This window comes from Hakea prostrata, chromosome 1, assembly GCF_041222555.1.
Source record: "Hakea prostrata isolate BN-2017 chromosome 1, UWA_Hpros_2, whole genome shotgun sequence".
Taxonomy (NCBI): domain Eukaryota; kingdom Viridiplantae; phylum Streptophyta; class Magnoliopsida; order Proteales; family Proteaceae; genus Hakea; species Hakea prostrata.
In genome coordinates, this window is record NC_142600.1 from 26,442,474 (window position 1) to 26,576,051 (window position 133,578).

General features: G+C 38.1%; 7 protein-coding genes and 1 pseudogene across 9 annotated transcripts; 3 read left to right on the plus strand and 5 right to left on the minus strand.

Annotated features, from left to right (window-relative positions):
- Positions 1-1,357: 1,357 nt before the first annotated feature.
- Positions 1,358-5,013, plus strand: LOC149028514 (chloroplast stem-loop binding protein of 41 kDa a, chloroplastic-like). The gene is made up of 6 exons (XM_089137278.1): positions 1,358-1,780; positions 1,878-1,999; positions 2,726-2,828; positions 3,662-3,800; positions 4,056-4,333; positions 4,584-5,013. The coding sequence occupies exons 1-6, from the start codon at positions 1,388-1,390 to the stop codon at positions 4,764-4,766; spliced, it is 1,218 nt and encodes a 405-aa protein (XP_088993404.1). The 5' UTR covers positions 1,358-1,387; the 3' UTR covers positions 4,767-5,013.
- A 1,051-nt stretch (positions 5,014-6,064) lies between these two features.
- LOC149028515 (putative ATP-dependent DNA helicase CHR12) lies at positions 6,065-43,693 on the plus strand. 2 transcript variants are annotated; one of them, XM_089137295.1, is made up of 12 exons: positions 6,065-6,544; positions 8,007-8,151; positions 9,956-10,020; positions 10,756-10,950; positions 13,363-13,512; positions 16,645-17,013; positions 23,923-24,182; positions 24,290-24,505; positions 37,564-37,771; positions 37,856-38,009; positions 38,936-39,538; positions 42,502-43,693. In XM_089137295.1, the coding sequence occupies exons 1-12, from the start codon at positions 6,314-6,316 to the stop codon at positions 43,212-43,214; spliced, it is 3,309 nt and encodes a 1,102-aa protein (XP_088993421.1). In that variant the 5' UTR covers positions 6,065-6,313; the 3' UTR covers positions 43,215-43,693. The 2 variants fall into 2 exon arrangements, with proteins under 2 accessions (XP_088993421.1, XP_088993414.1); XM_089137288.1 differs by having other exon boundaries at positions 6,066-6,544; positions 7,995-8,151; positions 42,502-43,692.
- Positions 43,694-49,624: 5,931 nt separating this feature from the next.
- On the minus strand, positions 49,625-53,896 carry RANGAP2 (RAN GTPase activating protein 2). Of its 2 annotated transcripts, XM_089137323.1 has the most exons (3): positions 53,814-53,896; positions 50,081-51,722; positions 49,625-50,008 (listed from the first exon to the last, which is right to left on the minus strand). In XM_089137323.1, the coding sequence occupies exon 2, from the start codon at positions 51,714-51,716 to the stop codon at positions 50,097-50,099; it is 1,620 nt and encodes a 539-aa protein (XP_088993449.1). In that variant the 5' UTR covers positions 51,717-51,722; positions 53,814-53,896; the 3' UTR covers positions 49,625-50,008; positions 50,081-50,096. The 2 variants fall into 2 exon arrangements, with proteins under 2 accessions (XP_088993449.1, XP_088993442.1); XM_089137316.1 differs by having other exon boundaries at positions 49,627-51,722.
- A 1,637-nt stretch (positions 53,897-55,533) lies between these two features.
- On the minus strand, positions 55,534-59,306 carry LOC149028517 (putative UDP-glucuronate:xylan alpha-glucuronosyltransferase 5). Its single transcript, XM_089137306.1, is given in 3 exon segments — positions 55,534-57,087; positions 58,358-59,005; positions 59,008-59,306. Coding segments are annotated over 3 exon segments (1,836 nt in total). The 5' UTR covers positions 59,267-59,306; the 3' UTR covers positions 55,534-56,158.
- Positions 59,307-63,930: 4,624 nt separating this feature from the next.
- Positions 63,931-65,999, minus strand: LOC149028518 (putative UDP-glucuronate:xylan alpha-glucuronosyltransferase 5 pseudogene; annotated as a pseudogene).
- A 15,978-nt stretch (positions 66,000-81,977) lies between these two features.
- CYCP1;1 (cyclin p1;1) lies at positions 81,978-88,877 on the plus strand. Its single transcript, XM_089137342.1, has 3 exons — positions 81,978-82,507; positions 84,834-85,246; positions 88,180-88,877. Exons 2-3 carry the CDS (start codon positions 84,846-84,848, stop codon positions 88,442-88,444), a joined length of 666 nt encoding a protein of 221 aa, XP_088993468.1. The 5' UTR covers positions 81,978-82,507; positions 84,834-84,845; the 3' UTR covers positions 88,445-88,877.
- Positions 88,878-88,968: 91 nt separating this feature from the next.
- Positions 88,969-93,717, minus strand: LOC149028520 (kinesin-like protein KIN-14S). Its single transcript, XM_089137333.1, has 9 exons — positions 93,290-93,717; positions 93,106-93,205; positions 92,735-92,998; positions 92,339-92,618; positions 92,075-92,236; positions 91,492-91,745; positions 90,880-91,043; positions 90,672-90,785; positions 88,969-90,375 (listed from the first exon to the last, which is right to left on the minus strand). The coding sequence occupies exons 1-9, from the start codon at positions 93,401-93,403 to the stop codon at positions 89,326-89,328; spliced, it is 2,502 nt and encodes an 833-aa protein (XP_088993459.1). The 5' UTR covers positions 93,404-93,717; the 3' UTR covers positions 88,969-89,325.
- A 1,947-nt stretch (positions 93,718-95,664) lies between these two features.
- Positions 95,665-105,256, minus strand: ARIA (ARM repeat protein interacting with ABF2). Its single transcript, XM_089137356.1, has 19 exons — positions 104,888-105,256; positions 104,565-104,725; positions 102,691-102,863; positions 102,485-102,605; positions 102,325-102,399; positions 102,138-102,232; positions 101,855-101,930; positions 101,444-101,551; positions 100,351-100,479; positions 100,159-100,227; positions 99,872-99,931; positions 99,616-99,739; positions 99,342-99,481; positions 97,715-97,778; positions 97,537-97,616; positions 97,249-97,313; positions 97,014-97,131; positions 96,461-96,585; positions 95,665-96,302 (listed from the first exon to the last, which is right to left on the minus strand). The coding sequence occupies exons 1-19, from the start codon at positions 105,150-105,152 to the stop codon at positions 96,209-96,211; spliced, it is 2,142 nt and encodes a 713-aa protein (XP_088993482.1). The 5' UTR covers positions 105,153-105,256; the 3' UTR covers positions 95,665-96,208.
- Positions 105,257-133,578: the final 28,322 nt, after the last annotated feature.

Here is a 133,578-nt window from a genome sequence, read left to right on the forward strand (position 1 = left end):
TCTCCTCGAATTGGATATGTAGTTTTCCAAATCCAAGAGTGTCCAAGTTACCAACGACTGGATCAGACCACTACCCGTTGTTATTGGAACCAATGGCACCACCTCATCAAGACCGAAAGCTCTTCTATTTTGAAAATGCTTGGTTCTCTCATCCTAAATTTACTTCTAATTTTCAGTTTGCTTGGGGTGAAAACCACAGCTGTCTCTCCCTTGGAAGTTGGCTAATATTTCATGTTTTTTACAACATTGGAATAACTCGATTTTTGGTAGAATAGATAATCTATTTCATCGCACTGCTTTGGACATTGATGTGATGGAAAAGGAGGAGAATCCGGATTGGAATCTCATAAAACAAAAAAAAAATGATGTTGGAATGGGCTCTGAATGCTGAAGAAATGTTTTGGTTTCGAACAATTTGAAAAAATGGTGTGGCAAGGTTTTCAAAAATCTTATTGATTTGGTATGGTTTCATACCAATAGTATGTGCCAAACAGTTATGTTTTATGTATCAAAACCATATTGTACCATTTTCGTAATGAAACCATACTAATTTCATCCCATTTTGCTATTTAAATTGTACCATATTATTTTTGCACCCTTAGCTTTTAATATATCCAACCCTTAGGAGATTGATTTTTTACCCCCCCCCCCCCAAAAAAAAAAACCCCTAGGAAATTTTGGACTCTTGACTTTTTGCTATGAAACGTTAGTCATTGCCAAAAGTACCAACTCCTTAGGGATATGGATAAGACAATTTTGTTTTTCAATACAAGGAGCTTTTACATATAAGGGGATTAATTGAATCTACGACCTCTTCACCAATATGTATTGGACATTGCCAATGCCAACTAAGCCAATCATTTGATAGATATGGGCAACATGTATGTTGGAATTGGCAATTTAATATATATTTGTGGTCGAGAATTACTAAATATTTCACAAGGGAGAGTTGAACCCTAACATCTTCACTAAGAGGTGTTCGCCAGCCTTTTTTTATGCGCCGCTTTACCCTGGAAGGAAAATGAGCTTTGCTCCTCTGGGTGCTAGGCGCTCCCGTGGTTCGCAAAAAGGAAAAATGACTCATTGCCAGCTGAGCCAACCCTTTCGATTGTTACATCACCACATTCGGCAATTTAGAAGCCACCAGAGATTTGGTAATCTTGATCCTATCATCAACTTAATCCAACGGTTGCTAGAGATGGGTTTAGGCTTTTTCAGCTAGTGGTGGCTGCGTGGAATCAGGACTCATCTTAAGTTTTCAACCGTAGGCAGGTTTAAACTTTACCGGGCAAATTAACGATAAACCCCAAATGCTATTTAAAGGAGTGGCTTTATCTTTGCATCAAAATTTCTGGTTCTCATACAACGCAAGGTCAAGCAGACAGGGATGGCTTCTTTTGCTTCTCCTTCGTCTCTGCTTTTCTCCTCTTCAACATCTAATGCTCCTTCATCATCGCTTTTTTATCATCACCATCGCTCTGTTTCCTCTTCTACACACTCTTTCTCACAGTCTTCTAGTCTTTCGTCTTCTCTCTCGATTTCTTCTCCGTTTCTCCCATACAGTATAAATTCCAGAGTCGTCTCTTTCTCATCTTTTACTGTCAAGGCTACTTCAGAAAAGAAGAAGGTTCTCATTGTTAACACTAACAGTGGTGGACATGCGGTTATTGGATTTTACTTTGCTAAGGAACTTCTGGGTTCTGGTCATGATGTCACAGTGATGACTGTTGGGGATGAGAACTCTGACAAGATGAAGAAGCCTCCCTTTAATAGATTTTCTGTTAAGTTTCTTTCTTTATTTGGGCTACTTCCTTCGATTTTGAGAGTAATGGTTTTCTTTTTGGAATATTTTGTGATAATGGTTTTTTGATTTTCAGGAAATTGTGAGTGCAGGAGGCAGTACAGTGTGGGGAGATCCAGCTGAGGTGGGGAAGGTTGTTGGAGAGGCGAGTTTCGATGTTGTGTTGGACAACAATGGCAAAGATTTAGACGCCGTGAGGTTTGTTCTTCATGATTCTCTTGGATTTTGAGCATATGAATTTAGGTATTAGGTTGAAATGTAAAACAATTTCAAAAGATTGATTGCTCCATCAATATCCTTTTTGGTACTTCCTCAAATAGGGGTAGGAAGAAATTCGTTCATTTGATCTGTTTCTGTTATTTAGTGTTGAACATGGAGAAGAAACTTTTTATATGATAATGGCAATTGAAGATTATCCCCCCACATATTTATGAAGTCAAGTTACACAGTAACTTGGTTAAATTGAGAAGCTGAGGCATCTCTGCAAATCAGTTCTCTCACAAGAAAAAATTGTCTATGAAAAGTGAATGAAAATAAGGAGAAGCTGCATTATTGCTACTCTAATTTTAACTGAATCGTCAATTGGTAAAATTTTGTATTCAGGAATTAGAATAAATCACTGTTTCATGTTAATTCCTCAGCAAACTCTTTCTACGTTGGTAGCAGAAGTGCATTACTGTTGGACCTTCGTAATTTTTTTTTCAAAATTTTAGTTTGTGAGAGGATTAATTCAGTATACCTGATGTCACAGGCTTCCCTTGATAGAGATACAAGTAGGAAATTTACCCATCCCTCAGAGTCTCTTTGAACTCTTATTCTCCTTTTGACTGTATTACCACAAACATTGATACAGGCGCATACATCAGTGTTATTCATGTATGCATTCTTTTGTCAAGTCTCCCTAATTTTGAGCCTCCAACACAGGCCTGTGGCAGATTGGGCCAAGAGTACTGGTGTCAAGCAATTTCTGTTCATCAGCAGCGCTGGAATTTACAAGACAACTGATGAGCCTCCTCATGTTGAAGGAGTATGTTCTATGATTTATTTTCAGAAGCATCAAAATAACTGTTGAATTGCATGATATACATTTTGGATCGTAAATCAATTTTAATTGAGTAATATTCAGATTTTTCATTAAATTATACTGTTCCTGCGATTCTCAGAGGGTTTCACAACGGTGTGTTTTTGACTGTTATTCCTTTTGTTAACTTGACTGAAATATTATAGTTCAAGAACTGTCCTGCTTCTCATTCTACGGCTGAAAACTCAAAGTCTCATATTATAATTTAGTGATGTCATGCAACTTCTGTTGTAGCAGTGATATTAGAATTTCTCTATTTTTTATGCCTGTGCTTGGAACCAAATGACAATGTTGAGTCATATGTCAATACAGAAACTGTGAAACATGTTAACTTGTATGAAGGTACAGTTCTATTTGAGCAAAACAGAAAGGAGGGGAAGGGACAAGTTTCCCTAATCTAGTAAGGTATTTAAGAGTACGAATGCCTGAAATTTGGTGCAGGGTTGGAGGAATACAAGATTTCTCTTTGGGTATGTATATGGTTGGTATATCTTATTTGATGTAGACCTTGCAGTTGATCCTGGTTTTAATTTAGTCATATGATCTCTAACCCATCCTTATAACCAAGTAAGTTGTACAATATGTAAAGATTTATGCTTGCACATTCCATTAAGTTGTAAAGCTTCTTCTTTTACTATCAAGGGAATTCATGGACACTAGTGGTCTTTATTGATAAACTCTGGCTTGCATTCTCTTTCCTCTGCATGAGCTAAACAAGCTAATTGTAAGTTAAATTTATCTTGATCTTGTCCCCTCAACTATTTTGTCCTATGATACAGGATCCTGTTAAAGCTGATGCAGGTCATGTGGTGGTGGAAAAATACATATCAGAGAATTTCAGTAGCTGGACTTCATTCCGTCCACAATACATGATTGGATCTGGAAACAACAAAGATTGTGAGGAGTGGTTCTTCGATCGTAAGTAGCAAGCAACAATATGATTTTTTTAATCTAGCTAAAATTCAGATACTTCAACCAGCATAAAATTTGTTGCTACTGGGTTGCTATCATTTGCAAGGGGAGCAGGTATCAAACTTGGACAGCTGAATTAAACTCGCATGAATTGTTGCGTATTAGTCTCATTTACAGTGTTACATAACCGATAACAAATATAGCTGTTCATGTATTCTTTCCTGTTATTCATGTAATCTGAAATGGAAGAATTTACAACAGGTATTGTTCGAAAGAGACCAGTTCCAATCCCTGGCTCAGGAATGCAACTCACCAACATCTCCCATGTTAAGGATTTGTCTTCCATGCTTACCCTATCTGTCCAGAATCCATCTGCTTCAAGTGGAAAAATTTTCAACTGTGTATCTGACCGTGCTGTGACTCTGGATGGAATGGCTAAACTCTGTGCTAAGGCTGCAGGTCTTCCTGTTGACATTGTTCATTATGATCCAAAAGCTCTAGGCATTGACCCAAGGAAGGCATTTCCTTTTCGTATTGTGGTAAGCTTTTCCACTTTTTCCACTTGCATTGTAAAGGAAGAAAAGGTGAAAGCATCTTATATCAAAACTGCAAGAACTACACCAAATAGCTTATTGACACAGAGAGTTGATGCCATGATAATCCTATACATAGAAAAGTTTGTGCGGGAACTTGATAACTTTCAATAGAATGAAATCTTCATTGGCTTTTGCTTTGACACTTTGATCCTGTACAATGAGAATTGATTTTGCATGGTGGTTGGTGGTACAGCACTTCTATGCAGAGCCAAGAGCTGCCAAGGAGATACTGGGGTGGAGCTGTACAACTAACCTCCCTGAGGATTTGAAGGAGAGGTTTGATGAGTATATAAAGATTGGTCGAGACAAGAAGTCCATCAATTTTGACATTGATGATTTGATATTGAGTTCTCTTAAAGTTGCAGTACCAGTGTAAAGGCCAAGGTATTAATGCTCAGTGATTTATTCTACCTTGTAAGATCGCACTCTACAACAAAATAAGCTATGCGGCCCACACTTACACTCTCTTCTCTAGTGAAATGTGAACCCTTATGAACAAATCCATTTCTCACCCTGACGTTTGATGTATTTTTTTTAGTTGGAGCAATATATCTTCTCAATCTACAAAAATAATATGAAAATATTTCTAGAAGAAAAGAGTCCTAGGGCTGATTTTATGTGGGAGAAATATCTTTCTAAATGCACTTAAATGTAGTAGGTGCCACACATTACAAATGTATAATTAGGGAATGTTTCCGCTTTTATCTTGTTGACTAGCTCATACTGATTGTGGTTACTGGTGAAATAATTGGATTATCGGATGCTACCAATTAGTTAAACGGACGTCACAAATGGTTATGGGGGCTCCTTTGCCCAAACATAGGGGTGCTTGAGACTATGAGAATATCGTCTCTCCCCCTCTAAAATAATGGTTTTGCGTGGGTGTTGAGCAATTAATGCATAGCATCGCGCAACGTATAGTCGAGAATGAAATTTCGACCATTAATTGCGCAACACCCAAACACGATCCCTAAAATAAACAATGAAGTTTATGTTGATGTGTTCCTACTATACATGCACTTCATTGGGCCTATTTGAATATATTTTTGGGTCATCATCAAACCGGTCACAAAGATGGGAGGCCCAAGGGATGGAAAGGAGGTGGGAGGAAGGAAAGCGGGGAGGATCGATGGAGGATAAGAATCCCATCCGAGTATTAGACATATCACTTAAGAGATTCTCTCAACACCACATGTAAAGGAAAACATATTTTTAAGTTATAAAGGTAATAAGTGAATTAAGAAAAAAGTGAATTGAATCATAGATGGTCTGAAGATGTTTTTTTTTTGGTCTGAAAATGTTAATCCTTCTTCTATTTCCCCAAAAAATATATTATGTATGATCTACATCTCTATTAACTCATTCGGTATTTCCTGTGTATTTCTTAAGGTTGTGAATTGTGAATAATTCATATCAGCTTTTATTAAAAAAAGATTAAATCATATCAACAAATATGCCGATCCAACGAGTAATAGCCAATCTTGATTTTTGAGCTCCAGGTCAGCTGTTAACCGTTGGATCATAGTTTTGCTGAGGTGGTCCACTGGTTCAACTTCAACCACAACCCTTGGAAGGACAAAGATTAGAGGAAGTAAATCGAAATCACAAATAGCGTATTAAGTGGGGGTACAGGGTACTTCAGTAATTCCAGTAGTTTTGGGGGGTTTGCCGTCACTTCTTGTAAACTGAGGGATATTTTACGTAATTGGTGGCTGGCTCTGGCCCGATACCAAAGGGGAGAGAAATAGAGTGTGTTGAGAGAAGGGCTTGCGCGAAGTGAAAGGGAGGGAGAACCGACCAGGGAAAGAGAGAGAGAGAGAGAGAGATGTTTGTAAGCAGAGGGGGAGAAAACCGTTGGTGTTTTTATAATTTCGAAATCTAAACTACTGGTCTGGTTACTATCCGTTCTGTTTCTTTCCCGCCATGGTGGCTCTGGTGGAGAATAGAGCTTCCCTTGATCAGGTTCAGAAGACCAGGACCTTGATCTACGCCCTCAATCTCATCTCCAGAAACCTTCCTCTTCCTCCCGAGGTGTTTGACACTGTTTCTTCTATTTACCTTATCGACGATGATGATTCCAACGACAATGTGGAAAATGGCGTCGCCGTTGAAGCCCAAATGGGCGATGGTAATCTCGTCTCCGAGGATGATTCGGTACTTATCCTTTCATACTCTTCTTGATTCCTGTTGTTTTTTTTTAATTGTTTTCTTTTCTGGGTTCAATTAGATTGTGTTGTTTGCTCCGAGTAATGATGTTATCGATTACATTGTTCTGTACTGCGTTTCATTTAGGATCGGGAGCCCTAGAAGAGCCTAGGTTTTCTTCTAGAGCTGCTCTGATTCTATACGCAAGCTGATATTGCTCGGTGGGGACCATTTCGTTGGCAATTTTCCTTTGCTTCTCACGGGTAGAATTCGTATTCGATGGTAACGGCAGTGATTGATTCATTGTACTTTCGCCCCTTTCTGTTTTCTTCTCCCTCTACTCTTTGAAACCGTTGACGCGGTATTTTCTTTCCAAATGACTGACGGGTGCCGCGGAGTCATCGGTTTTGTTTGTGTTTGTTGTTCTGGGTAAACTTTATAAGTTAAATGGTAGGGATGAAGAACATGTTTTCTGCCACGTTGATCTTTTGGGTTAATTAGGTATTTCCTTTTTTGGTTTCTGTACTAGTTGGGGTTGGCTTCGAGCAGAACTATTCGAAGACATTGAAGAGAGCACAAATTACAGACATGGTGATTTGTGAAAATTTGCTGCTTTAGATTGGATGAAATACTGAAATGGGTTGAATTCCGGTTACCCATCGCAGAAATGAATAACATCAGATTGGAATTTGGATTTCGTTGGGATTTCTAACAAAGATTATCTGGCTTCGTCACTAATTTCTTGTTCCAATATTTCCAGGTCAGCCACGTGAGTTCTTTCTGAGCCTCTCCCATTCTATTATGACTAAAGTAAATGGGCTTCAGACTGGATGTCAACATCCATTTTTCCCTTTCCCCTTTCCCCTGGCTGCCCTCTCCTCTTGGAGCTGAGATGCCACCCTGGCCTGTTGAGCTGTCAATCCTTGTTGCATATTGGCCCTTGGTAGTATCTGATTGGAACCTAAAAATAAAAAGGTTTACTGGACTGAACCTGTTGGGCTGTCGCCCTTGTTGACTATGGGCCCTGGGTAGGGATTTAACCAAAAAAGAAAAGAAAAGAGAGCTTTTTTCTTTTGGGATGAATAAGAAGAAAGAGTTTACTTGAAGGAAATGTCAATCCATTTGTTTGTGGGGTTGGATGACAAAGCTGAATGAATCAGCCTGTGTGACTCAAACAAAGTTTTGAACCACTTGTTTAAGTGCTTTCTTTTGTTCAATTTGCTTTTCTGTCCAAAACACGTGTTATTCCCATTCTGTGAATCAATTAAACCTCTTTCACCATTTAACTTAGCTAATGAACATGAAGGACCGAATTGTTAAGATACTTGTTGTCTACTAGTAAATGTGACACTAACTAATTTGGTAGTGTTGAATTAGTTATTCTTTTCAGTAACTTATGTTCTAGTTTTCAATTGGGCTTTAAATTTAAAATTTATCTATATGGACCATTATGTGGCAGAGTAATCATCAGACTTTTAATGGAGGGGCTTTAATCACAGAATTTGAGGATGCACTGGTGAGGCAACGTCCAAATTGCTTGTCGGGTTCAAAGTTGAGAGACTCGAAGGAAAGTCGTCTGCAGAGCCACATCCAGCATCGTTTAACTGAACTTGAAGGTTGCTTTTTTCTTTTTCTAACCCCCCTGCTAGCCTGCTATAGTTTTTTTCCCCCTGGGTAAATCAGCCTCCTATAGTTCTCATATCTGGGGTTTTCTATTTTTCTGTTCATGGATAACGTGAAGCATATTCTCTTTTCTGTTGATAGCTAATCTTCCGCTGAGTGTTGTATATCAACTTGCATGTGTGCTTACTCGGTCCATTTAGTAGGGATGGATGTAGATACAATTATTAGGCTCCTTATTTAAGCATGTATGGAAAATATTCTGTTGATTGTTCAGCTGATTCTTTATGGTTGTCTTCTGGGTATTTACGAAACATTTCTTAGCTTATGTAATATTGAATCTCCGGGCTACTTTATTTTTTGCCCTTCAACCGTTGGAAAAGCAAAGGGATGCACCATCCAATGAAAATGTCTACTGAATAGAAGTTATGGTTGTTAAATTGTCTAATACCTTGCGTTGGAGATCTCCTTGACAGGATTCTCTGAATATTTGGTAACTAGACACAATAATCAGGTTGCATCAGCGATTGGATTTCGGCCCTTAACTGTTTCCACTTATCTTGTGTAAGTTTACTGATATTGAAGATGACATTCCTTGGTGCTTGCTTTTGGTTGATGCCATTGTTTTGGTGGAAGATACAAAACTTGGGATTAATACGAAACTTAAGTGATGAGTCAACCTTGTAATCAGAAGGTCTTTAGTAGAATAAAGACAGAGTATATGGTTTGTAACTTCAGTAACTCTGGTACAGATAATGAGAGGGTGACAGTTGATGAGAAGGAGAACTGCAAAGTAGCCATATTGGGTATTTAGGATCTATCATCAGTATGGAAGTTGCTGTCTCGCAGAGGATTAAAGAAGGGTGGATGAAGTGGAGAGGGGCTTCCAAACTGTTGCCTGATAAATGGATATACCTTTAAAGCTTAATGTGAAGTTGTATAGGACAGTCATAAGACTGGCTATGATGTATGGTGTGGGGTATGTATTGGGCAGTTAAGAAGCATCATGTAGGTAAGTTAAGTGTGGTGAAAACGAAGATGTTGAAATGATTGAGTGGCAAAATAAGAGGTTCAAGTAAGGAGTGACCATACTAAAGCTTGGTTTCAGAGAAGCCCTAATTCAAGATAAGATATGAGAAAGTCATTTGGGGTGGTGTGACCATATTCAACAGAGGCCTTCAGATGCTTCAGTTCAGAGGAGTGACTTGATTGAGATTGCAGGCACTGAAAGAGCTGGGGACAGTCCTAAAATGATCCTAGGATAAGTGGAGAGGAGACACATGCATGGTTGAGGTTTTTTTTGGTTAATATTTTGTCTTTGCAAAATTGCAAGGATCTGTGTAGCCAACCCATTTAATTTTGTGCAGAATGCTATTTCCATCTGTAGACAATGTTAGGTTTCTTTATACTAAAACCTTGATTTCTGTGTTGGTAATGGATGCGTGCTTTGGCAGATCCAGTTGATGCCTGCGCCTCATGTTTTGCTGTTTCTGCAGGATGTTTGATCTGGATTAATCTTTTGCTGTGTAACAAAAATAGGCCAATATTGACTATGATTATCTAAGTTTTACTGCTTGGCTTGTATACTTAACGTAATTTTTACCATCCCATGCTTTTCAATCGTGTTTCTCGAGTGTTTCTCCAGCATCAGGAAATGATTATTTTAAAATGTGTTTCTTTAACTTTCATGCAAATGTGAAGTATCAAAAACGTAACTTTCCACATAGAACTATATATTCTCTATTTCCAGCTTTTATATTGGCATTTTGTTTCCAAAGCTAACGTGGACGTTATGAACAGAGTTGCCTGCAAGTAGAGGTGAGATCTTGCAAACAAAGTGCCTGCTTGAGCTCTATGGGCTAAAGGTAAACCTTACTTTAGACTTCTGGCCAGACTTTACTCCCACTCATTCCAATCCTCATCCCCCAAAAAAGTAAATAAAAACAATAAAAGCAGAGGAAGATACATGTTAACCTTTCTGTCAAGTCTAATTTTCCCTGATTCAGCAAACAAAAAGAAGATATATTTTAATCCTCCTATGAATCTAATTTTCCCTGATTCAGCAAGAGAGATGTTGAGTATTGAATTTCTATCCCTTTTGTCCAAGACTCCAAACTTTTGTTGACTTTCTAAGTGTTTTTCTAGTTGAAAAGCATTGTTGATATCAGAAAGCGGATTGCAAAAAACAGACTGTTTGATTTGTTCATCACACCATTACTGCTTCACCTATGGCAATATGGTAAACTTAAAAAAAAAAAAAAAGAGAGAGGTGTTTTTCACTAAAGTGAACTTCCAAATAAGGTTCACAATTCAACAAAATATTACCAGAAAATGCTTAAACTCAAGAAACCAAAATGAAATGGAAATAACAAATTATATGCAGAAGTTATTGAATTTTATGGAAATGTTTTGGTTTTGTAAGAGAGGAAAACGAGGACAAAGTCCAAAATTCTGAACCTTGCTTCCATATTGTACCTAAAAAAAGGGGTTTGAATGCTTTATGTGATGGTGTTTTTTTGTTCTCCAACCTTTTTCCCCTATAAGGACTGGAGAGATGACTTGGGTTGTGTCCTTATGGGCAAGGATTCTTTTTCTACCAGCTAGCAGAGTTGCAAAAGAAGGTCCGAACTGATGTGAATTCAGAGTATTGGCTGCGTGAGAAATGTGCATATCCTGAGAAGCAATTGTTCGACTGGGGAATGATGAGATTGTGTCGCCCTTTTATCATGTATGGCATGGCAGATGCTTTTGGAATGGAGACTGATGAACGTTTGCGAAAGAAACGGGATGCAGAGGTTAGTGGTACATGCATTAGTTCTTTTCACATGGATTCTGTAGTACTGGAGAGCTTGGCTGTGATCCAATGGAAATAGTTAGAGTTGCTCTTATTGGTGTCAATTGATCTTTCTTGTGAACTTTGTCCTGCTTAAACAAGATTAAGTTTGTAATTGATCTGATTTATCATATTGTTGTGGATGTTGAAAAAGAGCTCAACAGATCCATATCTTGATATAGGGGCGTCAACTATTTGGGCTATAATCAGTCCGGTACAGCTGAAGCCCATGATCGAAACAGACCCTTTTGCGTCGGTCTGCAAAGCCGAAACCAAAACCATTGATAAACAATTTGTCAGTATTCAGGTTTAGATCTTGCTTTAGGAGAGTCAACCAGTTGGTGCCTTGGTGCACGGGTTGAGTTGTGATATTGCAACTATTCGGTTGTGGGTTCAAAGTGTGGAAACAACTTCTCTGTAGGGGTTAAGGCTTCTTAGATTTGCCGAGCCTCGTGCAGCAGGACAATCTTTCTCTCACGGCACCCCCCGGAAGAAAAAAAAAAAAAGAAGAGAAAGAAAAAAAAAAAAAAAGAAAAAGAAAAAAAAAAAGAAAATGGTATCAGGCTAATCAGTCCTTGCAGTTTATGTCTGTAAGCGTCGGATTCCAAGGTATGATTGTCTGAGATGAGAGAGAGGTGCACATACCTAGTATTGAGCCTAAGATGAGTTCTTTGAGGTAGTGATTCTTCTCCAGAAGCCAGTATTCAAAGATTTTGTGGAAGCTTGTGTGCTTGAGAGTGCTGCTGGGGTAGCTGAACACATTATTTTGTGCTGCTCAGGAAGACAGATGGTGTGTGTAGGCTGTGCTTTGTGTTCACCTTTCAGGTTTAATATATATTTCAGTATGAGAGTATTGATCTGTCGTTTGAGTCATGGAACAAAATTCGATCGAAACCCTCGAAATTTCATCAGAAAATTTCGCATTTCCAGGAGCTCTAAAGGAAACCATGAGGGAACAAAAAAAAGTCTCAAGTTTTGATCAAAACTTGGGAAATTTCTGCCAACTGGGTTGAAACCTCTTTTAACCATCCGGTTCATGAGAAGAAATTCGAGGGAAACCTGGGACTTTTTCCTGCAAGTTTCTTGGTTTTTCCAAATTTTTTTTAATTTTTTTCTTTCTTTCATGTTTCCCCAAATACCATGACCAATTCCCCTCCCTATCCAAATTGTGTATTCCATCAGACCGGTTATCTTAAGCATGTTGATGACCAAACTTATAAAGCTGTAGTTGTCAATTACCTCGACAACCATAGGCATAACATGTCATGGGGTATCTATGTTCGTTGGTCGGAGGAGAGGATGTTATAGGCACAACACTACTCGGCTCATAGGATAGATCCACTGAGGCACTCCTCTTGGCGCTGAGTTGTACTTCCCTTTTATTGCCAGTTACTTTGTATTTGACGTTTTGAACTTAGAAGTTATATACTAAATATTATGTACTTAAGTAGTTAAGTTTATAGTGTACTTTCGGACAACTCTACATTGATTTTATGTACATTGAATGACATATCTACATTGACTTTTTTAGCAAAATGCATATGCCAATGTGTTCTTTATACTTTAATTATCTTAAATGCAGTCCCACCCTAAAATACTCACTAAAACATGTCAAAACTTGCACAAAAAAGTCTCTAGTTTCCACCTAAATTTCCCATTTTCACCTAGTCGAAACTTGAGTTTCCCTAGAATTTTTTTTTATGGTTCGAGTGATTAGGGTTTTGAAAGGGGAAGTGAAATTGAGGTGAAAAGTCAGAGTGGCAAGTATAGAGGAGGAAGATCTGGTCAAAGCTATTGAATCCCATCCCAGCATGGGACACTAGAGAGGCATGGGGAGGAATGGTGAAGAGGTTGAGGCTGGACTTCGTCTCGGAACACCTCCCGCGCCCCCCCCCCCCCCCCCCAAAAAAAAAAATAATAAAAAAAAAAAAAAGAAACAAAAAGAAAAAGCACATTTGACCGTCACTTTCTTAGGAACAGTTGGACTTTATAGCCATTGCAACCTTTTCCAGGATGTTGCCGTAATTATTGGTCCTTAAGAGTTGGTGTACCAGTTTACTTGGGTTAAGCTGAGACCAATTAAATGGCAGGTCTGGTTTCAGGTTTACGTGGTCGATTCAGGTCAGGCTAATTAGTGCAGTTCTTGTTTGGCATCCCTATCTTGATGGTTGTAACCATCTGTCTGCTCTATTTTTGTCTTAAGAGAGATTAATATTTACTAGGATGAACAGCAGTGGCTCCAGTCTGGCTATTCCCATGCATATTATGGCTGTGAAATTGGGACTTGGGCTTCGTCCAACCAAAATTTACCTAGTTTTGATTTTGTCTTCCTCCTATATATTATTGTGCTCTCCCATAAATCTCCTTGCTGCAGAGGTTTTCAAGGATAGAAGAGGAGGAAAAGAATCTAGTGGAGACACAAAGAAGGAAATTTTTTGCGGACCTTCTTAATACAGCTCGTGAGTTTCAATTGCAAGCACAGGCTGCTCTGAAACGGCGGAAACAAAGGAATGATGGAGTCCAGGCATGTATATTTTTAGCTTTCTCCATAATCCTGTTTTTATGTTTTTCATCAAATTGTTTAGTCTTACAGTCTCCTCCATTTTGCTATGTTTGCAATTAAAAAAAAGGTACATAGTGAAGGATTTAGTAGTTTATGACCTATCTTTTCTGTATTTTTGTACTTATCAACTCTTTGATATCCTTAGTGATGGGATAACACCAAGGAACATAAAACAATCAGAACATCGACGTGACAGACTTATACAGTGAGATGTTCTTCTACTATTTCGAGAAGTACACTACTTTACAATTTTAATACTTCTGTTGGAGATACTGAAATAAATACATAATATATAGCAAGGTTCAAAATCTCAGTTTCAGGGCTGGTTTGGCCAGCCTTGAAACCGAGATATGGCTGAGATTTTGGCCATCTAGGCTGAAACCAAGTACTTGTGCCTGGAAATTTCAGTCCCCGGTTTCAGCCCTATTTTGGTGGTTCTTTGACTGGGTTTTTGCATGCACTCACTTTAAAGCATAGTTAAAAGTTAAAACAACGGAAGAATATGTTACATAAGAAATCAAGGAAAAGGATTCAGTCATATCCTATTAATTGAGAGACATGTGTGTCCGTTCCGACAAATACAAAGAGTTGTAAATTATAACAGAAGTACTTCAAATGTTTTATACAATCAAATGGAATGTTAAACAATATGATGGCCACAAACTAAATAAGCAATAAACACCATCATTATAAACCACATCAATAATGACATGCATACTTGTACTGATATTTCACTATTTTTTAAGTATAAAACAAAAAATAATTGGTACCTTTTTTTTTTTAATCAAATTTTAAATAAGTACAACAACTATTTAATAAATTTCAAATAATTTAAATAAATAATTAACAACTACCAAATAAATTTGACACCATCAAAGCATAGATCGAGTGGTGGTGTCTCACATATATTATCAGATTCAATGCCATCTTGATGTAAACTTGATTTTAGAGTTTTGAGATTAGTAAGTATCTCCCTAAAATTATGGTTAGCTCAGAATCCTTTTTTTGTATGAACTAGCAAATAAAGCGTCAAACTTGGGAACTAGAGATTCTTACCAAACCTCTATGGGATGGATCTAATGGAGAAATTTGGGAAATTTGTGTTTGGGGAAAATTTTAGGGTTAACAAAGATCAAGATGGATTGAACTTGGGATACCCAGACTAATCCTAGGATGGAAATGAAAGTCTGTGGTTTGGTTTTGGTTTGGTTAAGGTTAAGAAAAGCTATATAGTTAGGTATTGGTGGGGTTTGAGATAAATTAGAGTTTTAACAAATGTTAAATGGGCTGGTGGTTTGAGGAAACACAACACAACTCATGGAGGGGACAAGAGGGTAATAATTAGGGATGGGGGAATAGGGAAACTTGTGGTTGGTAGGGAATGGATTCTTGGAAATATTCAAGAATCTTGATTCTTCATTTGCCTTCTTTCTCTCTTTTCTTTATTTCTTTCCTTTTCTCTTTCTTCCTTTTCTTTCTTTTCTTTCTTTCTTTTCTTGTTTTGAAATTTCAGAACCTGCCACAGATCCAAGAAGAGGGGAACATAAAGAAAAGAGAGGAAGGAAGCTGTTGCAAGGTGTAGCAAGGGCTGGGAGGTATGCACAAGAAGAAAGAGGGTTGGGCAAGGGTTCTTATAGGGCTGCAGGGTAGGGGGGTTTGTACTTACTTGACAAGGATGGGGGATGGGTTGTACTTACTTGATAGGGAAGGAATGCTGCTGTAATCGATGAATGCTTGCTGAACTCTCATGATCTCTTGCTGAAACTGACGAATATAGCCTTCTAAATCTGCCATGGCCCTCCCAAGAAGACCACGACCTTGTTTGCCTCCAAATATAATTTTTTTTTTGGATCAATTCAACTCCCTTTACAATGAGGCAGGGGCTATATATAGCCTCACACTTGGAGGGAAAAGAATTAGACTCAATCTTAAAAATCTAAGTTGACTCAACTAGGGAATCCTTTATAGACTAGGATCTCCTTTACTATTCAATTAAATAACAACCACAAATAAAAGAAGGTAACTTGCTAAATAACAACTAATTATCCAAAAGGAGTCTTAATTTAAAATATATTTCAATTGGGACTCCAACTTTAACTGGGACTCAAAATGCTAACTCAATTAAAGAAATAATTAGATATGGACTCGCAATAACAAACAAAAATTGCTGGACTAAAATAATAATTAAAAGAAGTTGGAAAATGACCAAAATACCCCTAGTAGGGTTCGGCCAGCACACTAGGTGCACCACTTTGGCTTGGTTCGGGGGCCCAAATTATTGGTTTGGCTAGGGGGAGGAGGCCTGCTTGCATCACATCTATACTGTATAAATTATTTTTCTTTTCAAATTACATTATATAGAAATTAACTTCAATAACTAGAAAATTTAAAATATACTAGGACTCACCAGAAAGAAAATTTAACAACACAAATTCATTGATCATGCTTCTAAACTAAATATATATATTGATTTGAAAAGAAACAAACATTTTTTTATGCATCAACTATCAAGAAAATCAAAATTGAGGGAAGATTACACATATCTAAATGCCAATGATGTTTAATCTTCAACAATCCAGCAAAATTAGGGGTGCTCTAACAAAGGAGTGGAGGGATTTGAGAGAGAAAGAGTGATTTGAAGCAAAAAACTGAGTTTGGGAGTTGAAATGAGCAAAACCTAGCTGGTGGTATCAAAAAAAGATCGGTGAAATGTGTAGATCTCACTCAAAACATGGTAAAAATAAGACTGGTTGGATCATGTCAGTTGAAACCAAGTTTCGAGTCAAAATCTTTTTTTTCCTTTCCCCTCACCGTGCACTTCGTCATGGTTTTCATAGCATCAGAGTTTTCATCAAAATCTCGGGCAGATTTGAACCATGGTAGATAGTGAAACTCCTAAGGCATTCATTTCGGAGGAATTAATCAAACAAACTTATTCACTACAAACGAGAGAATGAGAGAGAAAAGATCTTACTTTTCACAGATAAAATATCTTATGAATTAAAGAAAACTACTAAATGGTTTTTAGTTTTTTTATGTTTTTACTTATAAATAATGGAAGAAATCATTATACATTCTCAAACTTCATAACAGGCATGGCATGGAAGGCAGAGGCAACGTGCTACAAGGGCGGAGAAATTGAGGTTCCAAGCGCTAAAAGCTGATGATCAAGAGGCATACATGCGTTTGGTGGAGGAAAGCAAGAATGAACGACTGACTACACTTCTAGGGAAAACGAATGAGCTTCTTGTTCGTCTAGGAGCTGCAGTTCAAAGGCAAAAAGATGCTGAACATACTGATGGCAAAGAGTCTCGGAATTTGCATTTGTCTACCCCTGGGGATTCGGTCCCTGATGAAGACATAGAGCTGGTTGATTTGGATTCTGATCGGGATGTCAAAACCACTGATTTACTTGAAGGCCAGAGGCAGTATAATTCTGTCATTCATTCTATCCAGGAGAAGGTAAAGAACAAATCCTTATTATTCTTCCTTCTGTATCCTTTTAGGATTTTTAGTTATGTTACTTTTGTGTTGTATGCTTTTAACCTTTACTTCAAATGCTTTTTTATTACTTATTTTTCCATTATTTTGTAAATAGAATTGAGAATCCAGCTTGCTGAACCTTCATGGCCATCTAACTGGCAATTGCATTAATATGAATAACATGGTAAAACAGGAGGTTGAGAATTCAAAACCTCCCATGGTTTTAGCTATAAAATTAGGAATAAAGAGGGGGAAAACAATTTTTAGTGATTGTTTGAATTGGATATATTTTTGGTTGATTACAAGGGGCATACCTGGTCCATGAGGCTCCTGCCACTGCAGGGTCCAGGGGAGTGACATAACACATGCAGCCTACCCCTGCTTTTGCAGTAAGACATTTTATTTACTCAATCCGATGATCATCTGGTTGGTTATATAGTCAAAGAAAAACATGCTTTTCAGAATAATTGCTAGCTGAATATGCACCAAAAAAAAAAAAAAAAAAGCTGGTGATTTTATGTTAATTAGCCCTGGAATTTCTTTGTTAATGAGCCAAGTTCAGCGTTACTTGACTTTAATGATAAGAGAAGCAGCTACCATGAGGAGGGGAGCCTTATTAGTACGTGGAAGTGACAGAGTGAAGGCTTTGGTGGAAAGTAAGAGACCCTGTTAAATCTCTATCTCCTGTAGGAATTTAGTAAGTCATATAAGAAACATCATGATTGAATACTCTCTCAAAGTTATGTTTGGTTGTGCAAGGAAAAAGCAAAAGAAGAAAACTTGATAGCTGTTAATAATATTACTGAGCAGAATATAATCAACAATGTTTTCTAAAATTTCTTTATTTGTGGTTGGATTTTATATAGTTAAACTCTGACTTAGACTTCGTGAAAGAAAGTTATGATTGGATTCTCTATTCGTCAAAGGTGGGAGAAAACGCTCTGCTGTAGAAGATAACCGTAGCCAACTTATTTATATTATGGATGAATTATTACATTGTCAAAATAAAAAGTTTAAACCTAAAGATAATGGGGAACTAAAGTCAAGTCTAGTTACAATAGGAAAGAAATAATAGTTATCCAGTGTTGTCAAAGCGTCCGCCTAGGTGGCGAAGCAGTTTTTCAACCGCTTTGTTTTGAACCACTTAATTGACGCACCTTTTTTTCCCGCTTTTTTGCCTAAGCACGCTACTGCTTTGTCGCCTTATGCAATTTATTGCCACCTAGACACTAAAGCAGCCACTTGTTTGACATTTTGTACATAATATTTTTTTCCTAATTTTTTTTTAAATTAAAATTTATTCTACAAAACCATATATAAATTTAATAGCTTAATCATTTCGAAATTGAGTCCCAAATTGCAAAGGAACTCTGAGGCCCAAAGTGACATAGGACCTCTACAAGCTCTGAGGGCGCTGCCTTTACACCGCTGCTAGGGAAGCCTCCTCAGAACCTGTCCCCGTCGGCAACAAAATGTGAAGCATGAGCCACAGTCAACATCGAGAATCAATAAAACATTTAATGGACAATGACTTGGAAATCGGAATAATGAGTCTATTAATTTATCGTGTTCGCCCTATTAGTACATAGTCATTGTATTGATGCTTGATGAGATGAACTTATGTTTGTGACTTTGTGTTATTTTTATTGGATAATTTTTCATAATTATGATTCTTGAATGCTTTCTTTTTTGGATGAATGTGACTATTGAATGTTTTTTTAACTTATTATAGAAAGTAGTTGTATTAAAAAATTTTGACCCAACCGCTTTGGTGGCCTTATTGCCGCCTAGGCACCACTTTGTCGCCTAATCGCCTAGGTGGAGCCCCAATTGCTTTGGTCGCCTTGCCGCCTTGACAACCTTGCAGTTATCTAAACTACTTTGAAGCTATGCCGACAACACAACTCCATGGTATAGAGGTCCCTGGATATACACTCTTTTAACTCCCTCACAAGCTGGAGTATATATATGCCCTGTAGCCAGCTCAGAACAGGCATCAAGAAACACAGGTCAACACAGTGCCTTTGTAAAGATATCACCAAGTTGACTACCTTGGTTGACTAACAGAGTTGAAATAATCCTTTCTTTAACTGCAGCCCTCATCAGATGACAACCGACATTAATATGCTTGGTTCTATCATGAATTGCAGCTTGATTATTACAATCATGAGTCCAATCAGCATCCTAAAAATTAATTCAAAAGGCAGATCATAAACACATCAATGAAGAACAACATCCACAGAAGTATTCTAAGGCTTTGTTTAATCAGCAATTATTGTGGCATGGTATCTTCTATTAAAATTAAGAATCCCAGCAATAGTCTGGAATGTTGGTAGTTCTCAGATTCAGGGAAGTAAAATACAGAATACACGCAAAGTAGAAAACCAGTAGAGGACTTGGATGTGGTAAAGGAGTACTTTTGATGATTCAACTGAGTTGAAACCTGAACGGGAGAATGGGTTTATGATTGATCAACTACTGCTAGGTTATCTTGCTTCAAAAAAGGATTGGTTGAGAATCCCACTCTCTCATGGATGTCTCAATCACAGACTCTCACAGCCGCTAAATCTTTAACCAAGCTCTTTTGTTTTTTCAACTCAACTGTGGGCTGTATTCACCCCTTGTTCTCTATTCAAATAGTAACTTTTTACAACCAAAGTGTCCTAGAAATAAAATAAAATTTAGTAACGCCCTAATTAAATAAAACTAAAGGATCCTGAAAATAGAAACTACCCATTACATTAGAAAGAAACTCTTTCTTCCATAGAAAACAAACACCTAGAATTTGTCAATAATTAGAAACTAATGAAAAATAAATCCTAACCCATTAGCATGCAAAAGAGTCCTAGGATAGGAAACCACTAATTACATAAAATAGCCTATAAAATAGAAACTAATCTTTAACTAATAAGCCTCTACTCAAGAAACCATAATTCCTTAAATTATAGGAATAAAAATTATAGGAATAATTGCAAGGTGCGATAATCCTCAAAAATCTTCTCCATCCAATGGTTATGGTGCCACCAAAATGTGAAGAATATATTACTATATTAGTAGGTTGTATGATGACAAATCTTATTTGATTGCTGTAATATCTCTTCAAATAAGGTTAGTCGACATGATCCAATTACTCCCAAAAAGAAAGCTGGCCAATCCCTATACAGTAAGCAGATATTGGCTTGACATATTGGATCCTCTTAAAATATGTGTACTTGCTGGCTAATTTGAAGATCATGGTGGGAGATCTCGCGAGATATCTCGTTTTTTCAGCTTGGCGAGACGAGATGGAGGGCGAGAGTAGCGAGTTGGGATATCTCGCTTGAGATCTCGCCATATCTCGCCCCGGATCTCACTGGAACTCTCAATTTTCACCTTTTTTTTTTGTGGATTTTGGCTGAATTTTCACTTGCAACTACTCTTAGCACATCTACAACAAGGAAGATCAATCATTCTTTACTTGTCTTATGAATTTATGATTTAATGACTTATATAGAACTTCTAATGGTTGTATAATTATTTTATTCTTGAGAATTGAGATTTTGATACTCATATGGATGGAATTTTGATAACATTTAAGGGCCTGTTTGGTTACATGAATCCAGAGATTTGAAATCTCTGGATTCATGAATCTGAGAATTATACCCGTTTGGCTGTAAAAATCTCTAGATTCATGAAATCTAGAGATTCACATTTTTACACTAAAAATGTGAATCTGTAGATTTATGGGTAAGGGGTGAAATCTAGAGATTTCAAAAAAGCTATACATTTGCACATTCACAAAAATCACATCGATCAAATAGTCTTTTAGGATGAATCCACATATTTCATTCCACAACCAAACATTTAATTTTATAAATTATGACTCCATAGATTTGAAATCTCTAGATATTTGAAATCTACATACTCATGTAACCAAACAGGCCCTAAGTTAGTTGATGCATTTGATATACTTGTTTTTCATTTATATGCCTAAAAGGTTCTATATTACATGTTGTATAACATTGCATTTCCTAATCCTACTACATTTCGGTTTCACACTATGGGTAGACTTAGAAATCATACATAGGGTTGTTTCTAACAAATCCAAGGCCACCACCGTGTTCAAAAGGCCTTAAATAAGCTAAATATCAAGTTTCAACCCAATTGGGACCCTAAAACCCACCGAGATGGGCCACCGAATTGACGCCAAAAAGTTTTATATCTCGACCGAGATCTCACCGAGATGGTCGAGATCTCTCTTTTTCAAGGTGGCGAGATCTCTCTCGAGAGCGAGATCTTCTACCATGCTGAAGATAATCTTCCACAAATATGTTGGACGATAGGGGGAATTAACTTGATCAGGTTCTTGCTCGTTCCTTTGTAATATGCTTCTCAAAAAGAAATCTGATCCATTAGACCAGCCAAGAACCAGGCTACATCATCAGACCAGGCTGCCTCTCCTATGGCAGTTGAATCCCACAACTACATTAGGTTGGGTGGGCCTTGTTCCTGTGGCTATATATGGACTTGTAATCTACATAAAAAAGAACCCTTGAGACTTTCAAATCTAGAATCAAATATTGTTAGTAATTACTAATGTAGCTGTGGTGCCATGAAATTAGATCAGTACTTATAACACAACAACTATCTGAACCAAAGAAAGAGAGAAGAGAGGAAGAAGATGAGAGACCAAGACGGGGAGAGAGAAAGAAATAAAAACTATCTAAACTACTTAGGAGCTACTTAAATAATACAATCCCATGATATAGAGTGCATGAACAACCATGTACTCCAACTGATACGTGCCAAACTAGGCCCATATGTCTTTCTGGTTATACATAGATGCTTGTTATAACCATTTTGAGTCTTGAGAGACATTCTCATGTGGTATTTATTGACTTAGAAAAAGTGTATGATAGAGTTCCTAGAGTGTTAATTTGGCAAGTACTAGAGAAAAAAATGTTGCAAATAAATATGTGGACATAGTTAAGGATATGTATATGATGGTACGGTGACTTGTGTAAGAATAGTGGGGGAAAAAGTAATGAATTCCCAATTATAGTTGGGCCACATTAAGAATCAGCTTTAAGTCCATATTTATTTGCACTTATAATGGATGAATTAACCAAAAACATTCAAGACGAGGTTCCTTGGTGTATGCTTTTTGCTGATGATATTGTGTTGATAGATGAGACTTAAGAAGGGATTAATATCAAGTTAGAATCATGGAAAGCAGCTTTGGAATTAAAAGGCTTTAAACTAAGTAGAACAATGATAGAATATCTAGTTTGTAACTTTTGTTATGATTAGGTAGACGATGAGGTGGTGAAACTTGATGATAAGGAGATTCCTCAAAGCGATTGTTTTAGGTACGTAGGTTCAATCATAAATGAAAAAGGTGATATAGAGGATGATGTTTCTCAAAGAATTAAAATAGGGTGGATGAAGTGGAGAGGTGTGTCTTGGGTCTTGTGTGATCGACGTATTCCTTTAAAGCTTAAAAAAAGAATTCCTTAAGACCATCATTCTACCGGCTATGATGTATGGTGCAAGTGTTGGGTTGTAAAAAAGTATCATATAGATAAGCTCAGTGCCTCAGTGTAGCAGAAATGAGGATGCTAAGATGGATGAGTGGCAAAATTAGGAAGGATAAGATAAGGAATGATCATATTAATATTGGTCTGGGAGTAGCTCCAATAAGTGATAAGCTACGAGGAAGACGTTTGAGGTGGCACGGTCACGTTCAACAGAGGCCTGTAAATGCCCTTGTACGGACAAGTGATCTAAATTAAAGGAACTAGAAGAGCTAGGGGCATACCGAAGATAACCTTAAGAGGAATGGTGAGAAAAGATATGCATAACTTAGGCTTTGTATCTAGCATGGCCTCAAATAGAGCTGATTGGAAGGCAAGAATCCATGTAGCCTACCCCATTTAATTGGGAAAAGGCTTGTTGTTGTTGTTGTTGTTGTTATATTGGTAAATGTATGTTTTTCCTGGATGGCACCTTAATGTAATTGCACATCCTTTCCAGCATCAAAATACTTCCACAGAGTTTTCGTTATTCTAGATATAATTCAGTGGAAGTTCTGTAAACCCCAGTTGAAATCAAAATTTTGTAGACCAACATTTCCCTCTCTTATTCCCCACCATGTGCCTGGAATTCCATTTCCCTATATAGTCCAATACAATCTATTAGGGTTCCATTGCTCTATTTGTGGTCTTATCAATTAGGTTCAAGGAAGCCCTGGTTATGGATTTTGGTAAGGGAAAGAATACAGATCCAGGAGTGGTTTTGGACATCCACCTTATAAAAAATATAGGCGGTAATAGAGTGATGGAAATGGAAGACTAGGCTAAATCTCTGGAAAGTCTGTTTGTGTGGACACTGAATCGCCATGGCTGTGTGGCAGGCATGTGAAGACCAAGCTTCTAATTTTCCTTCACTTTGAGGACAAGGTGAATTTCAAAGGGCCAGTAGTGTTAGGGCCCTGGGATCACGCCATGTGGAGGGGAGAGAGAGAGAGAGGGTTATGTTGGCTGGTGGGTTATAAGTAGGGGGGAAGGCAAGAGGAAAGGTCAGGGAATGTTTATGTGAGTGGTTTTGGGCAGTCTTTGGCTGAGGGGCAGCATATGCTGTGGGGGTGACTGGTACCATCATGACCAGATTATCCTTGTTATTTTACTTGTTTGATATTAATTTTCTTATTGGATTTGTGGGTTCTGATCACATTCCCATTATGATTATCACAATGGCAAGTGAGAATTTAACATTCTAACCTGCAACCCTTAATACACTTAAGAGAAAATATACTGCTTGATTTGCAAGATTTAATATCTCATAGTAGGTATTTGATTTAAATCAGAATTCAGAATTGCTGCTGCTGGATCTAAATTTTTTACTTTACAGGTGACAGAGCAACCAGCCATGCTTCAAGGGGGGGAATTAAGACCATACCAGTTGGAAGGACTTCAGTGGATGCTATCTTTGTTTAACAACAATCTGAATGGGATTTTAGCTGATGAGATGGGACTAGGAAAAACAATTCAGACCATATCATTGGTTGCATACCTAATGGAGAAAAAGGGTGTGGTTGGGCCCCACTTGATTGTGGCTCCAAAGGCTGTATTGCCAAATTGGGTCAATGAACTTGCTACTTGGGCTCCTGGGTACTGTATGAAGATCCTGTACTTCCCCCCATCCCCTTATGTTATGATTTGTGTTTGTTTTCTTTTATAATTTCTTAACGGTCAACTTTCTTTCCTTTAATTTCTAGTATCATGGCTATTTTATATGATGGGCGTCAAGATGAGAGAAAGCTTATGAGGGAAGAGTATTCTGGAGAAGGGAAATTCAACGTGATGATAACCCATTATGATCTCATCATGCGTGACAAGTCATTTTTGAAGAAAATTCATTGGCACTACATGATTGTTGATGAAGGACATCGATTGAAAAATCATGAATCTGCTCTTGCTCGGACTTTGGCAGAGTATGCTAAGTTTAATATTTACAGAGTGCTTTTTGTTTTCTCTTTTCTTTCTTTAAGCCCCTTCTAAGCTGATACAACTATGTTTATGTCTCTTTTCGCAGTGTAATGCCTTTTTTGCCAGGACTTGTCATTTGGTTGTCCTTGCATCTTACTCTCATTCTACTTTAACCTTTTATGTTGACATGCAACATCATCCTGGGAGCCTTCTATCTCCTAATTCAATCATGGATAACATCTCCATTGGGTGTTGCTTCCAAGACATTCATTTCTTATAGTCATGTGCTTTGTTAGATTATCACTTTCTTTCCAACTCCTCCCCTTTTCTTTCTTTTTCTTTTTTCTCCTTTTTTTGGTTTGTCCTAGGTTTAGAGGGTATGCATAACTTTGGCACCTCTAAAGGGTCACAAGAAGTTATTCTGGTTTTTTTTCTTCTTTCAGGTTGCATAATATACTATTTGATTATTCACCTACATGTAACAGTTTCAATACAGTTGTGCTTCTTCTACTTCTTTCTCATCTATTTTCCCACTTTGGATGTTATACAAATCAGCTATCAATTTAGACTGAATATGATTTAAGTTTATGATCTTTTAGGATATTCATTACATTTTTTATTAGTCTCTTGGAGGGAAAATAACTGGTATTATGTGCACTCAAACTATATAAGGAATGACCATTTTTCTAAGAAAATCAAATGAGTTAGATAACAGCAGTACAGCTCAATTCAGCTAAGCCTTTCCCAACTAAATGGGGTTGCTACTGAATTCTGTTTCTCCACTCAGGTTTGTCAAGATCATGTTAGTTGTCAATCCAAGGCAAATTCTATATTTTTCTCCACTTTTTCTGAGGTCACCTTTGATCCGAGTCCTGTTTTAAGTTTTAACTCTAATCTGTATCATGTCACCCTTATTCACTGAAATCAATTACCTCTGTTGCAAATGTCTGTACCAATTATATGAAGATTCTTAACTTATCTTCTTCCGCACCACCCCTAGATCACAATAGATCCCCCAACCCCCACTTGAACAAACTTTTTTTTTCTTTCTTTTTTTAAAGAATAATATATCTTTCCAAGTTTTTCAACTCATCCATAGCAATTTACTCATTTCATGATGTCGATCATGCATGATGCATCATATGTACGTGGGTAATCCTGTAGTTTTCTCCTGTGCTTTCGTGAACTAGGAAACTGTAACTCTGGAACCTTCCAGAATCACCAAAATTGTAGATCAAGGTCTTTTTTTTCTTCTCATATGAAAAAAGATCTGTATGTAATAACATTAGGAAGAGATATTGTGGTATTCCTTCTCTTTCTTTCAGTAAATCCTGCAGTGATTTTTAGATGGAGTAAGGCATTTTTTTTCTTCCTGTATGAATGATGTTAGTATTGTAGTATTTGTTATCATTTTCACATTGGTATATGTAGTTGTGACTTGTGACATACTAGTACTCAATGCAATTGCTAATCTGTATCATTATGCTGTAATCACTTGGCTGGCTAATAATTTCCAACTTGAAGAGGAGGCAGATTGAAGGAAAATATCCAGGAGACCTGCTCTAGGATGTGAACATGGAAAGACTTGTACTTGTTTTGGGCCTCCTTTACATACTAGTATTTAATAACTCCAATTGAAGCAGGTTTTAGGACTCAGTTCACTCATGGTTTTTACCAGCCATAAAACTATATTCTGCAGAGATGTTGGTGAGTTGAGGCAGTTTTCTTGTCAAGACTCTGTTGTGGGTTTTGGTGGCCATTTGACAAAGATAGCTTCTAAAACTTGACATCCACCCTATCTTTATTATATATTGAGAACTCGTCAAGTTCTTGATAATGTATCTCTTTTTCGGGTTTGAGACATGATGGGATATTAGTTATATTTATCTCAGTATCTCAGTGAGACTTCGGTATTCTACTGTAATTGTATGCTTCCCACTGAAAGATTGCTTCATTACAACAAGAAAAGAGGTGCACCAACTCAGTGCTTGGTCCAACTCGGTTTTTTGGTTAACTGAGTTGGGCTTTGAAACCAAGTTTTCAGACTATGTTTTTGGCCTTTGAACATAATGGAAACATTAATTTTACAAATTCAAACCCAAAATGATGCTATTGTCTTCAAACTCTAGGTTGGTAATCTACAACACAATTGAGCTCTATCTTTGGTGATTCTAAACCATAGCTAGAACACATATAATCAAAGTCCATGTGTAAACAACTTAGTTAAGCTTTAGGAATTAAAAAAACATCAAAGTCTAAACCATTTAATGCACCCAATATCATATCCATTTCCATAGTCATATAACTTTTGTTAATTATGTTTGAAGCTTAGAGAAGGGCATAGATTAAATCAATTCAAGTGTGACATGTTCTAGGATCTTCCTTATTACAACAACAACTAGCCTTATCCCAACTAAATGGGGTCAACTACGTGGAATCCTGCCTTCCAATTAGTTTTAAGACCACATTAGATAAAAGGCCTAAGTCATGCATATCCTTTATCACTAATTCTCCTAACGTTATCTTAGGTCTACCCTAGCTTTTCTAGTTCTTTTAATTTAGATCAAATCACTTCTCTGTATAACGGCATTTGAAGGCTCCCATTGAACGTGGTTGTGCCTTCAATTGACTTTTTCATAGCTTATCATTTATCGGAACTACTTGTAGATCTGCTTTAGTATGATCATTTATTACCTTATCATTCTTAGTTTTGCCACTCATCCATCTTAGCATTCTCATTCTTCTACCCTTAGTTCATCTATAAGATACTTCCTAACAATCTAACACGTTGCACCATACGTAATAGCTGGTTGTAAGACGGACCTATCGATTTTTCCTTTGAGCTTTAAAGGAAAACATCAATCACACAAGACTCTAGGCGCACCTCTCCACTTCATCTACTCTATTTTAATTCTTTGGGAAACATCATCCTCCATATTACCTTCTTTTTTTTATGATTAAGCCATCATACCTAAAATATTTGCCTTGTGTAATCTCTTTCTCGTCAAGTTTCACTGCTTCATCATTTGTCCGATCACGACTTTAATTACACATTAGATATTTTCGTCTTTGTTTTACGCTTGTACTTAATTTAAAGCCTTTTGATTCCAAAGTTGCTCTCCATGATTCTAACTTGGTGTTAATCTCTATTTGTGTCTCATATACCAAAACAAAATCATCAACAAAAAACATACACCAAGGAACCTCATTTTGAATGTCTTTAGTTAATCATCCATTATGCCTGCAAATAAATATGGGGTTAAAGCTGATCCTTGTTGTAGCCCAAGGATAATTGGGAATTCATCACCTTTTGCCCACCAGTTTTACACTTGTCACTATACCATCATACATATCTTTAACTATATCCACATATTTACTTGCAACTAAGGGTGCAAGTTTGGCCTTGAGGGTGGCTTAGGGCAAGGGCGGGCCTGGGATTACTCTTTGGCCTACTAGGCCCTTCCCGACCCGTCCCTAATTTCTGGCCCTAACCTTGGCCCTGATTTTGGCTATGATTTTGGCCCTAATCCTAGCCTTGATTTTGTCTCTGATCCTACCCTTGATTTTGGCCCTGATCCTCTTGGTTTTGGCTCTTAAATTGTGTCCCTGATCCTGGCCCTAATTCTGACCCTGATTTTGATGCTAAAGCAATAGGAGACCTTCAGAGCTCAATATAGAATTATGGAGTGTGGATTTATTCACATTTAAAGCAACACTATGAATTTATTGACTATTTTATCATTTTGTAGAAGCTTGAATCATTTATATTTCTATGAATTTTATTTTTAGTTTACCTGTGATACTTTGATGTATTTTATTTTTTATAACTTTATTTTTGATATTTTAGTTCATATGTTTGAAGAGCTTTTGTTTTTTATTTCTAACATTTCTACATTCAGATTTTAGTTTGTTAATAGCTGCAATGAATGAGCTTTCCTATGGTTGGTTATTGCTCTTAAAGTTACTGGTTTGGCCACCATAGGTTTTATTGTCAGCAGAAGTGCCAAGTTGATAGTGTTTTAATGGTCCAGCATGGGAGTAACCATATTGTTTCAGAATTTATGGCAGAATGTTGCTTTGAGTAAAAAAATGTTTTTTGAGTAACCACTTTACCTGAGTACATCAGACTGTAGAGGTTAGTGAGGCATCATTTTTATAACAACCTTAAGTTTACTTTTTTTTGGTCTTTTGACTTGTTTATAAGGAGATTCAAGGGGTGGTTTTCTTCCTCCTGATTCTTCTAGTTTGTCATCCCTGTCTGATAGGTGTTTCATGCAAACATGAACACTAATTTTTTGTTGTTATAAATTGTGTGTTAGAGATCCCAAATCATTAGTTTTCATCATGTTGGGTGTTGCTGTATACCTTTTAAAGTTATTTATCGTTCCTATTCTAACACCTTAGAAAGGGAGCCTTTTATTTGAAGTGAATTGACGTCTAATGCTTGCTAAATTAATAAAGTGATGGGAACCGGATCTAGGACTGCCCAAAAAGGGCCCAGGGAGGTTAACAGTACCTTGCAGCCTTAGCAGCAACCTAGGGAATTTCGGCCAGCATAGAGGTATTTTTGGTTATTTTGGGTCCCCTAGTCAAAGCCACTCTAACGTAGTTTGATTCCAAGTTTTGTGAGGAGTTTAGACCTACTTTTATTTTTGGATTTGAGTCCTTGGTTGTTAAGTTATGAAAAAGTCCTAGTCTAGCTAGAAGTCCTAATTAGAGAAGGATTTTTTTTTTTTTTTAGTTGGATCCAATATGTTAGTAGGATCCAAAATCTACTTTTGCTTTTGAATTTGGTTTTGTTTTGGTCGAGTTAAAGAGTCCTAGTTAGGTTAGAATTCCCAAGCAGTAAAGCATTACCCTAGTTATAGTCTACTTTCTATAAGGATTCCGTATCTACTTTAATTTTTCAATTTGGATCATTCTAGAGTAAGATATGATAGTCCTTAGTATAAGTAGGAGTCCTAGTTTGAGTTATTTTCTAAAGTTGAGACCTATTGTGAGTTCCTTCGAAAAGGCTATAATTGAGGCTCTCTAGGTTGTAACAAGGTAGATTATGTTTTTGAATAAACTTGGAGAATTGAAGGAGCATAGAGCTTGAGTCGTGGGTTCCCTTGGAGCGAACTTGCGGCTGCTGTGCTGTGAAGATTCTGCAGAATTTGTGGAGCCTTGAATTCCCTAGCCTTCTTCAAGTATAGGACACCCCCACCCTAACCCTTCCCCTCTCATCCCTTCCACCTGCAGCCATCCCCATCTCTTTCTCTTCTTCTTCTTCTTCTTCTTCTTCTTCCTTTTGCTTGTAGCAGTGTAGGAAACCCAGGAGACCTAAAACCTAGAATTTTATGTAGCCCTATAACCCCTAGATTTCCCTCTTCCTTTAACCAATACCAATACCAATCCCTTTAGGAATTAGACAGCCCTCTCTATTCTTTACCTTCGAATCCCCAATTCAGCCCTTCCCCTATCTCACAGCATAGGAAACCCAGGAGACCTAAAACCTAGAATTTTGTTTAGCCCTAAAACCCCTGGATTTCCCTCTTCCTTTAACCAATGCCAATCCCTCCCTGTACTTTACCTTCGAATCCCCAATTCAGCCCTTCCCCTATCTCCTAAGCCCTAGTACAACCTAGTCATCTTCTTCTTTAGAAACCTTAAAACCCTAAAATTTCAAAAGCCTAGCTTTCTTCAACCACTCACCCAAATTGTAAACGCTTTTAGGAACATCTTCTCTAAACTACACTTAACACATTAACCCTAAAATTTCAAAAGCCTAGTTTTCCTCAACCACTCACCCAAACCCTAAACCTTTTAGGAACATCTTCTCTAAACTCCACTTAACACTTAACCCTAACCCTAGTCGAATCCCTAGAAACCCTAACTCCAGTAAAATCTTAAAATTCCTCCAACCCTAATTTCCAATCATAACCAAACCTAACCCTACCCCATTCCCATCCCTAAAACCCCCTATTCAGCCTAATGCCTCAATCATAGGGTGGTATAAACCCTAGTTTACTGCTTACTCACTTGACGAGGATCTTGAGGGTGAGCCTAGATCTGGGGCTTGCATCAATCAATTAAACCCTAGATCCCTGGCTAACATCATAAGGACTCTATCATAAGTTTTTTCTAGGTTACTAAAGACCATATGGGATCTTTCTTAAACTCTACACCTTTCCACAGGTCTCCCTATAAGGTAAATAGTTTCCATTGTAGATCTTAACGACATAAAACCAAATTGATTTTTCGTAATAGTGGTTTCTTGTCCCAAACGGGTTTCAGTTACTCTCTCCTATAATTTCACAGTGTGACTTATCAGTTTTATGCCTTTATAATTGTTACCTATGAACAAAATATCACGAGATCTTGGCAATCTCAAGTAGGGCGAGATAAAATATGGGGCGAAACAAGATTCGGTTTTCATTGAGATCTCGTTGTAATTTTGGTGAAGTTTCAACAAAGTCTCAGAAGCTTCAATGGAATTTTGAAATTTTCAAGGGGTTGTATGATATAGTTTGTAATTTTTAATTTAATTATAGTTAAGATTTGACTACTACTTAGTATTTGTTCTTGTATTTTACTGAAAGTTTCAATGTTTTCTTGTATATCCATGTTTAGATTTGTGAAAATACATTATCCAGTTTCATCCACATATAGTTGGTCATGTGCAAATCAAGAACACCACTTTGTATTAGGTTTTAGTTAAAAAAATAACATTTCCATTATGTTTATTGGCCTCAAAATAAACTGTACACCAAAAATCAGACAAAAATACACTTAAAACCCACCAAAAAATAACATTTTGATTGTGTTTATTGGCCTTGAAAATAGGTTGTACACCGAAAGTCGGACAAAAAAACACTTAAAAAACCATCGAAATAAGCTGTTGAAACATGGTACAAAGCTATATCATGTTTTGCCAAGATCTCGGTATCTTGACTACTAGGACAAGGTCGACACAGTGAGATGAAACGAGATTTAGTACATTGGTTATTGTAGCTTTGAATATCTCTTTTATTTTTGTAAATTGGGACCACAATGTTTCTCCATTCATTTGGCATTTTCCTTGTGCTCATAATCTTATTACACAACTTGGTTAGCTAAGCTAGCCCATTAGTCCCTTATCTCTTCCATACTTCTATTAGGATATCATCAAGATTTTGTGCGTTGCGTACTTTCATCCTTCTTAGAGCTAATTTTACTTTGGAGATCATAATTCTCCATATATATGCTTCCATGTCATCTCAAACTATCTAAGGTTTCTAGACAAAATTGTGAAAAGCAACTATTTGGAGGAGTGAGATGTCAAGTGAGGTGAGGGTTGTTGAGTTTTGGGTGAAATTTTGGTAGTTAAAGGTTGATCTATATTGACCTAGAAAAGCCTATGATTGAGTACCTAGATAGCTAATTTGGCATCAACAACATGGAAATAATTAAGTACACATATGGTGGCATGGTGTCAAGTGTCATGATGGTAGAAGGCCAAAGTATTAATTTCCCCATCAAAATTGATTACACCAAGGATCAGCTCTAAGCCCTTATTTGGTTGCACTCATTATGGATGACTTAAGCAAACAAATCCAAGATGAGGCATACCCTAGTAGATGCTTTTTGCAGACGATATTGTTTTAATAGATGAAACAATGGAAGAGATTAATGCAAAGTTGGAATTCTAGAAATTAAGATTGGAATCAAGAGGTTATCGGCTGAGTACACCTAAAGACAAAATATATGTGATGCAATTTCAGTTAAACCATGAGTGGCAATGAAGTGATAAAACTGGAGGAACAAGAGCTACCACAAAGTAAATGCTTTAGATACGTGAGGTTAGCATTTAACAACGACATTTATATAGAAGATGATGTCTTCCATCAAATTAAAGTAGGATGGTCAAAGTGGAGTGACGAAAATCAGATCTAGGACCACCCAAAGAGGGCCCAGGAGCCTATGGCCCTACCAGCAACCCGCATTTTTGTCCAAGCATAAGGGTATTTTAGTAATTTTTTAATTTTTGGTTAAGTCAACTTAGGGTTTAGTTGGGTCTAGTATGTTTGTGGGACCCTAAATGTAATTTTATTTTTAAATTTGAGTCCTTATTTTGCAAGTTATTAAAAAGTCCTCATTAGAGTGGGATTCCTAGTTTGTGAAGGAGTCCACTAGAGTTGTCCTACTTGTCACATCCCCCCAGATGGTACCCTATCTGGAATACCTGGAGGTGTGATCCACAGCCTCGAAGATCAATTCACAACAATCATCCTCCCACATAGCACAATAGTATAATCAAGAGCAAGAACAAATCATTGTATAAAAGTAATTAAAGAAACAATCAAGGATGGAACTCAAAAGGATCACAAAAGAATATTCAGAGTGTGGAAAAATGCTGCCAATATAGAATCAGAGCATAGAGTATAGCAGAAATAAAATCTAAGATCAATGCGGAAGGTAGATCGAATCTAATGTATTACAACTGAAAGAAATCGAAGAAGTCTAGAAACAAATTTAGAAACTATTTGTAATAAGTCTCTTTGTCCGTAAGATAATGTCTAAATTCGAAGATCTTCTTCACACGGACATGCTTCACCGTGAAGTTTGTGATCGCCAAAATCCTGTAGACCGTATGGATCACTCAACGTGGTCTCGTAGTCCTGGACTGCTGTTATCTACACCTGCAACAAAGTCTAAAATGTTGTCCCTAAAGGGTGAGCTCAAAAGAACTCAGTAAGTAATCCAATCACAAATAACAACTACAAACAGTTCAGAACAAACATGATGCGATATGATATGAGACAGTAATGTAAGTATGCTTCAACTCTATATATGCTAGTCTTTAGTGGCAGACACACATTAAGATAGAACATCACACTCCTCTGGGCAGTCTTAGTCACTCTCCCTCAACAATCTCTGTATCTTGGGTTCTCTGCGGTAGTTGGGTTAGGGCATTCTTCTCAGACTTTCCATGGTTGGGGTTTAGGTCACCACTCTCTCATTCCACCGTTGGTATAAGTATTAGCATGTGTCAGGGTTATACCTAGCCCAATGCAAGTCATCTACTGAGTCACATCCACTTTAGGGTCGGATACTTCCCTTCCTCGCTTCTCGTAATTTGTTCCGGTATCTTTCCCCCTAGAGTCACCGTCTCCTTCTCAGCTACATAGACTCTTAACCCTATTGGTCATCCACATATAATAAACGGGAAGCTCTCGTGTCCCCTCATGCTTCTCGCACTCTTGGGCGCCCACTAGCCTAGGCTTATTATGTGTGACCCTACCAATAAATGGCCCCCACAATGTGATTTGTGTCCTCTCATGGGTTGGCTACCGGTCTTAAGCGCCCACAAGTCCCCATTGCTACCATTGGTCACTCGTCCTCAATGCCCCCGCCGGGATAAGGTGCGATATGACGGGGTTTCCTAGCCAAACACATATAGACAAATCCTAGGTATGTCAACCAGTAATTATGGAAAGCGCCAAGAGGCATCATAGGAATATGTCCTATACCACCTCCACTAGTGTCCCAAGACAGAAATATCAAAAGAGCATTTCCCATTCCACAACCACAACTTAAGCAATCACATTATAATATGATTCCATATATATAGATCATATCATAATCCAATCACAATAGAATCAATCACATTCATACAAGTATACAAATTAACATAATGAAACATATTCTGAAATTACAAAAGTATAATAAATATAGAAAAGTCCTAAGATTGTAGTTAACACATGCATACAAGTTCTAACATAATAAAGAAAGTAATCATGTCAATTGTGAGTGAACGTACTCACCTTAAGCTTAAATCGAAATCTCTAGAGAAAAGATCAAAGGGTAGGTCCAAAATTACCAAAGAAACCCTAAACATACAAGGATCAAGTATTAGGAACAATCCCTAAAAGATCGGAGATGAAACGGGGTCAAACAAAGAAACATTATTGTTACAGGATCCCTTGGTCGCTTGGGGCGACCAAGCAATTTGTGTATGGACATAAAACCACGACTTGGATCGGAAACTCATCGTTTGAGTTCCAAACACTCCGAAATTAATAGGAAAATTCTGAAATAGTAAAGGGAGACTATCTATCATGATCTAAGCATCAAACATGGTTATCAAAATGAAGATTTAATAAATCACATAATAAGCTTAATCCACAGATTTCACGGATAGACTAGAGTGAATGGGAATTCACTCTAGGAATAAGAAGACATTAGATTTAGGCCAGCAAGTAACTTAAGAATAGATCTATCGTGGATTAAAGATCAGTAAGATTAAAAGGAAAAGAATCATGATAGTCAAGCTTGGCTTTTATTGAAAACATACCGTGTTGTTCACAAAAAGGATAGAGTGAATGGAGATTCACTCTAAGATTGTGAGGATAGAAGAATGGGTCATTACAGTAGCATATGACCCTCCTCACAATCACAATAATGGGTAGAAACAAAAGAGAGAATAGATCCAGAGAGAAAAAGAGCGATTACTAACCTTAAAGAAGAAGATTCGACGGATGAATCTCTCACGAATGCTTGGGGATCTTCCTTGGCTTTGGAAAGAGCTCTAGGGTTCTTCTCACGTTCTCCAATAGCTTAAAGGCAAATTGGCTCAAATTAGATTGAAGTTTGAATATATAGGGCTTCGAAAACCTAATTTCCAAAAATACCAAATCTGTCTCGGGGAAGCTTTGGTCGCTTGGTTTGGTCACTTGGGGCGGCCAAGTCAGTACCTTTTGGTCAAAAATTGTCTTTTGGTCTCCAAAAGCCACAAGCTCCACTTAGGTCCTTTTCCAATTTATGAAAGAGTCTTACCTGGTTCTATAGGACCTTCCAATTGTGTCAGCACTGAACTCTTTGTCCATCTTCCAAGTCCCTCATCATTCAAGTTGCATCTTCTTCCAAAATTAGTCAGGGTTTCCATAATGGGATCCTCATCATCAACATCCATTGGTTCTAGGTCGGACCCAATGGGTTCAAATGAGATGGTCCACAACTATCTTCTACCTTCACTTTGGGTCTTCGGATCTACACTATGGATTTTCGGATTAGGGTTTTGCGGGATTTCACACTACTCCTTGTAAGGGATCTACATCTACTCTTAGAACTCAAACTGGAATCCTTTAGAGTAAGTTATGAAGGTTCCTTGTGTGAGTTAAAGTCTTGGGAGTTCTGGTTTGATTTGAATCACAATTAACAAGAGTCCTAGTTTGATTTATTTTCTAAAGTTGAGTCCTATTGTGAGTTCCTCCTTAAAGGCTATAAATAAGCCTCTCTAGATTGTAGCAAATCAGATTATGGTTATTAAATAAAGTTTGAGATTGAAGAATCAAAAGTTTAGGAGTCGTGGGTTCCCTTGGAGGGAGCTTACAGCTGCTATTGAGTTAGAATTTCTGGAGAGTTTTGACATTCAAGCTTCCATCCTTCTTTCCTAAGTACAAAACCTCCCAACCCCAGTCCTACCCTTCCCTTTCTTCCCCTCCCATCCGCAGGCTTCCTCCCCCATCCCCAGCCGTAGTTCTGCCATTACAGCCCTTTCCCCTGTCGAGAATCACACCCCTTCCCCTTCCCCTAACCGCGGCAGCAATCCTGTACCTTCCCCAACCCAATTTCCTTCAGCCCATCCCTCCCCAAACTTAGGTTAGCCATGTAGCCCTTCTTTCTTTTCTTCTTCTTCCAACTTCAACCATGCGGCACTTCTGGAATTTCCAGAATTTCAAAACCTAGAAAACCAGACATAAACCCTAGACTCCACTACCATAGATCTAACCCTATTAGGAGATTAAATTCCCCTTCCCTGACCCTACTTTTGATCCTAGGTTCCAGCCTTGTCTTACATCTAAAACCCTATTAGGGATTGCACCTAATCGTGACAAGCTTCACGAGAGCTGCTTGAGTTGGTATGGTCATGTCTAATGGAGACCAATGGATGCCCCAGTAAGGAAGAGTGACCAGATTCAGTATGATAGAACTAAAAAAGGTAGAGGTGGGCCTGAGACGATGATTGGAGTAGTAGTAAGAAAGGATATCACATGGGCTTGGCACCTTGGCCTTGATCCTAGTTTGACCATGGATAGAGCGGTGTGGAGGACAAGGACCTATGTTCCTGACCCCTTATAGGGGTGGTTTTTGGGATGCTGCTTTGACTATTGGTGTGATTTCTTCCTTCACTGATTATTGTTTATTTTATTTTCACTTCATTTTACTTTTGTTTTCAGCTTCTATTGGATCCATATAGTGTACCCCATTTAGTTGAGATAAGGTTATGGTTATTGTTCTTGTTGTAGTAACGAACCTGGCTTGACCAAGATGTACTGAAATGCACCAAATCTCACTGACATAGCGAGATTTCAGTTGAGTTGTATTTTATACAGAGCCAAGCATCCCACTTTGGTAGACTATGAAACCAAGATTTTACTGTGATCCTGTACCATGTATGGAAGTAGAACCTAATATTATGCAGAACTTTTGACTCTTGGTTGATCCTCCAAAAAATTGTGGCATTCAATTCAGAGCCTCAGTTCACCTCCGTCTCTGGCTTTTAATTTGTTTCTTTGATCTGTATGTGGTGGATGTACAAGGTTATCTTTCTGATGTATTTTCTAATTGTTGTATATGATGATCACCACTTGTAGTTTCAAAAAAATCAAGTTATTTGCTAATTGTTGAATATGATATCACAACTTTCAGTTTCAGAATACATATGCCAAATCTTTTCAGCTGTACTGCAAATTTATTTTACCGTGGAAAAGTAGTTTCTATTTCATATTTTTTTCCAATTTGGTTCAAAATTCAATCCAGCACACATTCCCTCCCTTTATTTCCATTCAATCTCTAGGCTTACCACTGCTACATTGCATTTGCAACTATGTTATAAAATTCTGGCCCAATTATGAGTCCGTAGACATCTGTGTTGGGCTCATATTCCACAAAGCAAGTTATGTGACAGCTATCTCCTGGAAATAGTTGATACAATACTTAGAAGCTTTTAGCATTATATGTGACTTTGAATCCTTTATTATCTGTATAATTCAGTACAATTCATTGTACTGATCTTTTCAAGACATTTTCCATTTTGCAGCTATAAAATTAGGCGGAGGCTTCTATTAACTGGTACCCCCATACAAAATAGTTTGCAAGAGTTGTGGGCCCTCCTTAATTTTCTCCTCCCCACAATCTTTAATTCAGTTGAGAATTTCGAGGAGTGGTTTAATGCACCCTTTGCAGATCGATGTGATGTTAGTATTACAGATGAGGAAGAGCTATTGATTATTCGTCGTTTGCATCAGGTGGGTGTTGGCACTTTCTACAACTGTATTAAATTGTTCTCTCGGAATGGTTTTTTGTTGTAATCGTATTCCCTCAATTCCCAGGTTATTAGGCCATTCATACTGAGGAGGAAAAAAGATGAGGTGGAGAAATTTCTTCCTGGCAAAACACAGGTGATACTAAAATGTGATTTGTCAGCATGGCAGAAAGTATACTATCAACAAGTCACTGACGTGGGAAGAGTTGGGTTGGATACTGGTCTCTCTCTCTTTCTCTCCCCCCCCCTTCTCTCTTTTGCTTATTTCCAGTAGTTTTCTGTTCATCTTTACTTCTTTATCATGCTTGATCAAAAAATGCAGTGTAGCAGAAAATGTTTATCCATGCTCTTAAAACTGGTACTACTAACATTTTTTTTTAAAATTTAAAATATTTTTGGGCTGGCACTCAAACAGTTGCCTGGATGGGCACAGCTTAGCTTCCCATCTGTAAGGATGATGTAGCAAATCTGACCCTTGGTATGCCGTGAGTGAAACTTAAACCCAAAATTCAAGCATATACTCTCTCATGATCTATTCTGGTATGTCCAAGCTTCATGGCACTGGACGCTCTTGGTAGTCATGAACCTTTCATCATTTAATTTTGCCACTAGGCAGATTCCATTTGGGCTACTTGATATGCAAGCAGGGGATCTTTGAGGTCTAATGCAAAATTTCAGCCTCATCTAATGTTGCATTGTGGAATTAAAATAGGTCTGTCCAGAAAACCTTTGGGATGGGTTCGTTCAGGGGTAAAAAAGGAACACTTCACTGTTGAACTAATCAGATAACATGTCGTTGCCTTCAAAGCTAGTTATTTGCTGTCACACCTGCAATTTAAGCGGGTCTGGTCTTTGTTGTACATGAGTATCTTTTACACTTAATTACATTTCCCCTTTGTCCGATCATTAGAAAGATGATGCTTCACCCTTGAGAAAATGTGCAATGACAAATTTTCTTTCATTGAATTTAACTTGTGTATTCAGAATTTGTCTCGTATCTCTTTGAGAGAGTATTTTTACCTTAATTTTCTGCCTCTTTGTTCATTTAAGCTGTTTAATTGTAAGTACCTTTTTTACATGAATCAATATTTCTTTGGAAAATAGATCAGAAATTATGACTTGTGTACTAAAAGAAAAGAACCTGCAGGATCTGGGAAGTCCAAGAGTCTTCAGAACTTGTCAATGCAACTCAGAAAGTGTTGTAATCACCCATACCTCTTTGTGGGAGAATATAACATTTGGCGCAAGGAGGAGATTGTCAGAGCATCTGGGAAATTTGAACTGCTTGACCGACTGCTCCCAAAACTTAAAAGAACCGGACATAGAATTCTGCTTTTCTCGACGATGACTCGTCTCATAGACATCCTTGAAATTTATTTGCAGCTGCATGATTATAAGTATCTTAGACTGGATGGTACCACAAAGACAGAAGAAAGGGGGACTCTACTTAAGCAATTCAATGCACCAGATTCACCTTTCTTCATGTTTCTTTTGAGCACCCGTGCTGGAGGCCTTGGTCTAAACTTACAAACTGCAGATACTGTTATAATATTTGACAGTGATTGGAACCCCCAAATGGACCAACAAGCAGAGGATCGAGCCCATCGTATAGGGCAGAAGAAGGAAGTGAGGGTCTTTGTGTTGATTAGCGTTGGATCAATTGAAGAGGTTATCCTGGAACGTGCAAAACAGAAAATGGGCATTGATGCCAAGGTCATTCAAGCCGGGCTATTCAATACAACCTCCACAGGTTTGTTACCATCTTCAATCTTCTTAAGGGTTGCTTGTTATGGTGATTTTGCCTATTAGTCTTGACATTATTTCATCTTGGAAAATAAGCAGAAGGTGGTGTTTTGAGTGGTTACTGGAGGATGTTTTGTGGAAATGTGTGCACACTTGTATGTTCATATCCAGGCCGCTGAATTATGGTGGATGGTCTAGATATGCATTCTTTAAATTTCAGACTCAAAAATATCCATGTACTCCTTGTGAAGTGGCATGCATCACCTTATATACTCAGTAAACTTTGTTTAGGTTGAAATGACATGGGAGCAGGAGACATGGGTCTTTGTGGCTACAAAATCTAGGGTCCATCAAACTGCTACTTTGCAGATTTTGCACTGATGAGATAAGTCCAACTTGTGAGGCTGACCAGATATTGGTTATGTGTCCATGCATATGTGAAGCAGCTGATGCCACCAATTTGGTTGCAAATGCCTGCATAGTGTCTTTGTTGGTATCATTTTTTTCCATTAGTTAACTGGTAAAATTCAAAGAACAGAATTTCCTTTTCCAACTTCCAAGCAGTACAATAGAGTAGGTGAAGGTGTGAGATGCACTCGCTACTTGCTCTTTTAGAAAGTAAATACTGTTGAAAGATAGCAAAGAGGATGGATTGGATAGAGAGAGCTTAGGGCTAGCTAGTGTTAGAGAGCTTACTGGATTAGAGCACAGCAATTGCAATTCATATTATCTTTATGAGTTTTTCTTTTTCTTAGTAGGAAACCGGAATATAGACCTTGTTTGGTATGAACTAATTGGATCGGTTCTACCTGTTAAAACAGGTAGGGTGGATCCAATTAGTTAATATATATAGTGAAATTCAGAGAACAGAATTTCCTTCTTTTTATTTCCAAGCAGTACAATAGAGTAGGTGAGGGTGTGAGAATTCTTGGAATACTTTTCTTTAATGGGGTTTTGACGATAACATAATTAGATCCATACTATGTTTATGACTTATTTTTCTTAGATGTAATCTGGAATATGGATTTTAATTGGTGTGTTTTGTGTGTGCGTATATGAGCCAAGTTTTTCTAGTGTACCTGGGGATAATCTTAAGTGAATGAAATCATACCAAGTCTTGGATGCCTCCTGATAAGGATAGTTCTTAGATGTTTAATCATGTTCTTACTTCTTAGACACATGAGTTCTCTCAATTAACAAAGGAAATGCTTGTTCCAATTATTAGCCAAGGACAAACTCTTCCCTCTGATCAATTAGCATGCCACTTTATATTTTATTTGTGGTATAAGAGGTTGCATGATTGTGGGCTTGTACTCTTTTCAATCCTTTTCTATAAACTTGCTGCTTTCCTCCCCATAGGGTGTGGAAGTTAAAATCAAGTCATGAGCTGCAAAGGATGGAAAAGATTTCAATTGTTCTCAAATTGTATAGGTCATTAGGTTCTCTAAAAAGAGTTATCAGAATGCAAGGGGAAGACTGAAATGAGAGCAAAAGAAATGTAAACGATTGAAATAAATTAAATTTAGTATAAATGTTGCATGTGATGTTGCTCTTCTTATACATCATTGCACCCTCTGAAGGTTTTACTTATGACGTTTGCCTTGACAGTTAATTACAATGTCAAAATCAGCAATAATACCATTGAGCATGCATTTATATTTTAAGTTGCAATAAGAGAAGGCAAAGAAAGCTTTTACTGGATGAGTGGTTTAAAAATTAATTATGATAATGCCTTCCTACAGTAATAATCCGTCAGGTTTGTGCAACAGTTGAAACTTTATCAAAGTTTATTTCAATCTAGGTTTTCTCTTTTTGGGTGAATATTTGAATCTAGGTTTTTGTCCAGAAGACATGGGAAACCCATAAATGAAGACTTTTTTGAGGAAACCCTAATAAGGAGAATATGAGTTGGAAATTTTAAAGAGCATACTTCTAAAAGCTCTTCTACAGTTTCATATTTTTTGGTTATATCGAGTTATCTTATTGTGTTAAAAAGAATTTAGAGTGCTGATTTAGGTTAAGTTCATGCTCAAAACAAATGTTCTGCCATCCAGCTTCTTTTATGTAAAACTCAGCACTAGAAATCATAAAGCTTATTCTATGTACATATAATTTGCTGTGCTAGAAATCATTAGTAATGTATGGAATTGCTATCCAGGCACCTTCTTGGGTCCAAGGCACCACTTAGGTTTTGCCTTGTGGCCTTGTGGCCTTGTGATGACACATCTGTATCATATCAGTTTTTAAGATACTTTTCTAGTTAAGATTGATAAATTTTTCTTGATTTCTTAATTTCTGAATAAAACTATATACTTAATCCTATATGTTGGCTTTCTCATATTAGGTCCGTACCAGCATTATTATTTATTGTCATATTACATTGTTTTGACTTCTCTCGTACATATAATCATAATCATATGTAGTTACTTCAGTATGACATTTATTCCACAGTTAGGGCACCTAGGTCACAAGGCACCCAACCAATGTCGCAGGTAAGCCTTGTTGCCTTGGCAACTATGACATACATTAAGTCTGCAGGGATCACTATTTGCAAATCTGTCAATAAAAATTAGTACCAACCAGTTGTGCTTATCAGCAATTCCAAATTAGTACCAACCAGTTGTGTGCTTATCAGTATTCATTGGAATTGCTTTACATTCAAACGGTTCATTTCTTGAACAAACATCATTTAGTGTTTTGGACAATCTCTTGGAGCAATGATGAAGATGTGGCTTCAAGCCTGAGGACAAACACTTCATGCAAAATGCCAAGTATTGTTTTCATGACCCCCTACATTTTCATGTACAAAAGCTTTACTCTTGTAATTGTTATTTTGTTCATATAATATAGTAAAATGCCTATGTAGGAATTATCTGCAGTAGATGAGCATTTCTATGTTACTGTGTTTAGTAATGATAGCAACTAGGTCATGAAACTTGGGTGCAATAAACAAAATGCTTTTTTCCTCAGCTCAGGACAGAAAAGAGATGTTGCAGGAGATCATGCGCAAAGGTACTAATTCCCTTGGGACCGACGTGCCAAGTGAGAGAGAAATAAACCGTCTTGCAGCTCGAACAGATGAGGAGTTCTGGTTGTTTGAGAAAATGGATGAGGAAAGACGACAAAGGGAGAAATACAGATCAAGACTGATGGAAGAACATGAAGTACCTGACTGGGCATATTCCGTCCCCAATAATAAGGCAGACAAGTCTAAAGATGAACCTGATATTAATGAAAGTACAGGAAAGAGACGCAGGAAAGAGGTGGTTTATGCTGACACACTGAGCGATATGCAGTGGATAAAGGCTGTCGAAAATGGAGAAGACTTGTCAAAGCTTGTGGCTAAAGGGAGGAGAAGAGAACAGCTTCAGAATGATGCAATTGAATCAACCAGTGATAACGTAGGCGAAGAGCAAAAAGCATTAGACCCAAGGAATTCCAATGATGCAGTCAGTGAGGCAGCAACTGATTCCTTCTTTGCGCAGATCCCTAAGAGGCTCAAAACTGGACCCATGCAGTGCAATAGACCTGAAAATGAGGGCTCCGGAGGAAGTGTTTTGAGTGGGGATATATTCACTTGGAAGACTCATAAGAAGAAGAGATCAAGCTATGGAGTTTCGAGTTCATCATCAATCGATGCAAAAGGCCAGAGTTCTAACAGCCGAGCAAATGGATGGTTTTAATAAACTCAAAAGCCTTTTTAATGATTTATTTATGTGAAGCTTGAGTCAATTTAATTCTAATTATAGATGCCCAAATCTACCTATTCTGGGAGTAGTGATCTTGAATTAATGTGATTCCTGAACCAGGCAGATCACAATGTGGTTTATCTCAGCTCTTGGCAGATCTTGGAGATCTTTCCTCAGCTTCGAAATTGTAATATTCTGCACAACAATGAGAAATCATATTGCATATTTTCATTTTTCTGTTTTTTTTTCTTCTTTCTTTTCAAATAAATCATTGAAGTGCTGTCTAAATTAGCAAATTCTCTCCTGTAGATGCTAAAAGCAGACTACCTGATCAAGGACGTGACTTGTTTTAGAATCAAACAGCAAATGGTTGGAAAGAAAATCATCATATCTAGGTCCACAATAAATGATTGGGAAGATAAGTTTTCCATCATTAGGTTCACAAAATTGCAATTTGATAAGTCCAAAATAGTTTGTTGGCTATGAAAGAAGTATTTCCTCTGCCTAGTGTAGTTGAATATGAATGAAGTTGCAGGGGTCCAAAAGTTCTACTCCATAGCATTGATGAGCTTTGATCTTTCCTGAAACCCATATTCACTAGGAGGTCTCATGGTCGAAGTTCGAGTTTTTTACCTTCTCCCCATTGGCAAGTACTATAAGAATTCAAATCAGATCAAACAAATATTCCAGGAATCTGTACCAAATTTACAGGGTTATGACTGATCCAACAAACTGCAAACTTATGATCAGGATAATAATTTGACAGGGACAAGATCAGAATCCTGACCCTCTACTTTCACTTCATTTGGGTTGAATGAGTATGTAAATAAAACCTAAATAAAAAAGTTTATCAAGAAAATGGGGAAAATATTCATGTGAATTTCCTGCTGATACCCAGAAAAAAATGGAGGCTCCACCCAAATCCCCTCCCATGTTGGTAGTATGGAAAACGTTTTGAGTTCAGCTTAGGATGTATGAACAACAGCTGGTTGTCTGTAACGGAATGTCTTTCCTCTTTACATATTAGTTCCTATCCTTGAACAATTAAAAATACAGCAAAAAATGCAGATTTTTGGTGAAACAAAAACACTTGACCCCCTTATTTTGTGGTTGGGAAAGGCTAAGCAAACCGACTAGATTGCTACAATTTTGAATTATCTAAAATGAAAGATTTCAATAGGAATTACACATAAGGGTTTTGAGAGTTTAATCCAACTACCCATGGGGGAAAGGGAGGGAAGGGCTCCACATGATTGATATGGTGGTGCAAGTCCTACTTCCAGGATCATGAGTTCTGTCTTTGCTTCTTTTTTTTCTAGAACTGATAGGTTTTTTATATCATGGGTTTTATATCTCAAAAGTGAGACCCCTACCATATCAATGCAGCTTAAAAAAATAAAAAAGAGAAATGGGAATCTTGTGATGCATTTTAAGGGCTTCTTCTTCTTCTTCTTCTTTTTCTTTTTCTTTTTTTTTTTTTCTTTCTAGAACTGAGAGGTTTTTTATATCATGGGTTCTATATCTCAAAAGTGAGACCCCTACCATATCAATGCAGCTTAAAAAAATAAAAAAGAGAAATGGGAATCTTGTGATGCATTTTAAGACAAATAATTGGGTAGCCTCATTTTAAGAATCCAAAACTGAAGCATTTACTTGTCGTTCCAGTGTAAACACCCCATTGAGTGTTACAAAGAGTTCCATTTTAATGCTCTCACACCTTTTCCCAATCCAACCTCCTCAGGGTTTGGCTTTGATAACCCAAAAGGTGAACCAAATAAACGATTATAAAAGGCAACAAAAAACATGCACAGCACTTTCTTTCCTTTTCTTTTTTTTTTTTTTTGGTAACCAACTTTCATTAAGGCTGAGCAGAAGCCGAGGTTGAAGAATTCAACCAAGGAGTGGAAAGAGGCCATACTGTCGAGCCCGCAATCGACAGGGCATTCCTTGCTAAGACATGAGCAATTACATTGCTAGTCCTAGGGATTAGTTCAAAATTGCATTCAAGAAAAGAAGACTGACATTTCCTAATATCCATAACAATCGGAACAATTGACAAAGGAACTCTACCCGATGGATTCATAAGGATATTGATTAGCGTTGCACAGTCAGATTGACAGAAAGCACGATCAACACACTCTGCCAATTGCATCCACCATCGCTGTTCGCAATGCCAATGCTTCGCCAATAAGTGCTGAAGCAAAGATTGTTCTATTGGAGACAGCCTTCAGTATGGAACCATTTGAATTATATATGATGTAACCCAGGCCCATTTGCTGATGGGCTGAAATAAATGAAGCATCAGATCTAATCAAAGCCCAGCCCATGGGAACAGAATTGCAAAAAATGTTGTGATCTCTGCCAGCCACCGCCACATCAGTCTCATGCATTCTAGTCACCATTGTTTCTTGAATTTTCCAGAATTCCAGATGCCTTTCAGTTGCTCGGGTTAACACAACAAGTGGTGTAGTGTTGTCCAGCCGGAAAATAAAATTGTTTCTAGCCGTCCACATTTCCCAAAAGATAAAAAAACAGAGACTTATCAGTTTTCTGGCTTCTAACTTGTCGTGGGGGAGGATTGATCTCAAAGCTTGCAACCAATCTGCTGTTTGAAAGTGTTGAGTCGCTGGAGCTCTATAGTTGAGTGGGCTAGCAAACCAGACACTGCGAGCGAAATCACACTCGAAAAATATATGCTCAGTCGTCTCTTCCATGTTGCAGCCACGCTGACAATGATAATCACCAAACATGTTCCTTCTTCTCAAATTTTCTCCTGTAGCCAAACCCTCTGCACATGCTCTCCAGATCAGATTCCGTACTTTTGGTAGTGTATGTGACTTCCAAATCATATTCCAAGTGGTACAAGGTATGGATTTCCAACGAGCTGTTCTTGAAGTAGAGGTCTGTTGTTGTTCTATACCAGTAGCTTTACTGGTAAGAGCATGATATGTGGATTTAACAGTAAAGTTACCTGTTTTTTCAGCTCCCCATATCAACTTGTCTTTAGTAGGAAAGAGGCTAAGCTGGATACTTCTAATGTTAGCAGCATCAAGAGGATGAAAAAACATATTAACATGTCTTCTTTCCAAGCTCTGCTATGGTCATCTATAAGATCAGCCACCAAAACAATCGTGCATTCCTGTGGTTTTGCAAATCTGATTTTACCCCCTTGAGTGTTGAACAACCATCTGTCCTCCCAGATTTTGATGTTGGTTCCTTTGCCTACTCTCCATCTCAAATTTTCTTCTAAAATTTGCTTGCCCTCAAAACTGCTCCTCCAGGCCCAGCTTGGATTGTGACCGAGATTTGCATTCAACAGATCATGACTTGGAAAGTAGATTGATTTAGTAAACTCGGCCCATAAGGTAGTTGGTTCAGTCCAAAGTCTATATGCCACTTTGGTGAGAAGTGCTAGATTCTGTCGCTGGGTATCACGGAGTCCTAAACCCCCATTCTCCTTTGAGGTACACGGTCTCTTCCAGCTGATCCAATGTGGTTTTTGTTTCCCACCATTTTCTCCCCAAAAAAATTTGGCTGAGTGTTTCTTCAGTGTATCATGTAAACTCCTTGGTAGTTTGAAATGGGCACTCGCATATTGAGGGAGAGCCATAGCCACCGATTTCAGCAAGACTTCTTTACCTGCCTGGGATAACAAGTTCAATTTCCTAGTCACCCTTTCTTTTAAAAATCCAAAAGTATTAACTTTTGAGATTCCTATTTCAGGAGGCAAACCCAAATATTTAATAGGTGCCTTAGTGTAAAAAATCTTCAGAATGCGGGAGAACCAACATTTGAATTTGAGTGAAGTATTGGGGCTAAAGACTAAGCTGGACTTGTCCATGTTTATCTCTTGACCACTTCCTTGACAATAGAGCTGAACAGTAGCCTTGAAGTTATGGATTGCCTGCAGATTTAATTCTGAAAATAAGAGTGTGTCGTCCGCAAATAGCAAATGAGATATTCTTGGTGCTCGATTCTTGACTGAGATACCAGATATATTACCATCTTGTTCTTCCTGAGCAATAAGAGAGCTAAAACCCTGTGCACATAGGAGAAATAGGGCAGGAGACATAGGATCACCTTGACGTATTCCCCTTGTTGGAGTAATGTGACTTTGGATATTACCATTTATAAGTAACTTATAGGACACAGAGGATACCAAACTCATAATTAAGGAAATCCATGAAGGTTGGAAACCCAGTCTTACCAGCATAGCCTCTAAGTATGATCATTCCACTCTGTCATAAGCCTTCTTTATGTCTAGCTTGAGCCCCAAAAATTTCTTCTTGCCTTTCTTCCGGGTTTTGATGTAATGAAAGAGCTCATACTCCATGAAGATGTTATCCGAAATATGGCGAGAAGGAATGAAAGCCGATTGATAGGGACTGATGATCGTAGGTAAGAACTCCTTTAATCTTTGTGCAATGATTTTTTATACCACTTTGGCTGCCACCCCTCCCAGGCTGATTGGACGAAATTGGTCCGCTGATTCGGGAACCGGCACTTTTGGAAGAAGGCAGATATAGGAAACATTCAGCTGGGGATCCATTTCACCTGTAGAGAAACACTCAAGGACAAAATTAATTAAAGATTGGCCGGTTGAGTCCCATAGCTTTTGGAAAAAGATGGGGGGGGAGACCATCAGGACCGGGGACTTCAATGGGCTCATAGCAAAGAGGGCTTCCTTAATCTCTTCAACCGATGGTAGTTGACATAGCTTGCTATTCATTTCTAAAGTGACTGTTGGTGTAGTGGCATTAAGAATTTTGTGCAAAGCTTCTGAGTCAATCGGTGTTAAAGTAAAAGCCTTGGTAAAATGGGAAGATAAGAGTTTCTTGATTGTAGATTTTTCTGTAGTCCATTCTCCCTCTGCAGTTTTGAGTTTAAGGATTTTATTAAACTGCCTTCTTTGCAATGTGGTAGCATGAAAGAATGCTGTATTACTATCACCATCTTTCAACCATGAAATCCTTGATTTCTGCAACCAAAGTTGTTCTTCTCTTGTTAACTCCTCCATCAACAGATTGGATAACTTTTTAATGTTTTCTTGTGAAAATAAAGGAGGCGGCAGACTTTGTGCTTTATCCAAGGCAGCCGTGAGCTTCTTGATATTCTTTTGTATGTTACCAAAGGTATCTTTATTCCACTCAATAAAAGTAGATTGAGTTTGCTGCATTTTTTTATCCAAGGAAGTGAACTTAGTGCCTAAAAGGTTTTCACGCAAGTAAAGTTTAAAGAAGACAATTTTCCTACGGTCCTATCGCAGCAATTCTTATTAAAAGGCTTTTTTGATTCTTTGAGTAACCCGAACTAGATTTGAGTCAAATTTGTTGCTCCACTATATGTTATTCGTTTTTCTTCCATTTCTACTTTTTTGGATTTTAGTCCTTGTAGACATGGTTTGAAATCTCACGAGATATCTTGATTTTTTAAGAATGCGAGACGAGATGAAGGGCGAGACTAGATAAAAGGTGAGAATCCCACATCTTGCTTGAAATCTTGCCTATTTCGCTAGATTTATCCCCATATATCACTGGAACTTTCAATTTTTTACCCCACTTTTTCCTTTTTGCTGATTTCAGCTGGATTTTTGCTTATAACTACTCTTATTTGTCTTACGAACTTATGAGTTATGACTTATATAGAACTTCTAATTATTGTATAATTTTATTATTCTATTCTCGAGAGTCAAGATTGTGATACTCATATTGATGACATTTAAGTTATTTGATGTATTTGATACACTTATTTGTCTATCAGTGTTCCCAAGTCCCTTTTCATAATCCTGGAGAGAGGAAGATGCAATTTGGGTTGACATATAATGCGACTTGTCAGACATATTGAGTTATATGGGATTACCCCATTCTCCCCTCCCTCATCGAGATATCATGTGTTTCACCCAAAAAAAATAATAAAGATTGATTGAACCGTCAAAATTTGTAGCGTGAAGTAAACTTACTAAGTAGATCAGTTTTGTGGGGCCTTAAAGGTTAAGATGGGTCATCCAGTTAGCCAAAAAATGACCATATCTCAACAAAGATCTCACCAACTCGGTCAAGATCTCGCTCTCTTGAACCATGCTTGTGGATTTAAACTGTTTGACTAAGGTTTAACTTCTCAACCAGTTCCCAAAGTTTGGGTTGCCGGAACAGAAACAAAAAATTTGTTGATGCTCTAATCCACAAGAGGAACATCGATGAAGCTTCCACTGCTTGCCTATGGATATCATCTTTGTTTATTTAAGATCTGATTTAAGAGCACATTTAATACTAGAAGGTATGCCATTACCTTTTCATGAGTAAGAAGCTTCCAGACAATTGAAAAGATACGATCAGAGAAGGTAATTAACTTCCCTATGAATAAAATTTTGTCTGATTAGGTGAACATTTTCTGACCAAAATCTATTTTGTTAAGAAATGATAACTGTTAAACTCCCATACAATTTGTGGAGAGGTGATGAGACAAGAAAATTAAACAACTTGAATGCAAATATTCTAATATAATCAACTTAATTAAACAAGGTTCCACATAATTTGAATACTAAGAAACAGGAACGAAGCCCAAAAATAGTAATAAGTCGTGTCAGCTTGCACAAAAAATAACAAGATCAGAATCAATCTGACTACTGTTAAAAGCATTAACAGCTTATACCAGCTCTGAATAAAAATGGCCAGTCCCATAATTAAAGCTAAGCTACGAATACAATAACTGGAAAGCTTGTTCTATGAAAGTTACAGCAGCGATCTTGCTGGGAATCAGCAGGACTTACAAACTGGTCAGTGGAAACTCTGCCAATAAAAGAAACATGAATGTTCAGAATTCCAAGAATTGAGAATTAAGTAAAAATCATGAAAACAAACCTGATATCTCAAACTCCTAGTTCTCTTGGTTCACTTCCAGATGCTTCAGCTTTGATTCCAATTCATCCTCATTTTCATCACCTACCTCTTTGGAGTCATCTTCATCCTCTTCCCCTTCAGGGTCATTCTCATCCAAGGGCCCAAGCACATCAGGCGATTTCTTAAATATCTCCTTTAACTCATCAATACCTTCATCAGAAATAAAATTACTATCTATGTTCAGCAACTTGAACTTGGGCTTATGCACCACTGCCTGTGCCAAAAGCCTGGCACCAGCCCTCCTCATTGATGTAGTGCTAAGATCAACTTCTTCTAGCTGGTTGTGACCATCTTTCAATGCCTTGGCAATTACAATAACACCCTCATCCTTCAGTTCATTCTCAGACAAGTTCAGTTTGGTAAGGAACTGCTTTACTGTAACACAGGCAGCAATGGCAGGAGCAGCTTCAGCAGTAATGTCATTTCCCGCCATATCCAAAATCTCCAATGATGTAGCAGATTCTTTCAGGGCATTTGCAAGAGCCGTAGCTCCTTCATCTTCCAGGTTCAGGTAGCTTAAGTAAACTTCTTTAAGACCGGCACCAGCATGACTTGAAAAAGCTTTGCTCAGAGCAACTCCAGCATCCACACCAAACATGTTATCACGTAGGTCAAGCTTCTCCAAATGAGCACATGTTCCAAGTGCCTCTGCAAGGGCAAAACCTCCTTCAGATCCTACCCTTGTAGAGGAGCATCTAAAATCCTCCAGTGAAGGTGATTGCTTCACAACCTCAGAAATAGCAATAGCCCCCTCATCTCCTGTCATGTTATTGTGAAAGTGAAGGACCTTAAGCTTCTCTGTAGAAGGAATTAGCTCACATACAGCACGTGCAGCCTCCTCAGAGATTCCATCATTCATCAAATATAGCTGCTCCAAGCTTCTCTGAGATTTCAAGAGTGCAGCAAATGCCCTCACACCCTTCTCACCTAAGGCATTATTCGAGAGGTTCAGATATTTCAAAACACAGCCTTCCAAGGCTGATGAAAAGATATTCATCACTTCAAGAGCTTCTGCCTCCGGTCTTCCTGCAATAAAATCTGATAGATCTACTTCAGTTAATTGATCATTAAGAGATACCAAGATGGGCCCAGCAATGTGTGCTGCACCAATGCCAAAGCTTCTATTGCTGAAACATATCTTTGTGTATGAATTCCCCTGCTCTTTTAAAGGCCTGAGAAGCTCCTCCGCCTCCTCTTCATTAATAAAGTCCCGACGGCCTCTAGAGATGTCGAAAAGAGTTTCATGAGATTGCAAACCATTGTCAGATATTGTGAGTCCCTCGTCATTTTTAGTTTGTGAGCCTTTTCTAAGAACATCTAACATAAGCTTGCTAGACTCTTTGGCATAAAGTTGCACTGCAGAACTTCCATCACCATCTGGCTCCTCCTCATGATGTTGATTTGCAGTCGCAAAAGCCATTTCTTCTATTTGTCTGGCATTCTCCTCAGCTTCTTCTTTGTTCAAGAGACCATACTTTCTGGAGAAAATGGATGGACTGGAAAGGTTCTTGGTCATTCTTTCCACAAGCATAACCCTTGTACTCTGGCTGGGGGGCCACAGTTTAATTGAAAAAGGGCGTTGTTGAAAAGTCTCCATTTTGTCCTGCAACCACATCCTCCAAACTATAAGACTATGGGGAAATTAAAAGAACAAGGATCAAGCAGTAGAAAATTTCAGTGCTAATACAAAAGTCATAGGTGATCAATTCCATGACAATAATGCCCTTTGGTAGGACCATGTTTTATCAGAAGCTAAATAGTGACAATGATGGCAATGACCACCAATAAACAGTGACATGGTAAGTGTCACCACTCAAAATAAGTGTCACTCATTAACACCATACCTCTATAGCAAAAAAACCTCAAGCAAATTTAAATGCAACAGAGGAACCAGTGAAAACTGAAGAGACATGTACCCTTTCAATTGTACACTGAATTCAGATTATAAGAAAACAGGTAACTGCTAATTTAAAAACTCTCAGTTATTAGAGTTGTGATAATGACATATTGATACAGTTTATCATAATAAGGGGTGAGACTACAAAGAAAACAAAAAAAAATGAAAAGGGAAAAGGGAGGTTAGAGGCCAAAAAAAGGCTCATATACATATAGGCATAATAATAGCATACCACCAGAGGCTCCAAGCCTCCAATCACTGCAGTTAAACCACTTCCTGTCCCCACAAAAACACATCTCTTTGACCAGTACATAAAACTAAATTAAAATGCATGCAACTAAAACAAGGGAATCAGCAAAATTAGAGGCAAATAGCAGAAGTAAGCTCAACATCAAAACCACTGCCCCATCTCAACACTAGCCACCACAAAAACACCATGCAACCATCCCATAAACAGGTGCCTCACAAAGGAGGAACACAGACAAGTTCCAATGAAATCCAAGCAAAAGTAACTCAACAGGCCTTGTTAGTTATTGCAGTCATACAACTGGTTCCTTCACTTAATGCAGACAAACCCAAAGCTAACTCTCCGAAATTTAACATTACTAACAGCATGAACTAGCCAAAATTTTAACAAATAAATTAATAGTAATCACTGAAACAGTTTTTTTTTTATTTTTTTATTTTTTTTATGACAATAAACATTGCAGGATTTTACTGTTCTGTATCCCACCTTCCACCTGATACTTGGTGAGCTTTCCTGAAAACCCAAAAAGTAAAACAGATGATATCTGCATGAGTATGGGGAGGGCATATGTTTTTTTTTTTTTTTTGGTTATCATACTCAGACATACAGTTTCTTCGGAGACCACTGAAAGAACCAAAATTGATCTGTTAATTACCTGTGATGCTTAGACTAGAGATCCCATTTCTCCTAGAAACACCTACACAAAATTACAAACTGATGGAAACTACAACATTTTATGTAATAACACATAATGAGGCTTTTTATGTTTATTAGAAACCTATAAATCTGCAACTTAAATCTCCAAAATAAATATTAGAATCTTAAACACAACTTTAGAAACACCCTAATTTAAAATCCCTGGTTAGCAAATAAAGACTTAATTTTGGATTATTACTTTAGAATCGGCAGGGTGGTAACGCAATTCATCTCATACAAACAGCGAGCATCCCTAGTAAATCCTAGTATTAGTGAAGACATTTATCTCTAGACAGACTGCTTATGAATCCCATCTTTTCCACTGACCAGGAGTTTTCACACACTCATCCACATCAAGATAGTGTACTATAGCCAACACAAATAAATAACTTGCACAACACTATCCATTAAGAAAATAAATTCAACAGAAAACCAAATTGGCGAACAGCACGTTATACATCAATAAAATTGGAGACAGATAGAGGAATACGGATCTGTCATTGAAAATTGCCATCACAGTAATTAGCTAAGCCAAGCCAAGAAAAAGGATACTAGTGCTCTTTGCCCAACACCCACTTTCCAGACACCTCCCTCGCCCAACCAAGAAAAAAGAAAACTCTTCAACAAAGAATCAAATCTAAAAGATCCAAACCGTTGAAGCGCATTCCAAGACTCAAAATGGAAATACAAAGAAGAGAGAGAGAGAGAGAGAGAGAGAGAGAGAGAGAGAGAGAGAGAAAGGAAAGTACATGAAAGGGATTCTTTGAAAAACAATCGAGATAACAGTTGGGCGTAATGGAAGAGAAAAACCCTAGAAATTTGTCAGAATAAAAAGAGGGGAAAAGATGGATCACCAAGAAATATGCAGGAAAATGGAAGCAAAGAATAGCAGAGACGACGATTCTCCCTCGCTTCTGCAACTCTGGTGTTGCTCGCCTTGCCTTTCCGGCTTTGCTAAAAATTAGTAAAAGTGAGAGAGGGGAGGGGGTGAAAACTGAAATATGGGTAGGAAAAAGGGGTCGTCTTGTAAATTTGAATGGGTAACAAAGCGGTGGAGGGAAATGAAACGATTTAAAGTCAAAATAGTGGAGGCAAATCAAAGAATTTTTATTTTTTATTTATTATTTTTGGTGCAAGTGGGACCCAGCTCCCAAAGGATAAAAGGAGAACCATACGATCACGATGGATTTGATTCTGATGGATCATTGATATCTTGACCTCAGTGGTTTGAAGAAGATCAATTCTTGTCTTAAATTATTTTTATATGTTTCTATACTAATAAATTACTCTTTATTTAAAAATATATTTCTGTGCTAATAAATTATTCTTTATTTTAAACTATATAAATTTGATGAACTCGTTCTAGAAAATATTTATCAGTTGTACTCATAAAATAAAGAATCTTGTTTTCAAATAAGGGAATGGGGCTTACCAAAAAAAAATGTAAGGGCATGGGGTAGGAGAGAGGTAGAATGGGCTTATGAGCGAATCCGGATCCTCACCTCGTCGGGGAGCACAGACTGCTCCCCGACGGCTTTCCAACCTCACAAACACGTGTGGGGCCCACAGGTGAAAATTTGAAGTTTTTTTTATTTTTTCAAAAGTGTTTTTCACCTGTGGGCCCCACACGTGTTTGTGTGGTTGGAAAGCCGTCAGAGAGTAGTCTATGCTCCCCCGACGGGATGAGGATTCGGACCCTTATGAGCAGGGATGAGGTGGGGTAGGGGTAGTCTAGGGAGACGTTTATCGTCGGAACCATTTCATCAAGTTTTTATTCCCTCGATAGAATGAGCTCTATATTCTTATAAAAACCATTGTTCAACCACTTCTCTTACCGATTCATCTTTAAAGAACAAAAGAATAAGCCACTTTAACAAACACCCACCACCTATTCCCCTATCCTCTAAGAACAAAAAAATGTTAGAACTTTTCTTTGATACCATTATCAAATGTATGCTTCAAAGAAACCCCATTGTGTGTAGGGCATTGAAATATTAAGTTTTTGTTATGCTATAACTCGAATTCTTGTATCCGATTTGAAAAATGAACCTACACCAATATATTTTGGGAGGCAACCCGAATGACCCATTTGGGAGATCTGTAATAGAAGCAAAAGGTTTGGGCCTATTACTAATCTTGATTGATCTATGGAGCGGGTGTAAGGGTTTATGCCCCAACCCAATGGATCGACTCGTTTATCCAATTAGAGTGTACATATATGTATCTTATATTCCTCTACTATATTATTGAGAGATTTGAAATTTTCGGATAAGGTTTTGAGTGAGAGTTCTTGTAACGTTGTTCTTGACAATTGATTATGAAATATTTTTCTGTTTTTGTTCTATATAGTTAAAAACCCCTTCATCTTCGCCTATGGACATAACATACAACATTAGCGTGTGAACCAGACTAAATCATCTTTATGTGTTTTCGCTTTGTTTCTATTTTAATTTGTTATTTCATGGTGTTTGTTTTAACGTATGTATTAAAATTAATTAACCTTTTTTTTTCTCTCTTTTTTATTATATAAGGGAAGTGCACAATTTTCTTTAGTCCTAAATTAAAAGCCTAGAATTGGAATTCGGACTAATTAATACATTTGTTTCTTGGTACAAAGACGTTTTTATATATAGCAGACGGAGATATTACATATACCATCAATGAAAGTCGAATCGAGCAACCCTACAATTAATTAATACATGCTTCAATTCTTATTTAAATATACAGTCCAATAATCCAATGGTTCATATTTGTTCATGTATGAATATACATATACAGAAAGTACCCTCTGCACACGGTGGTGGAGGTGAAAAGGTTCTTTTAAATTGGTCACAAAGAATAATTATCTTCTCCTACATCACCCTTCTCTTCAAAGCAAAGCTTATAACAGTGGTTGGCAGTAACTGTCACTGGCTCCACCAACCAAAGCACAACAAGGACTTCCATTTCCATGAACAGTGACTGGTCTCTCAACTTGGAATTTGAAATCATCATAGAGACATTCAAGTTCAACCCAAACACTGTAGAACCAATTTACAGCCGAAGGTATAATCAAATCAATCAAATTCGTGTATAAAAAACTGTAGATCTTCACAATAGACAATACCCGGACCAAGTGCAACCTCCTGGGCATCAAATTAAAGCTTATATATCTTAATAAAGAAACCAGAATCATCGATCAACAAAATTAGTTAATTTGTCATAAGATCATTGATCGTCGATGCCCTCGCGGATCCTTTACCTTGATCTTCCAATGCCCATCAGGCAACTTGGCTTTCTTTGCCCAAGCTCTTTGCATTCTCAGGCTTGAATCCATAAACCTAGAGAGACCACAAAATCCACGCAGTCTCTTGGGCATGGCATCATAGACTTGCCACCACCTCTTGTGAACTAAATCACTTGCATAAAGATGGTGATCCAAGACATCCCAATTGCAGTCATAATCTCTGTAACACGTCCATGGCTTCAAACCCAAATAATGAATGGCATATACAGATTCTGGGATTCTGCGTTCAGTCACATTTTCCTGATCATCAAAAATCTTCAAGTAATTCAATGTCTTAGGCCAACGATGCCACCATGTAAAGGCTTCATTGAGGAAGCCTTGATCTCCTCCGTTATAAGAAGCCAAGGTGAATCTCTTCTGCATTAACTTCTCAAACATACACTGTGAGGGTTCTATCAGCATCACACCAGAGTTGAAGAGTATGTTGTCATTCCCAACAGCCGATAATTGTGAATTCGCAAAGAAACTATCCATGTTCTTGACTACAATAAGATCAGAATCTATGAAGATGATCTTATCATACTCAGTGAGTAGCCACATTCTAAGCTTACTGTAGTTCCATTCATTGTAAGCATCTTTCTCTGCATATGGGCTTTGAATCCTCTCAATGTGCTTTATCTTCCATCCAGCAGCTATGAGTGCACGCTTGCTTCTCTTGGTAATGGATTTGTCAGCAAGGAGGACCAGATCTTTGGTGGATTTGGTAAGGATTATGCTTTGGGCTAACGCTATGGCACCACAGACATAAGCCTCAGAAGAATGGAGAATTGTTACATAGGCTTCTCTTGGGTGGTCTATGGGATTCCCAAGCTTTGAGAACAGGTACTTTATTCTTCCATCACCTGCATCTCAAACACATCAACAACAGCTTAATATCATCAAGAACTAATACCCTTCTAAAACATTACCATAATATATAGAACAAATTACATTGACACCTCACTTTATGTTTAAAAAGCACAAAGACCCTAAATTTGAATTTTTATTGGATATATTTGTTTAATTTATCACTGAAAATATTTTAGGCATTGTTTATTATAGGGATATTTTTTGAAAATAAGCAGTAATTTAATTATTTTTAGTGATAAATCTGACAAATATATCTAATGAAAAATCAATTTTTGGGGTCTCTGGGCTTTTTAAATATAAACTGAAGTGTTAGTGATTTGAGGCTTCCATTTTGGGGTGCCAGTGCAATTTGCTATAATATATATGTATCCTTAAGTAAAACATTCTAAAATGACAAAACTACCCTTCTCATCTTCTCGTCCCTCGACAAACTAACCCTACAAGCAACCCCTCCCTTCTCAGAATGTCAAACAATACGGCATCGGTAATGCATGACAATTAATTGGTAGGGTATAGAAACTTGGCACCCAAAACTGAAATCATATAGTACCATTTTTGTATCTAAATTTGCAAACCCTCATCATACCATTGGTTAACTTCGGTACAAAAATGGTATGAATATATAATTAGATAGTATCGTATGCTCTTGATATCTACACTATATAAAAACAATACAAGAGTAGTACAAAACTATAAGTAAATGATACAATATGGTTTTGATATGTAAATAACATTATTTAGTATCGTTTCAATATATACCATTGATATGACATGCGAAGCTAGTACATTACCATATCAAATCGTCAACCATTTTAAAGACCATACCGTATCAGTCGGTTCAATATGATACAATTTTATACGGTCGGATTTGAATCAAATTGACACCTCTACCCCTTTCTCTGGCTTGTCATTTCTTTCCTATATGAATAGGGCTTAAGAGAACCCTGCCAGGGTCTGGTTTGATTGGGTTTGGGTTGATGAGAAGTTAAGGTTTAGACTGAACCAACCCTTACCAAAATAAAATAAATATGACTGACCCAACCTATTTCAACACATTGACACCACAACCCTAACTTGACTAGTGTTTTTTCAAATTCTTGGGACACGTATGCGCCGACAATTTAGAAAGAGTTAACTTAAAGATAGAAAATTAATAAATTATCACATGGGTTGTGGTGTCGTAAGAGGAAAAATAAATATATTCTAATATTCAAATAATAAAAATAATAAAGGAGAGAAGAAGTCGTAAGAAGAAAAATGAACCTTGCTTGACGTAAGGTATAGCAAGTCTGCAAGTCCCCACAGGCATTTCAACCACCCCTTTCAACCTCTTCAAGTCTGGTTTGTAGACCCAGAAATCTCCTTCGTGTCTCAACAGATCATCACACCTGAAAATCTCCCACATCGGCTCGCAAGATCCCACGAACACGGCGAACACCGGCCGCCCTCCGCCGTCGTCATCATCTTCTTTACTCCGTCGACGACCATTCTTTACAATCAAATTAGCGACAACTAGATTCACTTGCAGCCTAATCGCATCTCTCACCCCTTTCTTGTTGGTCTTCTCTGTGTTTTCACAGGAAATTCTGGCCACCACCATGTCTAACTCACCGTATTCTTCGAAAGCCGGCATGGGAATTTCTGGGCATCTGGGTAATGGCCATCTTTCCTCATTGATCCATTCAGGGAATAAGTCTTCCCATCTCACCTCCTCTTTCACTGGATCAAAACTTATTAAACTAGTCTGATCGGTACTCGCCAGTTCATCCCATGCTTCTCTTTCTCTTTCGCTAAAGTTTACCAATCCAATCTTGGTGTTCCCAGCTCTCTCTTTGAGTTGCTGTAACACTTCGTCAACCAGTAGCATGAGCTGTGGCTTTGGTGGTGATGGCGGCGGCGGCGGCGAGGGGACTGATTAAGGGGAACCTGATCATCTGGATCTTCATCATCATCATGATCATGATCTTGTAGTTGATGTTGAAGACAGTTGGTGGGATCTTGATCTTGATCAGGAGTAGTAGTGCTAATATTGTTTAACAAGATCAGATGTGAGGAGAAGAACCTGAGGAGTAGAAGGAAGAGAGAGAGGGAGAGAAGAAAGAAGAAGAGAAGCTTATTCGGATTCAAGTTAGAGGCGGCGGCATGGATCTTCTTGATTTTCTTGACACCCATATTTTTGTTATATCTTAGTTGGTCTGGTAGAGGTTGTCAAGAAAGTGGAAGTGGAAGCAAAAGCAAGCAAGCAAGCATTAATCTTCTTAAGTGTCATGAAAGTAGAAAGGAGCATGTGATATGACCATCTGGATTAAGGAGAGAGTGGTTGGAAAATGATGCTGGTGCTGTGCTGTGCTGTGGACCTGCATGTGGTGCATCTCTCTCTCACTTTTATCTTTTCCTACTCCATCATGCAGTCCTATTAACTTAATGAATACACAAGGCCTCATTAATGATCCAAGAAAGGGGGACCAGACCAGAGTTTAAAAACCCAAGATCGGATCCGATCGAATCAGTCCTGGTTTTCAATTTCCAGAAATCGATTACCAATCAATGTGAAAGGATGTCAATGATACGGTTTCTGCATGGTAAAAAAAAAAATCAATACGGAAATCATACCTTACCATTTTGTATTTATATTTACAAAACCGTTACATTACAATATGATTTTGATACAAAAACAGGTTATATAGATAATTAAATTATAAAATACGGTTTTGTTATTGTTGAGGGAAGATCAATCTTCTCGACCAACCCCGGTTCTCCTTGGTCTTGGTCCTCCTCAGCTTCCTAAAAGCAAAGCAAAAGTGAGACTGGGCTGCCTCAGAGGACGGGAAACCACCTCCAATGATTAAGTCAATCTTAAGGAAGAAGCTGGGAATCAATGCTTGCAGAATAAATGATAAAGATTCACGAATGAATGTTTTTCATGGAGTTATGAAAGAGAGTAATGGCTGGAGAAGCTCTGGTTATACTTGAGAGTGTCGCCACTACTATTTATAACGAACCTGTGACCCTTCCTTGCCTGCGAAGGCCGACTGACCTTTCGTGATGGAGCTCAACGGTGGAGATGGCTTTTGTATCCTGGTGACGTCCTCCTTTGGCAACCGCAGTCCACAGGGCTGCTGTGAGCACCTTTTATAATCAAGGAGTCAACTCAGGTATCGGCTTGATGTGACATTGTTCCTTGGTTAAGGAGACAAAGAGTGATGTCGCTATCCTCATGGCAGTCTTAGAGCGAATGTGGAGCATCCAAGCCGTCCCAGACATTTATTGTTGAAATTAATGCTAAGAAGCACCGCCAACGAGGAGATATCAAGATCCCCAAAGGCTGTTGGCTTTGTTGAAAAGACATTGGGCCACTGGATGTCTGAGGCATCTAGGCTCAGCGAGCCGCTCTTGTACCGCCCTTCGTCATCCGAGAAGTCCCTTGTTCCAGCTAGCGAGCAACATTAATTTGTTTGAACCGCCAAACCGTCGGGTTGGGTCAACCGAACCATTCTAATTTGGTGGTTCCCTTCAGGTCACCCATAACAGTTATATACTTATATAGTACAAAATGGTATAAATGGTACAAAAACAATTACTTTAATATATACTATCAGTATCACACGAGTATAAAGGGTAAAAAACGATTACTTTATATACAATCAGTATCACACCCTTGGCTAAAAAAAATCAGTATCACACCCAAAACCCTTATCATATCGTACTGCAATAGAAGTCATTTTTTAAAACTACACCGTTCCATTTTTTGAACAGTTTGAGATGATACAGTTTTAGATTTGGATTTCCTCCACCTATCTCCTACCTTCTACTCAATTTAATGTTATGTTACATCTATGTGACACATACACCTTGTGCCCACTTATTGTTAGGTGAACTATAAGACAAAATTTTAGATGTAGAATGCACCTGGATGGAGAGAATTTGAGCTGTACAATTCTACACAAAAAATCTCATTTCTATTAGAAATAATCAACACAAAGGTTAAATTCAATTCCCACTAGGCCACTACTGCATGTTGCTTGAAACACACTTCTTATTGAATTATTGACAGTCCATTCCATTTTTACCAAAAAAATAAAAATACTTTCCACTCAGAATTTTATCAATTACATTGGATCCGTGGAAATTAAACATCACTTAAGGGACTACCAATCATTGCAGGGTGATGTCTCAAAATCACCCTCCCTAATGCGTTCCTCCTCTTCATCTCTTGATTAACAAATAATTATTTTTAATAAAATAAATTTGAGATTTTTTTCATGGGGTTCACTTAAGTTGAGCTTAAATTCTTGACTCTCACTTAAGTGGAGAAAATTTCAAGTTACCCATTGTTAAGTCTCCTAAGTTTGATCATTAGTTTTTCAAATCTTAGTAGTCAACCGTCCAAAATACCCCTCACACATGTAAATGACCATAATGCCACTCTTGCTTGATATGTGCCCATCCCTTAGGTACACTTAATTAGCCGGAAACCCCACCAACCCTCCTCTGTCGACAACCCTTAGTTTTCTTCTATGTCTCTCTTAGTTTTGTCAAGTCTTCTCCTCCTGTTGGATTCCATCTCCTTCCTTTTGATCCTTTTTCTTCATTGTCTCTAATGGTGACACAGTCGACTTGCTAGGTGGTGGGGAATGCCATGTCAGTATTGCCACATCAACCTCTATTAGTTTTGATGATAACAAACATAAATTACCAATGTCTACATTAAGTTGTGATTGTCCAACTCATTACTAAAACAAATTGACCAAATCCGATTTATTGGACCAAACTCACCAAATGTTCAAGCCCAAGTCAAGCTCAAGTAATCTTGGACAATGAACCAAGATCAAGATGAGCATCAAGATCAAAGCACAAGAAGATGGGAAATCAAGTCAAGTTCAAAACTTAGATGAATTCGGGACTTAGGACACATACATATGCACTTATATGTAATCGCATCAAATTATATGCATATTATGTCACTAGACTGACCTAAGACATATTAGGAGAGTGTATGAGGCTTAGAGTTGGCTAGAAATACCAAAAACCCAATCAAGTCCTTGTCCAAACCTACTTGTGCACTCTGTGCTGTAGACGGACATCCGTCTGGTCACTAAGTGCCAAACGAATTTTCTATCTAGCTAGACAAAAATCTAGTAAGACGGACGTCCGTCTGGTCCTTACTTAACCCAACGACTATTTTTAGCGGCTAAAATTTGAAACGGATCTCCATCTAGATTGAAATTTCATAGAAATTTCTATCTGTTGGGAGGTTGAGCCAAGCAATTGAATGCCATCTTTATAAGCCCAATCACTCCCATTTGAGAACTTCTACCTTGCCTATTGAGCATATATTTACTACCTCACAACTTTCAAAGCTCTCAAATTGATGAACAAGCATTGATCATTTGCCTTCCAACTTCACTCAACTTTGATGGGCATTCAAAAGTTGTCAAGCAAGCTCATTAGAGTAAAGCTTGGAGTGACTAAAGGTCATTGGGACTTCATTAGTTGTGCATATCTTCCATTGAGCATTCATATCATTGTATCATACTCACATAAGGGGTAAAGTATCACACTCGCTTGTTAGCTAATAGCTTCAAATTCTTCAAATTATATTGATTGTTCAATTCTAGTCTAGGTTGATTAGAATTGGTAGAGGGTGTTCTCACCCTACTTAGAACAAAGATTGTAAAGGGTGCTCTTGCCCTATTGAACATAGATTGTAAAGGGTTTGATCTCTACCCATTATATTAAAAGAAAATCACTAGTGGAATACTCTCTTGAGGCCAAAAAAAGAGTAGAGTAGACTTGCAAAGTTGAACCACTAAAAAATACTTGTCTTGTAGATTGATTGCATTATTTAGTTATCATTTAAATCTACAATTTACTTTGTATTTGCAATTAAATCGAAAAATTAGACAAGTCCACTAGTTGCAACCTATTCACCCCCCCCCCTCTAGGTTGCCTTAACACTAGGGTATTCAAATATGGATGAGTAGATCACTATCCAAGAAGCTGCTTTGGTTGGACAAAAGAGCTGGAACATCTTATTCATATATTTTCCAATCAAAATTCTCATAACTCACAATAGTAGAACCAATTAGATCACAAAGAAATCATAGATAGTTTCTAAGTTTAAGAAGGTGATTTTGGTTCTAAATCAAACAAGCAATGCTCAGTTTCTTTGTGGTCCTTCTCCTTCCTTTTCCTATTCATCCTCATTGGCTCCATATCAATCTCAAATCCTAAACTTAAACCATCTCCGCCTCAAACACCCACCACAATCATTCAACCACAACCCAAAAATTAGATCGACAAAGAAGGAAAATGGGGAAAAAACACATTCAGAGAGCTTTGTGGATTAATTTGTTTTATGGGTTTGATATTTTTTGCATGAGAGAGTGAAATCCTAGAATTGTCTTTTCCGTCAAAAAAATTGGAATCAAACATGAGGATTCGACCGGCGGTGAGCTTTGGTAGAGGAGGGGTGGTGGGTAGGTATAGGAAGAAGATGAGTGATCCCTTCACCCACCTAAGGATTCAGTATGAGAAGGGTATTATGGTCATTTACATGGGGGAAGAGTATTTGGATAGTTGACCACTAAAATTTGAAAAACTAAATGTCAAATGTAGGAAACTTAAAAATAGGTAACTTAAAATTTTCAAAAAAGTGAAAAATGAATAATTTGAAAATTTTTCCACTTAACTGTACAGAATTTAGAACTACATAAGTGGATACAATGAAAAAAACTCAATAAATTTATCTTAACATTTTTTATTTTTTTTTTAGTAATGTAAATTTATCTTAACATTAAAGTATTCCGATCCATGGAGTTACAATTCTAACCGTTTCAGCTGGAATGTGAAGCGAGAATCTGTCTAGGATCTTTCACTTGTATCTCCCAGTGTCCATTGGACAAATTATAGATCTGTGCTCTACTTCTCCACTTGTTGATCCTCGCATCCATGCGCTCTGTAAGACCACAATACTTCTGCAACCCCGCAGGCATGGCGTCATAGACTTTCCACCACCTGTGATGAACCCAATCGCTAGCAAAACGTTGATAATCCAGCCTATCCCAGTTACAATCATAGTCTCTATAGCACATCCATGGTTTCAAGCCCAAATAATGGATACCATACACATTCTCCGGCACTTGATGATGATGATGATGATGATGATGATGCTTTATGCCATCTTTCCCTCTCGACCCATTGATGAAGACCTTCAAATAATTCAATCTTGAAGGCCAACGGTGCCACCATGTGAAAGCTTCATTGAGGAAGCCTTGATCTCCTCCATTGTAAGAAACCAGTTGATGTCTTTTCTTCATCAATGACTTGAACACACACATTGATGGCTCGATCAACATGATCCCACTGTTGAATAGAAATTTATCATTTCCTACAGCTGATAATTCGGCTGACTCAAAAAATTTATCCATGTTCTTCAGAACAATTGAATCAGAGTCTATGAATATGACCCTATCGTATTCGACTAATTGCCACAACCGGATCTTGCTGTAGTTCCACTCGTTGTACGCATTTTTACGGCCAAGTGAGTTTCGAATGCGCTTGATGTTCTTGATTTTCCAGCCAGATTTCCGAAGAGCTTTTCGCGTTCTCTTGCTGATGGATTGATCGGCCAGCAGGATGAGATCTTTGGAAGAGCCAGTTTGGATTATGCTTTGTGCTAAAGCCATGGCACCACATACGTATGCTTCTGATGAATGCAGAACTGTTACATAGGCTTCTCTTGGTTGCTCTGTTATTGGGTTATACAGTTCGGGGAAATCATAGTTAATTCTTCTTTCACCTGCATGTCAACCATAACCTCCTTATATGAAGTTTGAATTTTAGTAGAGGAGAATCTAATGGGAAACATAAAAGCCCATTAAAAAGGCTTAGGGTTGGGGGCTCATTTAATTTGTTGCAACTCATCAACTACCTCACAATAAGACCAGTAGAGTCTTGGTAACTGGTAAAGCTAACTGCACTGCTAAACTTAATTAGAGCAAAACAACCTCTTCAACAAGAACTAAGTTATTGGCTAGCTATCTAGCCTGGGAAGTTGAAGGGATCTGTGATCATAAACATGAGCAATGAAGAGAAGATTGGATGGAATGGGCTCACCTTGTATCATATGAGGTAAAGCAAGTTTGCAGGATCCAACAGGCAAATGCACCTTTTGTGATAGTCTACCCAGATCAGGTCTGTAAATCCAAGAGTTACCTTCATGTATCAAGAGATCATCACACCTGAAGATTTCCCACATGGGCTCACAAGACCCAATGAACACAGCATATATTGTATGATCTTCTTGGTCATCATAATATCTTTTGCCACTTCTCACTACCAAATTAGCAACCACTAAGTTAACTTGTAACCTGAAAACATCCCTTAACCCTCTGCCTTGTTTCTGAACTCCATTTCCACAGGAGACCTTGGCTACCACAATGTCAAACTCTTCATAGTCTTTGAACCTTGGCATTGGGATCTCAGGGCAACTGGGTTGTCTCCATTTCTCCTCTTCATCAATCCATTCAGGGAACAAATCCTCCCACTGTATTTCTTCTCGAACTCGATCAAAACGAACCACACTTGTTCTTCCCAATGCCGCCCATTCTTCTTCTTCCTCTCCTCCTTCCTCTATGTTCACTAGACCAATCTTGGCATCCCTTTTGAAGACTTTGGCAATGAAATCATATGGAGGGAACAGTTTCTTTTGCAGTTCGATAGGTTTCTCAATTGCCCAGTTGGATGCATCTCCAGACAACTGATTTTGCAGGTGATGAACCACAATGTGGTGAGTTTTTGGCAGGAAAGTTGAGGTTAGAATGAGAAGGAAGAGAGAGAGTGAGAGAAAAAAGATGGCAAAGAGCTTGAACCTGAGAACTGAACCTCTGGACTTTGACGCCATTTCAGCTCCCCTTGTCCTATTGTAAAAGCTTCAAGTCTATGTTTTTGTTGTTTACCCCAAAAAATGAAAAAAGAGTTTGTCTTGATAAAAGGAAGTAACTCTGCAATAAAGTTGACTTGGGTTATACAAGGGCTTGTTCATGGACGCATAGACTGATCTCTTTTAGACTTTGTCAATCTCTCAAGGTCATAGGGAACCAACGAAAGGATAAAGAGCTTTTGGAATTCAATAGAGAACATTCAAGTACATCCTGAAGTTGAATACTTCTATTTTATATCATAACTTGCCCTAATTATGCTTAATCCATCTCTTATTAACTTAATTTGATTCATTTCTTTTTTCATCAATAAAAATAAAAAGGCACAAAAAGAAGTTGGTCTACCATTGCATGCAAAATGAACCATTTAATAGTTTGTTCCTAATTTGGTGACCATGGACAATAACAATGAATATAATTTGAACCTGAAAAGGCCACACCCTTCATGTGACCTACCAAGGTACCAACAAGTTATATATACCAATTCCAACTAATAAAGTATATATAGGGAAATTTTCAACGCCACCCAGTTACTTCCTAAAACTAATGTCATCATGTCATCCTACTTACCTAATATATCATGCAAACCCTTTATTACTAACATTGTTAGTCCTAATAGCTTTTATTTATTCATTTTTAATGCTATACTTATATCGGAAGAAAATGGAGTAGAGGAAAATAAAAAATGGGAGAATAGAAATCATATAGAAGATGTAAGAATGGAAGAAGAGGGGTGGACAAAGATGAGTCGAGCTTAGGGTTTTTAGTTCACGGGTATTATGATGTTTTTTAAAAGATTAACTTGTGGATCTTTCTCTTTCTGATGTCGGGGACTCCCTGCAAAAGGCGAGAGTGAAACCCTGGTGCTCCTTTTTCCCATTGAGACCGAACCTTTACCTGTGCTTGAGAGATAGCTGTCTATATCAGTAATTAGTTGTGATTTCCTAACTGCAATGGGTGTCATTGATATTTTTTTTCCCTAGAAAATCTAACTGATAAGTTGGATAACTTTGGAAGTGGCATTAATTTTAGAGGATAACTATGACGATGGCACTAAATATTTTCCATATATATGTGAGGAACATGATTAGAGTGCATACAGATTGGCCCCATGGTGGACGGGATTTCTGCATGTATTATCATTCATTGGTATTAGCTAACATGCAATTTTATCAATTTTTCACATGTGTTAATATCAAATGCTAAAGGGTGGGCATGAATCACTGCATTGTATATATATATATGATTGGATCAAGAGATCTAAAGCCTATTTTGAATATTTGAGAATCACTCAACAGTCTCCATTGACCTAATGTAACATCAAGGTTAGGTTGTTTGTTCATGATCAAATCAAAATCTTGATCTAGTTACATTATAGAAATGATATGTACATATATAGGGGTGCTTTTTATTGAATTTTCTGATAATCTTTTGAAGATTTTGACTATACTCACAGGCTTTGTATATGGACATATATACCATCGAATGAGGTTGGACAATATTAATATACATGCCGAAGATCCATGATGCTGATTTTACAGACAGGACACAAAAAAAGATGTTGATTTGTGGAGCACTAGTACATAACAACTAATGATTATTGTTGTTCTGCCAAACCATTTTTGAGACTTTCGAACCGGTACGTTCCAAGGTCAATCGGGTTCAGCTTAGTCATTTGTCAACGCCTTGGCTCTCTTCGGAATTCAGTCTTTAGACTAGTCCCTTAACTCTCCTCAGAATCCAGATTCCGGACTAGCCGCTTGGCACTCCTTGGAGAATGGTTACTAGCCCAGCCACATGGCATTAGTCTCATTTCGGAGACACCATTCGACAAACTCCTCAACTTTCACTGATCGACAAGGTTACAATTGGATACAAAGCTATCCTTATATAGTTGTGTGCATGGGATAAGCCAGGATTGAACACTGGAGGGGCGAATAATGAGTCTAGATTACCTCGTCGTCGGATGAGCACTAATGTCTTTTCACCATACATATTATGTGGGCCAATGCGAGACCCACCGTGGGTCCCACCTCTGAATTATTTTATTATTTTCAAACTTGGAGTTCACATTAAAAATTTAAGTAAATTAATAGGAGGACTAAAATATAGACAACACAAATATAAGTAAATTATAATATATATATATATATATAAAGTATAGCTATATATATATGGGAGATATATATATATATATATTGAAATAAAGCATAGGGGTTAAAATTCTGGGAGAAATTGTAGGAAAAAAGATAAATTTGAAGTCTATTAACTAAATATGGGAAAAATAGTCAAATTTCATAAATTAAGTAAAACAAAAGAAAATCGATAATTATGATTCTATCTAATAATATTAATGGCTGAAATTCTAAACATCCAACTAATAAAACTTAAAATTTTAATTGCTATTAGTAGGAATGAAAAGTTTAGGAATGAAAAAATAAAATTAATTGATTACAGTTAGATCCGATAAAATTAATGGTTGAAATTCTAAACAATATTTAAATTTTTATTAATAGGAATTGAAATTTTAGGTAAAAGTTTAGGAATTAAAAAAAAAAAAAATCAATGATTATGATTAGATATGATAAAATCAATGGTTAAATTCTAACGAGATTTAAATTACTGTTAGTATAATCAAAATTTTTGGAGAAAGAAAGAACAATGAAGACAACAAGTCTACTAAAGGGGGTCGAGGATGTATTGTATCATGTGAGACTCCAATGGAGGTTTCATTGCACACATACGGAAGCTCGGCAGCAATGGTTGAGCTTGAAGCCATAAGAGATGGGCTACTTTTTTTGGGTAAATAAGAGATGGGCTAATAGCCACTTAAGATATCACTAGGAGCTACCAACATACACATACATTTGGATTGCTTGTCTGTTGTCCTTGCTATACATGGAGTTGAATCATCTTTAAATTGAATGAGTACGAGTGTCGTTGTAGATATTGTGAAAATTTCATCTGGCTTGAGTAAGATCTCTTTTAGTCATATTCCTAGGATTGTTAACGACTTTGCTGATTTTTTAGCAAAGGGGTGCATGTCGTTTTGCTCTTTCTACGTCTTGGTGAGGTGTTCCACCTAAGGGTGTCAACGGTTCGGGTTGGGCCGGTTTTGGGCTGGGCCTAACGGTTTCGGGCTGAAAAGCACTCAGCCCAAACACAGCCCATTAAGAAAATAACGGTTTCAGGCCGGTTTTGGGCTGGTGAGGTTTGGGTTCGGGCTGACTAACGGTTTAGGCTAACGGTTTCGAATTGGGTTTATTAACGGTTTGGGTTCAGGTTTACTAACGGTATGTTTTGAGTACTTTGTTAATGTGTGGAATTTATGAAGAGCATGTAAACACATATAAGCATTAAGTTCTCTTCAAATCTCTTGTGTTGGGTGTTCAAAACCAAAAATTCTTTTTCTACAAAGAAGTAAAAATTATAGAACTAATATACAAAAGAAATCTAGCATCTTGATGAATTTTAGTGAGCTGCATTTGCCTATTCTCCTTTCCCTTCTTAACACTTGTAAAAATGGATCAAAATAAAGCATTAAAAGATTTTCAAATGATAATACATTTGCTAAATATTTACTAAACCCATCTTCCAAATGGTGAAAGCTTTGACAAGCATGTTGTTTTCATATTCCAAAGCAAAACAATTAAGAAAACAAATAGAAACTTGGGGGTTTTCTTGGCTTACATTTAGATTTATTTTATTTTATTTGTTTATAACGGGTTTATGGGTTGGTTCGGGTTGGTTTCGGGTCAAACGGTTCGTGCTAGCGGGCCGCACTCGGGCTAGCCCGGCCCAGCCCAAACCGTTGCGGGCTGAGGTTGTTCAGCCCAAACACAGCCCATTAAGCTTCAATGCGAGCCGGTTTGGGCTATAACGGGCCGGTTCGGGCCGGTTTTAACGGTTCGGGTTAGGTTTTGACACCCCTAGTTCCACCCTTACACATAGTCGATACCTCTTTGTTATTGTCTCGGTCTCTTGACCTTGGATATTTCATCTAACCCCTGATGTAACATAAAGTATAAAGATAATAGTTATAAATGTCATTTTATTATTTAATAGTTACAATTAAAATCCTAAGTTTAAGGTAAAAGAAGTTAAATCTCAATTAGAACCTAACTCATAATCCCTATTACTTATACTTATTTATTATTTCATCTTTCTATTTTTACTCTCATCTTGGAAAAGTTAAAGGTGAAGTTTTTTTTCCTAAATCTTCTCTACAATCAAGAATTCTTTGTCTCTATTTCCATTTATCTTTCTCTCTTTATTTCTCCATTTTTTTTTATTATCATTTTTATTTGATTCTATATTGTTTCGCTTGCTCAATTTTCTTATTATTCCTTTTATTTGATTTAATAGTATGAATGAAATATGTAAGGTAACTAACTACCATAATTGTTTGGTTTGCATTTAGCCTTCTAGGGTTGAAATCATATGTGTGTGTAATATTGATTTTGTAAGATTTTTCTTTTCTTAGGGGTCCTCATGCTCTAATTTACATGTATTTTGTAATGATAAGCATGTCATTTTCAAAATTTATCTATATTTTTAATATGTGCAAGCCAACGTTGGGATATGATAAAATAATTTAAAGGCAATGGATCTCACATGAGCCGCACACAATATTTATGGTGAAAAAAAGCTCAATGTTACAATAGGAGGTGATCTGGACCCTCATTATTTGCCCACCTCCACCCCAAAAAAACCCATGTTGAAAACTACGGTTTCATTTTCTGGTAACAACAGAAAATAATCTAATTTTTTTAAGAGAATTCAATGTTTGTAAAATAATAATTTTGGGGTACGAATGGCCACCAAAATTACCTATATTATTCTCCTTATCCTCACCATACAATTTGGAATTATTTGCTCCTCCTAGGTGTGTGAGATGTTATTTTTTTCCTTTTAACCAGGGAATCATCATAAGAAGTAACAAAGAGACATTTTAATAGAATTCTTCGGTTACAAGACAAGAATGGTTCTTGGACCCAGATCCTTCTTCTATTTCACAAATCCTGAGGGATCATTTCATGGAAGCTTTTACTTCTCAAGGCGTGGATCAGGATGCTTTGCATCATGTTTTGGCCTCTGTACAACCCATGTTGTTAAGATTGGGTTTCTCTCCTAAATGGTTATTCTAGATAATGCAGATTGTCACTTATGTTTCCTACAAGCTTCTTATTAATGGGTCAAGTAGTCATGCTATTTATCCTTCTCGAGGCATTAGACAAAGTAATCCTATATCCCCGGCAATCTTTATTTTATACTCCCAGGCAAGGTTTAAAGTATCCCACAATATATACAATACTAGCGGATACGTATCCATATTTGACCAAACCGATACGATACATCTCGATACGTCTCTCCATTGAATTACACTAAAATACATTAGCCAGAGCAGGACAATACATCTCTTAAAATCACCAAACCGATATGATACTCGATACCGATACTTTAAACCTTGCTCCCAGGGCCTTAGTTCTCTCATTCATTAGGCTGAGATTCATGATTTGGTCAAAGGTATCAACGTGAAAGATAGGGCTCCTCCTATTTCTCATTTACTATTTGTAGATGATAGTCTCTTATTTTCTAAGTTATATGGAATCTCTTCTGGTTTCAGACCTTATAGATCAGCAAGCAAGGATTTGGAAGATTGATCTTGTTAAGCAGCTATTTTCCCATAGGGTGGGTGACCGTATAATCAAAACTTCATGCCCTAAGAAACGGGGCCGACTGCAGGGTATTCATGTATCAAGAGAAGAAGAAGACATGATTACGGGTTCGGCATATGCCTACCCGGGATTGGTATGAATCCAATTCACTAAGCTTTGGGAGTTCGGATTAGAAGAAGAAAGAAGAAGTTACGAATACACGGACAAGCAACCATGGGCTTCAAAGTACCATCGAGGATGCCCTACCCGGATCAAAAGCCCTATATCATCTCCATCAAGAACCAAGGAAGACGAGCTACGGTGATCGAAGACACGCCATGGACGAATCTCGAAGCTTCAAGAACCGAGAACGAGAAATCCCCAAATGAAAAATCGTTTGCATATATCCTGAACCCACAGCCCTCTAATATACAATAAGCTATGAACCATATGAACCAACCGGTTCGGTTCATAACTAAAAGAAGTACAATTACAGATTACCCCAACAATCTCCCCCTTAATATGTACACCCAAAATGACTATAGTGAGGGATGCAAGCACATCCAAGATAGCACACACAAGACAAAAGAAACGGACAAAGCAAAATAAAATATGCAAAATACCGAAAACCAGCAACAGATGACTCCATGCGAACACAGCAGGCACCGGTAGAGAAAACCCAAACATAACCATAACCAAACCACCAATAACAGAAGAGACACAGCACACAGGCAAATACTATAACCGAGATAAACAGAGAAAAGTTATAAAAATTTGGGAGCATCTCCCCAATGAACAAATGCAAAACCCGATAAACAATCAAATAACAACAGACACACACCACAATCCAAAAACAAGTAATATACAACTCAAAACTTCGAACATATGTACAAAAGCAACACACCAATTCCTAACAAATCAAGACAATGTAGAAATTTAGAAAGAGGAATGACTTAATACACGCGAGGATTATGCTCGACTACCTTTTCAACTAAAGTGAACCTTGTTATTTTATCCGAGAAAGAAGTATTTAATGTCTATATGTTTGGTTCGCATGATAAACGGGATTCTTACATAAAAAGTAGCACGGTTATCAATAAAGACAAGGGTTTAATCTTCAAAATACCAAGTCCACAACAAACCATCAACCAAACCCTTTAACACAGGAGGACAAGCGGCCGAGTGGACAAAGCAACTATAGGCGTTGTTGCACTTCAACGTGCAATTACCAAATACGAAGAAATAAGAAGATAATGTTTCGTTATCCATCGGCATAATCGAGTCGGATATCCTTCAGAATAAGATCACCGGTGTGGACTTGAACACTAAACCTTTATGACAGTACCTCTCAAATACCTTAAGAGCCACGAGAGCAAACCAATGTCTTTACGGGATTAGACATAAACAAGACACTAACGATGAGCAATATCAAGTCTAGTACATATCATGAGATACATAAGAGAACCTAAAAGACTAGAATAAGGGATCTTTGACATTTCATTTTTCAAAGTTATTCTTAGGACAATGATCATTGGAAAGTTTAAAATGTGCCTAAAGGAACATTTACATGTTTACAATTAAGCATGTTAAACTCTCAAGCACCTTCAATAAATATAACCGACAATGAACATAGATCCTCCCCTTATCCCTATGAATCTCAATCCCAAAATTTTCTGGCTGTCCCAAGATCCTTCACTAATCGATTTCAGCTTGTCTTTAACATCTTGAATAAGACTAGAATCAACACAAGCAATCAATATACATCAACATAAAGTATAAGATACAACACAAAGAACGAAATGAGAAAATATAGAAGCAAAACACTTTCTAAACCCACACCAACACAAATGAGTCAAAACATTGTTCCATGCTAGGAGCGTTAAGTCCATAGAGAGTTTCTTCACAGAGCTGGATTCCCAGGGAGATGCCTAAAGGTAGTTGCATATATATCCTTCTTCTAAATTGATGAAGAAAGGGGCACGCCAATTGCTCTATAGCATTTTGTTCGAGCAACAAGGGACAACAACAATCTTATAGTCTTATACTTGGCAACCGGAGAGAAAATTTCATCATAATCCACCCTTTTGAACAAAACGCAACAAGTCTAGCCTTATATCTTTTGGAATTATCAATCCATCATCCTTGATTTTAAATATCCACTACAAGGTAATAACCTTGATCCTTGGGCTGAACAGTTCAAACCTGGTTCTTATTTAATGAATCTAATTCATCATTAATGGCTTGAACCCATAAATCTTTATCTTTGGAACCCAAATCTTCTTCAAGGAACTAGGTCATCAACAATATGAGAGAAAGCCATATGCAAAGTTGGCTAAATACCTCTAGGTGGCCTAACCACTCTAGCTCTATCCGCCATTGGTAACACTGGATCGGAACCCCACCTGGGAAGCGGAGAGGGCAAGGCCACCACGAAACACAACCGGACCTCGGGCTAGGTTGAGGGGAGTCAAGGGCTTTAGGTATACAGAATCAAGAACGAGGGACTTAAGAAAACAGCTAAATCAAATTGAGTGAAGTGCATCTTTGATCAAGTGGATTAAATTGGTATTGTCAATGGAAAGACAAGGGAACACACTCTCCCTAAAGAGAACATCCACTAACAAGGTCTTAACACGGAGCCATCCCATAGCTTATAGCCTTTCACCCCCGGGATACCCTAGAAAGATGCTCTTTTACGGGTTATAATTTACCAATGCTCGATGAGCAAAGGATTCACACCCAAATACCCTAAGGTAACAAGGCGGGGGTTTCCCCAACATTTCCTCAAGGGTTTTAAACCCTAAGGTAAGAGAGGGACTCCTATTGATTAGGTGAACAGCCGTTGTAATAGCTTCACCCCAGAAACCCTTAGGCACCCCTGAACTAACGAGCATACATCTAGTCTTGTTTAAAATTGTCCTATTCATTCTTTCAGCAATGCCATTTGCTGAGGGTATATTTAACCAGTCCTATGCCTTTGAATCCCTTTGTCATTACAAAATCCATTAAACATTTCATTAACAAATTCTAATCCATTGTCAGTCCTTAATGTTTTAACTTTCTTTTCACTCAAGTTTTCTACCAAAGCAACCCAATATTTGAACTTTTCAAAAGTTTCATCCTTGGTCTTCAATAAGAAGATCCACACTTTCCTAGAGTAGTCATCAACAAGAGATAAGAAATAAGAGTTTCTACCATAAGACAAGACTGAGGCAGGTCCCCACAAATCAGCATGTACATATTCTAATATATCCCCAGATAAGTGAGACCCAGCTCCAAAGCTTAACCGGTGCTGCTTACCTAGGACACACGACTCACAAAACTCTAAGTTATCAATAACATCCTTGCCAAACAGGCCTTGTTTACTTAGAGCTTGCATTCCTTTATTGCTTATGTGCCCTAGCCTAGTATGCCACACACTAGTGATAGTTGACTCACTTGACAAACAACAAATATTTGAGATATTATTTAGGAATGTACTACCATCAAAAACATACAAATCAGACTGAGAAATGCCCTTTAAACATACATGAGATCCCTTAGATACAGAAAGACTACCCCCAGAGATACAAGTTACAAACCCAGCACTATCAAGGCTACTGATTGAAATCAAGTTTCTCTTTAAGTCAGGTATGTATCTAACATCATGTAAGGTGAAAACAGATTTATTGTGATTCATTAATTCAACAGAACCAATACCAACTACATCACATAAATCATCATTTCCCATCATAACTTTGGCATTATTTAACTCAGACAAGTGTGTAAACCAGTGTATGTGTGGACACATGTGATAAGTACAACCTGAATCTAAAATACATCATTCTTGCCTACTAACCTCAGATATGGTAAGCACCTCACTGATGTCTTCATAGACATTGGCTTGACCATTCTTGGGTCCAGGCATATCAGAATGGGAAGTCTCCAATTCCTTCATTTTTCTCTTATATGCAAAGCAATTTTTCTTAAAGTGTCCTACTTTCTTGCAAAAGAAGCATCTCTTGAGATTTGTATCAGACTTGTTGTTCCCATTATTATTCTTATTGTTATTCTCATGATTTTCAATTATTTTTCCCTTCCCTTTGGTTCTCCCTTGTTTCTAAGAGCTCTTGCCCTTAACAAACAGATTTTCCCCACTGCCCATAGTCTTACCAGAAGCCAATAGTTCGGACTCCCTATTCTTTAAGGCATCAATCAGTTGTTCTAGGGAAATGTTTTGACAGGCATACTTGATTGAGTTATTAACAACAAGATAATCATTATGAAGTGAATTCAATAGGATAATAGACAAGTCCTGATTTTCCAATTTAGTCTTCTCCCCTGTATTGGCTAAGTCTTGAATCAACTTCTTAAATAAATCTAGGTTCTTGTCAAGGCTAATTGTAGGGTCCATCTTAAACCCATACAACCTCTCCTTTAAATAATTTTTGTTACCTAGATTCTTTTTCTGATAGATCTGTTCAAGCTTATTCCAAACTTTAATAGGAGTATTGTCATCATCATCAAGACACCTGATAACCCCATCAGTGATGTTCTAGAGCATGCAACCAATTGCATTCTTCATCACTTCAGTCCTCAAGACTGGATCAATACTTTCAAAGAAAGCATCTGGGTCATCTATTGATCTTAGGAGCTTTTGCTAAGCCATTAAAGCTCGAACCTTCCTCTTCCAAATCCCAAAATCCCCTGTGCTATCAAACTTCTCAATATCTACCCTGGAACCCCCCATAGGAGTATCCAAACTTAGGTAACTAGGATTCCCCCCTAGACCTACTGCTCTACTTGAGCCTATGGTAACCACACTCACCACACTGGGAGGAGTATCCTCCCCTGGTAGACTGAAACCCTTACATGGCTCCACTTTGAAGCCGGTACCAGACACTAATCAGTATACAAGAATACTATTCACAATACTGATAAACAATTCTGAAAAATAAAAGATTATTCTAACAAAGAATTAAATAATCAATATTAATTAATCACAAAACCATAAGCTCAATTTATACAATTTGCAGCAGCCTTATTAACAGATGTTAACACAGCAGATCAATACAAACCAAGTATTGGATCAATATTAACAAGAAAATTTGGACAGCAGATAGTATAATCAGAGAAGCAAGAATTAATGAAATTAATTAAACCCTAAGCATATCAGAATCACCTACTTATACTCAATTGTCACCCAACAGGTTACAAACACATTAACAGAGTATACCATGATTATATGAAACACATTTAACAGAGGGTTTTATAGAACCGAATCATAAACATAGCACATTCTTAACATATGAAATCAAATAATTTCATAAGGTTAACATTTATGACAGAATTGTATAGAGACTATAAGAACCGAATGGTTAATTCATATATCAGAGGTATAGGCAGAGAAAGAAATTTAAAGAAATTGAAATTGTAACCTGAGACAATCTTAAACCGTATAAGCAAACCTTCAATTTAGGATTTAAATGATTCAACAATACCTAAATGAAGCAGGGAACATGAATGAGATGGCTCTGATACCAATCTGTGATCGTATAATCAAAACTTCATGCCCTAAGAAACGTGTGGACCGAACATGCAAGGGTATTCATGTATCAAGAGAAGAAGAAGACATGATTACGGAGTTCGGCATATGCCTACTCTCCGGGATTCAGGTATGAATCCAATTCACTAAGCTTTTGGGAAGTTACAGATTAGAAGAAGAAAGAAGAAGTTTACGAATACACCTGGTACAAGCAACCATGGGTCTTCAAAGTACCATCGAGTGATCGCCCTCCTCCAGTGATCAAAAGCCCTGTATCATCTCCATCAAGAACCAAGGAAGATCAGAGCTACAGGTGATCGAAGACAACAGCCATGGATGAATCTCCAGAAAGCTTCAAGAACCGTAGAACAGAGAAATCCCCAAATGAAAAATCGATTTGCATATATCCTCTGAACCCACCCAGCCCTCTAATATACAATAAGCTATGAACCATATGAACCCAACCGGTTCGGTTCATGACTAAAAGAAGTACAATTACCAGATTACCCCCAACAGGTGGCTTCTACTATTCTTAAAATGCCCTTATCTTTTTTTCCTGGTGTTGATCGACTTATTTGGACAGGGGCTAAAAATGGTTTAATTACAGTAAAGGCCGTGTATAGTAGATTGAGGTTGGATGTTAAAGAAATGGAAAAAGGATCACAGTATTTGAGCTGGAACTTCTAGGCGCTTTACAATGTCGTTTTCCTTAAGACGTAATTCGCCCTCACATTAAGGTGCTATGAGGTATTGCGAACCGTCTCCCAGGATACAAAGAAGCCCAACTTCGAGTTGAATCTCTTGAGTTTTGCTAAGCACTCGCAAAACTCAAGAACAGAGAAGAGTTCGGGATTTTTTCTCTTGTACTGTTGTTGTGAAGCTAGACGTATATATAGGCATTGAGGTGCCTCTACTGAACAGTTCATGACTCTGTTCGTATGGGTGCACCTCTCTGTAGGGATACGAATGCTGACGTTCAGATATGAGCCGTCGGATCGTTCGGCCGCACGATCTAACGGTCCATATTGAACCATCAAAACAATATTTATGGATCTACTTCCATCGCCCTAGATCTACCGTTGATCATAACACACGGTTTAATGCAAGTGTGCAAAGTGCTAAGTGCGTTTTCTCACTACTTTTGCCAGTCAATGGGTGTTAGGTTCCCTTTCTCGTTTTCTGTTTAGGAAATTGCTTCTTCAGCGATCTGCCTCATTGCAGGAGGAAGGAACCGGAGCAACCACTGGAAGGAAGCCTAATGGTATGATTTCAGACCAAAAATGACAGCCATTGGCGGAAGGACGGCACTTCTTCGCTTATTCAGGCATATGGAGGCTGTGGCTATACTCCTGAGCACGCCCACAGCCCACGCCGCTCGTGCGCGCTCGGACGGTATACCGTCCTCACTCATACACTGCACACACACTGGCGTGTCTCATTATTATAAGTTAGAGTTAATAGGTGGTACCTATTAATTAACCTGGATTCCGACACCTCAGTTTCCAATGTGGGACTATATAATAATACACTTTCCTAAAATAAATAAAGGAAAGTTTTCCGCACTTACAAATCCAATTAAATGAAACCTATTTTATTATATTAAAAATAATACAACATTGGATGCATTGGAGAGTGGTGTTGGTTGTGCTTCATTCTCCAATCGACCTAGCTGGTCCTTAATCTCCTCAGAAACTTGGCATTTCATTTGGAAAGCCCCTACTATAACAAAAGTTAGCAATTTTTATGGAGGGATTGCACAAGTGGTTTAGCTTCAGGTGAGGCAATGGCTAAGAGACACTTTCATGTGGATCCTTCATGTGTTCATTGTGGTTTTTCGATGGAGTCCTTGGACCATATTATTTTAGGGTGTGCTTTTGCAAGAGAATCGTGGTTTGCTAGCATTCTCTCTTACATCCCACCTTCGATTGAGCCTAGAGTTCATGAATGGCTTTACAATCTACAGCACATCCCAGTGAAGGATAGGGATGAAGTCCAGGCGTGATCTCTCTTTATCTATTGGCAGCTATGGGTGGCTAGGAAGGACATTGTTTTTGGTGGAAAATCTTGGTCTCCAATGCAGATGGCAAGAGTAGCAGCAAGTGAGGCTGATGAATACATTCATGGTGTCCTTCCATTTCGATCGTCAAGCTAGAATAAGGCTGAGGTTCTAGTTCAACAATGGGAACCTCCTCAATTGGGCTAGATGAAACTTAATTCGGATGCCTCCTTTGCTAACGAGGGTGCTCGGTGTGGTCTTGGTATGGTCGCTCGTGATCATACAGGTATGATTCTATTGGCTATATTAGATCCGATCAAGTTTAATTCAACTCTGGTGGGTGAGACCTTAGCACTTCATGTGGTGATGCTTTTTGCATTCTAGGAGGACTAGTACTTGGTGGTGTTCGAATCTAATAATTTAGAGCTCGTGAACTACTGTTTAGGGAAGGTCCTTGCCCCTATAGTTCAAGACATTATTTATTTTGTTTCGTCTTTTGACAAGTGTATTTTCTCTTTTGTTACTAGAGATTGCAATACTTTAGGGGATCTTCTAGCCTAGAAAGCTCAATTGGTTAAGGATGTCATTGCATGGCCGTTTTCCATTCCTTGGCTTTGTGATTCTTCTCATGCAGACTCTGCTGGTCCTTAATAAATTTGTTTTTTATCGAAAAAGAAAGAAAAAAAAACTAAATTTGTTAGGATGAATAGTATGAAATTACGAATAGGAGTGGAAACAAAATAACAAATCAAAGTAATACAAAGATTTGACATCTGACAACATGGTTCACACACCAATACCATATGCTAATTATATCCAAAGGTCAAAAAGAACTTTCACCATGTAGGGAAGAAGATTACGATGAAGAGATCTCTAAACCAATTACCAAACTAGCATTACAAGAACTCTCACCTAAAACCTTTAAGCCAAAAATTGTGAAATCACATAATGACTCTATAAGAGAAAATAAGATGAATGATTATACTGTTTTATTTAGATAAACAGGCCAACCCATTAGGTTAGATTCAAACTCTATTTTCACACGGATCTCACAAAATAGATCATTTACGCCATCGCTTACTAATATATATCAATACATATCCATCTTCAAGTACTAAAATCTAGATCATACACTAAAAGACCATGTTGGTTGTTTTAAAATGACTCATCAGATGGAGCATGAGCATGAGCATGAGCTGCATTACTTCCTCAAGAATGAATCATGCAAGAGATTCAGAGATCACTAGTGGTACAGATTAGAATGGACAAGGAAAGCACTTAATTCCCTTTTTCTAGCCAGTGCCCAATAGCTTTCTATAAAACATATATTTAATCTCTTTCCCTCCTAATTTTTTCCTAATTTTTGGACCAAAATTGATGATGTCAAGCCTTGTATCCTTTATTGAATGGATAAATGGTAAGAATGTTTGGTGTGACACTAGACCTTCCATCCTGCTCATCTTCGACTTACACTTGCAAGTAAAACAAGCCCAAAAATAATTTTAATAACTTTAAAATTAAAATAAAAAAACACATGTTGCATTCGTGACTTATCTTTCCCACCAAACAAGTAGTTATCAACCATCTGACTTCCTCTCACCCACTTGATCAATCAAAACCAACTGTTAGGACCAAGCAAAAATTGATAATAAAAAAAAAACCTAGAAATTATCAACAATACATAAGCTATATTTAATAATTAAAAAAAGAAACACTTCTCTAATTATGTGAAATATTTATTATACATTTTTAACTAAAAAAATAAAGCAAAAAATCCAATAAACAAATTTTTTTTTTTTTTGATACATCAATAAGCTAGCTTACAATAACAACCATAGCCTACCATACCATATATCACAAAAATTGACAATATCAAAATTGAGTAGATAAATAGTTATTAATTTTGATTTTGGTTTCGTTACAAATAAATCTCCCAATTGCCAATTCAAATTGATCCGCCCAACAGTTTGACACCTGACTATGAAGAACACAATTAGGATCATAGAAATAATCTGAACCATTAAGCCAATCAGTGACCTGAATTCCCAACAAGAGATTTTGATTTGATCCACCAATAATTCTAGAATGAATTGGACAAGTAAACCCTAGCAGAAGGATCGATATCAGCTAATTTTATAGATCAAACATTTTACTGATTTAATCACAAATAGTCGAGGTCATTTGACAATCCAAACCAACTCGAAAGTAACGAAATCATGGGAGAAAAATTTGAACCCTAAAATCATCAATTCTTTTATTAAAAAGAAATTCAATGTATTTGCCTAATAATGGAGTTTTGTAATTTATGAAAGGACAACATCTTGACAGCAATTAATTAACTTGCATGCTATTGGTTGATTATTTTACCTTTATGTGTCCAAAATATTTATTCTTATATTTAACTTAGATTCCTTTACCAAAAAAATCTGAAAAATTAATAAAAAATTTAGATAATTTAGATCATTACCCAAAAACAAATCTTGAAGAATTAAAAATGGGTTCTGACTTTCAATGATTGCTGAACAACTGGGTATGCACAACAATCAGGCTGTCACAAGGGAAGTGGACAAGCTCACTTAATTATCCAGTAATAATTATACTTAATATCTAAATGCAGTTGATTACTAATAAAAAAATGATTATCAGTTTTTTTTTTTTTTGGTTGAAAAAAAAAATGATTTTCAGTGAAGGCTTCCATGATGGGAAGTGGGTAACCTCAGGTTGCGGCATGGATACAGCTCTGCTATTTGGGTAGCTGTTGACGGTGGTTTAAGCTACAAATTTACAGAATTACCTCTACAGATGCTCTTTCACGTCTGTGTATTGGTGGAAAGGTAGATACTTTAATGCACAACGCAATCTACCAACTGGGTTTTGTTTAGGAAGGTTCTTCGGCCGACAGGGGAGAGAGACTAGAGAGATTCCCACATGTGAACAGTGAAGCAAAACGAAGAAGGCCTCTGTGAGTATTGGGTAAACAGATATTAGCAAATGGGTATGGCAGATTCATCTGCTACAGTTACAGATCTTGTGAAGGTAAAGGTATTCTTATATAGCCTCTAGTGGAAAGCAAGAGAGGAGGAATAAAGCTCAACAGAAGCGTGTATTTGTGGGTTACTCAAAAGCAACCATCGATATCACCATCTCTTTCTCTGTCATTTTCCAAAACGGAACCAGAGAAGAGAAGGAAAAAAAGAATGGCTTCCCTCCATGAGTCTCTCTTCAGAGTATCTATTTCTTCCTGACACAAAATGTAGGAAGAAATAGAGATTGAATAGATCTCTCTGAGAAGTTGTAAGTACTGTTCTCTCTGCTGCTGTGAAATGAAATTGCTGAATTTGATGCGAACTGCCTCTCCTTCATTTTTATTCTTGGTTTCTTAGTCATGGGTTGTTCAATTTATCCTTTGTTAGAGATTGAATCTTATCCATGGTTGGATTTTATTTTTTTTTCTGCATCCGGGTCGATTTGTTTTTTTCTCCCCAATTTTTAGCACTTATCTTCTAAAATTTCGAAGCTCATTGGATTTGATGGAAGATGGAGCCTAAGCTGTCTCCGGGACTAATAAATACTTGTTATTGTGCTAGAAATTGAGGTTCTTTTCTACTCTTCTTTGGTTAGTTTCATGGATCAGTGTGATTTCTTAGTAGGATTTGATGTATCTTCAACTTGTAGACCTTCTGTTTTACTATACTGAAGTCTCACTAAAGCTTCTGAAGCTCAAATTCGGAATTATATGTGATTTAATAATTGAAATCTAGTTAAATTCTGTAAGTAAATCTAGAAATGAAAATATATGGAAACAGAATTATTGAACCAACCAAAGGTTGAATGGAACAATATAATGGGTTTTATGCTTAAGGCTTTCACTATTTCTACGGTTACTACCACTCAAGGATGCCACTGTCGACAGGACTACATACAAGCTCTTGAACATGGATGGACCCTCCTCATCCTCCCCCTCCTTTACCACCAGCCAGCCTAACCCCTCGACCTCTTCTGCTCGTTCCTCTTCCACCCCTACTCCTCTATGGTCCTCCCTCTTCTCCTCACGTCTCCAATCCCCCAGTATGGATCTCCTTTGTGTTTAATTTCCCCCTCCATTATTGATGGTCAAGTGACTGTTGTTTGCCCTGACAAAGTACCCGATGAAGAAGCCTCTCGTCGGAGCCAGTGTTTAGTTGGTCACTTTCTTGGCTTCCGCCACCCCCCCCCCCACTGCATATTGTTTTGCCCTGACCGAGTCCTCGATGAAGAAGCCTGTGGTTGAGCCGGTGTTTGGTTGGTTACTTTCTCGGCTCCCACAACCCCAACCCCCCCCCTTTTTCCATATTGTCAAAGCTTCGTTGACCAAACAATGGAAGTCCGCTGCTCCCATGGAGTCATTCCTGCTACACCATGGTTTTCTCCTCTTCAAATTTTCAAACATGGATGACTTTCATAGGGCCCTTGAAGGAGGTCTGTGGATTGTAGGGAAGAGGCTTCTTTTTCTCCAACAGAGGACTCCCTCTAGATGCTGGCCCTTTGAGAAGACCATGCATTGTACCATCCAAAGATAAATCTATGGACCTCAATCGCAAGCTCCCGTTCCGGTGGCGGAGAAACTCCAAGCCTCTTGCGATTAACCCTAGTGAACCCTCCGGTCATCTCGAAGTTGGTCCAAACCGGTTCCAAGCCCTGTCTCTTGACAATGACATTTCTCTACCAATTCCCCTTGACTGTGACACCGTCTCTGGCTAGCCTGCTCTTGATCCAGTGCTTGCCTGTTTTGGACCTTTAACCATTGAACCCCCTGCTCCAATCACTTGTGAGATAACCCCTGCCATGGCAGAAGCCGCAGCATCTACTCCGTTTGTAGAAGCATCTGTGCCTCTGGATGAAGCCGCTTCCTCTGTCGCTTCCTCTCCGCTAGCTGCATGCAGCTCTTTGACCCTCCTCCTATTATGATCTTGGGATCTCTAGCCTTTTAAAAAGCCTCTCTAGCCGTTATTCCCTCCTTTGTTCTCCTGTGTCTTCTCCCCCTTCGCTTTCTCCTATGGAGATTGCAGTTTTAGAGCCCTCCATTTCAGGAACCCATGGTGATTCCCCTCTTGTGTTCTCAGTGGAATCTTACCCCATTGAAGATGGAAATAACCATGCTGCTCCAGAGGATGCCGATGTCCTTGAGGACATGCCAGAATCCAATAGCAACGGCTGCAGGAGAAGCAACCATGCTTACCAAGGGGCACCATCATATCGATGAAGACTTCGTTGTCGACTTTAAGTCTTCTAGGAAGAAGAAGAAAAAGAATCGAAGAAAAATTAACTTAGTGTTAGGCTTGTTGCCAATACTTGATCCTTGTTCTTTCCTCCCTTTGGTTGGCTTGGCCCTTGGTATAATTTGAATCCCCCTCTCTCTCTCCTCCTCCTTCTCTCTTTTGGTTATTGAATTCTTTACTCATCCATAAAAAGAAAAAGATGATGCTACTGTCAAGGTCAAATACTGAAACGGGGAGTAATTTCATTTTAATCTATGGATTATCTCCAGTCATATTTGTCTGTTCCCCCTCTCTCCTGTTTTCACTTAATGATGAATTAGATATTTGTTGATTCTAAGCAATCTGTTACTGTGTAATGACAGTTCAACTCAAATATGGGAACCATTGCTCCTGATTTTGAGGATATAAGCTCAGACATTTATTCATCTTTGGGTATTGTCGGGTCTGCTAAGGTTCCCGGAAACCACCCTCGTGTGTTGTCACTCCTATCTTCACTTCTGGAGAGATCTGTTCAGAAGAATGAAAAGTTATTGGAGACTATGCAAAAGAAAGATTCAGTTACAATATTTCATGGCTTAAGGGCACCCAGCCTGAGCATTCGGCAATATGTTGATCGTATATTCAAGTACTCAAGCTGCAGCCCTTCTTGTTTTGTTGTTGCTTACATTTACATGGAGAGACTCATGCAACGGACAGGTGTTCATCTCACTTCCCTCAACGTTCACCGCCTTGTAATTACAAGTGTGATGATAGCAGCAAAATTTATTGATGACGCGTAAGTATTATTACTTGTAGCCAGATTCCTTTTTATTTGTTTATCTTATATTTGAATAACCAAACATGAGGTTCATAAGCAATGCAATACTTATCTAATCATTCCTAGGTAGGAAGATCTAGAACATGAGATCTCTCAGTAAAAGAATCATTATATCTGATTGTAACTCTGAGATTCCAAGCCAATGTGAAGATGGCTTTCCAAAATTGGAAGTGAATCTGATACTAGATTGGTATCTCGGAGTTATGAAATAAAAAGCAACCAATGTTAAGAAAATTAAGGTTAGTAATAGCAATAAATGATAGCCAAAGTCATTTAAAAAATAAATAAATAGAAACTGTAAACAAAATAAATAATTCGGAATGAAAATTTAAGTTACCAAGTAAGAAAAGAGTATGGGAATAGAGAGTAGACGAAATAGCAACTAAACCATGAAAACGGAACTGAAACAGAAAACTCACCAGGGAAAATAGAAAGAGGGTAGGAGATCGAAGAAAAACATGATAGGCTTCCCACCTATAACTTGATTAGCATGTAGCAGACCAACTTGGCATATACCACCTGGTGCTTTGACCTATCTTATAGCAAGGGATGAATGAATCTCACAGGAATGAGAAGGATGAGCTTAATGTATTGTTCAAATCATTGGTTATGATCCTTTACTTGTTATGACTTCATGGAAATAAACAAAGTAAGAAAGCCCCAGAAATGGCAAGGAGAATCCATTGATCTTATTCAAAATAGAAACTAACTACTTTCACCTTTCTAGGACATAAACCCCTGATATTTGGATTTGTAGAATTATCCAATTACAATAACAAACCCTATATAAAGCCCATGTACACAGTGCCTTTTGACATAGTACAGACCATTTTGTGCTATACCTGGAGCTTCATTAATAACGATGAGCTTCAGGTCCGTGGTTCTTGTGGCTGTTTCACATTAACTAACTGTCATGGAAGTTACCTCAGTGGCATGGTTGTTATTTCAACCTTTTATCCTGTGGTGCAAGCAGCCCATCCAAACTTGAATTTCTGAATTCACATCTAAATCATCAACCCATTTTAATCCATCTTCACTCGCTTCCCAACTTGATTTCGGAAACCTGAGTACTGATGTACTGAAAAATACTCTGAAACTGCATTTCTCGAGTTGCAATAGTTCTCCTTATACCTACTAGAAGAAACTTCTGAGTTATTTGAGATTAATACTTCATAATATGCATACAGGATTGATTTTGGATTAAGAGTTGTCCTGTTGCTATCAGAACTTGCTAGACAAAGTAACGTTATACTTTATAAAAATAGGATCATAAAATGTGTTAAGGTCCTAAGGGGTAATAATAGTCTGAAGTTGATTGATAGTTCAACTTTGGCAGCTTCAATGTTTACCCTGGGAAAAACAAGGGATAAGTCCTAGAATGGGCAGTCAGATGATAGAGAAGGAACAAAATTTTGGGCTAAGGCCTTCCTTTTGTTGGAGTTTTTCTTTCTAAAAGGTGAAGAATAGGGAAATGTAGACAAGGAGGAATCTCTTTCCCCATATTCTCGTTATAAACCCTTCTGAGATCACTGATTTTTCTGTTTTTTCATTGCCATCTGCTGACTGCATGGTGGCTACATATAATTTGATCTTATTGGAGCAAGCTAGACGGTACCAGGGGCTTTCCTTATTAAGTACTTATTACCTTCCAGTGAAAACAGAATTTATGATAGATCCTATTTTGGGTTGGTTATTTAGGCATCTTGGAGGCAAGTGCTCTTAACTTTTCAATTATTTTTTCAATTCATACTGGACTCCATTAACTTGATCTCCATTGAGTTGATTTGAAGAAAGCCTTGGGATGCACGCCCTTTGTACTCTACACATTCAGCTTTTGATCCTCCAATATGTTGTGCTCCTTGGGAAATCCTGGTCATCATGTCTTGGAGGTGTTACATGATATTTGTTAAGCATCATCTACTTTCTATTTCAGTACGTACAAGCCAATGTAATTCTGTGATGGTTGGGAGTTCATTACTGACTTCATTAACTTGATATCCATTGAGTTGGTTTAAAGGAAGCCTTGGAATGGACACACCTTTTTTCCTCTACACATTCAGCTTTTGGTCCTCCAATTTGTCATCATCTCTGTCCTCTCTCTCTCTCTCTCTCTCGCTCTCTTGCTTTCTCTTAGGAAATCCTGGCCATCTTGTCTTGGAGGTGTAACATGTTATGATGATTCTTGTTGATTGCACCTTGCTCATCTGTTCAAGTAGCACTGGTGTTTAATTCCTGACTGAGATATCCATGGCAATATTTCCTATAAAAGTCAAACATCATGTTGGATAAACTTGGTAACAGTGGCCTGGTTACCAGATAAGAAACCTTCTGCTTACCACACATGGTTCATCTTGGTGCTTTGCTTTTGCCACCCTTCCTGTTATGTACACCCAGTTGTTTTACGCGGTCACACAGTTCTCTTTGTATTCCGGAACTGTTCAAGGTGAGGTAGATCCCTTTATTTGCAGCCACAATGTCGGCACTTCTTTTGCTTTGTGATGCAACTTGCAGTGGGTCTAATTCAGGTGTCATAGGCGCGTACGACTTGCCTAAGCTCAAGGGTTATGACATAGATTGAAGGTTGGAAGTAATTTTTAACCTGAGTATTTCAGCTTTGAGTTTGTTGAAAGTTCATGACACAATATTCTAAAGACTATCTTCTTGAATGCTGAGTCAGATCTAAGCTCAATTTTATTTAAGCATGTGGGTGTCTCTTTTCTATTCATCATAGTTTAGAAATACACTAATCAAAATAAAAATCTCCAATGTAGTTGACTAAATTAAAAGATCAGTTTGCTATTGTTTTTGTTTGTTCATTTATTGTTCATTCTCTAGTTGACTCCAGGCTGATTAAACCTGTCTATGGGGATATCTCCTTGATATTTGTGCAGCTTCTACAACAATGCCTATTATGCAAAAGTTGGAGGAGTAAACATTGCAGAGATGAATAGGTTGGAGATGAAGTTCCTGTTCAGTCTCGATTTCAGACTTCATGTAACTGTTGCGACATTTGATCAGTATTGTCTGCACTTGGAGAAAGAAAGTGGTGGGGGGTATCAAATTGAAAGGCCGATACAAATATGCGGGTTGAAAGAAAGTTGGCCAAACAAAGATGAGCCTAAACATGCAGCCACATTAGCAAGATACAGTTGTTGAGCTATAATCAGGGGTAAAGCTGCCTAGAAAGTCCATTCCCCAGACCCCACAGTGTGGGAGCTTCGGCACTGGGTACGCCCTTTTTAGTTGTTGAGCTATAATCATGCATACCCATAACCTTTCTACTTTGTAGAATATTGTCATTCACTGTAAGAAATAGGGATGTTTAATTTGATTGTATGATAGCCATTCGTAACAGATGTTTCTTGTGGAAGATCAAGTGATTGTTGCTTCTTCTAGCCACATGTATTTGATGCTTGTTCCGTAAGATCTGAGTGCTTACAGCTTTGCTTCTATTGGTGCTTTATCCACTTCTCCCTTCCTTAAACCTCAAAAAAGCTGGTTGAGTTGGTATACTACTGTTCCTGTGCATTAGGGTATTCTGGAAGAATGATGGTACACGAAATAAGAGATCAGTAGGGCTTGGAAAGTTTTGCAGTTATAAACCCCTGAAACACTCCTCCCCCCGCCCCCCTGGGGGGGTGCGGTGGGGTTCCTCAAGCATGAAAAAAACATACGATATGTCTCCCTGGTCAACCAGGAGATAGGGTGGTGGGTTATGACAGAAACCATAGACGAACAAAACTGTAAAATGGACATCTAAACTAATAGATATATAGTCATGAAACGTTTCAAGTTTTTCCTTTTCGAAGAATAATGGATTATGCAATTTCAAGAATCCAATGAACTGATCAAAACTCTTTACTACACAAACTCACCATATGTAATTACACATCAATCACTTCCTCATGTACATTAAGTATATACGATCTACATATAAAAACTTATATGGGTAAGATGTTATAAACAAGTCATAAAATGGCATTTGGTTGCCTTCGAGGTGATGGATTGATCTCCGTAGAAGCTCAGGTGTCCTAAAATCAATATTTCTCATAATTCTTCAGGCCTCTCTGCTTGAGTGGGCTCCACACAAGATGTCTTCTTTGTAAAGCTACCACTGTGGGATGCCTGGGGATCCAAGAGCCACATTGCATTGTTGGACTCCCCAAGAATTGGCTCCTGGTGGTAATTGGTGTTGCATTCATAGGAGCAGTTTTTAGTTGTTGCAATGGCGAGAAGATCTTGGAGACCCTCTGATTCTTCGGTGGATCCATTGCAAATGCAAACCGGCCTATCTTAGAAGTGGTGGCTGGTGTCATGATCAAAGCAGAGTGAGTTGTTGCAATAGACTCCAGTCTTTTAATCTGATGAAATTGAGTAGTTGATGAAATGGGCACTCGAACAGCTGCAATTGAGATCCGTCTTGGTCTCATGAGAGTCTTTGAGCCAAGAACTGGCGTTGCCTCCACGGAAGCAGCTGTGAGTTGTGACAATGGTGAGAAAATCCTAGAAGCTCGGTGAGTCCTCTGTGCATCCCTTGCAAATGCAAACTGGCCCATCTTGGAGATGGGAGCTGGTGTCATCATCGAAGTAGGGCGAGTTGTTGCAATAGACATCCGGCATTTAGGCTTACGAAACTGGGGAATTGCTGAAGGGAGAGCTCCAACAACAGCATTAATAGAGATCCTTCTTGGTTTCGTTAGAGTTTTTGTGGTACCAATTGTCTTCCAGTCCTTCTCCTCCTCTGAAACTGAGCTCAATTTGGCAGTATAATTTTTCCTAGGAAGAGCTGGAGGCTGAGGCCAAGGGTTGGCAATGTTATTTTTCCTTGATTGAGCTGAAGACTGAGGCTGATGGTTGACAAGATATTTCCTTGGTTGAGCTGAAGACTGAGGCAGATGGTTGGTGATTGCTCTCAGTGGCACTCTAGTATTTGATGGAGCAAGTGGAAACATTTTCTCTTTTGTGCTATTCTGACCTAGTTGAGAATACACCAATGTTGATGATTTAGCAGCTGGAAAACAAATCTCATTTTCATTTTGAAGTCCAACTCTCCTCTTTTCTGCCAGTTGCTTCTCAAGATCCCGAACCTGTTCATAATTTGAAAAAATTGTGCACATGAATAAAGTTTAGTGAAATTCCTTTCCTGCATTGCCTCCCCCCCCCCCCCCCCCAAGTACAAAACCCTTTTGTGCACAAGAAGAAATGCAGGGTCTCCCAGGTTGCCCTAACAATTTGGGCATATGAGGGACTTGTAGAGAGACCTATTATGAATTGTAAATTGCGGGTCTTGTATGAGAGAGGGGGTGTGGAGCCCTCGCTGTTTGCAAGAAACAACGTGTAGATTTTTTGCCCTTGTTGAAATTGTCCACAAAATTATAATTACCTTTTCCTGAAGGCTTCTGCAGAGCTGCTCCCTTGCTGCAAGCCTCAACTGCAATGACTGCAAGCTATCCTGTAATTTTTTTGTTTCCTTCTCATTCTTTCGCAACATTTCAGCCTGTAAGCAATCAACAAAGATGAGTAAGTCGCTAGGTGAAGGAATTCGATTTAGCTTTTTCCTGTCATTGCAATAATATAGAGTAAATCATTACCATTTGTTTGTACTTGGAAAGTTCAATGGGATCTGCCTGTTTACCAGCAGGGCCATGCTCAATTCCACGGACTCGACTGGCAAAATTCAGGGAGCATAGGGTCTCTCCCAAGTCTGCAGCACTAGGGCTTATCTGCACAAACATGAGGGTCTTGCAGTTTCCTCCTATATATTAAAGTCTGATTAGAGTTATTCACAAGGAAAAGAAATGAGTGCGATAAATTTGTAACCGATGCAATTAGGCCAAACAAAAGAGTTCATATGTCAAAAGGATTTGGTGTAGTTGCAAAACATGATGACATATGTCAATGGATGCTTTAGACCTTGTCATCTATGAATGAGATCCTTCTATTGAATGAGAGGGAAAGAAAATGAGCAAGATGCTGCGTATCTGAACCCATTTCAGCTATTCTCAATTCTTTCCCCTGATTTGGTGACTTCAGATTGAAATTTTGTGGACCTCAATATCCAGGAGAATGAAATATTCTGGATATTGTTGATGGACTGAACCCTTCCTGAATTGGGATTGATGTAACCATGGACTCCCTATCCCAGAAAAAGACAGCATATCACAGTGCGAAAGACAATTACAATGAGAAGAAAAGAAGCTCACCCAGAGAGCTCTGCAGCAAATGTGTGAGCTTTGAGTTCCTATATGGTATGTGGGCAGTCTTATTTGCCAGAGCAGAAATAACATCGCCAAGTGCCGAGAGGGACTTATTAATATACTGAGACTCCTTCAACCTTTCACCCTCAACTTCAATCCTGCTTATTCGTTCACTTCCAGCCAAGTCAACCAACCACAGGTGGCTCTTCGTTCTTTGCCCATTTATCAAATTCTCTCCCTTAACAGTTACTCGAAACAAGCTTCATCCAAAACATGAAATTTAGTACAATGATACATTTGTTTTTGGCTTCTCAATGAACAATTATTTAGGCACAATAACTAAAACTCAAAAGTGCAGATTAATGTTGATTTAGGATATGAAATGCTAAAATAAGACTTTTGGACGAAATAAATAAATTCAGCATTTTGTAGAGAATGATATAAACATGATTTCATTTCAAAACTAAAAGAATATGAAATAACCAGAAACTGCCAAAAGAAACAGATTTTGGAAATTGCAGTCCCAGAGCGTGTGTGTTTTAGGGGTGGGGGGGACTACATATACATATGCAAAAAAGACATAAAATACCAGTGGGAGCGGCTGCTGAGCTCATTAGCATTAGTTGATCCAACAGATCGGATTCGACTTCCAGTCTTTAAAAGCTCCCACACCTCATCTGTGCCATAAACACGAGCTTCAAAAATCCCAGGGACTTCCTGCGTTCCTTCCACTGCTTGTTTTATCTCCAATCTTCACAATTTTAGCAAGAAGCCCAAAAAACGTGAGTACTCTTCTCTACTATTTTTCTAGTTTTAAATTGAAATAGATACTTAAAGGCTTCACAGGACTTACTTCTTCTGAGGATGGTTGGAATTCTCTGCAAGAAGATCCCTTATCGTATCATTGTAAATTTCTAGCATGCTCACAAAGAGTTCATATCTCATGGTGCTGCTTCTCTGCTCAGAAATCCTGAACAATTTCTCCAAGGTCCTATAATTAACTCCCCTGTTTTTTGGTGTGCCTTCCATAGTGAATGTCTTGCCAGTTCCTGTCTGGCCATAAGCAAAGATGCAGACGTTGAAACCATCCAGAACTGAAGCCACCACAGGTGAAGTCTGAGCAAAAACGTCCTCTACACAGTTTATCAAAAGCAGGTTAAACACCAGTTCAATACATAGCTCATCACTGCCTTCAGAGTTCTTTCTTAGGTAAAACTAAATTAAATTAAAAAGGAAAACCTGAGGTTACCTTGGTTATCAAGAGGACCAAAGACATGGTCAAACCTGAATTGCTTTCTTGAAGAATCAGAGAGATTAATCTGAAGCTCAGAAACTTGAGACGTATCGAATTCTACTACAGAGGACAAGCCACTTACAATCTGATGTTGATTTAGAGGTCTACATCTACAGAAGACTCTTATGTTTCCTTTAAGCTCAATTACTTCATTGTAGAGCCTCTTTCGCTCAGAGCACTCTTCCAGGTATTTCTTCTTCAAGGTTTGATGTTCAGTATCTAATAGTCCAGGAAAAGTGAAAGATAAATGCATTATCCAACGTTTAAGTCGTAGCTGTCGAGAACAGAACGTAATAACAACCATGGATCAAGGCAAGAAATCTTACAAAGAGATTGAAGAGCTTCCGAAACACTGGAGTCAGGAAAGGGTTTGGCGGCGATGCTCCTTGCTTCATCGGATAGGACTACGTGCTCCTCCTTCAAATCCTGGAAGAGAAATTAAAAGGAAACCCGATCATCAGTTTTCGATTTAGAGTTCCTCTTCGTATTAAAGATATTGCTGTAAATTACCTGAATTTTGGTGCTCATAGTACAAATTTTCTGCAAAAGTAGGTTTCGTTTCTCATCTGACGATATTTCAGAAACTTCATTTAAAACATTACCGTACTTGTCTAAATTGTTCATCTCTTGGGTTCGTTCTGAAACGTCACCCGTATGACTTCAAATTAGCCGTTAATCCCAGAAGGAGAGAGTATGATAATGATGAAAGAGAGACTAACCGGAGGGAATGAAGAAAATAAAAGAAAGACGCAGGTTCACACCAAGAATTGAAACGACACTGCGAATCTGAGCAACAGTTTCTTGGGTTTGATCTGAAAAGTGGACAGAAAAATCTCGGCTGATTCGATTCGATTCGATTCAACCCAGAACAAAAATATTATAGAAAATCGCAGAAGTTAAAAAGGGAAACGGTGGAACTTAGGGTATGCTGACACGCTCCGGAGCGCTTAACGGTCATATAAATGTTTCGATTTTGAATTTTCGAAAACTCCGTATTTAACGTCTAGAGTTTCAAAGGTCTCGGAGCGCTGATGCGGGCAGAGATGTTTCCGAAATCAAGTTCATAAGGAAGCCGATACGAATCTAATATCCATATCGGTGAGGATCGAATCCCAAAAAACAAATTTTATCCTTTTTTTCTCCAAACTGATATGGAATTCATCAGAACTTTTTTGTTTTTATTAATAAGGAATTTATTGAGAGTAGTAACATATAAAAAGAACCAATAGCTATTGACAAGCACAAATGTTGAAGCCATAATGAAATATTCTCAGAGCGTTTCCATAATAAGATTGAAAGCTGTATCAGTTAGAGGGCGAGGAAGGAGAATGTAGAACCTATTTGGAGGTAGAATGGCAAAATTCCCAATTCTTGTTTGTTATGTCTTTTTTTGCATTTTTGAAACATAAATAATCCAAATCATGTGTGTCAGTGTGTATTTGTGTCCGGCCATTTTCTTGTAATTTTTTCATTTTTATTTTTGAATCAAACTATCGTTTTGGCATAGTTTTGAGCCCACTTTGAGAAACACCAAATTAACATTTCTCACAAAAAATAATAACAATAATAATAATAAAACACTTCTCTTGAAAAGGCAGAGGGGTATTTTTATCTTTTTGAAATCAAAACATAACCAACCTTCTATTTTTAAATCCTAAGAACTTAGGTTTTTTCTATTTAAACTTTTTTTTCTTGTGTAACTATACACGATTTCAACACCCAAAATCAATAAGAAACAGTGAAGATGCATGGAAACAAGAAAACATAGTTTTTTACCTGAAAACAAGGAAACGGGACATAAATGTTACCATAAAACCCATTGGAAAACAGTTTGTGGTGTTTTATGCTTCAAAAAACAAAAAAATTGATTGATAAAATAGTTTTATTTTTTTATGATTTGTGCAGCATAGATTAAATTTATGAAAATTTCTACTTTAACAAACACTTTTGATGCACCTGCTTTTTGAAGAAAGGTTTTGCCACAAGATGAGTTTTGAGTGAAACAGTTTTAGAGAGGAGTATTCATAGAATTTGGCATCTTAAACATAAGAATCCTCTCATACTGGAGCTCTTCCATTCATTGCTTCTTCAACTCTTAACAAGTAGGAATTGTTCAGTTCATCATTTTCTCTTTCTCTAACGACCAAAGTTTCTCTTCATCTTTTCCATCTCCAATAAAACCTTAGTCTCTATCTTTGCGAAAAGGATCTATCTTTTTGATTTTGTGCCTTTTTTTTTTTTTTTTTTTTATCGAACAAAAGAAAACCTACTAGTAAACTTGAGGATTACAAATACAGTTAAGGAAAGCCTTGGTCATTCTAGTAGAGAATTCTGCATTTCCTAATGTTAGATCTAGTAGCCATTGCTTGATGGTATGAGATTTGAAATCATAAATATGTAAATTTTTGCACTTTGTAGTTGTATCAGGCTGGGGTCAGTTTTAGAGCGAATTGGGTGGCATAGTTCCCTTATATTAGGCCCTGTAGCTGCTTGTCACCACACCAAATTTGTTGAATTTTTGCTCCCTCCTGTTGCTGTTTGGATCTTATCCATAGTTGCTGCCGCATACATGGGCCTATGGCCTCACAAGAGTCACAACATTAGAGGAACTCTATCCCACTTTAGCCCATTGGTGTACGATGAGAATGAGTTACATGTTAGGCTGTGGAAGGTGGAACCATATTTCTCTCACATCTTTGACAATATATTGGTTTCTACTTTGAACTATAGGGTCACCAATTTTCTAATATTCTAAGCACCCAACCTAACAACTTGATTCTGCATCTACATAAAATAAGTGCTGGAGAACATACCATACCCACTAATGTGTAGGACCTGGATAATGATGGAAGAGAATTATTGTATTGCTTTGTCCAGGTGAGTTCATATCAGTTCCCCCTCATTGTCCACGCGAATCCCTCTTTCCCAAGACCTGAAGGTTGGGCAAAAACCTCCCCATGTTTAACAGACAATCGAGCAAAAATTTAGAACCAATTTATCATATAAGAACCACAAATTGCAGGAACTGAATTTGGATATTGGCACATCAATTGGTACTTCGTGACAAGAGTGTGACAACATAACCATGTTTAGTCCCCCCCCCCCCCCCCAAAACAAAAAAAAAAATGAATGAGAAATTCATAGATAATCCCTACAAAACAATGGCACTTTTATCATCTGGACTAAAAAGATAAGATATCCTACCGAACCTAAGTGCCTTTTTCCTCCTCTCTCCCTAAAGAAAGGGGGAAAAGGATTACATTTAATTCTAAGAGTTAATAGGACAAAGGAATCTGAAATCAGAGGTGCATAACAACCACCATCTCCCGCAGGACCAGCACCACCACCAATGACCTTATCCTTCACTGTACAGTCGCTGTCATGTGCTCACGGTTAGTTGGCAATAAGAGGTCAATAATTGGAAAGAACCTATAACTGGGTGCTACGTTGGTTTGGTTTAGTAAGAGCTGTCAAGAAGTAGTTGCGGATCTCTGGTATTATCCGTTGTACAAGAAGAGAAAACCTGCAGGTAATTTGAACAATCAATTTATGACAGAAATCAGGATATTGTGATGAACGGTTTACATGGCAAATACAGGACCCGCATTGAAAAACGCTAATATCCATATTTTGCAAGAAACACAATATGATAGATAAATCCATTTTAAGAAGAGAACCTACCCAGGAGAGGCATTCAACTTATCAAACTGCTCCAAAATAAACAAGATGCAGGTATGTCTTAACGAGATAGCGTGGAAGGCTTCAGAAAGTTCATACATGTTTGAAACATTATCCAAAGATATATCCTGATTCAAAAGAGAAAGCATGTATGTTAAACACTAATAAGTCAAACGTGAATTGGCATTTTGCAGAAAGTGGCAAGGACTTGAACGCCAATCCTGGAAGAGAAGAATCAAACTAATAATCACAGTTTATTGTGGCATTTCAAAACCCAAGTCAGGAGGATCAGAGGCAAAGTATTTATGACATACAGTTTAAACTCTCCAACAGCAGGCGTAGAATGGCAGGGTTCAACAATAAAGTAAAACAAAGAGAGGCTAAGATGGGTTTTAAGGTGAATAATTTGTTTGCCCCGGTTGAAAACACATTTTTTAAAATTCTACCCCCCCCCCCGTTTCAACACCAACAAAAAAAAAAAAAAAAAGCAAAATGGGAGAAGAAGAAGCGACAAAAGCAAAATGGGGAAACAAAAGAACATCAAGTCTTTACTGACCTGTGCAATGGCATATTCACAAAGCCGCTTCAGTCCTTCTAAAAGATACTGATCGGCAGCTCTAAGCAGGTCCTGTGCTATATCTAATGTAACATTTACCGACCCTGTGTATATGAACCTGCTTCCTCAAAAGAACATTAGTATATTATGGATAATTGCCAGATAACATTTCAGTAAAACAAAACTACAAAGACAAATTACTAGAAAAGACCATCAGCAAGACAGACAAACTAACCTCATCATCAACTCAAAGACCTCCCACTTTATATTGGGAATCTCTATGTCCCTTGCATCCTTTTCCTGCAAGGAATCATGAGAAACTATTAGAAATGCACACATCACTTTCAGACAGATGAGCTGAGGGCTGTAAAAGTTATGCCCTGAGCCATTTGCTAAATTGCAATGCAGAAAAACAATAATAGCATGCCGTCATGTTTGGAATTTGAAAAGAAAATATGCAAAGATGAAAGCCAGCTTCATAGGAGAGGATGTCAAAATGAAGATCAAAATACTGCCTGCTTACCCTATAGCCACCATCAAACATTGCACGGAATGCATCCGAAGAAGCAAGAAGAGCAATTCTGTGAGCATGGAATCGTTTACCTGTAGAGAGGGGCGCAGGAAAGGGGGGAATCATAAGTTAGCATCAAATACAGAATACATATTAGTTGAAGCTATACAGACCAAGAACAAATCAGCACCTTCAACCAGAAAGGTCACATCAGATAGCGTCAAATTATTTACATACTGCTCACCCAGATAGACCTGCAGAAAAGATTGTCTAATCATACAAAACGGAAACTCAAACGAAAGCAAAAATTTTCAGATCGGAAGAAACAACAAGTATTTTACTACAGAGCACCAGTGATGATTACTGACTATTACCAGTATAATAGTAAAGAACTTAAGATAGAAACAAACTATACAAGCAACTCATATTCTTGAAAGTTAGATCATGTGAGTGATCAAAACAAGTAGGATACGTTACATACATATGAGAAGTAATTACTGAAAATGGGAAACAATGACTAGGTTGATGCTTTTGAGTTGGCTTGTGATAATGATTTAAGTTTCCACATGGTCTTAATCTAAACGCAAGAAGTCCAAACCAAAAGGTTCCCATATAAAAGAAAGATTCAACATTATGCAAAAAGCCCATGCCAGCACAGCAACACACACGTATTCAAGTAAACATATTTATCAAAGTGCCCACCAAGGCAATGCCTTGGCCACAAGGGTTTTATGGGCACCAAGGCGATGGTCCACCTTTTGTCCATGCATAAAGGTCCACATTTTATTCTCTAGGCAACACTGAGGTGACACCTTGTATGCCATATTGATGCCTCACGGGCTGAGTGGTTGTTTTTTTTTTTCACATTTTGTACTTACATCTTTTTTTTCCTTCTAAATGGTCAAATTTTATTCCATAACATAATATTGGTTATGCACTTTGTTACCATGTAATGAGAAGCATAGGATCATTTTAAGGTCAAACAGAAAGGGGGAAAATTTTAAAATATATATAAAAGAGACCAAATTGATTGGGACTTGTTAGAAATCAGTTTTTTTTTTTTTTTTGGGGGGGGGGGGGGGGGGGGTTTGACTCCCTTCTATATGCCATGAAAATCATTACTAGTTTCACATTATATAGATAAGCATAATTACTACTTTCATTTCATATTTATGTAGATCATAATCACATGTAATTATACTATGTTGATTATGTATTATGACGAGATGAACTTATGTTTGTTTTCTTATGTTTCATTTTTATAATAATCTTACATAATCATAACTCTTTAATATATGTTTTTGCTTATAAGTAGAATTATGAGCAAGGTTTAAAAATATCCCACGATATCATACGATACTAGCCAATACGTATCCACATTTGACCCAACCGATACGATACATCTCAATACATCTCTCCATTAAATTACAATAAAATACATTAGCCAAAGCGATACAATACTCGATATAGGACGATACGTCCTTAAAATCATCTTACCAATACGATGTTCGATACCGATACTTTAAACATTGATTATGTTTTAATATGTTATTTGTACGACATAATGTAGGCACATTAAAAAAAAAAATGTATACTAAAATGCATTGTTTGCCAAGGCTATGGCTTGCGGCTGCCTAATTGCAATGGCACTTAGGCAGGGCCCCAAACGGCTTGGTCAACTTGCCACCTTGATAACTATGCAAGTAACTGACAGTTAGAAATCTACTTATTATGAATTAATTGCATCAAGTGAATAACAAAATGGTGAGAACAGAAGAAAATTCAGTCAGTTCTGTGACTGGATCTGTGATGCTCACCTGTGGTGTTGGAGATGGTGGAGCTGCATCCATAGGAGAGAGTGCAGTAGCTTTGTTAGCCAACTTGTACAGTGCTACAGAACCATCTAGTTGCTGCCTTGGGTTAGTAGACCCAAGAAGCCCCAAAAGCAACTCCAACCCTGCACAGGTATAGCCAAAGTGTTGACTAAATAGAGTCCAAGGGTAAGGAGAAATAATAGACCTAGGGGAATAAAATAAAGAACAAACACCTGCCCTTGGAAAAATTAGGGTGCCACAAAGAAAGAAGTCATACCGTTGTTATCAACAAATATTGTTCTTTGGTCATCAGGTGAACAAAGATGAGCAAGAGCCAAAGCAACTCGTCTTTGGACAATCTTATCTGCTACGCGCATTAAATACAACAAATGGTTCAGCACCTGTCAGGAAAAAAACCAGTCATTGGTTTATATTAATTTTTACTTGTGCTAAAAAATGCAGTTCTGAAACAATATAATGTTCAAAAATTCATAGGACTCCAGATCATAAGTGAAGAACAGTAGAAAACTCACTCTTCCTTGGATCTTGTCCTCTAGCCTTTTGAGGGTTTTGGACACACAATCTTTAGTTGCCTGTATGAATTTTAGATTCCAAGTGAAAAGAACAAATTTAGCCAAAAAAGTATGATGGATTAAATGGAAAGCTACATTACTTAATCATCTTAATCAGAAAAATAAAAAATAACAAATGACCATTTCAATTATTATAAGCAATAAAATATGGCCAGTAAAATCCTTAACGGTCAGGAACCCACCCAGAGTAGAAAGCTGTTTGACATAACAAAGGTACAAAAGCATACCTGGACAATGAATTCTCCGTCTTGCAGCTTTTGAACACCTCCTACCTTGATGAAATCGGATACATTATCCTGAAAGCATTAAAAAGTACAAGTTTTACAAACAACTAATTGACCAAATTATCCATGTTAGGGATCAAACCTTGAAACACCAAAGTACGTTTTCAAGGGGGCATATGATCTAGATAATCATACCTCATTGTCAGCAAGACCATATAGTGCAAAAGCAGCATTGTGTTGCAAAGACCCATTTTTGGAGTCAAGAAGCTTCAACAATGGCATTAGACCACCATTGTAAGCGATGCCAGCTTGGTTGTGTGCATCCTGAAATCAAAAAAATTTATAAAGCAATGGGCATAAATTGCTATTGCAAAAATGGGTTGATGTAGGACATATTTAGATCCATGGTCAAAACCAGATAAAAGAGAGACATAAACAGTACACCCATGCAGCAAAGTCCCAAGTGATGGAGAGAACGCTTGGTGAATCGAGTCCAGAAACAAACAAAGAGGAGATGCTTAAAGAGCACAACCCAAAGAAGAAGCACCTCAAAAGAATCTAAGAAACATTCTAACAGTACAACAGAGAACATGTGAAATGGAGTTTCTAGTCCCAACCACTCGTCTAACTAAGATCTCAAAACACATACAATGAAAGCAGATGATATTGAAGCTAAAACATGAGTGAAATTATGAATGTCCAAATTGCGATGAAATAACTAGCATCACCCTCAACAGCTATCAACCCAAGAGTGGGAAGATTAACACCCCAAGTCTAGCTTGATAATTTTACCAACCCAAGGGGACTGCGTAAAGCCTAAAAAGAAGAAAATTGTCGAATAAAATGCAAACAATATCCCTCCTGCTACAGAGTAGAGAACGATGGAAGAAGAAAATTGTCTGACAAAATGTTTGTTCTACCATACCGACCAACACATTTATACAAGTCAAAAGAGAAATAAAAAAGGAATATAATATTTACCTAAGTCTGAAAAGAAACAAACTTAAACTAGTGTTTAGAACACTAACAACTAAAGAGCAGCAAATGAAACCATGATAGAGGCACACACCCTGTCATCTTACGTCATATCTCTAACATTTTCTAACAAATGGCTTCCAGAAAGCAAAATCTGTACAATCCCCCCCCCAAAAAAAAAAAAAAAAAAAAAAAAAACCTTCCTGTTTGCTTTTGTAATGAAATTGCTCTTGCCAAAATAGATTAAAAAAAGGTTGCAAGTCACTATAGATTCTAAAATTATAAATAAGTTGAGAACAGAAGAAACATTAACCTGGGCCAATCTCCCCAAAGCAAAGGCTGACATTTCCCTAAGCTGAACATCTGAAGATTGAAGCATCTCAATCAAAGGTCGGACAGCACCTCTCTGAACAATGTGGACCTGCAAGAAACTGATCATTCAGAAATCCCTCTTTCCATTTCCCTTTTCAAATACTCTTTTGGGGGGAAGGGTGTGCATGGTGTGAACAGTTGTAGAACTAATTAAAGGATATAAATTGAAAGAAACAACTACATGAAAGGAACAGGAACAATTGATGCAATATAAACTAATAGAAACAGCCATTTAAGAGGCCAAGAACATGAGACTGGGCAGCTCATTGTCAGTGGAGAAATTGAAAGAGTAAACACCCCCCAGCCAATTCAGGAAGGAGGCAAGCAAAACAGGAAGCCAATAGCTATGCACCTTGCAATCTGAATCTGTAGCAGCAAATTGCCCAAGTAATAAAGCAGCCTCCCTTTGGCTCTCAGTACAGCAGGAGCTGTAATCAAACATACAGATTAAGAATTAGTGAAAGAGCCAAGCCTTGATCACAGAACCTTATGGTAATAACAGCTATACAGCCACATGCAGCACGACCATGTCTAGCTAGTAAATCGGAGAATACACCCAAGATTTAAAAAAAAAAATTAAAAAAATAAAAAGGAAAATGAGAGATAATGGTAGAGAGTCCAGGGGTTAAAAATACCCAAGCAATCCAATGACAGGTTGTAAAGCTCCAGCAAGGAGAACTTCTTTCTTAATGTTGGGCGATGAGTGCACCAGATTACCAATGACACCAACCTGGAGACATAAATTTACTCTGTATTCAGCAAAAAGTGCCAATCTACAGACAGACAATGGCTCTGGGATAAAATTTCGGACAGAAGTTATACCGCCTCATAATGTATAGCAGCGTCCTCAGACCGAAGCATTAAAATCAAGGTAGGAAGTGCATTGCATTCTACAATCTGCAAATTCATCAAATGTTTAATAAAAGAAGTGATTGCATATTAGATTTCCTTCAAAAAGTTTCATGTTGCATGGAGAATCCACCTGGTTTTTGTTTTCATCGTTTTTGAATGCTAGGGTTCGCAAGGCCCCTGCAGCTGCTCTCTGCACCTTTGTGTCTGCAACTTCAAGCAGCCCAACAAGGGGAGGAATTCCCCCTTCAATCCTGGATATCCAGTCCAACCATCATAACATGATATACATATCTAAAACAAAAAATACAGGAACAAAAATGATAACTCCCAGCAGACCTGACACGAGTTTTAATGCTGCTATTCTCATGAGCAAGGTTAGTGATTGCGTCAGCCGCTCTCCGAATAACACCATAGACAGCACGGGAGTTATGACCATCGCTATGCCTTTTTAGCAGGGCTACAAGATGAGGCAAAGCACCAGCATCAACTATGAGTTGTTGATGCTCAGGCTGTAAACACATTTCAAAAGAAAAAAGTTATCAATAGCTGAAAATGAGTTTCACACAATATAAGGTCATTGGCTCCACCAATTAAAACCATGGTTCAAGAACACAGAGAGATATCAAAAATATCTCAGTTTTGCAAATCTTGGTTTCTTGCAAAACCAAAGACAAGATGGGTTACAAGTTAAGAAACTGTATCCACTCAATATCTGGTGAGATCACAGTATTTACAATAATTCTATGCTTCCAACCGAAACTGGAGTTCAATTTCAACCAAATAAAGAGCACCAATTCCCACAAAAATGGGATAACGGTCAAATTTAGTTTTCTGGCTGATGGAGTTGGGCTCTGAAACTGATTTCTCAAACATTAATTCCAGCCTCCAGATTCACTTGACAAGTACAAGTACACTTGATCATTGACCAATGCAAGGAAAAGGGAACATACGGTTAGGAAACAATTGCTACATGAGAGGAATCAAAAATATTTTCCTCTTTTATCACCCCTCCAGAGTCCCAGCAATCACAACCCCCTGCCTCTCTTGGCCCAAACCACCCCCCACCCTTGACACCTATCCGGCCATCCGTCTCTCTTCCCCTCCGCCCAAGCTCAATGACTCTTCCGTCTCAAAAACCCCCTCTCCAGCTTTTCAAGATTGCAGGCATAGTACCCGGACTACTAGAGGCTGTCACAATTTGGATCAAGACTTTGTTGTGGAGCTTTGTCCTTCTAGGAAAAAGAAAAAGAAAAACAGAAAGTGTTTGGCTGTCGATTGTTTTGTGTCAGGCTTAGGCACCGAGTGTTGATTGTTCCATTGGGTTCCCTTTGTAACTTTGACGCGGGCCATTCGGCTTTGTTGGGTTATGCCCTATTTCTTGTATCTCCCCCTCCCTTCTTTCCCCTTTTGATTAATGAATTCTTTCCATTCATCTCAAAAAAGATATATGTTTCTAATATTGGGATGGGGGAAACATGTATCCATCTGATGGTTAAAAAAGATCAATAGAGTCTCTTTACTTACAACAAGAAGAACCTTAATGATAACAAAGAAAACATACTCCCAGAAGAAAACTCTACATGACTTCATTCCCTCGCCCCACCCTCTCAATTTGGCAGGCATCTTATCAAGAGTACATAGCAAATTCTGAAAATGGACTCAAAAGATGCCTATCACCAGTATTATCGATATTCATCAGACACAGAGAGGACAAAAATTGCAGGAGACTTGGTGCAAGGAGAGCCAGTAATCACTCATTTCTTCTGATTTTGTTCTCTCCTTGATAATTATGTCAATATAGCTTCAACTACATTCACATTCTAAAATCACTACCGCAAGTGCATACTGCGATCGATAAAACACCTGCTGGCGTCCGCTGAACTTTATTGTAAAGTACATAGATCACAATCTGCGGAACAGTTTGTACACTTAGACGCACTAGGGCAGATATTCAATTGTTTTCAGCAAGCATATTAACATTTGTTAGAATCCACAAATTCCATCCCTAATACTAACTATGTCTACTTGATTGACGAAAATAACGGGATTCTTCCCCACCAACAAAAAAAATTACATTAGCGAAACGGAGTAAGCAGATCCAACAGAAACAAAAAAAAAAAATTAATAAATAAAAACCAAAAGACAATAAAAGAAGGAAGAAGATAAAGATGGGGACAATTGAATTAAGGCGAGCATGGAGAATTGAATACCTTCACCGCAAGAAGTCCGAGAGCGAAAGCACTCCCTTTCTCGACCTCATGCTCGTACGGCTTCTGTCCACTGTCTCCGTCTCTTAAAGGTGGCGGCGCCTGAAGATGCATCACTAAAGCAGGGACAGCACCACCATCTACGATGACATTCACCACTTCTTCTGCACTCAGTCCAAAACCAAGGACAACAATAAACATATAGATCAGTAAGAAAAACATCAAAGCCGGACAAACTGTGAAAAAAACAAGTTGCAGAGTAAATATCAAAATAAAATTTAAGCAAACTTTTGGACGATAAGACGAGATCGAAACGGTTGATTTACCGTTTTTGGCGACTTCGGCGAGAACATGAGTAGCGCGCTTGGCAGCGGCTCGATCCGCTTCTTTCCAAGAGAAAGTGGAATTAAGAACCTCAACTTGAGCACTCACCTCCGATGCTAACGCCTTGCGAGCCTCAGGAGAATTGAACGAGATCTCTTCTCGTTCTTCTTCGAATTCTTCCTCCAGTTTTCGCTTCTGTCCTTTCCTCTCTGGGCAGCTTCGTTGTTCCTGGCGCCTCTGTTGCTGCTGCTGTTGGTCCATCGCCATTAGAGAGAGACACAGACACAGCGGAAGCGAAAGGAAGGGTAAGAGGAGAGAACAGGGATGGCGTGAGTGACTGTGTATTCAAAGAAGATTAGACGTGTGGGTAATTTGGGGAAGGAGCAACAAAATATAACAGTGAAATTTTTTTAACTTTCCCTTTACTTGTGATTTGATAATTTAAAATTTTCATTTAAAATTTGTAAAAAATATGAAAAATTTTCAAACGTGGCTGTCGGTGATTGTAGATTTGAAGCGGCTAAAAAAATTCCCGGTTCGGAATTGAAATTACCCGCCTTTTTTTTTTATTATTTTTTGGTGCGCTCCCGCCTAATATATAAATAATAAGACAATAATAACATTGTCTCTGTTGGTGGACATGGACAGCATAAGTGGTCTACCACTCTATCTACAGTGCAAAGGTGGGGCTCACCATGCAGCGCCACGTTCGGCGTCGTGCGGGAAAAGCAACCACAGCATAGGATTACCTTTACAAAAGTGGACCCCACCTCCCGCACAGGCGAGGTTTAGTTCCGTCGCTACACTGAGTAATTACTTCCCCGTCCGTGCGTTTTCTTTTAGAAACGACAAGCCGAAAGAAACAAGATAATGGAAATAGGGAGGCGTCGACGGCCCGGATTGAGTTGGCCAGGCTTAAACCCAATCCTATCCTTGAACCAAAACATAAACCTAAATCTTATCCAACTTTACCAAGCTTAGTAATTCTTCATCTAACTCCTACTCTACTCGACTCTATGAAATTTCTTCTAAATTTGATTCGCACTGATTTTACCCGATTCCTGATGGGTCAGTCACAGTCAGGAATTTTTCCTGACCTTAACACTAGCCTTTTTTTTTTCTTTTCTTTTTTTTTAACCTCCTTGAAGTGTTCTACTAAAAACAAAACAGCATACATACTCTACATTCTACAACCTTGATATTTTCTATCAAAGAATTAACTACTTGCATATTATTAAGGATATATTTAAAAAATTAACCAACATCTTAATCGCCACTTCATCTCAAGAATATGTAGCTAGAATTGCTTCCAATAATTCCACTATTGTTAGAAGCTCCACAACTGATCAAACTTTTAAGAGTTCTACTGATGTTAGAAGTCCCACAGTTGATCAAACATCAGTTATTACATACAATAATAACTCTACAATTGATACTCACAAAGACACTAAGCAACTCAAAGGAGATACTGATTGGTACAAACTCCTAATCAATATTTTATGTAATCTAAAACACTAGAGTCCTAACACCACAGCTGCAAGACTCCTAGAACTATACAGAGAATGACTCCAAGAACATTATGAATAAGGACTCTGTTTCTATATAAAGCTATGTATTAATTCATTGTAAATTAATGTGATTATTATTTTTCGTGCTCTTTCATAAGCACACTCAGACTCTCTCTCTCTCTCTCTCCTCAACATCTCTCTCTCTTCCTCTCAACGTCTCTCTTTCTCTTCTTCTCTCTTACTCTCTTCAACTATTATTATTATCTTTAACATGGCATCAGAGCACCAAGCTTTTTCTTGCGCCCTGCTTCGCTTCCCTCCCTCAACAGTCTCCTAACCATCAAGCTAGGCCTATAAACGGACTGGATTCGGCTCGGATACACCAGTATCCGAATCCGATTAGCAAATCCGCTATCCGAATCCGAATCCAAATCCGGCAAAAATTTAGAGAAGGCATCCGAATCCGAAACTTTATCGGATATCCGATAATAATCCGATCCGATAAAATATTCGATTATTGGTTGATAATTGTCAATTTTTTATATTTTTTATTATAAATTTCTAATTTCCGATTACCAAATACCGCTATCCGAATCCGATTACCGGTATCCAAATTCGATTATCATCTATTTTTAAAGAAAAAAATGTTAACTACTTTACTCTATCCGGATAAAAATTTATCCGGATATTATCCGATCCGATAAGCAATTATCCGAATCCGAATCCAGTTGCTTAGCAGATGGATACGGATATTTTTCGATAAGAAAATTTTCGGATACGGATACCCTTAAACGAATACGAATGCAAATTCGGAGGCGGATTTTGGCTATCCATTTACAGGTCTACATCAAACTCATCAACAGAAATTACTTACTATGGAGGTCACAACTTGTTCCTCTCTTGAAGATTTATGACTTATTTTATCTTGTGGATGGCTCCTCCATCTGTCCTCCTGTAACTACAGTTGTTGAAAAGGACTCCATTTCTATATCCAAATTGAATCCTATCTACAATTCATGGATTCGTCAAGACCAACTTCTTATGTGTTGGCTTATTGCTTCACTCATTGAATCCGTCAATGCTAAAATTGTTAGATGTTCTACCGCCAGAGTAGTATGGCTTCATCTTGAATCTACCTATGCTACACCTTCTACAACAAAGATTATGCAACTTAGCCTTCAATTACAAAACATAAAACACGGTAATAGTACAATTCATGATTATCTTCTTCGTATTAAGCATACTACCGATTAACTTGCGGCTACCGATAAGACTATTTCAGATAATGATATTTGTCTTCATGTTCTTAATTGATTGGGCCCTGATTATTCAGCATTTGTTACTTCTGTTACAACTCGTGGTGTCCCTGTCATTTTTGTTGCGTTAAAAGGAATGTTACTCACTCAAGAAATTCGTCTTAAGGATGACTTAGCCTATGACTCCTCTTTCCACTTGGCTAATATGGTTCAAACTGGTATTGCTCGCAATTATTGTGAAATCCCCTAGATTTCTATCATTTTAACCCGTGGTTTAAAGACCGCAAACCCGAGCCTCAAATTGGCGACAACTGTGGGCCATTCAAGTCAAGCTCGAAGGATTGAAAATGAAACCAATGTTGGTGGATAACCCTTGGGATGACTCAATAACTCTCCTAGAGATTAAGTGAAGAGAGAAGATTAATCACAATGTGTAAAAATGGTGATTTTAGATAATCCGTAGATCGACGATGGAGAATCCGATTGACACGAATAAGGTATCAAATCAAATATCGTTAAAAGACCTTTCGAACAAGCCAAAAATCACCAAATTTGGAGTCTGTTTGGGGATCCAACCATGGACCGGTCGGTTGGGCCTGTTGAGTGAACCAACCCCCCACCCATTTTCTGCTTAGGGGCAAAAATGGAATTTCAAGTTTTTAAGCCATATTTTATGTTTTAACTCACTTGTAACCACATTTCTTTATGCTAAAACGAGGTTGAGCCTGCGGGAAGAGGAGAAACCAAGGAGAAAAACGGTTCTCATCCTTCCGAAGGTGTTTTGTGATTCGAATCTTCATGAAAACATTAGGAAATGTTAGTTTTCTTTAATCCTTGGAAATATTAGTTTTCTTTAATTATTCTGTTATACACAGTTTTGTGAGTATTTTCACTTATCTTCTTTTGGGAGATCTTGAAAAAGAAGACTGTTAGGTATCTTGGATGCTCATATTTTCTTGAATTAATGTTTCCCTTGAGTATGAGAGTAATGGTTTGTCCATTTGCGAAAAAAATTTGCATATTGACTCTTCGATTCACCCACGAGTGATTTGGGAGAGCCAATTTGGGGCTTTTTGATATAGATTAAATTGGATCAAATTGAAAGTACCCGTATGATCTTTTTGCTGCCAATTAAATTTCCCCAAGGTTTCATTTCGTTTCAACCTCAATTTAAGGGCGAAATTATAACTTTTAACCGATTTAGGTTAAAAAGTCGAGTTATAACCTAGTTTTATGTTTAGGTTTTTATGGGAACATTTTGAGATATTTTTCTAAACCCAAATTAGCTTATATTTTATTTGTATTAATCCTCTTGCATGATTAGGGTAAATTATCCTTTTGTTACCTTCTTGTGGGAAGGAATTACTGAACTTTGGAGAAATGAATCTAGTTGGAAGGTGAGGAATATATTTAATTTTATATTACATGTATAATGATTTTAGTTAATTTTTATTATTGATATATTGACTTGCTTTAGTATTATCTTATGATTATGTTTCCTATTTTTCAATATCATTTGAATGGTGATATGAGAATGTATGAGATGTATGAGATTGGATGGATGGAGTTTTTTTTTTTTGTATCTTAAATTATTGATATGGGAATATATGGATGATGTTGAACTAAATTACTCATTTTATTTTATATTGCTTATTAGAGTTGTGGGTTCACCAATTGCTTTAGTGACATTATGTGATTGCCTAAATTATGATTAGGGAAGGGGGAATGCCTTTTTGGTGTTTATGTCATTGGACACCAGTGGATGTGGTATGGGATGCATTCCTATGGTGCCCTTGGCACTTTCCCTGGTTATATCACATGTTGTATGGAATTGTCACTGAACCTAGGTCTTGCGGTGTATCACCCTCACGGGTATTCAGGTATGACCGGATCCGGCAAGGTGGGGTGTGACAATTATTGTCCTCCCTTTAGGGATTGATTGCACTATAGAGGTAGAGTTTCTTGAGGACATCCCTCTAACTATCGTCCTACTCTTCTTGCCACTCCACCCTCCACCCTCCACTGGTGATTACAAACAACAGTAGTCCTCTATCATTACTTGCCAAATTTGTGATCGTCACGGCCATAAAGCTCGTGATTGTTATCAACGCTACAATCATGCTATTCAAGGTACAACCAATGCTCCCCCCTCTGTACATGTTTCCGAACTCTCTAGAGGCCCTTATACAGACAATACGTGGTATCCTGACTCTGGGGCTTCACATCATATCACCAATGCCCTTGACAATCTTCAATTGGCTCACCCTTACACTGGTTAGGATCAGGTTCTGGTAGGTAACGGTACAGGCTTTCCAATCACTCACACGGGTACTTTTTTTCTCATGTTTCTCTCAATAACATTCTTCATTTTCCCTCCATTCAAAAGAACCTCAATTTCCAAGTTTACTCGTGATAATAATGCTACTATCTTTGAGTTTCATCCTGACTTGTTTTATGTGAAGGATCGAGCAACAAGGACTTGTCTTCTCCAAGGAACCGTTAGGAATGGACTTTACCAGATGCCCTTAGGCAACTTCTCTCCCCAAGCTTTCATTGGTGAACGTGCTTCTGTCTCCCAATGGCACTCCAAACTTGGCCTTCCTGCTTTTAAATAGTTGATAGTCTTGTTTCTTAATTTAAATTACTTGTTACTTCTGAGAAAATTAAGTTTTTGTGTGATGCTTGTCAAAAAAGGAAAGAGTCATAAACTCCCCTTCTACTTCAATCTATAAAGCCCCTTTGGACTTGATTTATTCGGATGTATGGGGACCCTCTCCTATTGCTTCTATTGATGGTTTTCGGTACTATGTTATTTTTGTGGATGTCTTTAGTAAGTACACTTGGTTGTATCCTATGCATTTGAAGTATGAGGCTGTTGGGATTCTTCAATAGTTTAAATTACTTGTTGAAAATTTATTTTCCAGACGGATTAAACGTTTTCAGAGTGATTGGGGTGGTGAATATCACCCTGTGTCTACCTTTCTCACTTATAGTGGGATTGATCATCGTCTCCCTTTTCCTCACACTCATGAGCAAAATGGGGCTGTCAAGCGCCATCATCGCCATATTATTGAAACTGACCTTACCTTGTTAGCTTATTCTTCTTGCCCTATAATATTTTGGATCTATGCTTACGAAACTGCAGTATTTCTTATAAATAGGATTCCTACCCCTGTTTTGGGCAATGTCTCATCCCACTACAAACTCTTCACAGTCCATCCGGACTATGCCTCCTTAAGAGTTTTTGGTTGTGCATGTTACCCTTACCTTCGTCCTTATAACAAACACAAGCTAGAGTTTCGCTCTAGCATGCATGTTTTCTTGGTTACAGTCCTCGTTATGCCACCGCATCATCTAGTTCTTCCATCTCTGTTGCTACTTTTTCAAATCTCAAGAGATAGTCTCGAATGGACTCATTTCTTCCTTGTCTTATGGCAAAGAGGCTATATGTCGTCTTCTTGCTTCCATTGCTACTTTAGAACAAGGCAATGAGCTTCCTCTTGATATCTCTAAAGTTTGGACAGATCCCGACTTTAGGCTAGTAAACCACTTTATTGCTGGACCTTTGAGGGAGGCGAAAAGGTTCAGCACAACAAGTCATCTTCTCTCTCGATTACCACCATAACCGACTTGAAATAACATGTGTTCTCGAGGATTTTGACTTTCCCTCAAAGGAATAAATATTGGCATAATGAAGTTGGGTGGAAATGGTGCTCTCATAACTTATTTGGAGAAGGGTTCTCGATCAACAACATCATAATCATCTTCTTTGTCCCGATTGTCAAGCTTCTTCTCCAACTTGTCCAATCTTCTCTCAAGCCTATTTGCATCACGATGCCCTTCTTGAGGGGACTGAATTCTCTCAAGATCAGAAAAATGTGAAATCCCTCGAATTTCTAACCCTTTAACCCAATGGTTTCAGGACCGCAAACCCTGAGTACAAGTGAGCGACAACTCTGGACCATACGAGTTGAGCCCAGGTGTTTGTAAATCAAACCTATGGAGGTGGATGACCACGTTGAAGACCTGGTCACTTTAATGGATTTCAAAAGAAGAGAGAAGGTCAGTCTATAAGGCATAAAAACGTGGTTTTGGCATGTTCGTAAACTGATGCTAGATGACTCGAAATTCGAGGTAAACTATACCAATGATCAGCCCTTGAAAGGACCTTTTTACCCTCCGAAGCTTGTCGCAATCAGCTTTCTCATGAAGGAGATATAGGGCCGGTTGGTCGGAGGTGGTTGATCGGTTGGATCGACGGCTCCTGCCCAGTTTCAGGGCAAATTCAAAATTCTAGGTTTAAAAACCCTATTTTATGTTTGTCTAACTCCACAAACACATTGTTTGGGCAAGAGGGAGGCTAGGAACATGGGAGAGAAGGGCAGCTCGTGAGTTTGAAGCTTCTTCACTCCTTGGGTGGTGCCAAAGTGCGAGAAAGAAAGGAAATTGTGCAATAAGGTAAGGAGACCCGAAAACCCCTTCACAACTTCTCTTTTGAATGCAATTATGATAAAATCTTTGCTTTTTTGTGGTGGTTATTATTTTGGGTTACATTGAATGCTTCATATTGTCCCATTAATGCTTCCCAACATTTGTGAGAATTGGTTCATGCAATCCTTTGCATTTGAAACCTATTCAAACCTCTCAAAGAGGCCCGCGAGTAGACACTGAGAGCCTAAATTGGAGGTTTTCGTTTGAGAACCAATTGGGGTGTGTGAAAGGTAGTTTGGAGACCCTAATACCGTCAAATTGAAGACCCCAAAGTCCCATTACAAATTGATTTCAAATTGGGGACAAAATTCAAATACTTGAGCCGGAGCCCTATGCTGCACAGTCCACCAAGACCGGTCGACCGACCCTCTGTGGCTCAACCCCCTACCCCCTGTTCGGGTGTGTGTTTTACCCCCCTTTGATTATGGACAGTTCCCGATTTTTGCTCATTTAATTTCTTATGATTCTAGGGTTATTTTAGGTCAATTATACTCTCTTTCGGTGGATTTCTTTGGGACTTGAAGATTTATATAGGCTTGAATGTGAGGAATATACTTAACCATATCTTGTATGAATGATGAGTTATTTAAATCTTCAATATTTTAATTTCTTGTAATCTCTTGTAAATTGTGTGTGACATTGCGATTGGAAGGTAATGTATACTTGTTTCTATTTTAAATTTTATGAATTGCTATATGAGAATGGTGTGAATGTGTGGGCTTGATTTTGGGACTATGTCCTCTTATACTTGTATACCAACTAGGGTTGTGGGTTCTCCTATTACCCTAGTGACCCTATATATTTATGCACTTAGACCTAAGTACATGAATGATAGGTGTCTATAAGTGATTGGCTAGGTAACCCCATGAATACTACTACCCTTCCAGTAGGGGTATTGAAGTCGGTTAACCCGTGATGTCAATGGATGTGTCCTATTACTATGAGTATCAAACCGGCCCACTGCCATCATGAGATGGTAGGGTTGCATATGTATAGAGTTTGGGCTCGTGTCATTTTCAGCACGATGTGCGATTTCAACAGGGAAGCCATGAGACTATGAGAGCGTCTGCCTATATATGTGGATGACCATATGGTTGAGAAATGGAATCCAACACATACCTCCCGTTGAGGATCCCATTTATAGGTGGATAAGGATATCGGACCAACTGATGTCTCCCACTGAGGAATGATATCCGGACCATATGTAGTACGAGACCGTATGATTGTGCATTGGGCCTAAAGTTGTCCTTGACACACGCTAATTCTCATGCCAAATGGTGATATGAGAGAGTGATGACCTATTCCCCTACCCATGGATTGATACGACTTGACCCAACAACCGCGGAGAACCCAATAGACGTCTCTTGTTGAGGGAGAGTGACTGGGACTGCCCAGAGGAGGCTGATTTATAGCTTAATGCATGTCTTCCATGGATACCTCATGATAGAGTTAGAAGCATAACATCATATTAATTCATTGGTCAAATTATCATTATTAGTCGTATATGTGTAATGTAAGAATTTTGTGGATGAATGCTTGATATGTAGTTGAGTTGACCTCACTGAGTTTTGTTGAACTCATTCATTTTATATGTATGCCCTGATAGATCTTATTGCAGATTATGAGGACTTCATTCAAATTGAGGATTTGTCATCGGCAAAGTATTTTGAGGGAGCGACTTGTGGACTGTCATAGAGCTTTGTGCCCGTGCCAAGACTACTCTTACAGAGCTGGGTATTAGTGGAGAGCCGACGATACCTTTGGAGTCAATAGTGTCCCTCGTAGCATTGTGTTTTATTTTCATTCTTAAACCTTTAGAGAGGGGTGGTGTTGCCTACCATTAAAGAAACTATAATTTTTCACTGCAAACAAACAATTATTTCTTCTAAATTATGATGTCCAATTTGATTATGTTTTAACTATTATTTGAGGGATAATTGTAACATCTTTGATAATTCAATCTATAACTTTAAACATGATTTTGATTTATTCTTGTCCTTTGATTTTTCTATGTCATATAATTGTATGGGTTTGTCACTGAAACTTGGTTCTGTAGTGTATCACCGCCATGGGTATTCGGGTAATGACCGGATCTGGCTGGGTGGGGTGTGACAAATGCGACGAAGGTTAAAGTTGATGATCGGGTCTCACTAATTGACTCTCTTGGGTTACCCAATCTCACCTCTCCATCTCCACGGCTTTCACCTTCTTGTTCGCGAACTCTTTCCTCTTGAGTTCCAACATTTTTGTTGCACTTCTCTTCGCATATTTTTCGGATCGGCTGTTGTTGCTGGTACTGATGGTTGATTTGAACTTCCTTCTCCAAATAGAGTTGGTATAGTTCTTGAAGGGATCTCCAGAACCCCCTGTTGATGTCGCTTTTAATTATGGTTTTGTTGATTTGTAGGAACTGGAACCTGCTCATGCACGCTTTCTTGATTGCTCTTATTCTCGGTCTCCCTTCCTCCTCCTCGAGTGGTAACTTGATTGGGATTTTGAGCTATGTGGTTAGTTGCTCGTCTCACCATGGCTCTTCGTTAGTTTCCCACAGACGACGCCAATTTGTTGCATCTAGACCTTATTCGTGTCACCCAAGCCGCTAGATGACTTCTTAAGAACTTCTTCAATGTGATTCGAGTAGGTGTGATGCCTGCACTCAAAGGAAGTTAGAGTGGCTTTACCCTATGTAGGTTGGGGAACCACCTCCGACACTCAAGTTAGTCTAAACACAGCACTAGAAGGCTCTGAGAGAGGTTCTTGGAATGTAAGGGGTAATAGTGATTAATTCCTCCTACCTTGTCAATCCACGAGTGGGGTTTATGTAGAGGTTACCTTGAGGTGGCTTCTCCATTGATTTTGCCCACTTAGTGAAGAGTGGGGCAAGTTTCCTTATGAAGCACATTCCCTTTCCTTATTGGTTCCCTTTATGGACTCTAATGGAGTCGTTACTCCAAGAGTCACTCCCCCATGTTTTGCTATGGGCATATTAGCAATGATTTCTATAACTAGCCCCTTTGACTGGCCCCTTGGAGTACTTATCCCCGACTCGGGTCATTCCCGAGAGGACGTTCTCTGTATTTATCCCGATAATGACTTCCCACAACCCACTAAAGGTTCTTCATACCTTCCTCCAGGGGGGTCTTCATGCCTCTCTTGAGGGGGAGGCTCTTCATGCCTTTCCCAAGGGGGAGGTTCTTCACCCCTTTTCTGAGGGAAAGGTTCTTCGTGCATTTTCTGAGGGGGAGGTTCTTCATGCCTTTTTTGAGTGAAATGTTCTTCATACCTTTTCAGAAGGGGAAGGCTCTTCTTGCCCTTCCCGAGGGGATATAGGCCATCTTGACCATGGGGTACTTGGGCTAGTTACCTACCACTACATATGTGAAGCGAATGGTGGTAGAGGAGAGACTGCAAACCCTTTGATTCTTTTGCCCAAGGAGTGGCAGAACCCTGAACAAGGAGAGAGATGTGAGAGATGAGGAGGTAAAGGGAGGAGAGAGAATTTGAGTGATCTAAGCGGTTGGGTATCCACTAAATGGGTTTAACTCTAAGGTTGGGTATGTTAAATGGGTTTAACTTTAGAGTTTTCATATTCATTGAATGCATTTTAATCTTAGCCATCAGAATGAATACTATCCTAGTGTCAGTTTGTGGTGCTGCACTGCAAACGAAATGCATAACAAGCAATGTTTCTCCAGTTTATCGATGGGCTACTTGTCATGATATGCAAGGGTTTTTCTAGATATGCAAGAGTGTCCGATCATATAAATAGAATAGTATTGAGGGTTTAATGTGATCTTTGGTGTCTCAATACTCTAAAGGCATTTATGCATTACAAACATCTATTTCTTGGAAGGTGGAGAGACATAATTGTCAAACTTAATATTTCGTCTTCCTAAATTTATTTATTGGAAAGCTTTCTACCCAGAAAAAGAAAATATATATTGGAAAGCTAGATATTGATTATCCAAATAGTTAAGAGACAGAAGGAATACATGAATATATAAAATTGTGATTGTAATGAATTTACTTTTAGACATAAATAGTTGTATACTCCTAAATTCATGATCAGTGGTAATTTGAAAAGTAAATAGCTGTATACACCTAAATTATTGACCAGTGGTAATTTGAAAAGTAAAATAATTGATAGAGAAATTCAACACATTTTGATGAGAGGAAAAATAAAGGAATTCCAAAAATTCCTCGCCAAGTGGAAAGAATTCCAAGAGATTTGACATGCAAGATAGATTGGAGAAATTTAATTTAAGAGAAAATAAATAAAAGATTTTCAAGATCTTGGATTATTTATTAGCCCAATCAATATTATTATGCTTAATAATAATTTCAAGAGATTTGAAAATATGAAAGCTAACTTCCCAAATTAATTTTGCTTAATTAATGTTTAAAGATTGTTTCGTTCACCAAAGAAAAAAGTGTTTACTTACTGTCTCAATTTCAAACAGGGAGGGGTAGAATTAAAAGGAGATAGTGATATTAAATAGTATTAATTTTAATTAATATTTTGATAATAGTAATAATTATTTTTATTATATTTATGAATGAATAAAATTATAATTTTCGACATTGTTAATTAGTGACTTTAATAGATAAGAATAATTAAGGAAACAGAAATGTAGCCGTGTCCTTTGAGGTCTAGTATGATAGTGTGCTTGTTTTTTCATGCCGTCCATTTAAGTTGGACCAAAACTCTTATCTGCTCACTTAAGTAGCAAAAATTACATGTTTTCCACATTGGCTATTTTGAGAATTTACAAGTTACCCATTGTTAGATTTTGACCATTTGACGGTTAAGTTTTTCAAATTTTGAATGTCAATAGACCAAAATACCCATTAACACTGTAAATGACAATAATGCCCCTCACTCACCCTTAAGAGGGTCACCCATATTCTACCTAAACCTTCGCTCCTTGCCGGAAAATACACACCACCGTCCCTGGCCCGAAAAATACCCACCACCCCTTCCCCCTACCGGAAAAGAGCAAATGCTCTTCAAACAAGGTCAGCATATTAGACTTTGATTTTACATTGCTGCCTTAGTTTTGTAGGGTAACAGGTTAGAATACCATATGATTCTCATAGCTCTTTAAGAATTGACGTAGTCAACCATACAAAAATCCAATAATAAATATCCAAATTGTCTCAAATTCTCATAACTTGTAGAGAACTATTTTGGTAGCGAATCAAAGGGGAAAAACCTATCATTCGAGACTAAAAATAAGGTGTTACCTTCGACTTCTTGGAATGAGACAAGAGGAAACCCTAGCAGTGTGAAGAACAATCCCAAGGAATTCAACCAAGTTCTCAACAAATTCCAATTTTCATAACCCTCATGTGCAAACTTGGAATTGAGATTTTGAAATAGGTACCAACCAGATTCTACCCTAACCCTGAAAATGGGGATCCACTTATCTTCAGAAACTTAGTTGCAGAGTAACAAGTTAGAATAGTTGCAGATTAACACCTGCAATGATTCGGGACTGGCAATTGCCTTTTTAGATAGAAAGTGTTTAGCAGAAGACACATGGGTACCCAAAATGAGTCCGGATCAGCTACCCGTCTAGGGGTGCTCCCCGACGGCTTTACCACCATAAATACAGGGGGACCAAGGGGTTGGGTGATGGGACACAAGAGTGCTCCCCTGACGGGGTGATGATCCAGATTCACCCAAAATTCGACCTCAAGTGTTATAAACAAAAGAACAGTACGATTATGGAGCTTCCATATTTAGGAAGATTTTGGTTACAACAGATCGATTATACTGAAGAGCAGATAGGAATCGCTGATCCAGATGATTTCGTCGATCTAGATGATTGTCTTTGGAGGAAATTCAAATCTCTGAATTTCTCTGGTTCACCTTCCAAGGGGTTCTAATTTCCACTGAAATTGTTCCTTCATGACTGCAATTGGAGAGATACAACCAAGGAACGAAATTTCGCCCGGTTCATTGGGTTCGCTACCCAGCAAACCGGGCGAAAGGGCGAAATATCGCAGAGATTTTGGCGATATTTTGCCCCCCAATTCAGAAAATTTGGCCCCCAGTTTTGGGATTTTTGTTCGCGGCTGCGCGGGTATCCATCCGCGCAATCGTCAGAACTTGCCACATGGTGTGAAAAAAATGAACGGTTTTAGATTATTTTAATAATTTTTTATATTTAAAATATTTTACATATTACAATTATTCGTCCCTTATACTCTCTAAATTTACAAAAATAATCCTTGCTCATGTCGATGAGAACAAAATCCTAAACCTCATTTGGATTTACAAGCTCCTCTAACCCCTCCAGTGTTCACCTTGGCTTCACCGAAAACCACCGATGGCTCCTCTGGACATCTTGCTGCTACTTCCGTTGCCGCACCGTTGCCCCCACGGTGGGGTCTACCATAGTAAGGGTCTGGAACTCAGTTTCATCGTGTCTTTTACAATATGAGCACATTAGCCTAACCTGCACATCCAATTTGCAGAACCGGTAAGTCGGTAACAATCCGGACCCTCGGGAGGTTCATCTAGCATAAACACAAGTCATAAGCTATGCAGAGCAGAGACCTTATGGGGATCGAATGGTAGTGTCTCCTTGAGTTCACTTGTTAAAGGCTTTCAATATGTCATCTAGGGAAACAGCAGAAATTGCTCAATGTCGAATTCCAAAGAGAGCAACACTCAACAATTGTGAAAAAAAAAAAACAAAAAACAAACAAACCATGCATACAAACCATCGAAGGTATTGTATGATAGAAATTGAATATAGATTGGTTCAATCTCTTACCTCTGTTCTGCTTGTCCATAGCTAGAATGAGATCGAAGTCTAGGAAATCAGATGGTCGTATAAGCCTCGACATGGAAGTTACCTCAATCCCTCGCCGTTTGGAAGCTGCTCTCATCCGTGGGTCAGCTGGGTTACCTTTTCCCAGGAAAAAAATACAGATTTTTAAGTGAACCATAAACTTTCAAATGCTAATAAAGATGGAGACGAAGCAGGAACAACGCCTCATGAAAGTCAATTGTGCCAGCAGAGTCGATTAGGAACTTGGATTCAAGCCCCCTTCTCATGACGATCTCCCTAAAGACGGCCTTAGCAGCAGGGCTTCTACAGATGTTGCTGAGGCAGACAAAGAGAACAGAGAAGGGTTTGGTTCCTGTCTCTGTTGATGAGTTAGAAACCAATGCTAACTCCAGAGGGCAAGTTCTAAAAGATGAACATGACAGAAGGAGGAGATCCTCCTGATACCCGCCCTTTTATGTTATTGGGAGAGCAGGAATGGCAAAGCTACAGAGGAGAGGACAAATGTATCGTTGGAAAGAAATATGGGGATTTTTAGAATTTTAGAACCATAGTTGCCGTTGCCGTTTCCCTATTCAAGTATGTGGTGGGCGTCACCGTTGCCTTTGCCTGAGAAGGAGCGGTTTATCACAACATTCTAAAAGCTTGATTTAATGAAATAGGGTTCTGAGTGACAAGAGAATGCTTTGATCGATTTTGAGGAGTTTTAATTTAAATTTAGAAAGTTTAATACTTCACTTGTAAAACAAATTTTATAATTACATCACGCTCCTTTTAATAATAACCGTTTGATTTTATTCTACAATGTGTCGCGTTCACGGCAGTGGACGGACGATGTCCGCTCTGCCGCAAACAAAAATCCCCAGTTTTGGGGGTATTTTTGGTAAATTTGATGCCTATCATAATTTGTTGCAAATATATGGTAAATTTGAATTATTTCCTATAAATTATTCCATTTAAATTCTCCTACCTAGCCACATTTAACATGTTACCTGCTGAGGCCTACATCATTCGGACATAATTGGAATGATTATCCATTCACTCTGAAGCTTCTATTACAAAATTCATTCATAATTTAAATTGTAATTATTTCATGTATACACTCTTCCCTAACCACATTTGGCATGTTGACTTTTGAGGACTAAATCACTAGAATATAATTGGTAAAATTGTTCATTAATTTTGAAGATTCTATATAAAATGTCTTCCTAATTTGAATTATTTTTCAGAAATTATTTTATATAGATTCTCCTCCTAATTACATTTAGCACATTACCTTTTGAGTCTTGAATCTTTGGGATAGAATTGGTAAGATTGTCGATTGATTCTAAAGATTTTGTTGTATAAATCGCAAGAGAAATCGCCTAAAAACTGCAAGAACAGCATACAAATCGAAAAAAAATAAAAAATAAAAAATAAAATATCGATATTTTTGATGTATTGTGAGATATTGGCGAAATTGGCAATATCTCGCAAATCTCGTTCGCCCCCGGTTTCGGTTAGCTGGGGGCGATATCACCGAAATATCACCAAATTTCGGCGATAAGTTGTTCCTTGGATACAACCAGTACAATTTATCGAGCTTCAAAACCTCCACCGAAAATGGAGCCCTGTTGAAGCCATCAAACAAATTTAGGTGAATTGGTGAACTCAAGGTTTTTTTTTTTGTATAATAAAGTTAAGAAAATTAAGTGAGGTTTTTATAAAATAAAAAACCTATATTTTCCTTCACCCTATTGGCTTATTTCAATTTCAAAATTAATAGAAAAGTAACAGTGAATAACTTATAATTTATCAAAATAGCTAGTGTGGACAACACGTATTTTTTGCTATTTAAGTGGGCCGACAAGAATGCTAACCCAATTTAATTGGGCAAACATGTAAAAGACAAATGTAATTTTGGCCCAACTTAAGTGGGTACACAAGAGTTCCGGCCCAATTTAAGTGTGTAGCATGAAAAAAACTCTTGTTTTCGGCTTTTGTGTTTCACATTGATCGAATTGGTTATTTTATGAGAACGTTTCTCATTCCTGAATCACGAAGAGTTAATTTAAAATTGAATCGGCCTGAAATATTCCTGACCAACTGGTTATTAACGACATTATGAATTTTGTGATGCACTCGTGCAAGCGTGTTGTACTTGTTCAAATGAACGAACAAATCATTAGCATTAGCGCAATCTCTTCCAAAAATTGTTACCGGCTTGGAAATCTGTTGGTGAAGGAACCCTGGTCAAAGTGATTTCACCTGCAGGAATGGCAAACTGCATTGTATAGTAAGGTAAGGTGCTTAACTTATGTCGATGAAACCGTGTCTTCTGATTCATACGCTAGCTATGTGTTTTATGTGCTAACCATTAGAGAGCTGAAGACTATTTGAGTGAGTAGAAAGGTTCTGACATCTTTCTATCTGCTGCATTATTTCTGTTAATCCCCAGCAAAATGCCCTAATTTCTCTCTTTTCAATCTCCCTCATTTAACTTGAGAGTGACTGTGAATGATTGCTTCATATCGTAATTCATTAGTTTTAATGGTAGTACTCTTGAACGTATTTCATTAAGATCAGTACTCCTTCTTTACTTTACGCAAACAAGCCTTGTTAAGTTCATCAAAGGATGCATTGAGTTCCAGGCTTCCCAGCTATGGAATAGTGCTGATATTTGTGAACAATACATAATCTTCAAGAGGAAAATGTAAACAAGTATTGAAAATAGCGTCTCAATGAAGTTTGCAGTGGTGGTTACAATTTATGTGTAGTCTCTGGATTTTGTTGGACACCTCTTAAATTCCTGCTAGTGCATTTCTTGCAGAAAATTGAAAATGAATTTCGTTAAGCAAAAGCTACACCAGAGCTTAAAAAAAGCTAAATGAGAGACTCCCTGATTTTGTGTGTGTGGGGGTGGGGGGATAAATAAAAACCCACCAAAAGAGGTACAACGAGAAAGGGTTTCTTCTTTTTTTTGGGTTTTTTTTTTTTTGGGGGGGGGGGGGAGAAGTAAGTGATTTGCCTATTTGTAGGGCATCTTTTGAGAACTTTGTTTCTGATCTCAAAATTATTACCCCGCATAATCTCACAATTGACAGAGACATCCATCTTTTTCTTTTCTTTTCCTCCCTTTCCTCTTCCATCACATATGGTGAATAATCACAATTAGAAGCTTACTTCCGAGATAGTTACAAGAAATTTTCTATACTCATGTGCATTCCTTGTTAAAAGGAAGGACAACCATAGAATGCAGTCAAAATTTGTTAGAAATACGTTCAAAGGTGATCAACCCTTCCAACCGTACTCCAACAAAGACAACATTTGGAAATTGATAAGTTCCAATGAAGGAAAAATTCTTGGTAGAAAGTGCTTATGTGTTAGCTCACCAAATGATAGAGCAGTGCCTAAGAATGTTGAGCCAAACCAAAGTATCAAGGAATTTTAGGGGCTCCAGATCTCACAAGATTCCAACAGAAAAGATAATTTCTTAGAGGAGTTTGCAACCCAAAGAACAAGATTCCCATTGCCTTGGGGCCCTAATGAATGCTATAAAGCTCACTCCAAAACTCAATGAGACCATGAGAGTTACTGGTGTTGCCAAGAACCTTCATGAAAAAATGCAAGACACCTTAGTAAATCTATCAGAACATATTTGTTTATATCTCCATATTTAGGGATAAGCACACCAGCAGGGTACAAATTATCAAACTGAAGCATGGTGGTAGAACCATCATCAAGAGATATCTGGATGTAATCAGGGTCAGGATGCCTTTATTTAAAATATTCTCCATGCCTAAGAAGCATATTGAGAGAGTGAGAGCAACAACGTACTTTCCTGAGATACCTAGAGTATACCCAACCAAACACTTCTAATAATCTGAACAGTGTTTGAATCGTGGACACTGCGAAGCCCTTGGTCACCTTTGACTTTGGGAAGACAAACATGAGTTAATTCATGTGATGAAGAAATATAGTAGACTCCTATCCTTTACAAAGAAGGACATAGGAAAATAGATCTTCGAATTTCAGAAAGCTGGGTCACAAAATGCTCCAGGCCAATAAATATAAGAAATTGACATTGATTTAACATGTTCAATTCAAGCTGTAAAAGAGAATAGTTTACTCTTCAATTGTCGGAGTCTCTTTTTTGAGCCTATCAAGAATAGGATAACAATCATGAGCAGTAGTAAGCTCGGAAGAAGTTAGATGGAGCCCCAAATAGGTAAGTGAAAGATGCCTCCAAGTGAAACCCAAGATGTCACTTGGATGAGTTTTCAGATCCTTGAAAACACCTTCAAGGAAAGAGACTTGTGAGGGCTAATGAAGAGGCTCCACATCCTAGAGAAGGAAAATAATCAATCAGAGATTGCTGAAACAGAAAAAGGAGGCTTTAGTGAAGATCATTAGTACATTAACAAAGATGAATATGTAATCTTTCAAGCCTTATACCTAGGAATTGTCTGAATGTAGGTCTCCATAGTTGTAATCTTTAGGATACTGGAAAGGTTCTCTGTAGCTACATAGACAAACAGAGGTGAGATTGGGCAACCCCAAATCCCTAATTTCAATTCAAAGAAACCTTGAGGTGATCCATTAACTTAGACAAAGAAATGACCAATGGATAGGCTACAAGCCTACAATCATACGGTGAATCCAAAAGATGAAATTAGGAGGTAAGTCCATTCTAAAGAAAAACTTATAAGTATGGTCCCATCTGTTAGAATCAAGACATTAAAAGTTTTATGATAGAGAAGAATATTGTTGACAATATTCCTTCCTTGGGTAAAAGCTGGTTGATTATGATTGACAAGATATTAGCAATGATTCTTTTATACATATATTCCTTGGGTGTGAATCATGATTCATGGTCACAAATTTTCTTCCAAAATTTTCTCTAACTAATGTTCACTAATGGGATTCCAAATATGATGGTAGACACATACAAGCTATGGCTTAAGAAGAAACAGAGTCACAGGGGGAGGGAGAAGAAATTTCATAAGAAGAGACGTAAGGGTGGGGGGAGATGGGTTCACACTCCCACAATCTTTAGCTTTGATATATTGTTTTCTATTCCCTTATCTTTATCAAGCCTTGCTTATCAAATGGGCTTGGAGATCTGTCATGCAACTAGAGCTGGCATTGGCTAGGCATGGTTGAGCTAAGTGTCTTAAGCAGTGGCTGTTCCTTCACATCCATTGGCTAGTACAGACCACCTCAAATAAATAACTGGAAACACACGTTGGTCCTAAAGATTTAAAAAACTCCTTCAACTTACCCAGTTGGAATCAGTAGAGCTATCAATCGTGGGAAATGCAATGGTGGAGCCAAGTTGGGGCTAGAAGGGGCCATGGCCATGGCCCCCCCACTTTGTTAAAAAGTTTAATTACTTAATCTATTTTTCCTAATTTTTCTCTTCCTACATGTGAAATATCACTTTCTGTCCCTCTCCCCCCCAAATATTGGAAAAAAATTTAAAGGTAAAGGTGATGGGCATAAATGTCATCCTTAATAATTATCCAATGGTTACGATTGAACCCCTATTTTGAGGAAGAAAAATAAAATCTAATTCATAATCCTTAAAATCTCTCCCTATTTATTCTCTCTTTCCATTCCTATTTCTCTCCTCTCTCTTCTTTTTCACACGTGATTTAGGGAAAATTTGAAAAAGTTAAAGGTAAGGAGTTTATTCCTAAATCTTCTCCACAATCAGTTATCTCTTATTCTTTCTCCATTTTTTATTTTTTTAATTTGAATTTATATGGTCTCTCTTCTCGATTATTCTTTTGTTATTCTTTTTATTTGTGATTTTTATATTGTGAATTGAATATTTATAATTTGTAAAGTAACCAACTACCATGATTAGTTTGGTTTGCATCTAGCCTTCTACTGTTGAAATCATTTTCCCCCCTTTAATGTTGATTTTGTAAGATTTTTTTAATAAAAAAAATTAACTAAAACTAAAAAGTATTTTATAAGATATTTATTTGTGAGCTATCCTTATGTTTTAATTTACTTCTTTTTTTTAAATAATTTACTTATATTTTTGTAAGGCTAAAACTGTCATTATTAATGATTACCTATATTTTTAATATGTGAGGGCCATGTCTAAACATGATAATATAATTCAAAGGTGGGATCTTTAGTGGGTCCTACATGGGCCCAGACAATGTGTGGTGAAAAAACATTAGTGCTTTCCCTAATGGGAAGATGATCTAGACTCTCATTATTCGCGCCCCTCCCTCCCCCCCCATGTTAAATCCTGGCTCCACCCCTGTGAAGATGTCAAGAAATCCTCCTCCGTCCATCAATGGGAAAGCTCTATTCATAATCCAAAGCCCAAATATATTTCTTCTTGTTGAACTGACATCTTAAATTCTATGGTTGACTGCTTCAGCATCTTAGACTTCAAGTCACAAAAGCGAGGAACTCAAATTGCCCTACTGTCTGACTTAATAAACCTAAATGTAGCATAAACAGTAACCAAGGGTGCTTCCTTTCTGGTTGGTCCAAGATTCTGCTGCATCACTCTAACCCAAGTTGTGTTGCATATCCCATTCAACTGCCCCTTTCTTCTTTTTAAATGTTCTTATTTCTTATATAAACAGATTTTTTTTTTCAAAATTCAGTTATAATCAGTTTATTCATCCTTATTGTGTTGATCTTTGCTGTAATTGATCTGCCTCTGGTTTCCCTGCTTCAAGGTTAGCTGTTGCACTATTTAACCAACAAAATAAACAAGAGAAAAAGTCAATGGGGGTAATTGTGACTTGGACCCAGTTGCTAGTCATGATTTTGCTGGAATGGGAAGGATTTGTTTTAAGTTTTAGAACAGGTGAAGATATGGAGGATTTAAATAGATATTGTTATGGATTATGAAACCAAATTTAGAGAGGTACCTATGGTTTCAACTTTCAAGAAAAGAAAAGAAAAAACATGATGACACTAAAGTCATGATGATTTGATGACCGTTTTATGTTTCTATATCTCTGATGTGGGACTGATGGCCACCCCCAGGATGACCCAAGGAAGGTCCAGGGTGGCTGCCCAACACCTTGCGGCTCTGCCAACAGCCTGGGAAATTTCAGCCAGCATGAAGGGAATTTTGGGCAGTCCTAGTTAGAACCAATTAGGTCTAGTTACAAGTAGAACTTTATTTGGAGTCCAACTGTACATCTATTCTGTAATTTAAGTCAGCCTATGACAAGTTAAGTAAGAGTCCTATTTTTATTTTGTAATTTGATTTAGTCTAGGTTGAGATAAGTAAGAGTCCAAGTTGGACTAGGAGTCCTAATTAAAGTAGAAGTTCTTCTTTGTTTTGTTTCAAAGCTGAGTCCAAGTATGAGTCCTTCAATGTAGGCAATAAATACAGCCTATTGCTTGTAACCAAATCAAGTTTCGATGAATACAACTAATAAAGGAGAATTACAGCAGAGGGGGGTGAGGTGTTTTTGTGTTCTCGCAGTGAGGCAAGGTCACTAGCATTCTTTCATTCAAACTTCTTCCTCAAACTCTCCAACTAGTAAGCCTACATTCCCCAGCCTTTCTTCTCTCCAAAGTTACAGAATGTCGACCCTGTGGCAGCAAGGTCGACAGGTTTGCATTCTTTCATTGAGGCAACACGGGTTTTCTTCCTCAAACTCTCCAACTGGCAAGTCTGTTACAAGAGAACAAAACCCACATTAGTAAGAGTGTACTACAGTTTACAATTCATTATACATTATGTGAGTGGCTCTTGCTTCCTCCGTCGCAGCTTGGTATTTCCCCCATCCATGTGGCACCTCATCTTCTTCCCCAAACCCTAAATCCCTTATCTCCCAATACCTTCCGTGCCAATCGCCCCCCTTCTCCTCCTTCTAGGTTATCAGGCACCTCATCTTCTTCCCCAACCCTAATCCCTCTAGCACTCAATCCCCTTCCCCCTAGGATCCAACCCAGGCTCTAACTACCCTCTAGAAACCCTAGAAAACTCAAATTCTAATTTCTCAAAACCCTAGACTTCTAGAATTCAATTCCGAAACCAAAAACGGCCAGGTTTAGGTTTGTATTTCATTCATTCTAAACCTCTAAACCCTAGCCAAACCTAGTATGCCATCCATACAAACCCTAAAACCCCAAAACAGCCCCAAATCCCTAACCACAGGGTTTTAGAAACCCTAATGGCCTGCTGATTCCCTGTATTAAATCCTGGATTCTGGCCTCACCCAAGTGAAGTTACATCAATCTCTCCTCAAATTCATGCATTCTTTTTAATTTTCTTTTCTTGACATCCAAACATAGCCTTAAGTATGACAATCCTAGGAAATGACTAAATTTTGCGGGGGAGTAAAATGTGAAAATGTAACACTCGATAAGTCGAAGGACATGGAGAGCTGGTTACAGATTCACCTTTATGGGTATTATCTCTGGAAATGGTTTCCCGGGCCTGGCAGATGTACCATGTAGATTCAGATTTTACACATCACCATTGCTCTGTAGAAGTGTCCATTTGTGGTTCTCTCTCAGTTCTGTAGATGAGTGGATCAGTTGGAGAGACAGAAGTAAGAGTTTCCAATTTATGGAAGTGGAGTAGGGTGCCTTCACAAGGTTATCCATGCAGAGTTCTGGAATGAAGTGACATTTTCTGAAGATCTCCATGACAGCATAGGTCAAGCTACTTGGTGGGAAGAAAATTGGGCTAGGGCCCTATTGGGTGTTTTTCAGTCTTTTCTTTTTAGTCCCTAAGTTGCTGTGAGGAAGAGTTGACTGGATTCTCTGCATTTTATGGATTGCATATTCAACCATATCTCTAGTTATATATCACACGGATTAGTGAAAGTTCACATTCTGGCCTTGTTAGGAATTTCCTAATGATGCTTTAGATATGCACAGCATCCTTTGATATCAGGCACAGGCAAAGGGCACTGGTTCATTGGGCATTGGCAGGATAATTGTGATTAGGGTAGGGTGTCAAGGTGTTTCCCTCACCTTCAAACCACAAATTGGAGAGTTCTACTTTACTGAACAAGTACCTTAACTAGGATTTCTAATGATCTTTCTGCCTTAGGAAATGAAAGTTATTGGTGCTCTGATCTGGTTCCCAGGCTCGTAGGTGCTTTGGCAGGTCCCCTGTTGCATTTGTGTTTGCTGTCTTGTGAGAGATATCTGCACGGCTCCAGGGGTGCGACACATGGCCAATATAGATGGGGCAGTTGCGAAACCAGAACATGGAGTATAAAATAGACTATATGTAGAGGGGACATAATATTTCTAAATTTACAGGAGGCCCAGAGGTGCCTTGAACATTTGATCAAGGTTTTCTTGCCCAAGAAGAGGCCTTTTATGAAAAACCATTAGTCTAGCTCCAAGAATACAATAAATCAATCCCCTAGTAACCCTTGATTGGTCTCCAAGAATCACATAATTGATCTCCCCCCTGAATTGATCTTCAAGAAACCCTGTCTTAAATCGATATTCAGTAAACCCAAAACTGAGAGATTCGAAAACCCTATTTGATCTCCGGAGTGTGTTGCAGCTACTTGAGGGTTTTGTTCTTGTGCATTCTCTTCTCCAACTGATACTTTGCACAAGATCTTGAGGCTAGCTTACCCCAACTCCATCTGTAGTTTGAACCCCTTAGTTCGGATTCACTTCGTGTTTCTTTTTTACTTGGGTCTGAATTTGAAGTTCATTTTTCATAAAAAACGAAACAGAGGAAATTAAAGTTTATTGATAATAAATAGGTGCAAATCCTGTTATTATCCATTTTTGTTAGTAGGAATCTCTGGTTCCCTTTTCATTTTTGGAAGCAAGATAAAGGTTACGTGACATATCAAAATAGGTGTTGCACCATAGTTAGAAAAGCAATGGTGTTGTTATGGATGTCTTGTCGGAGGTTGGTTGAACAAACCTGCGTCCACAAATGACACACAGTGTTAGAAAAGTAGGGCATAGTGGTAGGTGGTTGGAGATGAGTGCTTCCCCCCCCCTCTCTTATTCTTCTTTTTTTCTCATACAAAAAGCAAATCTAATCTCAAAGTGTGGAAACTATGGATGTAGTTGGTGTAATTTAACTTACCTGAAGATCTTGTAGAAGCTGTTGGTTGGAGAAGAGAATGGACCAGAACAAAACCCTCAAGCAACTGCTCCAGACATTGGAGAGCTGTTGCAACACATGTTGAAAATCAAATAGGATTTTGAATCTTTTGATTCAAGGTTTCTTGGAGTTTGACTTAAGAGGGACTTTTTCTTAGAGATATGTTTAGGGGGTTTCTTGAAGACCAATTATGCGATTCTTGAAGATTTATCAATGGTTTCTTGGGAATCGATTTACTGTGTTCTTGGAGCTCAATTAATGGTTTTTCAGATTAGGCCCCAATGTTGTGCGAGAATAACCTCAATCGTATGTTCGAGGCACCCTTGGGCCTCCTTTTTTGAAATTTAGAAATGTTATGTCCCCTCTGGTAACATTCCATTTTATGGTTTAAACTTTGTGCTTTGGTTTTGTGAGTGTCAGATCTATACTGACCACGTCTAGAGCCTTTGGAGCTGCGCTGTGGCAAACAAGAACGTGGGCTGCATATCTTCCATTTATGAATTTTGCCACTTGTCTTTCACCATTTACCCGTGAAAGTGAGGGGTATCTTTCTTCACTCATTCCCTGGGCAGTAGTTCTCTAGGTGTTTGTGCATCTGCCTTAGGCTTACTGCATAATCTTTCCCATGTTTTTTTCTTATTTCAGTGCTCGTGTGTCTACTCAGTTTGGATTTTGTTCACCAAAGTGATTAGAGACTTCAGAAGATGTAGCGTTTCCATTCTGATTGGGTATTTGAGATGCTTAATATAGTGTGGAAATGTTTCCTCAATTGGGTTTAAGCTTTTCTTAAAAGGATGTTGGAAATAATCCTTGAAAAATGAAAAGGACTTCAAAACCATCTAACCAGCAGTAAGATGCCATTTAACATTTCTCTCTCTCTCATTTAACTGTATGCTATAGATTGATCATAGCATACAGTTAAATATGAGAGAGAGAGTGAGAGGAATTTAATTTCCAATTAAATGGGGTCTTTGTTTTATTTTCAGACAAAATAGAAATATTAATACAAGAACTATTAAAAATTCAAAGTTAATCTTTAAGAAAATGAAAAGCCTAAAACGAAAGTGGAACAAGTGAAGGGCCAATTCCTTTTTAGTAATAATATTATATAGATAAATAAATATTGGATGTTTTTGTGCTAGGTTTACTGCTTTGCTGCAATAGTTTAGCATTCAGTCAATGACAATATTTTCAAGAGGTATTGGATATCCATTAATGCTTATGTTTGTAATGATTCACTTGCCAAAATAAGAAACTGTTAGTCTTGTCTTTGTGCAGAACTAGTGGTTATTACCTACAGGGTTCAATATAGTCTTTCAATCTCTGTTAGTGGTCTTTCCTTGGGTATGGGTTTGTCAATCACTTACTCTTGAATATGAGTGCCTGCTTACGTTACCTTAGCCTTTTGTTTCAAGAAATTATACCTCCAGACTATTTCAGGAGGAATACTTGATTGATGAGTGCTAAGTGTGTCCCTGCACGAGCTGGTCATGTGGTCGATCACCTTCTCTTAGTTTTGCAAGGTTGGAAATGTTTGTTCTTTAACTAATTAGGATTTGATGCTTTTTCTTTCTAACTGAACTTGTGAATTTAGGGTGGATTTTGCATGTACATAAGCATTCAGCTATTGAGCATATGGATCCTATGGCAGATCTTGATTTCCCTAGTGTTCCAGGGCTTTTTAATTGGATTATTTAGTGATATTTGTTCAGAAATCCTTGAAATTTTGATGTAATACAGTGGTCTCAATACACTGTTAAAGAAGGTTCTTTTTTTGGGTGCAGGAGAAACGTTATCAGAGAGCACCATGAAGTTTGGAGAAAGGAAGGGAAATCCAGGTGAAGAGTCCAAGTCTCTTAAAAGTGGAAAGTTTTTTAAATGAGGAAATGTGAGGAATGGGGGAGAGCAAGAGGGGGTTATGGTCTGAACTTTGAGGCCTCAGTGAAGGGAAGTAAGTCCACCAATCAGGATTGACCAAAATGGGATCTAGTTTTTCTTTGATGCAATGAGCACCTCTTCTTTTATTAGACCATGTGAATAAAAAACCATGCCAAGGAAGGCCTATCAGAGAAAAAATTTGACAAATATTAAGAATTAGGGAGACCAATTTGAGGTCAGGTGCGTCAACAACCGAGGGCTAAACTCAAGGGTTGAGTTTTCCAAGTCGAAGGACACCAGCCAATTGGTGGGATGCAAGAACCACGGCTTCACATGCCACATCCAGGAACGTATGACATGCCACTTTGTGAGTTGCTTGTTTCATCGAGCTAGTGTCTAAAAGAGTGAATTTCTTACCATCACAGAGCTCGAGATGTATGGGAGGAACTCTCAGTCCTAGTCCAGCAGATCGTCCAAGTGTGGTGCTGTTGTAGCATAAATCGAATGAGGCTGTAGGTTTAACCTTGCAACTGCTGGTAGCGTTCTTGAAGTGTTCAAGAAAGTTGACTTATATTTTTGTGTACGAGAACACAATTTAGCACTTCAATACCCCGCCGTGTACATCAATCCTCCTCTGCATGTTGAGATGGATATTTCAGGTACTCCTGGGTAGTCATCGGAAGAGTTTTCTTTCTTGATGAAGGGAGCAAAGGTGAGAATGGAGGAGAAGTCAATTAACGGCGGTGGGGGGTAGTTGATAAGATGGAAGTTTTCCAAAGAGGAGAAGACCAAGTTTTGAAGCGATGCTGGGGAGGCAGATAGAGAAGTGATTTTTGACTATTCGGGAGAACTGGGTAGTCCATGACAGTGGGGATTTGGCCAGGCTTGCCATTGCTAGGGACCCTACAGGGAGGGAACTGAGAAGTGAAGTGGGAGCACATGAGAAGTATATCTGATTGGAGAAGGTGGTAGCAGAACCACCCTTAGGTATTTGACTGTCATGAGTCTGGTTGAGAAGCAGTCCCTTGTGGGTTAGATCAGCCGGCGAGGAGCGCTCTTTTGTGATGGAGTTGACCGGGCTCACCCAACAGCTGCAGAAGCCGTTGTTGAAATTTGGCTTGGTGGACTTTGAAGGACACATGGAGAATGTTTGTAGCTCCATTGTGTTTCAATTTTTGCTCCTACCTATTATTTGGATATCCCAAGAGAGATGTATAGTCTAATGAGGCTACTACGAAATATTTACTCATGGGTGGGGCAAGCTCTTCTAATTTGGTTCATGGTTTCTCTTGGCTATATGGTTCATTCGGGGGGGGAGAGAGGTCTTATCAATACACAAATGTATAACTCCCTAGGAATTTCAATTGCGCTTATATTCAACACTAAAGGAATTGGGTTCAAGCTTTCCCCAGCCCCTTCTCATCTATGGACTCTTGATGTATACGAAGGAGTGCAGTTCGTTCGAGAAATTCTACCTCTATACATTTATCTTTGAGATGTTTGGATTTTTCAAAACTCTATTGACATGCAGAAGAGAAATGCTATCCCCACTCGAATCAAGACATAGCTTTTACCAAAAGTTGATTGTGGTCTTTTTGTTCAAATAACAATTAAGGTGAAACAGGGTAAGGAACAACGAATCTCTTTATGATAAACATATCTATTTTGCATGTTTGTTATTACGAGTAGTTCCTACAAAGGATTAGACGAATGACATGTACAATACTTGAATTCTCAATGTAAATGTTACATGGTTGGTTCTCATCCTTCAAAGACTACAAGTGTAATAGGAGCATCCGTCGACAAAAGGATCACCCTAAGATGATCATCTCATCGCTATTGAGAACGAATACCAAGAGCTAATTATCGAGACTTTGGGTTATTAGGACACATACTTTGTGAAATGGTTCATGCATGTTTGTTGTTGGGGCCAACAAGATCAAGTTGGTAGGGATCAAAATATCCCTTCATTTTTCTATTGGAACCCTCTATGATTCCGTAAATGGGTTATTCTATAGATATGGTAAAGGGGCCCATCCAATTCTCGTTTGTCCATTCGTCCCTAGTTCTTCGCTTCAGCATGGGGTAGAGCAGCTTCGTAGTTTGCAAGGCTCATAACCTTGAGGTCGCTTCTGCAGCTGCCGGGTGAGCCGGGTCAGCTCCATCACAAAAGAGCACTCCTCGCTGGCTGATCTAACCCACCCACCAGGGACTGCTTCTCAACCGGACTCGTGACAGTCAAATATCCAAGGGTGGTTCTGCTACCACCTTCTCCAATCAGATATACTTTCTCGTGTGCTCCTACTTGGCTTCTCAGTTCCCTCCCAGTTTGGGGTCCCTAGGAATATTGACAAGCCTGACCAAATCCTCATTGTTGCTGACTACCCAGTTCTCCCAAATAGTCAAAAAAACACTTCTTTATGTCCCTTTCTAGCATCGCTTGAGAACCTGGTCTTCTCGTCTTTGGAGAATCTTATCAGCTACCCCCACCACCATTCATTAACCTCTCCTCTATTCTCCCCTTTGGGGATCCTTCTATGGTCCTCAAATGGTGATACGTGACATTTTACAAATTAAATAATGACTGTAATTTTTCCATTCTTGTAATCAGCCCTGAAATCTGTGAAGCTACAGCAAAATTCACGTTGGATCTGAATCCCATGCTTATGTTTTGAGTTACAATTTTTTAATCCCATGTTTAATTTA

What these genes read in the sequence shown, in the direction of transcription:
- LOC149028514 (XM_089137278.1), top strand. Translation starts at nt 1,388, where the DNA reads ATGGCTTCTTTTGCTTCTCCTTCGTCTCTGCTTTTCTCCTCTTCAACA. An exon ending in CTCCCTTTAATAGATTTTCT is followed by an intron (nt 1,781 to 1,877) that starts GTTAAGTTTCTT and finishes TTTGATTTTCAG; the next exon opens with GAAATTGTGAGTGCAGGAGG. An exon ending in TGAGGAGTGGTTCTTCGATC is followed by an intron (nt 3,801 to 4,055) that starts GTAAGTAGCAAG and finishes AATTTACAACAG; the next exon opens with GTATTGTTCGAAAGAGACCA.
- RANGAP2 (XM_089137323.1), bottom strand. Translation starts at nt 51,716, where the DNA reads ATGGAGACTTTTCAACAACGCCCTTTTTCAATTAAACTGTGGCCCCCC.
- LOC149028520 (XM_089137333.1), bottom strand. Translation starts at nt 93,403, where the DNA reads ATGAACAATTTAGACAAGTACGGTAATGTTTTAAATGAAGTTTCTGAA. An exon ending in TGGTCCTCTTGATAACCAAG is followed by an intron (nt 92,619 to 92,734) that starts GTAACCTCAGGT and finishes TAAACTGTGTAG; the next exon opens with AGGACGTTTTTGCTCAGACT. An exon ending in CTCAGCAGCCGCTCCCACTG is followed by an intron (nt 91,746 to 92,074) that starts GTATTTTATGTC and finishes TTTTGGATGAAG; the next exon opens with CTTGTTTCGAGTAACTGTTA.
- LOC149028515 (XM_089137288.1), top strand. Translation starts at nt 6,314, where the DNA reads ATGGTGGCTCTGGTGGAGAATAGAGCTTCCCTTGATCAGGTTCAGAAG. An exon ending in TCGTTTAACTGAACTTGAAG is followed by an intron (nt 8,152 to 9,955) that starts GTTGCTTTTTTC and finishes CGTTATGAACAG; the next exon opens with AGTTGCCTGCAAGTAGAGGT. An exon ending in AAGAGTTGGGTTGGATACTG is followed by an intron (nt 38,010 to 38,935) that starts GTCTCTCTCTCT and finishes AAGAACCTGCAG; the next exon opens with GATCTGGGAAGTCCAAGAGT.
- ARIA (XM_089137356.1), bottom strand. Translation starts at nt 105,152, where the DNA reads ATGGCGATGGACCAACAGCAGCAGCAACAGAGGCGCCAGGAACAACGA. An exon ending in ACGATGAAAACAAAAACCAG is followed by an intron (nt 102,400 to 102,484) that starts GTGGATTCTCCA and finishes ATGAATTTGCAG; the next exon opens with ATTGTAGAATGCAATGCACT. An exon ending in GTCTTTGAGTTGATGATGAG is followed by an intron (nt 97,132 to 97,248) that starts GTTAGTTTGTCT and finishes TTGAGGAAGCAG; the next exon opens with GTTCATATACACAGGGTCGG.